General features: G+C 36.0%; 4 protein-coding genes, 1 long non-coding RNA gene and 2 pseudogenes across 6 annotated transcripts; 5 read left to right on the top strand and 2 right to left on the bottom strand.

The window, feature by feature from the left end:
* Nucleotides 1–3,057: 3,057 nt before the first annotated feature.
* Nucleotides 3,058–9,934, bottom strand: LOC127859586 (uncharacterized; annotated as a pseudogene).
* A 4,546-nt stretch (nt 9,935–14,480) lies between these two features.
* LOC127860776 (uncharacterized) lies at nt 14,481–33,306 on the top strand. 2 transcript variants are annotated; one of them, XM_052399053.1, is made up of 12 exons: nt 14,481–14,767; nt 16,431–16,698; nt 19,304–19,405; nt 24,469–24,647; nt 25,459–26,409; nt 26,579–27,723; nt 28,095–28,263; nt 28,505–28,642; nt 29,058–29,188; nt 30,926–31,056; nt 32,015–32,101; nt 32,469–33,306. In XM_052399053.1, the coding sequence occupies exons 2-12, from the start codon at nt 16,458–16,460 to the stop codon at nt 32,780–32,782; spliced, it is 3,588 nt and encodes a 1,195-aa protein (XP_052255013.1). In that variant the 5' UTR covers nt 14,481–14,767; nt 16,431–16,457; the 3' UTR covers nt 32,783–33,306. The 2 variants fall into 2 exon arrangements, with proteins under 2 accessions (XP_052255013.1, XP_052255014.1); XM_052399054.1 differs by lacking the exons at nt 14,481–14,767; nt 16,431–16,698 and having other exon boundaries at nt 24,555–24,647.
* Nucleotides 33,307–66,121: 32,815 nt separating this feature from the next.
* On the top strand, nt 66,122–80,227 carry LOC127860027 (uncharacterized). The gene is made up of 10 exons (XM_052397743.1): nt 66,122–66,620; nt 66,923–67,384; nt 67,689–68,260; nt 70,181–71,344; nt 72,097–72,819; nt 74,433–74,641; nt 74,993–75,205; nt 75,413–75,609; nt 75,856–76,077; nt 76,310–80,227. The coding sequence occupies exons 3-10, from the start codon at nt 67,783–67,785 to the stop codon at nt 76,794–76,796; spliced, it is 3,693 nt and encodes a 1,230-aa protein (XP_052253703.1). The 5' UTR covers nt 66,122–66,620; nt 66,923–67,384; nt 67,689–67,782; the 3' UTR covers nt 76,797–80,227.
* Nucleotides 80,228–84,000: 3,773 nt separating this feature from the next.
* Nucleotides 84,001–90,026, bottom strand: LOC127860028 (cytochrome P450 3A19-like). The gene is made up of 8 exons (XM_052397744.1): nt 89,825–90,026; nt 89,065–89,232; nt 87,297–87,375; nt 86,763–86,930; nt 85,692–85,812; nt 85,139–85,250; nt 84,458–84,522; nt 84,001–84,277 (listed from the first exon to the last, which is right to left on the bottom strand). Exons 1-8 carry the CDS (start codon nt 89,960–89,962, stop codon nt 84,004–84,006), a joined length of 1,125 nt encoding a protein of 374 aa, XP_052253704.1. The 5' UTR covers nt 89,963–90,026; the 3' UTR covers nt 84,001–84,003.
* Nucleotides 90,027–102,348: 12,322 nt separating this feature from the next.
* On the top strand, nt 102,349–105,189 carry LOC127860534 (uncharacterized). The gene is made up of 3 exons (XR_008039833.1): nt 102,349–102,607; nt 103,113–104,718; nt 105,071–105,189. It is a non-coding gene; the product is annotated as an uncharacterized LOC127860534 (long non-coding RNA).
* Nucleotides 105,190–106,011: 822 nt separating this feature from the next.
* LOC127859824 (uncharacterized) lies at nt 106,012–107,536 on the top strand. The gene is made up of 2 exons (XM_052397334.1): nt 106,012–106,139; nt 106,788–107,536. The coding sequence occupies exons 1-2, from the start codon at nt 106,037–106,039 to the stop codon at nt 107,057–107,059; spliced, it is 375 nt and encodes a 124-aa protein (XP_052253294.1). The 5' UTR covers nt 106,012–106,036; the 3' UTR covers nt 107,060–107,536.
* Nucleotides 107,537–114,328: 6,792 nt separating this feature from the next.
* LOC127860314 (chitin deacetylase 1-like) lies at nt 114,329–120,457 on the top strand (annotated as a pseudogene).
* The last annotated feature ends 23,722 nt before the right edge of the window (nt 120,458–144,179 follow it).

Below are 144,179 nucleotides of genomic sequence, written 5' to 3'. Positions count from 1 at the left end.
CCGATCGTCACGGATGAATGATTTTATCGCTTGCCTGCACATTCTGTAGTCAAATGATCATATGCACAATTTTAAATCAAAATATTACTCATAACTGAGTTATTTAAGTTTGAAAAATGCTGCGTTCGATAAGTCACCAAGTGTAGTACAACGCTATAAAATTAAATTTCAATTTCATCATTCTCGGTGGGTTTTTACACCAGGAAAACATAACATTAACTAGAAATACATGGCTCGTATTCACGCGTTTTACCTTTCGCATTATTTTTTTACGATGTACGATTTTGAGAATTTTACATTTTCAGTGATTTTTTATGCCCCCGGATCAAATGATCGGGGGTATATTGTTTTTGCCTGTCTGATTCTGTATGTCTGTCTGTCTGTCATTCTGTCCCAAAACTTTAACCCTGGTCATAACTTTTGCATTATTGATGAAGGCAACTTGATATTTGGCATGCATGTGTATCTCATGGACCTGCACATTTTGAGTGGTGAAAGGTCAAGGTCATCCTTCAAGGTCAAAGGTCAAATATATGGCTTCAAAGTGGCGCAGTAGGGGGCATTGTGTTTCTGACAAACACATCTCTTATTTAAATTGTTATGTTTGATATTAGCGAGGATAAGTTCAAATTCAACCAGCATGAAAATATTCCTGCTATAACAATTAAGGAAAGGACTACATACAGTTAACCCATTTATGCCTAGCGTCTAGAAAAAAGGCCTTGGCAAACAGCGCAGACCCAGATGAGACGCCGCATGATGCGGCGTCTCATCAGGGTCTGCGCTGTTTGCTTAAAGGTATTTCTGTAAGAAACATTCTAAATACTGGTATAGAAATAAATATACTAGACATCTTAATTTGGAAATAAATTGATCAATTTAGAAGGATGGGAGAGTCCACTAGGCATAAATGGGTAATAAAGGACTGACTCTTTCAAGATAGAACACTTACTGGAAGGCTCATATCCTCAGATCAAATAGCAGTAACTAACATATTTTGTCTGGCATTGGTATTAGGTTGTTAACGATTCACGCAATAAAACACGCTCATGAATGTATTGCTGGTTCAAAAAAGGATGACATATGATACGCTGGAGTTGTCACTCGTTCATTGTCGAACTATAAAAAAAAATATTCGTGCTTTTAGCGTAACGGAAATCTCCACGTTTTAGAAATCGTACCATCTGGATCGGGTGAAGCGTTCTCAGGCTGCTAGGTTTGGGAAGCCTAAACGAAATACAAGCAAGACGACAACAACAAACTCTATTTTGACTTAAAAAATCCATTGTAAAAGTGTAAGCCATATGACGTTTTATTTTCAAATTGGTTTGAGAAAAGCAATAACAAAATCAAACGACAGAACTAAACGAGTAGTATTGCTCTTGCAAATCTTGCAACACTCGGCTAATTGTTAGTTTTTTTCTCAAATCGATTGAGCTTTTCACTGTCAAAGGTTATATATTCAGTCTAACACCTGTTTACACATGTTTCTCTGATTATGATGGTGTTACTTCATGAATGTACCATTGCTTGTTCTAGTAAATGTCAGTTTCAATCAATAAACAGACGAGAAGCTATAACTTCAGTCTGTTAAAGTAAACGATCGTAAGACAACGTACCGCGTTAACAACATCCACCTAGGGTTAACCCGTTTAGGCATAGTGGACTCTCCCATCCTTCTAAATTGGATCAATTTATTTCCAAAATTAGGGAAAATTAGTATATGTCTTTCTATATTTATAATATTTCTTACAGACATTCCTTTAGGCAAACAGCGCAGACCCAGATGAGACGCCGCATCATACGGCGTCTCATCTGGGTCGACGCAGTTTGTCAAAGCCTTTTTTCTAGACGCTGGGCATAAATGGGTTAACATCTAATTCTTACTGTAACTCCATTCTTCATGCTATTTTTTGTTTAATTAATGACAATAATGAGGACACGGCATTTCGTGTATTCAGTTATTCCAATCATTTAGTTAAAATAAAGGCAGATATCCCTACCTCAGAGATCACGGTCACATTAAGTCACACGTCAAAGTTGACGCTATCACAGCTTGCACAAGTTGTAACGTTCATGAATCATTCGAGTCGTGTTCTGAGAAAACAGGGCATAATTCATGTGCATACAGTGTCGTCCCAGATTAGTCTGTGCAATCCGCACAGGCTAATCAGGTACGACACTTTCCGCTTTTATGACATTTTTCGTTAAAATGAAGTCCCTTCTTAGCAGAAATCCAATTTACGTTGAAAGTGTCGTCCCTGATAAGCCTGTGCAGACTGCACAGGCTAATCTGGGACTACACTTTACAATCATGCATTATGCCCATTTTTCTCGGAACGCGACTCATTCAATTAAAAACCGCTAACAACAGATCATTACAACGAGGAAGACTGAGGGTAGCGCGTATCACCTGTCTCATTATTTAAAAGGTCAATGTCCAACTAAGAGGTTTATGGTCGTTTTCCTCCATGAAGATATTGTATTCTACAAAGCGGAGTTTCAGACAAAAGTGGAATTATGGTACATCCTTGGCCATAGAAACGTGTCTTGTTATTTTATCCTTTTTTTCTACTAAGTTGACCTAAAATATGAGGGTAGGGGTGAACTGAAAACAAACTCGTAATGTTTTTTCTTTTATTAATCATTATTCAAAAAGCGAAAATAAATAAGAAAATATTGTACAAAATAATGTAACAAAATGGATGAGCAATAACCATTTGTTTTCGACACAAATGGAAAAACAAAAGATGCGGATAACGCTCTCGGAAAAAAGTACACAAAAGCGATGCACCTTGCATTTACAGAATCGTTTACAATACTGGCAGAATAAAATTAAGCTTACAAGAACGCCGGGTCTTTGCGTATAAATTTTAATATCTTCAAAGGAGAGATAATAATTAAGTTCAGTTTGTACGCAGTTCGTATCATATGGCTGTTTTAAATTTCCTTTGCTAAATTCTCCAACAGTCATTAATAATATTTTTTTCTACATGTAATATTACATGTATTACATTTCGACATGTTTCCCAAGTTTATTTGAAATGAACCCAAAAACAATAGAGAACTGAAATCACTCATTTGCCTTAGGATTCTCATTTGCCTTAGGATTCTCATTTGCCTTAGGATTCTTAAGTTTAACGTCTTTCGGAGGAGGCGGAGCGTTATATAAGCGTAGTCTGTACAACAAATTGGTGAATGCGCCAAGATCAATCTGGCCTTGCTCGTCTGATGTGGTCTCGATGAAGAACTCGACCTCTTTCGGGGTCAAGGTCTCGGCCTGTCGCAGTTTTTCACGACCTGAGACCCTCCTTGGCCTCGTTCACATCTATTTTGCCACGGTTGGTCCTTGTCTATTTCCTTAAACTTCTGCACCACCTCTTGGGCGCTGCAAAAGGGGATTAGATGTGCTATGGAAAGGACCAAAACAAGAAACATTATGCAATATTAAAATTACATGGATATAAAAGACCCGTGTGTATTGTTATGTATTATTCTTAAAAACTATAACATATTATATTAGTAATTTTTTTCTCATAGAGTCATTACCAGTGTATTCATCATCATTTACTACAACTACTATTGGTACTACTAATTCTACAAGTTCATGTCCCTATCACGAATTATTATTTACGACTTTCACGATAGTAGCAAATGTCCTAGCTTTTCTTAATTATTAATGTATTTCTTTAATATTTAATTGTATACATATACAGTGTGAATCAATTGCAACTTACTGTGTGCCCATGCATACATAGAACTGCTGGAATTCCCAGATGCTCATCTGTCCGTTCTTGTCCTTGTCAAAGGTATCGAACATGGTTGTGGGCCTGGTCCTCGTCGAGACCGAACTCTGACCGCAGCATGTGGATGGCTTCCTTCTTCTCCAGGTGACGCACGTTGTTGTCCATGTACTTCTCAACAGGTCGATGATTTCCTGCCTTAAATCGGATTGTGGATCATTTAAACCCAATTATTTGACTTTATATGCTTTTTTGATGGTTTCCTCAACTGATTTAACTGTGTGTCCTTCAAATGAAGCTCGTTTTTTTGAAATACTTGGCTTAACAAATGTGCGTAAAGTGTCGTCCAATATAGCACGTGCAGTTCGCACGGCTTTTCATGAATATTTTCCGCTTTTATGGGAATTTTTGTGTAGAGTCAGTCTCTTTTAAACGAAAGTCCAGTCTAAGCGGGAAGTGTCGTCCCTGATAAGCCAATGCGGATTGCACTGCTAATGTGGGACCACACTTCTGATAAGCCTATGCGATTGCATCATGCTAATGTGGGATCACACTTCTGATAAGCCTATGCGGATTGCACATGCTAATGTGGGATCACACTTCTGATAAGCCTATGCGGATTGCACATGCTAATGTGGGATCACACTTCTGATAAGCCTATGCGGATTGCACATTGCTAATGTGGGACCACACTCTGATAGCCTATGCGGATTGCACATGCTAATGTGGGATCACACTTCTGATAAGCCTATGCGGATTGCACATGCTAATGGGATCACACTTCTGATAAGCCTATGCGGATTTGCACATGCTAATGTGGGACCACACTTCTGATAAGCCTATGCGGATTGCACATGCTAATGTGGGATCACACTTCTGATAAGCCTATGCGGATTGCACATGCTTAATGTGGGACCACACTTTTTCGCACATTCAGTAAGCCCAGTTTTCCAGAACGAGGCTAATATGAACATTTGATGGTTAAGTCAAATATGGTTAAGTCAAATGCTTTTTAAAAATAAAGTAATTGGTCAAAATACTATAGCATAGGTCACTCTTTTTTGAGGCGTGTGTAGTAGGACATGTTTTGCTCATTTATATGGAATAATTTTCCTATTTGACAGAATCACTATACGTTATGAGGATTAATCGTATTGCATTCTGTTTGTCCTATTAAATATAAACTGTAATACCAACGCTCTGATCATCTTCTTTATTTTGGTCGATTCATACAGTAGACTATAAACATTCATACTTGTTATTCAGATATTTATTCAAATTTTATTGTTTAATTTAAATTCAGTTACTAGTAAATATTTATCTTTTATTTTTTTTTTTAATGAATATCAAATACCAATATGCCTTGTTTAATATTGTTTTGTAGATAATATCTGCCTTTATTTTAGCTAACTTAACGATGAGAATAATCGAATACTTTATTTTAGTTGTTGAAATAGGAAACCTAATACTTACGGTATCTTTCGGCTCATAACTCCTCGCATCATCTTGGCGGCTTACTGCAACACAAAATCCACACAAATGTAATGCACGCCTGTTGGCTACAAATGTAAAGCAGCTGTTACCTGGATTTGAAGATTTTACGCTTACAGGTACACCTAACTTACATGTACACATAACTTACATGTACACATAACTTACATGTACACATAACTTACATGTACACATAACATGAACACATAACATGTACACATAACATGTACACATACCATGTACACATAACATGTACACATTACATGTACATATAACATGTACACATAACATGTACACATAACATGTACACATAACTTCCGCAAACGCAAGATGAGCATGTTTTTTATTTGGCTTTAAGTTTTACCAGAACCTGATTCACAACACTATTGCGTTTTCAAAGTGTCCATATTTTAAAATGTCTGGTAATTTGATTAAAATTTTGCGATATTGAGACGTTTTTTAATATATGTACATTTTTTCATTATTATATCACTATTAAACTAAACTGCTCTGATTTTTACACATCATTAAAAAAATATACTGTTTAACAGTTGTTTGATAAAACAGAGCAACTTAATGAAAGCAGTATTAACCAATCGTTTTTTAATTTTAACCCCCGTCCAAAATGCTATGTATTCGCCATTTCAAGACGATAAGTTGTTTTTCGTTTACTGTATTTTAACGTGTTTGTTTTTCGTACCGGGGTCTATTACATTTGTGCTGTCAGAAAGCTTGACAATCGGGTCACTTGCTATTAACAAAAGACAAAATGGAAAGACCATAAGACAAACTATTGCATACAAGTACTTGTATTCATATAAGCCTTGTTCTGAGAAAACTGGGCTTAATGCATGTGCGTAAAGTGTCATCCCAGATTAGCCTGTGCAGTCCGAACAGGCTAATCAGCGACGACACTTCCGCCTGAACTTGATTTTCGGTAAAGGAGGGACTTCATTGAATCTTAAAATTCCATAAAAGCGGACTGCACAGGCAAATCTGGGACGACACTTTACGCACATGCATTAAGCCCAGTTTCCTCAGAACGCGACTCATATATATCGGTTATTAGCGCTGCGTTTAGTTTTATTTATCCAACCATGCATCATTTTCTGAACAGAAACAAATTTGAGAACAGCTGTTGTCTTACGAAATGTATCAATTCTATATATATCATGTAGCATTAAACAGTTTTACAGTTTATGCCGCATACACGATATTGAATTGCAAAAGAATATGCTTGTTCACTATCAGTTGAAAACACGCAGAGGTATTCAGCGATAAACATTTCGTCCAGACGCTTTCCTGGAATTCTTGGAAAGAACACAAAAATATCATTTACACCTTTTTTTTCGGAGGCGGTACCGCAATTTCGCACTTGTTTTTCAATCAAAGGTTTACAGTCATGCGTAGTGTATCGATCACTTTGCTTTATCAGTCGCAACATTATCAATAAATGAGATTTCCCCCCTTTTATATATACCATCGGCCTCTTTCAATATAATAAACCGCCAAGTATGAAAACATTCTAATAAGGCATTAATAATTGAAGTGATAATTATTATTTATAATGTGAATACAATGTATGTTTTAATACGTGCAAACAAAGAGTTGAAAAACTTTCGAATGCCACAGAATATGTGTCTTGTTCTGAGAAAACTGGACATATTGCACGAGCGTAAAATGTCGTACCAGATTAGCCTGTACAGTCCGCACAGGCTAATCAGGGACGACACTTTCCGCTAAAACTAGATTTTCGGTAAAAAGGGACGAACAATACCATAAAAGCGGAAAGTGTCGTCTCTGGGATGACACTTTACGCACATGGATTTTTCAAAGTTTTAAAGGGGCCTTTTCACAGATTTTGGCATTTTTTTTAACTTATTCATTAAATGCTTTATATTGATAAATGTAAACATTGGATCGTAAAAGCTCCAGTAAAAAATCAAGAATAAAATTAAAAAAGGAAAAGAACATTGCCCGGAGCAGGTTTCGAACCAGTGACCCCTGGAGTCCTGCCAGAGTCCTGAAGTAAAAACGCTTTATCCTACTGAGCTATTCCGCCGAGTACACATACTTGACGTATTTTATACCTTATATAAGCAATCTTCGTAGTTTCACAAAATTTAACGACAAAAACAGAACTCTCCAATTTATTCAATCGTTTCGCGTTGCAACGCTTTATAATTTTTAGGTTTTAAAATCGTCAAAAGATGCATATAATGGCTATATTAGACCATGGTTATTGTTCAGTATTACTGTTTCCTCACAAATATCATAACTAAAACGAAAATTTGCGAATCTGAAACAACTTTTTTCAATTTTGTCAATTTACCAAAGCGTGAAAAGATCCCTTTAACAGAACAAGACACATATCGTCAATCTTTGAGATACACGTTTCCTTTCTGTAGCATCCCGCGAAATGACTGGCGAGAAAGACAAGTTATCGCTAGTGATAAATGTCTTGTTCACTCAACGTCTGAGGAGAGGAATTATGTATATTTATCTGTAAAATATTTACCAACCCGTTCTGACTGAATGCTTAGGTGCAGCATTTCATTAAAGCGTACACATAGAAAACATACATAAAATAATTGCCGAATTACAACTCCGGTTTCTTCCTTTGCCCTCTGTATATATATATATATATATATATATATATATATATATATTCCTATACACATATTCATTATTTCTAATATCGTTGTATACAAGGATGTTCTGTCTGTATTTTGGAATGTTAACTGAGTGCAAAATAAAACAAAACAAAATGATATTTTGTCAAAATGTGTATAGTTACATTATTAACTAGTATTAAACATTAAAATAGACGCATACATTCTGTTTTGTTCTTCAGTTTACACATTTGTATGTCTTTGTCGACATGAGGCCGGATTTTCAATACTAAGCTTTACATTTTTGACTTCTTATTTCGTTGTATAGGTCGTTTTATTGTCAAATATGTTGATTCTATAACGTTTTCGCTATATCTAAGAATAATTTTCATTTATAATTATATTTAAGAATGTCATAGAAGTGGTTTGAAAATGAGTCCAGCGTTAGGTACGAGTATAATACAGATACTTATCAGGAACAGAGGAAATAAATACTAACTAAAATTAAAAATGTTAAAACAGACTAGATACTGTTTATCAAAGGAACGTTTGAAAAGTATGCTATATATCTTGTGCTTTTTAATGATGAAGTGTGCGCGTGTTTGTTTAATCTAGTCGTGTTTGTTTAATCTATAGTCGTGTTTAGAGGTGCAGTTAATGCACCTCATGACTCGCATAATCGTGGTCGGGATGATACTAGAAATCGAGGACTCATTCATGGGTTGGTATTCGGAATCATTCCAAGAATTTACGTTTGAATATGTTCACTTACTTTAAGGTCTAGCTTAACAACGACTATTTTTAGTTTTAATCTTAAAACTTTTTTGAGAAATTTCTTACATAAATAACGCAATCAAAAATTCTTTTCATTAAATTAGTGACACGAATATTGATTTCAAGACTTATGATGTAATAATTAGATATGAAAGTTAAAAGTTAAACTTCAAACTGTACATGTATATTTATTGTGAAATATGATAAATTTCCTACGATTAATGCATTTCTAAAATGTTTAATTATTTTCTTAAATTTGAAAAGGTCTCTTAGTCTTTCCCTAATTTTTATAAAATATATAAGAAATGATATAGGAATAACTGATTTTGTTTCATTGAGTAGTACAAAGTTTTGAAACAGTCTAAAAGTTAGAAATTTTAAAAGGAAATGTTTTATTAATTTTGACTTCTTTTTATTGAAAACAATGACAAAAGTTTGTTTTACAAATTGCTGAACATGCGCTTGAAGGTTTCTACCAACTACTTGTGTGGGACTACCACTGATGTGTGTATATCACTGTGTAATATTTATTATTCTTAGAATGCTCTGTAAAATATATCTAGGATAAATAAATATATAAGCTAAAGTTTGTTCATCAAATTCCCACTAAAATTGAATGTGTATCATATGCTCAGACTATTGTTAATTTATTACATATGAATTCTTATATAAACATTGTCTCAAAAAGGTTAAGAATATAATCCTAACGCTCAACAAATTGAATTGGATCCGAATTTGTGTTTCGGAGTTTCAGTCGTCAATTATGTGACACACTATTGTTGTAAAAAGCATTTAAAGTACCGGGTATATTCGATTACAATTTGTAGCTACTGTCATGACATGATTTCAACATACAAAACCGTGTGCGTATAAATGGTACAGCTAGAACGTGTAGACCTATATTATTAAATTACTCAAGAACATTATTACGTTGAATACATTATCAAACATGTTAAATACACACAACAGCAAATTAAGAGATTTAAATTAAGATAACAGAGCAAATAAAGATTTCTGCGTACCTTATAATCTGTTCCTGAGAAAGAGTCTCCCTTCAAAGCATACAATTATTCCGAACTTCAAACTACGGTAAGACGCTGATTTAATTATTAAAAGAAACTTGGTGAAGTAAAGGCTTTTATACTGTTTCGTTATCTCCCAGTTACTCATCAACACTCCTAGGATTGATGTCGTTCATATTTGTACAGACATAGCACAGTCTGGAAATAGAGAACTTTGGAATTTACATATCTTTTTCTAGGTTCGTTGAATATTTAATCTCGTAGAGGTGTTTACCTTCCTGAAAATCCACATTTCCACGCACTAGTCGTGAGGCTGGGTTCGACAGCAAAATATCAGTTGAGTATAATGTTTTTGTGTGTTCTATTTTGGCATTATACTTTTGTTATATTGGAAGTTTATATTAATTCTAATTGGTATGTATTTGTAACACATAAATGCATATTACGATTTATTCCTCACAACACAAATCATTAAATCGGCGTTGTCTTTATCTTTATTATAGATAAAATACATTATAATTATTATACCGAGAAATAAATCATAGTACTTTGCTTGAGTTCAAGCTTATTCAATATAATATCATATAGCCACCAATGAAACTCCAGAAACTTTAACAGGGGGGACATTCTCGTTCTTATCCATTTCTTTTTTTAACAGAACACAACTAGAAATATAAAACGATCAACAAGGGATAATGTCCTTCAACTGGTTAAATTTAATCATTGGTTTCTTAAACCAGTTTAAATGCTATCCGAAATTTTCACTAAAACCAAAATTAATTACAAGCCAAAAGCAAGTCTTAAACAATCACACTAACATGAACGTCAAACATGGCGCGTGAATCGAATACTACAAAAGTCATTATTTAACTATAATAGGTTTACATTAATCCATTTGTGCCAAGCGTCTAGAAAAAAGGCCTTGGCAAACAGCGTAGACCCAGATGAGACGCCGTATGATGCGGCGTCTCATCTGGGTCTGCACTGTTTGCTTAAAGGAATTTCTTTAAGAAATATTCTAAAAATAGAAATAAATATATTAGACATCTCTTATTTTGGTAATAAATTGATCCAATTTAGAAGGATGGGAGAGTCCACTAGGCATAAATGGGTAAATATTTAACAATGTACAAAGTATCAGGCACTGTCGTTTAGAATAGCCTTATTTAGTGTTTTTCTTTGTATGTTATATTGTGACACATTTACAACAATTATTATAATTTAATTTATATTGTATTATCACAGTGGCTTGACATTTTCAAAATCTGCTTGTTTACAATATTTTATTCTTCAAAACTATTGGTGTGTTTATCCTTTATTTTATAATATAAGTGTGAGACTGTTCAAACAAATACATAGTTTCAAATTTACACCGAAAGCTGAATATTCCATAACTTTAAATATCAAGAATCTGTTTTCACATATAATTTATGTATAATCAATGTCATTGAAATTTAGATGCTCTAATAAATGGATATTTACATGTTTGTATTGACAGTCGCTGTTTAAATTTAAACTGATATGGACACGGCTGAACTCTAAGCAGTTTCGATGAACATCTCACGATTCTAGCCCTTTGCATGCTGGGAAATTTGTCGTCTGCTAAAATGTCGTCTGCTGAATTTCTAAAATTAGCATTTTCTTTGATTTTTTTTCAAAGAGTACTAGCAGAATAGCAAACATTTTGGATCCTGATTAGACGCCACGTTCTGTAGCGTCTCATCTGGATCCAAACTGTTTGCAAAGGCCTTCAAAATTCGGTTCCAGCACTGAAAGAGCTAGGCTGGTCAGATATATCGGACGTGTGTGATGCGGGTATACTCGGCACTCGCCCAGGCTAGGCTGCTCAGATATATCGGACGTGTGTGATGCGGGTATACTCGGCACTCGCCCAGGTGATGGTGGTCTATCCACCTGATTCACTGGAAGGTGCGCTGAATGATGTAAACAAGTGACTCAGGATTTCCAACACCATTTCGGAGAAAGATTCTTAAGATAAGAATAAGATAAGAAAAGAATTAAATTGGTAGGAGGAAGAATTTACTGACCAAACTTACCATAATGCTTTATGGGAACATTGAAACATTTTGATTTTAAGTTAACTATGTATCTCACTCTCCGTATTACAATCGAATTCAGGTAAATTGTATGAACAATATAATAACAAATATTTATTAAAACAAACCGGCAACGAATTGGTAATTTACTTGTTTTTTGATAGTAAAGTAATCTACATAATTACAACAAACTTTCTTTGATAAGTGAATGTAACAACAAGCGCATACCACCAGAGCACTTTTTGGTATTTTTTGATTGAAGGAAACAAACATCATATTATTACCAGGTTTAAGTTTGGACCAAGAAAACATATTTCGGATTGGGACGTTGACATCTTGCCGTCGTTTCCGGTGACAGTGATGCGGAATATACGCTTACGGGTCCGTATTGGCCCCGTTTCCCTATAATGGGCGTCTTCCGCACCACTTATCTCCCCGAGTATGGGCCCGAAATCGATAAAAAATTTGGCAGACTTGAATGTGTGGCCCGGTGGGCCACGCATGCGCCAAGTTCGCGGGTCCGTCTCGGTGCCGTCGTTTCCGGTGACAGTGATGCGGAATATAAGCCCACGAGCCCGTATTTGCCCCATTACCCTATAATGGGCGTCTTTCGCATCACTTATCTCGCCGAGTATGTGCCCGAAATCGATGAAACTTGGCAGACTTGAATGTGTGGCGGGCCACGCATGCGCCAAGTTCGCGGGCCCATCTCGGTGCCGTTGTTGTCGGTGACAGTGATGCGGAATATATGGCACACTTGTGTGGCCCGGTCGCGTCGTCGTGTTGCCAGGGTAAGACAATGAGACGACAGTGGGGCCGTTATGCGGCACTCTTATTTCACGGTCACCTGATAGCGACTTCAACGATCCGTCGGCTCACGGTTTAGTCTGTTAAAAGACAGTAATCGTGGAACGCTGTCACAGTCAGACGTGTCAGCGTCTCTCCATAGCAAAATTGCAGCACACGAACAGCACGGCACGTCACGCCATCTCCTTCTGGAATATTACTCCTTCTGGAGTGATTTTTCGTGGATTCCATAAAATATCATCTTGTACCAAATAATGCCTCTATTAATACACATGCCTCATTTAACCCATTTATGCCTAGTGGACTCTCCCATCCTTCTATATTGGATCAATTTATTTCCAAAATTAGGGGGGTCTGGTATACTTTTTTCTATATTTAGAATATTTCTTACAGAAATTTCTTTAAGCAAACAGCGCAGACCCAGATGAGACGCCGCATTATGCGGCGTCTCATCTGGGTCTACGCTGTTTGCAATCTCCTTTTTTCAGGACGCTAGGCATATATGGGTTAATACACATGATTTCTTATAATAGTCCACAATGCAGCACTATACTGTTTTCTTATTACTTATGTTTGTCTGTTCCAATGAGTGAAAAATATACACTGGGTTTAAACGACTATATACCCATACGCTATTTAAAACAGCCGTTTCTTTTGCCAATAATTTAAGCCGCATGTTCAATAAATACTACGGTAAACAACTGAAAGAAATAGCTTGTTAGTGTGATCAGACAGAAAGACATACAGTTTATTCAAACTTATACAACAGTATATCGTTTTTATACTTATATATACACATTATTTTCTGTCCCATGAATGGGTATAACAACGTTACGTTATATTACATACAATAATCATTTAAGAATATAAATACAGTTTAACACAATCCGTTTCAATAACAAGTATGTTTTATCGAGACGGTTCAATGTACAACACAATATTATTTAGGATCGTATATTTCTTATAACATAAGCTTCTTTGATATATTTACATACATAAGATATCACTGATTTGTCACACGAAACTTTGTGGATTGTACATACAAATAGGTAGGTAAAAAATATACCGCTAATATATTTTTTTCATAAGTACGTGCGACGTGTTATGTGACCCCCACCCCGTATAAGCATAACTGAGGATCAAGCACGGTAATAATTATGACATTTATTAACCAATTGTTATTTCATTTTAATAACAATGGTCGATATGTAATGTGGTATTGAAAGGAAAACAAATAAGTCTTGGTCTATTTCTTTATAAATATGTGTGTATAATTAAAGTTCTGGGAAAACAGGGCTTAATGTATTGATTTAAGTGTATTTACGATATTAGTTTATTTATTGAGCTGGATTGCATCACAAGCGAAGGGCTTATATAAACGCCCTCGAGTCCATTTCCTGTGACTAGAACCAGTACTTGGTGTCGTTGGGGGAGATCTAAAGCACGCCCTCACACTAGAAATCGAGCCTGTGAACTCCGGGGTCGCTAGGCGGACACCTTATCCACTACGCCACCTTATAAGCAGTTCGCATTAGCTCATCAGGAACGACGCTTTCCTCGTGTACGTAATTTGTTTGTTTAAAGGAAGTCTCTTTTAAACGAAACTCTTCTCAAGACGGAAAGTGCCGTCCCTGATAAGATTGTGCGGATTGCGCATGCCAGCCATGGGACGACACTTTACGCGCATTGCATTCATTAAACGACGTTTTCCTAAAAAGGGGCTAAAATGAAATTCAAAAAAGTTTAGTATGCAGTTTTATCGGTTACATCCTCATCAATGTTATACATTTAACAAATCCTTTATGTATGTCAGCTTTCACAGCAATTCATATCAAAATAAATCATTAACAACGACGAAATCTGTTCTTCGCTTCGTGTGTTTTGAACCGTTTCGTTTTTCACGTCTATTAATACCTGTTTAATCAGTTGGTACGCTTCAGTTACCTTAAAACTGCTGCCGAATACATTGTTTACATATTTTTCTGTTTTATGAAGAACAGGCACGTATTTGTAGACAAACAAACTGCAAGGGATCAAAAGCTGACTGTGACGGAGATATTCTACATTATAGCTCTAAGTTTCGGAAATTTGAGTTATATGAATTCATATCCAACCATAATGCTTCAATACTCGGTACTGGCCGTTGTGATGAGAAATGAAGGATTTTGATTTTTCAACGAACCGGTAGCTGTTATGTTTTGTCTCGGTGTTTGACATTTGGAGCATATTGATCTTCGTGTGCAGGGACAATTTATTCAAAGGTATGGTTATATTAATAAAATGAGATCATTCATGTATTTCTCGATATCTTCGTTATACAATAATGCTTTCCTTTAGTGTCTTGATATAATTACTTGTGTTCTATCAAATGCATTATATCAGACAAAATGAAACTATATAAAACAATATTGTTAACCGAACTTTTATTTCTTTAATTAAAAATTTCGTGTTTAAATCAATCGAGTTCGTCGTGTTTATCACACAGTGTCTAGGAAACCATCACCAACAAAGTAAATGTCGCTTAAAGGGGCCTTTTCACATATTTTGGAATGTTTTGAAGTTTGTCATAAAAAGCCTTATATTGATAAATGTGAACATTGGATCTAAAAAGCTCCAGTAAAATATCAAGAAAAAAAAGTAACCCTCAGCAGGGTTCGAACCAGTGACCCCTAGAGTCCTAGAGTAAAAACCAATTAGACCGCTCGGCAATCCTGCCAAGTTTATATATGACAGACGTATTTTATACTTTATATAAGCAATCTTCGTAGTTTCACAAAATATAACGACAACAACAGAACTCTCGAAATTAATCAATCGTTTTGCGTTGCAACGCTTTATACATTTCAGGTTTTTAAATCGCCAAAAGATGCATATAATGGCTAATTAGAGCATGGTAAATGTTCAATATCACTGTTTCCTCAGAAATATCATAACTAAAACGAAAAATTTGCGAATCTGAAACAACTTTTTTCAATTTTGTCAATTTACAATCATCATCATCATCATCATCATCATCATCATCATCATCATCACCATCACCATCATCATCATCATCATCATCATCATCATCATCATCATCATCATCATCATCATCATCATCATCATCATCATCATCATCATCATCATCATCATCATCATCATCATCATCATCATCATCATCATTATCATCATCATTATCATCATCAGTTTATAAAGTGTTCACTGATTAGAACATAAGTTTATCACTTTAACATGATAATGGTTGTTATTCATCAAATACTGATGTAAAGGTAGACATACTTACCCTTACCCAGCAGGCACACAACGTGGACATTTAAACATGTTGATACTAATCAAACGTAGTTGAAGGACCTTTACTGTCATACTTATATTTACCATCATCATGCAAAAATGGGTCTTATGCCTTATGCGACCAGCGTAGCTCCAGCCCAACCTGCGAAATCACGCAGTCTGAATTGGAGCAACGCTGTCCGCTATGAAGTCAAGCGATGTTTAGTTGTCTCATCGGCTCCTGACCAGAGTACTCGATTGCACATAATGGGAGGAGCTACTCTTGCCGCACATGACATAAGAAATATTTCCGCATGCCGTAAGATCGTAATACGGGTACTTCAAAACATCCATTGGCCACGATGAATCAGCTTTAAATAAAACGCACACACTCTACTTGGTAACTAAAGGGTGTCAACGTTGTTTTTGTTTGTACAGTCAGTAATATTAATGTTAATGAAAACTTCTTTAACTGAATTGAAAACAGTTGATTCCTGTTTGATTGTTTCCATCACGTGTGACTTAGCAGCTGTAGCTTCACATTAAAATAAAGTAAGATTTTAAAAGACCTTTACAAACAGAGCCTGGAAGATATAAACCATCGTCATTATTAAATGCTCGTTTATAATACATCTTCATGCATTTCCTTTGTAGAACTGCAAACTCCCTATCAATATAATTATGCAGCAAAGAGTAAGTTCGCTGCTAGCGGCGTTGTGCGCACTTACTTCCGGTTTCATCAGAGCTCATGGACTGGGAACAGAACTACTTCCGGGCGATGCCTATATCGAGTTTATTGGCTCCGTGTACTCGGACACCTCTTGTCGCGTACCGGATGTACAGGTGCTGCAGGAGATCAACGCAATCAAGTGGACGCTTGGGCGGCTGAACGACGGCAACTTCATAAATGGGCTTAAACTTGGTAAGCCACGATTTGACTGTTTCCGAGCAAAACTGGTATCAAATACCCGAAACTATTCCTTATCGCGTAACGATGGTCGATAAAGATCTTTGGTATCGTTTTTCATTTTAATTATATTCAAACCCTGACGAAATTTAATCGGGTCTATACGTCTATTATAAAATTCTTATTCTTTAAATATCGGCCATCGTATAATGCTTTTTAAGCAAATCAGATTTAAGTGGATGGAAGGTTATAGGGGAATTCTTTCTTTTTTATGTTTCCCCAATTTTTTAATTTTTTTTGGGGGGGGGGGGGGGCATATAGTCGCCGCTTCGTCTGTCCGTGCGTGTGTCCGTCTGTGTGTCCGTCCGTCCGTGCACAATTTTTGTCTGGGCTATTTCTCAGCAATTAATGACCGGAATTCAATTAAACTTTATGGGAAGCTTCACTACCAAGAGGAGATGTGCATATTATCAGCCGGTTCTGGTCAGATGATTTTTCACAGAGTTATGGCCCTTTGAAATTTTCCATTGACTGTACATATAGTGCAATTCTTGTCCGGGCTATTTCTCAGCAACTAATGACTGGAATTCATTGAAACTTAATGGGACGCTTCATTTCCAAGAGGTGATGTGCATTTTATCAGCCGGTTCTCGTCGGAATATTTTTCACAGAGTTATGGCCCTTTGAAAATTTCCATTGTACATAAAGTGCAATTCTTGTCAGGGCTATTTCTCAGCAATTTTTATGGGAAGTAAAAGAAACTTTATGGGAAGCTTCACTACCAACAGGAGATGTGCATATTATCAGCCGGTTATGGTCGGATGATTTTTCACAGAGTTATGGCCCTTTGAAATTTTCTATAAACTGTAAATATAGGGCAATTCTTGTCCGGGCTCTTTCTCCCCAACTACTGACTGGAATTCAATGAAGCTTTATGGGAAGCTTAACTACCATGAGGAGATGCGCATGTTAAGTTGCTAAACCATCCATCGAATTATTTTGTCCAAAGTTTTGCCCCTCAAGACGTTTCCTATTATCTGAATATATAGTGCAATATTGTGATAAAAAACCTTTGGGTAGCTTCACCCGTCTCCGACGGTTTCTTGTTTGTTTTTGTTATAAAAAATACTAACACAACCACTTCAACAGCAACAACAACTACAGCAACTACTACTACTACTACTACTACTACTTCTACTACTATTACTACTACTACTACTACTTCTACTTCTGCTACTACTACTACTACTACTTCTACTACTACAACAACAACTACTACTACTACAACTACTACCACCACCACAACTACTACTACTACTACTACTACTGCTACTACTACTTCTACTACTACTTCTACTACTACTACTACTACTACTACTTCTACTACTACTACTACTACTACTACTAGTACTACTACTACTACTACTACTACTACTACTACTACTACTACTACTACTACTACTACTACTACTACTACTACTACTACTACTACTACTACTACTACTACTACTTCTACTACTACTTCTACTACTACTTCTACTACTACTACTACTACTACTACTACTACTACTACTACTACTACTACTACTACTACTACTTCTACTACTACTTCTACTACTACTACTACTACTACTATTTCTACTACTACTACTACTACTACTACTACTACTACTACTACTACTACTACTACTACTACTACTACTACTACTACTACTACTGCTACTACTACTACTACTACTACTACTTCTACTACTACTACTACTACTACTTCTACTACTACTTCTACTACTACTACTATTACTATAACTTAATTAAGTTTTTGTCGATAACTGGTCTGATTATACAGGAAAAGGCACTGAGATTTGCCAAGTGTGTGTTTTCCAGATTAGGCTGTCAGTGAACTTCTAAAAGTAAAATAGACAATTTCCCCTCTAAACCGGAATCCTCTCTAAACCGGAATTTCCTCTCGGTCCCGGGGTCGTCCGGTTTAGAGGGTTTCCACTGTATTATTATCAAATTTGTTGAATTGATGTTTCCCGCCTAATAAATTTTGTTTATGAATCGGAGGACTTTTTCAGCTTTCGACCCGAAATTCTGTACACAACTACTTATAGAATAACTTATCATTTAATGAAACTTTTAAAATCAGTCATCATCATCATCATCATCATCATCATCATCATCATCATCTGTATCTTCATCATCATCATCATCATCTTCATCATCATCATCATCATCATCATCGTCATCATCATCATTATCATCGTCGTCGTTGTCGTCGTCATCGTCATCATCATCATCATTTTTATATCGTCATCATGGTTTCACTAAGAGATTTATTTTAATTTGAAATGTTTAAACCTATTTATTTTAGCTCGATTGCATCGAAAGCCTAAGGCTTATATAAACGCTCTCGAGTCCGTTTACTGGGCCTAGAACCAGTACTTGGTGTCTTTGGGGGAGATCTAAAGAACGCTCCCACGGTGGGGATCGAACCTGTGACCTCCCGGTCACTAGGCGGACACCATATCCATTACACCACGGCGACCTATAATGTGAAATGTTCATGATAACTGCCTGCCGCCGCCCTAATGTCTCTGCATTTGTTTTCTGCGCCTAGGTCTGAGAGTGAGCCCGACGTGTCAGTCCGTGGAGAGAGCCATCCAGGTTACACACAAGCTGATTGTGGAGATGGGAAACAACGACACAATCGACGTCGTCGGTAAGACAGTCTATTGGTAGAGTATCCGTCCGGGATTCGTTTGTTCGAACCCCAGTTTGGCCACATTGTTTCAGTTGGGCGGGCATGATATTAGTTAGCTGCTGACATTAGGATCTTCTTCAGTGTGCTCATGGCATATATGAAAAATCCACGACTCAAAAAACCTCAAAACATTACATCTGTAATAATTCTTTTCTCACTTCCCTCTCGAGTTGCTCTTAATGCGCAAATAGTATTATAAATTTACCAAAAGTTGCATGCCCAGAAAACCCAAGATTTTATTTGCTATTAGCTGCGTTAAGCTACGCTGCTAATATATTGATTGGCACTAGGATTCAAATTTTGGAACTAATCGTAAACCTATATTGGTGAGCTTATCAGACCTTGTAAGATCACGTGAGCCTCGTTCTGGCCAAACCGGGCTTAATGAGAATTCGTACATTGTCATCCAAAATAAGCATGTGTTTATTAGGGACGACACTTTTCGCCTGATCTAGATTTTCGTTAATAGTAGAATTATTTTAAACGAACAAATCCATAAAAGAAAACAGCGTTGTCCCAGATTGGCAACATCGCATCTTATCGTTACGCAGTGCATTGATTCTCGATAAACGTACCTCCTCGTACAAGAACTTACCAGTATTCGGGATCGATCTAGATAATCGTGTCGGATCGACATCAAATCGACTACGTTTTTAAATCACTCCGTACGTAACATTATCTGAACTGGATAGGACACCGTTTCAGATCGTTGCACCTATAATAATCGATCGCAAAGAAGCGATCATGTCGCACGGACATCACATAATATCTTAGCCTGAAATCGCGTAGAAAAACCACGATCATTTACGTGTGGCCAATCTTAAAGAATAGCACATAAGCACGACAACACGACAGTAAGCATGTCGAACGACAGTAAGAATGTCGCACGACAGTAAGAATGCCGCACGACAGTAAGAATGTCGCATGATAGTAAAAATGTCGCACAACATCACGACAATATGAATGCCGCACGACAGTAACAATTACGCACGACATCACGACAGCAGGAATGTCACACGACAGTAATAATGTCGCACGACAGTAAGAATGTCGCATGACAGTAAAAATGTCGCACAACATCACGAAAAAAGGATGCCGCACGACAGTAACAATAACGCACGACATCACAACAGCAGGAATGTCGCACAACAGTAATAATGTCGCACGACAGCAGTAATGTCGCACGGCAGTAGCAATGTCGCTCAACAGCACGACAATATGAATGCCGCACTTCAGCATGACAGTAGGAATGTCGCACGACAGTATGAATGCCGCACATCAGCATGACAGTAGGAATGTTGCACGACAGTACGAATGCCGCACTTCAGCATGACAGTAGGAATGTCGCACGACAATCGGAATGTCGCACTTCAGCATGACAGTAGGAATGTCGCACTTCAACATGTCAATAGGAATGTCGCACCACAGTAGGAATGTTGCACTTCAGCATGACAGTAGGAATGTCGTACTTCAGCATGACAGTATGAATGTCGCATGACAGAGGAATGTCGCACGACCGAAGGAATGTCGGTCTTCAGCATGACAGTAGGAATGTCGCACGACAGCACGACAATAGTAACGTCACACGACTGTAGGAATGTTGCATGATAGCACCACAGTAGGAAAGCCGCACGACAGCTCGCCGGGAGGAATGTAGCACGACAGTAGACAACTCGCACGACATAACGACAGTAGGAATCTAGCCAGAGAGCATGCCGGTAGGAATGTAGCACGACAGCACGACAGTAGGAATGTATCATGACATAAGGAATTACGCACAACGGCCTGACAGTAAGAATGTAGCACGACAGCACGAAGGTAGAAATGTCGCAGGACAGCACGACGGTAGGAATGTCGCACGACAGCACGACGGTAGGAATGTCGCGGAACAGCACGACGGTAGGAATGTCGCATGTCAGCACGACGGTAGGAATGTCGCACGACAGCACGACGGTAGAAATGTCGCACCACTACACGGCGGTAGGACTGTCGCACGACAGCACGACGTCAGGAATGTCGCACGACAGCACGACGGTAGGAATGTCGCACGACAGCACAACGGTAGGAATGTCGCACGACAGCACGACGGTAGGAATGTCGCAGGACAGCACGACGACAGGAGTGTCGCACGACAGCATGACGGTAGGAATGTCGCACGACAGCACGAGAGTAGAAATGTAGCACGACAACACGACGCTAGGAATGTCGTAGGAAATCACGAGAGTAGAAATGTAGCACGGCAACACGACGCTAGGAATGTCGCAGGAAATCACGAGAGCAGAAATGTAGCACGAGAGCATGAAAGTACAAATGTCGAACGGCTTTACGAATGAAGCATTTTCAGACTCTTAATGTTTGTAAGTAAGGGCTCTGATGCAATGTTCTCGAGTTTACACTGACGTATTACAATAGCAAAATGATTGACTTTAGCAAACAATTTCTGAAAACGATCGCGTTATTTCATGAAATATTTAAGAAATAACATGTTTCTATCATGGTTTGTTGTCGAATAACCCACAGTAAGGAGAATGGATGCGTAGGAATTAAATCACGAGTGCGAAGCACGAGTGATTTGATAACACGCATCTATACTCCTTACTGTGGGTTATTCGAAAACAAACCATCATAGAAAAATATTATTTCGATTCTAACACGATTCTGATTGATTTGGTTCAAGCTTTTGGGCGTGAACTATATTTTTTCAATTCTCCGCCCTTTCTAGTACAAAGTTCACTATTAAGTGACGTCATTAAATTGTACAAACATATGACGTCGTTTTCATTCATAAATATTTTGCAAATGACGTCATTTTCATTGAAAACAACAATCGTAGAAACTGAATAACGTCACGTTTATTGATTCTACTGAAAACTTGACATGCTTTAAATGTTTTATTAATTACGTTTCTTAACAATTCTAACACGACACGCGACTTGTTTTCTATAGACAAAGAAGGACATCAAGTGTGGGTTATTCTGTAATAACTTATGGGCGGAGCTTAATGTTTCGAAAATAGTTCCGAATAAATAAAGAAAATATTGCAGTAAACTGCACGTGCTAAAACCCGCTCTAAAAGAAATGTAATAAATGTAGCATGCATATAAATGTAATGAAACAACAAATTGTATATTTGGTGATAAGTGGCATAACCACGCCTTCAAAGAATGTTATTTGTTAGGAAACGTAATTCAGAAAACATTTATAGCATGTCAGCTTTTCAGAAGCATCAATAAACGTGATGTCATTAAGTTTCTACGATTGTTGTTTTCAATGAACGTGACGTCATTTGCAAAATATTTATGAATGAAAACGACGTCATATGTTTGTACAATTCAATGACGTCAAGAAATAATGAACTGTGTACTAAGAAGGGCGGAGTATTGAAAAATATAGTTCACGTCCTAAAGCTTGAACTAAATCAATCAGAATCGTGTTAGAATCGAAATAATATTTTTCTATGATGGTTTGTTGTCGAATAACCCACAGTTAGTTGTATAAATGCGTGTATTGAAGTGACTCGTGCTTCGCACTCGTGATTTAATTCCTACGCATCTATACTCCTTACTGTCGGTTATTCGACAACAAACCATGATAGAAAAATATTATTTCTTAAATAACATTCTTTGCAGGCGTGGTTATGCCACTTATCACCAAATATACAATTTGTTGTTTCATTACATTCATATACATGCTTGATTTATTACATTTCTTTTAGAGCGGGTTTTAGCACGTGCATTTTACTGTAATATTTTCTTTATGTTTTCGGAACTATTTTTGAAACATTAAGCTCCGCCCATAAGTTATTGCAGAATAACCCACACTTGATTTCCTTCTTTGTCTATCGAAAACAAGTCGCGTGCCGTGTTAGAATATATTTTATCATTTAAATGTTGAAATTTGATCCACTTACGTTACATGCGGTTATTAAACAAAAATTTGTACTTAAAAACATGTTTACAAAAGAATTTGGTTAACTTATAATGAACTATGAAATACAAGTTAAAATATTTCATTGCCGCAGGAGATTTGTGTACACTAAATTATATTTTGGGAAATCTTATTCAACAACAAAACCTATTGAATACATACTTTAGAATTTAACTCAAATGGATAATCTTAGACCGTCAAACAGGAAGAAATTACGGCTTAACCATGCATGAGGATCAATAGATCTATTTAAGAAAGCAATCATTTGGGCAGCAATACGTAAACGCTTAAGATAAAATTACTTGTCAATCATTTACATATTTTCACAAAGCTAGTTTTTAGTGTGGTTACCGGTACTCATTTTTTTTCTTATGTATAGAATACTAAGTTTTTCTTTGAGAATATTGGTGCTGGTCGGAAGAACAAATTAAACTTTACGAAGAAAATCGTTTATAGGTGGTGATGAAATATACTGCATAATGACTTGCGTCATGCGAAAAGGGCTCTTATATTGAACTGGCTAGGCTCTACACAGAAGATGAGGTCACTGTTTTAAAAGAAGGTGAAGTTAACACCGTTTTAATAACATGTTTCGCTTTTGGCCAATCTTGGTAATACCTATATTTTTTGATAATTCATTTTGAACAAAGCCGAGGAATCTTAATAAACGATTATAAGTGGCGTTTTTGTCCGTTGTTTTTTTTAAATCTTTCTTGAGTCCTTCAATATTAAGCCGCATCATGCGGATATGGATCTAATGCCATAAGCGGCCAGCCTGCGCAATCGCTCATTCTGGTCATGAGCTACGCTATCCGCTAAAAGTCATGCAAGCTTTCGTGGTCTCATAAGCGGACAGGGTAGCTTCTGATCAGACTGTGTCGTTGCGCAGGCTTAGATGAAGCTACTCTTGATGCATTTACACCCATTTTCACATGATTCAGGATATTTCGCGGGTTTTAATTAACACAAGTATAGCATTCTATCAAATGAGAGGTCATGAACCATGCGCCTTTAGATAACGCTTGGTAAAACTTTAATAGCACATTCTAACAAAGTCATTGTAAGATGCTGACATGCGATCTTGTCTCTACCAGGTGTGATTGGCTCCGACTTCAGTTCCGAGTCTGAAGCAATCTCGCGCATGCTCAGTCTGTTGCCCGACCAGCATCGTCTGTTACAGGTGAGCTACGCGTCCACTTCTGCATCACTGCGTAACCGCGACCTGTACCGGAACTTTTTTCGGACCATCCCCGCAGACGATATTCAAGTTCAGGTAGTAAATATTGATTTTTGTTTCCTCTTTTTATGTGAGCCGCATGTTGAAAAAAATGGTTCATCCGTGCAGAATGGTCAGGAATACCCTGTCCGCTAATGAGACCACGTGACTATCGGAGAGCGTAGTTCCTGACCAGACTGCGCAATTGCACAGGCTAGTCTAAAGCTTCGCTGGTCGCAAATGGCTTAAAATCAACTTTTGCTTGACGCGAATCATATTTTAATGATAAATGAATGTGACATTAATTTATATAAACAATACAACCCTTTTGACAATATAAGTTCCGACCACGAGTTCTTAATCTTGAACATATAATTTAATCTTCGCATAAAAAATGTCTATATTAAGTAAAATAAATTGCTTTGTCATACCATTAAAATAGTTACCTGATATTGTTTGATTTTTATTATAAGCAAATGGATGTTTTTGTAAATTCTAGTGATATATTAAGTATATATTAAAAAAAATCTGTGTATAGAATGTTTATTTTTTTACCGGATAAATCCTAAATTGATTTGACTTGAGTCTGGACAGCCCAAATTCAACCCGATGTAATGTAACCATAACCGCCCATAACCGCCCATTTACCGCCCGGTCTCGTTTGTGAGACTTTTGAATATTGATAATCTCCCATTCAACGCCCGGTCTATAAGAGACTTTTTAGTATTGATAACCGCCTATTCACCGTCTGGTATCGTTTGTGAGACTTTTGAGTATTGATAACCGCCTATTCACCGTCTGGTATCGTTTGTGAGACTTTTGAAAAACTTAAAAACGTTCCCGTTCACCGCTCGTTTCGTGTTGGCAGGTGATGCACGAGTTTCTCGTGGCGGCTCGCTGGACGATGCTTACGATGATTTACATCAACGACACCTACGGGCGCGGCGGCTTCCGGGAGCTATCGGAGAGGCTCGTCGGCTCCGATATATGTGTGGTTGGCAGCGTTGCTATAGAACCCGAGAATTACAACGTCACAATGCTAGAAGATGTAGTGAGGAACAAGGTCTACAATATCAATGAAACAAGAAACGAGCCGCCCGTAAGCGGTATTTTGGTGTTCGGAAGGTATCAAATTGTTGAAGCTTTATTCCAAGCCATACACAATCTTGAAAACGACAACAGAACTGCTCACTACAACAGACCCAGTGTCATTCTGTCTGAAGCCGGGATATATTTTGAAAGCAAATTTCCAAATGTTTCGAAGGGCGCGTTTGTATTAAGTCCCCCTAGGCGAATAATTTCAGAGTTTCAAGCCAACTGGAATGACAGTTTGACGATATCGGGGAAACTGAAAGCAGAAGTCGATTCTAATCGCTATTTCAAAGAAATGTTCGAAATACTCATGAACTGTCAGTTTTCCAACTATTGCCACCCAATGACGTCAAAGGAACTTACCATGCACGCCGCGCCGTCAGTGTACACGCAATACGCCATACAGTCTGCTCTTGTAACAGCGTTCTCCGTCAAGCGTGTTCACTCGACGGCGTGCCCGGTCGGCGGTGCCTGTGACGTGTTTAAAAACGTGGATATGACCAAACGGTCCGCCTTTATAGATGCTATTAAAAACCAGGACATCGTCTTTGATCATGACTTTGGTGGTTTACGCCCGCAGGCGTTTCAGAGCCCACTGCTGGCCGTGCGGTTCGGAAGTTCCTCCGACGTGAGGTTCGTACCTAGCAACTTGTTCCCCGAGTACGAACTCTACAACCACCGACTGCATGCCCAGTGTCCCCAGTCGGATACCCCCTGCTTAATCAAGGTGCGTGATGTTAGAAACAAAGTCCCGAGCCATAATTATTTTTTCAAATCATATTTTCAAATATTGAATACTATTAAATAGTTGCTTCCAGCACCCGATATGTACCTAAAACGACGAAAGTATCTTCCGATGAAACGCTTTTGTCAAACATGCATGATTTACTTAACAGGTGGCAAGTTATAACGAGCAAACCTCCTTGGATCAGTCGCTGTTTTCGGAAATCCGTGATTATGAAGATAACAACAGTGTATTGACATGGCCCACAATTCGCAAGTCACAATGTCCGGATGGATACAGATCAGATTCCTGTCTGAGGCAGCGGTCGGATACCTCCGTTCTGTACCACAAAGGTGACATGTACATCGTCGGGATTGCACCCGTGCACAACACTGGTACCACGCCTCTGAAATGCGCAAAAATGAGAGAAGACGGGTTAGATATTGTTGAAGCAATTCGATACGGAATATTAACCGGAAGCGGTCTGTTTGGTGGTGCGAAGATTGGGTTGATCTTAATTGACAGCTGTAACGATCCACAGATCATACAGGAAAAGATCCTGACGTTGCACAGGCTCGGAGTCTACAACGACGGGAAGTATGAGCCGGTTGCCGACAAGATCCTGGGATATGTAGGTTGCTGGGGCAGTGACGTCAGCACGGCAATGGCCAAGATCATCGGCCGGCTGGGCCTTGTGCAAATCAGTTACGCCTCCACGGCGCCGTCACTTAGCAATCGCGACCTTTATCCATATTTCATGCGCGTCCCAGGCGCCGACGACTTCCAAGGAGCGACGCTGCTCAAGATCGTTAAGGCACTTGGGGGAAGCACTATCCAGATCATCTATGGCAAGACGATCTATGGCGAGGGTGGGAGAAATCTCATACGGACACTCGCGGGGAAGCCGGAGTACAGCATCTGTATCGGCAACGAAATAGGCGTGTCCACAGATACCCAACCGGCGACCATCGTGGAGTCGCTCCGTAAATTTAAGGAAGCGCAAATAGTCGTCTGCTTCATCACATGGGTTGAAATGCAGCACATAATTGGCTACATGAACCAGGAGTTGGCGTTGAACGAGTTCCTGTTCATCGCGTCCGAGGGATGGGGGTTGAGTATTAACATGACCCAGTACCGTAATCTCTCGGGCACGATCACCGTGGCCACTCGCCTTTGGACCACTGATGGATTCGAATCCCACCTTAAGGCATTGCGGCCTGAAAACAAGGAAAATCCATGGATACGACCCTACCTTGAGATGATCTATAACTGCTATTTTGAGAGCAGCTTCGACAAATCTGTAAAAAAGAAATGCAAGTAAGATCATATTCGATCAATTATGATACTGTTAATAAAATATTGTGATGACATCCTCTACTCCGAAAGATTGTTTAACTAATATAAACTTTATATGATCAAACAGTATAGTAATTATCAACGCCACCAGCACCATCGTGTGTATAAGCATTACTTCAACTCTACCATCAACACGCCACCTACACTATTTCCATCTCAAATTAAAAAAAAAAAAACCTACCTCATAATTGTTCCCACAATCATGAACAAATCTTTTCTCATCATTATCATCAACACAAATTGGTCATAGTCGTGCACGTTTTGTTTTTTTTCCTGTTTTTTTTCTTCTACATTTCGGCTTTCTTGTATTATCATTCTCATCATCATTTCAGCGGCACTGAGAACCTAGATGAAGCTAAAGGTGTGTACAGTATTGACTCATGGGCGCCATTCGCTGAACGCGCCGTGTCCGTGCTGTTAAAGGGGGCGGCGTCCACCCTGCAGAAAGTATGCGGTACCGCCCAGTTTGTCTGCCCGGAGTACTACAATTCGACCCGTATGGTATGTACGTTGGTATTAAAACGTTTGGTGAAAAAAACGGGAATTATTGGTAGTACTACTAGAAGTTAACGTTATAGTTAATATTGTTGGAAGTAAAAGTAGTAGTAATCGTTATTGTTCCTGTATTCCTTTGGTCCACTTGACACTGGTGCTTTCAGCTGCTGACGGAGTGGTAGTACTAGTAGTATTAATCGTTATTGTTTCTGTATTCCTTTGGTCCACTTGACACTGGTGCTTTCAGCTGCTGACGGAACTAAAGCGACAGGAGGAGTTAATGGAACCGCAGGACATCGTCAAGCGGCGTGTATTCGACGACAACGGCGACGGAACGATAGGCTACAGGATATACGTTATAGACGGTAATGGAAAAGCCAACAAGGTATGTTTCCTTAGATACATTCAACGGTAACACGTGTCAGATTATTTGCGCCTTCTTAAAAAATATGTTTTACTTATATTGCTCTCACTGATACGTCATCTTGAAGTTGAAGCCGTAGGACAAGAGAGCTGTGTCACTAATCAAGAAACTCCTGTATATTGCGTTTTAATTTGAACTCGGTTCAATTATAACGTGTGACAGTTGGGCAATTAAATACTCTTTTAACATGTTATCTTGATGCTTTTTGTAAACCTATTGCGTTTGAAAATATTTTAGTTCTTAAGTTTTCGTCTAGAAACTGTGCACGACTTTGATAACATTTCCGCACTGAAGAAGTTATCTCCCATATGCGGTGGCTTTGTCCCATTGAAATGTCGCAGTGAGGAACACTATTGGATACGTCTGTATATTTCAGCTGGGTACCAGTGACAGTCTCGGGTTCCAGTTTCCGGTGCAGCAGTACTACACCTACCGATCTATGGCTTCCATTACAACCAAATGTACCGACGGCGATGTCTGTCGGAAGTGCTTTCCGCAACCCACCTCGTAAGTGCAAACGAGTTCTGGTTCCACGGCATAGAACAACTAGATCTCAATCACAGTATCAGTTCCAAATGTTGTAAATCGCTATGTTTGACCGCGTATCACTATTCTTTGGCCAGCCAAACTACTGTTTATATTCGATCGCGTATCGGTACTGGTAAATATTTAAGCTGCATTCTTAGTTCCGTCGCATGAGGGTGTTTTGGCCTGGACCTGGACCATGGGGCGTAAAAACTATAATTACCTCGTTTTTCAGTATGAATTAAATCAGTAATCTTCCGATTTTTCCAGTCTATATGACAGTCCGTTTTGGTTGTTGTTTTGCCAAATAATGGGCTGTCATTTGTAGGTTCCAAGCATAATTGAAGATTAACTCGTGAATCAGTAATCGGCATATTATAAAACGTAGACTTGTGTAGCGGTTTATTGATAACGATTGCAGTCCATTGACTTCTGAAGCCAAAGCCTCAATTTAACTGCAGCCTCTAGCAAAGTTTCTGAACAATCGCAGCAAACATGATTCATAAAGTCATAATGATTTTTAAAATATCTAATAGATCTTCCCTAGAGCTAATTAGAGCTGTAACGATTCGGTTCGATGCATCGAAAAACCGGTTCAACACCGCCGATTCGATTTCGATACCAATACGGCCTATTTCGATTCGATTCACTGCAATCCCGATTGATCAGCATTTTAAACCTTATTTTCCAAATCCGTCGTCTAAACTTACTTGTAATTTGTAAAACGTCTTATGAATGGTCAAAAGCCCATATTGCATCCAATGAATGAATGAATAACATGCTGAGCATTACATCAGCCGGTAAAATGTCTTCTTCAACCACGCTGAAAGACGCACCGTCAAAATTGAAATAAAAAGTGTGGGAACATTTCGTGTTTCGCGAAGGTTCTGATGCAAAGGCAACTTGCAAAACGTGTTTTGTTGACGTAAGTTACCCTAAATCTGAAAGCACTACAAATTTGAGGTAATATTAAAAGAGAAAACACTCGGTTGATATTTCAAATGTGAAATCTTCATCTCCCGACAAGCTCTTTGAACACGTTAGCAAAAAAATCTGAGACAACGGGTCAAATGAAAGTTGTTTTGATCTATTTTTTTCCTCAATACATATGGTTTGTTTAGTACACTGTGTACATTCTGTAAAGAAGTCAACTGTAAGTTGTTTATATACTTACATGTTTTTTCCATGTTAAACACATGTGATACAATGTGCATTTTATGTTATTTATACCTCAACAGGAAGTTTTGTTCAATTAATTTGTTACTTATAAAACAATGTTGCGTTTTTAAGTTTTCAAAAATTAAACACTTTAAATGTAAATGTACAACATAATAAGTTAATAACAAATACCAAACTTATTAATACATGCCCTGGACAAACCAAACATGAAATAGTTTGCAAAATAAGAAGTAAATAGTTTAATTTGCATCGAATCGAAAATAATCGAATCGGACCATTTGGTATCGGAATCGAATCGAATCGAATGATGGGGGAATCGTTGCAGCTCTAGAGCTAATGGCCGCGATCGCGACCCTTGTGGCCCCTGCGACCCCTGGGACTACGTACCCGGAACCGTTAACCACTATGAGACGAAGGCGCTATGAATAGTTTGACTTTGGACATAATCAAACTGGTCAACCGCAGAGGGAATGTTACCGCTATGAAAAGTTGGTAACTATGGGCCGAGTTGTGCGGTGACATATGTGTTCTATTTTCAAGGTTGCCGTGTGACGTTAAAACGACTCTGCCAGGGGGCGCTGTGGCGGCCATTGTTGTTCTGGCGGTGTTCGCCTGTGTCCTTCTCCTGGTTATTGTTTGCATCTTTAAGCGCACCGGATGTCGTCTGAGTGGTACGCATAAATGGAGGAAAGTCTCCATGTTGGCTCTTTGATATTTTCAGATACGCGAATTATTTGCTTAAATCTATTAATTTCAGCTCGATTGTATAGGCAGCTTTAAGTTTATTAACAGCTCTCGAGGTCCGTTTTCTGAGACGATTCAGTACTTGGTTTCGATATAAGAAATATTTAGAAGATGGCAGAGTTGGGATCAAACCCGTGACCTCCTGATTCATAGGCGGACACTATAATCACAACGCCACTGCGAATTCTGATAAGACTGTCTTACCAAAAATACAAGTCCTTGCAAACATATAGGCAAACTCATGCACAATACCTGGCTTTTCGTTTAAAGTTCGCAGGTAACCAACAGATATACACAAAATGTTGTAAAGAATTCAACTAAACAGGAATATTCGTTTAACAGCCCATTTTGAAAAGTATGTGTTTTACTTGTGTAGCATAATAATTGATAAACTGGCGCGACACTTTTCGCTTAGATTTGATTTTCGTTTTGTTGTAGTCCCTGATACTGAAAATACTGTGACGATACTTAACGCACGTGTATGAAGCTCGGTTTTCTCCGAGCAAGCCTCAAAATAAAAAAAATGTTGCGCATATATATGTGATAATATGTCGTAGTAACGAAATATATTCCGTATATATAATTAATAATATTATTGAAAGAAAGTTGACTTTCCTCAAGTCTCTTTCATTCATTAACAGAGATGATGCTTGAAAAACTGGGCTTTAATAATGTGCGTAAAGTGTCGTGTCGTATTAGCCTGTACAAGTCCGCAAAGTCTGGTCAGGGATGACACTTTCCGCTTTTATGGAAATTTTGGTTTATCTGAAGTCTCTTAAACGAAAATCAAGTTTAGGTGAAAAGTATCGTCCCTTATTATCCAAAGCGGACTACACAGGCATTAAGCCAAGTTTTACCACAACGAGGCTATGTCGACTGCTTCAGGTGCTTTCAATCTCCGTTCTGATGGCACTTACCTGACGGCGATACATGACGAAAAGGTACATCAGCAGGGAGTCGACGGAAATGCATGTAAGTAAAGTATCGTCCTAGATTAAAAACACTAATCTCTAATCACTAAAGTGTCTCCCTTTAAATGGAAAAATTGCATTTATTAACAGCTTAACTGCATACCATTGGTCAACACGATGCCTCGAGCCGTTATCTTGGAAAATTGGGCTGAAATCATGTGCGTTAAGTGTCGTCCCAGATAAGCCTGTGCAGTTCGCCTATATGAAGTTTTGTTTTGAAGAGATTTCCTTTTAACACAAAATTTCATAAAAGAGGGAAGTGTCGTCGCTGATTATATAATGCGAAACACTTGCTGATCTGGGATGACAGTTAACGTGCAGGCATCAAGTTCAGGTGTCCTAGAACGAGGCTATATTGTATTTTACAGATGCCTTAACTCCCCGCTCCCATGACACTTACCTGACGCCGATACACGACGAAAAGCTCCATCAGCACGGCGTCGAAGGAAGGGAAACGCCGATCGCTTGCACAAACAAAAACGAAGATTACGACATCCTGAAAGATCAACCGGACGCTGGGTTTCGCTATGGCGGTATCGCGGGTCAAAATAACTTTAACGACACACAGTGCAATCAGAACGGAAGTAGCAGCCAGAGTCGGATTTCAAAAATTCAGAGGGAGCGGCCTGCTGATTCACAGGACCTGTCACGGGATGTCGTCAATACTACTACGGGCTGCTGATTCACAGGACCTGTCACGGGATGTCGTCAATACTTCTACGGGGCTTTAATATACTTATGTGAAATCCGTGAACTAAACTCGTATGTCGGGAATGATTGTCATAATATAGCAGATCTATTTGTGATTAACGACCGGTACATTAGTGTTAAATAGGAAGACAACTGCCACAAGAATGTAAAGGGAAGACCACAGCTTTAATTATACACAGACCCACTCGAGGCCACAGATCCAAAGATGACGCCGATTTTTCGAAAAATGTTCGTGAAGCAACAAAACATCGACCTGACACTCGTGAACTCAATTAGCATATTAACCCATTTATGCCTTGTGGACTCTCTCATCCGTCTAAATTTGATCAATTTATTTCCAAACTTAGGGATGTCAAGTATATTTATCTATATTGAGAATATTTCTTACAGAAATTTGTTTAAGCAAACAACGCAAACCCTGATGAGACGCCGCATCACGCATCATTTCTAGACGCTAGGGATAAATGGGTTAATAAATCATACGCTTCAGTTGTTTCATATAGTTGTTTTTGGTTTTGTTCGTGCATGTTTTTCAGGAGTTTAACGAAGCTATTACCTAACACTTGGAATGCTTCAATCTATTGAAGTCAACTCATTTACGGAAATTAATGTACTTATCGTAACAGTATTTTAATATGTATTCGTAAATAAAGGTCAAGGCCAGGTTAATATTGAGCTATAAAGAAAGATTGTCATTAGGAAGAGATTAAAAGTCGGGATTGATCAACAGCTTTGCGCCATAAAGACAAATATTTGTTCATAGTTGTTCATCGCCCGAAAATTAACGATAATACAAAAACTAACTCTGTTTTGAAAATCGTCGTTTGATATTGAAATGGGATTCCTATATTAGTATTCTGAGGGTCGAGATTGCATTTTCCGTGCTAACGCTTCCTCCATATAACAAAGAAAACTGAGCCTCGCTCTTGAAAAACTGTGCTAAATGCATGTGCGTAAAGTGCCGTTTCATGCACAGGCTTATCAGCGACGACACTTCACTGTAATTTCATTTAGAAGAAACTTCCTTTATTCTTTAAAAAATAATTAAAAGGAAAAAAGTGTTTCCTCATTAGCCTGTGCGAAGTGAGAATTATAAGGAATTATATTGTGTTTTCATATATATATATATTATATATATATATATATATATATATATATATATATATATATATATATATATATATATATCATTTGTTATGTTGCATTGTATAGAAAGATTTGTGTATTGACATTGATAATGTGTTAGTGTAATAATAATTATTTAAACTACATTCAGTCTTGTTTATTTGTTGGCCCATTAAAATGCATAATTTTGTAGACCAAAAATAAGAGGTTATTTGAACACGTTTATTTCACTTAAAAACATTTGCTGGAGAGAAGAATCGCATTTGCTGAGCTATTGAACAAAATTAAATGTAAACAGATTTGTTTGCAATTGTAATAAAACCTTGGTGGACCATAGAACTCTCATGTTTCTCCTAAAGCTGTATGCAATTATCATAAATTAAAAAGCTAAAAGTAGCTTGAAGGTGCGTCAGGACAATATAACCCCTCGAATAGAGACATCATTCAGGGAATAAATATGTCCTCTTTTAAACGAGATATTTATCTAAGAACATGTTGTCAGTACGAAAATAAGCAGATATTTTTAAGTGCATGATCAATTGAGGACGGTCTTTTTGTTGGGAGCTAAAAATTCAAGGTTTGGAAGGTTTATTTTATTTTATTTTATTTTTAGATCTCAATATTTTGTTCATCTCCCATCCATATAAGTTCAACCTTAGTAAATATAATACTGGACAAACTTGTATCGTTATTTTTGAAACATTCTTGAAGCAAAACAACAACAACACTAATTTTCCCAATTTTAGCAAAAACGCCGCGAAGTTTCCAAATCCAAAGGGACCCGGTCCCATTCCCAAGACGTTGAAAAAACAACAACACTGCCTATGGTCAAATTTGTTGTTGTTAAGTATTTCTAAATATGACTAGAGATTTCAATAGCCGCAGATTATTGCATTTTGACGCAATTAAATTGAATTTGCTTTGTTTTTTACAGAAGGGATTATTTTAGTACCAACCCATCAAAATCGTTACTAGTGATTTAACATCAATCATACACATTTCACGTGCCATTGTACTGACCAAGCTATGTAACTTATTGACACCACCTCTGTGTATTAAATAAAAGCGACCCAATGGGACGTCACTTATCTTATCTCAATTTCATTCATGTCACTTAAATAAATGTTTATGTGGGAACAGAACAATATGAGCTGTATTTATATGTGTCTCTTTAGTATGCGATTTGCAAAACATTCGATCCTTTGAGTTGAATACATTATTTGACAAGGTTTATTCAAATAACAAATTTCAAATTATTCTATGGTCCAATTACATTTGAAATCTGTAATAAAAACTTTCAATAGCTCAAAAATGAATTCACCCTCCTAAGTAAATATATTAATGGCCAATAATGGTCTCATCAAATAACCACATGCTATGTAATAATCACTCAATATTGATTATCTACACTTAAGTTGCCGGTTAATATATCCATGCAAACCTAATGATCTTCGTTAAATATGTTCTAAATAACTGCCTTGTATAACTCTTTGCGAAATTGTCATGTCAGGCAATTTCAATTGAAACCCATTGAATGCTTTCATGTCAAGTTTTACACTCCAACATCTTTGAAAAATAGCCACATGCTTGGAATGGAATCAAATTACAAGTACAGTAATCATATTCAGTTAACAATTTTGAAATGTCTTGTACTTCGAATTAAATAATCTTCAAGTAGGTGTCCATATTACTTAATTTTTAAATTTATTTCTGTACTAGTAAATTTTGCCAATAACTGTTTCTGCCCCCGAGAAAGATTCAATGACTGTTCATGAACTATTCATTAACATCATAGTCAGTTCATGAACAATGCATTAACTTAACCTCTGTATGTCATGATCAAGATTCAACAAAATCATAAACATTAAGCTAATGAAGTGAAAAGTACTTAAAAAATGAATATTTACATCCATTAGAGTTACATAAATATGTTGACTTAAGCCATTTACCTGAGAGGATATAAACATTCAATATGACTCTAAATTATAAGATGCTATTTATCATTATAGTTAAGCTGTTTAGTGAACAATTGAAAATATTATGAAAAGAGATTAGTTTATATTTATTATGAGTCAATTTTTTCTTTGATCACATTGTTTAAAAAGGCAACACAAAATTGGACCCTATATGGTACACTGTTACAAGATTGTTTTATTGAAATAATATAATGCAAAGTTTTTGGCAAGATTTACATAAAATTTCTAAAAATACCCTGAACTGTACCCTGAACTGTACCTAATTAACTACAAAGTTCATTAACTGTGTATTTTATGACCATTATCATACATGAAATTAACCAAATGTTAATGAATATTAGGTTCATGAACTTCAAGTTTATACGATTTTTTTGACTTTATGAATAGTGATTTTTCATTTATATTCGTTTTTGAACAAATTGGTCATGAATCTTTCTTGAACGTGTTTATGCACAGTTCTTGAATGCGATTATTAACAGTTTTTTTTACATATTTATGAACCATTATTGAACACGTTGTTCATGAAAAGTCCTTGCAATTTGTTTGCATGGGTTTGCATTCGAAAAATTAAAGAGCTTAATAGTTTATGTGAAATATGCCTTAAAAAAAAGGCAGTTCAGGGTAATACATTTTCAGATGTCCTAACATTACAAATGTGCCAAGATGATCTGCTATGTGACTCCTCAGACTCCATACAATTTATATACTCCATACAATTTATATACTCCATACAATTTAAACATAAATTGTGTGTGTGTCATAAGTAGGATTCGTGATATGACCGTGATTATGATCAACATAGGGTCCCGTGTGAGTCACACACACGTCGGATGCATTTAGAGGTGGTGTCAAGATTAAGGTGGTCTTCTACCACCTTGGGTTTGTTCAAATCATGCACCAGGGGTAACGTGATTTATAAAAAACTACAGTAAATAACATTTAAAACTCTTCTTTGAAATCGGTGGTGTCAGTTGTTCAATATTTAGTTTTTAATCACAATTATAAGACGTAAGATTAAATAAAACATGTACTGATTGTCAGACAATCTAGGGAAAGAGACAGTTTACAATTCAGCTTCATGTTTATGTATCTATGCCATCTGATGTGTTAAATAATTTATCATTGCCTGTTTCATTTTCTGTTTTTCGCGGGTAACGGTAGTTGTAAACGGGGTCGTTTTGGTGTGTTTGCACTTTGTAATTGACAGCTTTCATTTAAATAAATATACCCTAATTCTATTACGTCATACAACTTCCGTGCTCAAATGAGATGTGCACGAGCAGATCGATATATTGTCAGTGCGATTTAGCTACTCGTTGAGTACAGGCGCTTCGGCGTGATCGATTTTCCGTAACGAATTAGTTCGTTCGCGGTTTATACTGCGGTATCGCACATGTCAGTTTTATTGCTATTAGTAGCAATTATTGGAATTATTTTGTCATTCATAACTAATTTTACTGAATTTCGTTATTTTTCTTCGGAAACAATAAAAAGAAACTTGTTTTTTGTAAAAATTTCTTCGGAAATTTTTACCAGTCTAACACGTGTCAGACCGGTTTACGATATCCGGCACAATTTTTCTTAGGTCTTTGTATATTTAACACGTCATGGCGGACAAAGAAGTCCAGAACAGTAAGAAACCACCCAGTAAGTCGGTTTCGGTCGCAAATAAGACCTCTTCGGTGTCCGAGGACACACCTAAAACTGTTCCTAACAATGGTCAGTGTTCTACGTCCACAAGTTCTATGTCTAAGGAGCCTGAACTCACTCGTGAAGTTCTCTCTATTTTGCAAGAGCTCAACGAAAATATGAAAAGTCAGAAAGAACGTATTGAGAAACTTGAATCTGCTCAATATTACTAGAGTTGCGACACCTTAAAGGTTTCGCGTGATGGAATGAGTGGAGAGATGAAATCAAATTGAAAATCGATTATTTCTAAAAAAAAAAATGGTACGAAAAAATATGTGGGTAGGAAAAAAAAACAAATTTGGGTACGAAAACAAATTTGAGTACGATAAAAAGGGTACAAACAAAATAAGGGAACGAAAAAACTATTTTGGTACGAAAAAAATGGGTACAAATAAAAAATAAGGTACGAAAAAATTTGTGTACGAAAAAAAAATGAGTACGAACAAATGGGTACGAAGAAATTTGGGTATGAAAAAATTGGGTACAAAAAAATGTGGGTACGAAAAAAAAATTGGTTATGAAAAAAAATTAGGGTACGAAAAACTATTTGGGTACGAAAAAAAAGGTTCAAATAAAAATTTGGGTACAAAAAAAATTGGGAACAAAACGAATTTGGGTACGAAAAAAATTTGAGTACGAACAAATGGGTTTAAAGAAATTTGGGTTCGAACAAATTTGTGTAAAAAAAAAATTGGGTCAAAAAAAATTTGGTTATGAAAACCTATAGGGAACGAAAAAATTAGGGTACAAAAAACTATTTGGGTACGAAAAAAAAAGGGTACATATATAAATTTGGGTACAAAAAAAATTGGGTACGAAACAAATTTGTGCACCGACGGACAGACGAAGCGGCGACTATATGCTCCCCCTAAAAAATTTGGGGGGGAGCATAATAAACAAGTTATGGCAATTTAAAGGTGGTACGCAAACTTAATAATAGATTTATCAATTATATGCTTATTCTAAGTGAAAAAAAGGCCATAATTGTTACAAAATGCTTGATACAGTTATCTGCTCTTGTTTATACATTGGGGTCATGTTGGTTAATAAGCAAAATACATGGTGTATGAACGCAATATGTCAAGTGACATAAAAAATATTTGAGGTCATATGCAAACTTTAACATAGATTTATCAATAATATGCATATTATTCTAAGTGAAAAAGGGCCTAATTCTGTTAAAATGCTTGATACAGTAAATGAGTTGTCTGCTCTTGTTTATAGATTGGGGTTATGTCGGTAATGTAGTATGCAAAATATAAAAGCAATATGTCAATGGACATAGGAAATATATTTGAGGTGGTACGCAAACATTCCAATGCGCACGCCGACGCCGGGTTGAGTAGGATAGCTCGACTATATATATTTCATATATAACAGTCAAGCTAAAATGTAAATATACCATAAACAACAGGCTAACCTCAATCACAACTTTAATGCAATGCTTATAACAATAGAGATACAATGATATGCCAGGGATTGAAACTAACTGTTTACTATTGTGGGCAACCATCTTTAGTATTTTGGTTGCCCAGATAAAGAATAACGAGCCCAGAAATATGAACATGTGAATATTATACATTCTTTTAATAAAATAATAGATAATTAAATACATTTGCTGACAACACATGTTCAATGCATGATGTTTTATTATGAGCCTGAATTGAATCATGTCCTATTCCTAAATAATGAATGTTATTTAACTAGTATTGATCCATGGTGATCAATTGTTTTTCAATTTTTATTGCAGTGAACTGTTTTAAGCTTTAAAAAAAAGAAGTTTACCAACTTTTGAAATTGAGTTGCCCAGGCCAAAATCTACTTGCCCCGGGTTCACGGTAAACCACTTATTTCCATCCCTGTATGCTCTTCATTTTCTGTTCTTCCATCCCATTCTCAAAATTAAATTTAAAGCCGATATTTTTTAATAACATTAGTATGAATTACTAACCATTATCACCCAAAAAACAATTTTACAAAGCTGTAATCCCGTCGTAGAGATTTAGTTTACTATTATCAGTGTTCTCTTTAAATACCGGCTGCTAGCGATCTTGCCGGTTACATTAACTCTTGATGCCGGCTACTTTTCCCAAATATATCAAGTAAATGTCACAAATGCTTTGGTTTTACTGCATAGTTGCCGGCCATATAACTGGCTACTCAAATTTTTCTGGAAAACACTGAACTATGCATGACAAACACACAAAAATTAAATACATCTTAGATTCATTGTAAAAAATAAATTGACACTTCCAGCTTGTCGTCACTAAAATCCAAAGATTCAAATAATTTTCCACGAGATACGTCAACAATTGCGTAATCAAATGAATGAAAAATAAAAGTAAAAAAGGCCGGATTTTACATAAATTTCAGGTTGAAACACAACAAGGTAAAGGTAGTCGGTGAGATATAATAATAATACAGTTAGTAAGGCTCGTACCCTGGGTACGGTAAATATACTAAAACATACCCGGGAATTTTAACACTAAATCGGTTGTTGTCGGCTATTTTGTAAAAATTAATTATGTTTACATTTATGTCAATTTTCTGTTAAATGGCATTTATACAATGTATTATCAAAACTCATTTTTACAATCATTAATGTGATTCAATTTAAAATCTTAAATTGTTTAAAGTCGCGTCATTGTATGAAGTTGTCAAGTATATTTTCCGCGATGTCGCACGTTCACTTTTTACCGTCATAGATTTTTTTAAAGAAACATTTTTTGGTTTGCGAGGTCCGTTAAATGGGGAACACCATATTTGGTATTTATATTATGTTTTAACAAATAATTCATGCTGTGTAATAAATATTGTATAAGATATTTCGATATTTATTGAAAATGTTTCAAATTGTTATTTATGAAACCTTTTATTCTAATGAGTGTATGCTATCATATTATACTTCGAATAGCAGATCTGTTGTACTATAATCGTATTATTCATTCTTTATTGTTAATTTCATTTATTGTAGAGAATCGTCAATGTTACATCTAGTCGCCAATCCTTGTCGTTAGTGTTAGTTTTCAATGCTTGTTATCATTGCCGTCAATGTTAGTCGTCAATCCTTATCGTAATTATACATGAAGGAAATAAAAGCAGAAACAGAGACGTATTCTTGATTACTTGATTATTCCTACGTCGTCCTCTCAACACTCATACTAAAAAGCATGTTGATGCAGATTTTTTTTAAAGAGAAGTTTCTTTAAGGTAAACAATATTGTTTTACTTTAATCGCTAGCATGTTTAACGACATCGGATTTTTGGCAGATATACAACTCGGATACAATCTAATCTTTGCGGGTATGTTTAAGTTTCTTTACCGTACCCGGGCTACATGTAAGTAAAGTTAAGAGTACCCGGGGTACATGTACCGGTAAGTAGTACCCGAGCCGAGAATGTCAATTGAAGGTGTTAGAGATGCATTGAACCATAAGATTAAAAAGGGTAATTAACCACGGGCTTATTAAAATTAAAACGATGACATTACATTGTGCCAGCTGTTTATTGTTGTATACTGTAAGCTTGAAATATTTTAAATAATGTAAACAACTTACCTTGTATAAAGTTGGCACATTGTTGTCAGGTGTAGAAACTATTATACTTATTTCTGTTAAGTTGCACTGGCTGAACCAAAAGAATTATGTAGTCGTTTCTAAATAATCACGAAACAATCTACTAATGCATATATGCTTGCCAGTTGCTGAGTTTGTGCATTTCCATTCATTATACTATCGGCCTTGGCAAACAGCGTAGACTCAGATTAGACGCCGCATGATGTCTGCTATTTGGTACGCAGAAGATTTGCATATCTACGGGTGTTTTATGTCAAATGTTATGGTTTTCAATAGATCGTATACTTATCTACAAAACAGCGAATTAGCGTTCACTTGACATCATTTTTAATTATGTTATTTTGTTAATACTTTCTCGCGTTCTTTTCGCCTTTGGTCGACGCCGTCTGCTATTTCAAACGATGAAGATTTCCATATCCACTGGCGTTTTTTTATGTCAAATGTTGGTGTTTTCCAATGGATCGTATACTTATCTACAAAACAGATAAGTAGCGTTCACTTTACATCGTTTGAGATGATGTTTTTTTGTAAATACTTTCTAAGCGTTCATTCTGACGAAGTCGACCATTTTGACGGGTGTGAAGGAATACCGAATTTCCCATAATTACCAAAATCCCCAGAAATCCACGAGATCCCACGAAATCCCCATTAATATTGATTATTTATCGAAAAACTGCGTATTTTAATATAGATTGTTGCGAAATACACTGAAATAACTAATGAAACATTGTTTTTATGAAAGTTTAATTTCGGATATTTCGGTAGGGTATCGGTATATCCACATAACGCATTTTGTAATTCCGGTTATGTAAAACTTGCGAAATTTTTTCGTGATTTCATCAAAAACTTGATTTTTCCCAGGTATAACGCCTACGCCAACAGGTAGATCGCATTCTTGTCCATATACATGTCAAATTTCAGCAAACGTGCTGGGCCAGTTTTCAAGGCGCTCAAATCGCGGTGATTCTCGCCACCTTAACGAAACTTAGCCCCCTTTATCATTCGTTCGAATGAACGTCATCAATGATGACGTCCAATACATCACTCATTCCATACGATGAAGAGTATTCAGAGGACCAGTTCTATGATGGCGATGGACAGTCTTTTGATGAAATTGATCAAGAAAATGTAAGTTCCAACCCGGTTTTTCGGAACCTAATGGAACGTTTTAGTAACTCTGACCCTGTTGATAAGAAGGTCAATGATGATCTAGCAAAATTTGTGAATAGTTCTTTCAGGAACGAATTGTCAGATGACAAAATGAATGAACTTTTGAAAGAGGTGCATCGGCCTAAAAACTGTGAGGCTCTTGTTAAAACTCGTGTTAATCAAGGGATATGGCGTTTGCTGCGAGCTCAGGTTCAATATGATGATTATAAAATGCAAAGTGTTCAAGAACTTTTGATGAAAGCAGCATCTAACATTACCAAATCTGTTGATATATTAGCTTATTCCACAGAAAACCGTTCAGTTGCATGTTGTAAGGCTATTGATCTTTCAACCAATGCTATAGCCCTTTTAGGCCAGACCTACAGAAACATTAACATAAGAAGAAAAGAGCTCCACAAAAGCAGTTTGGACCCCAAATACCATTATCTTACCTCTCCATCATTGCCATGTACAGATTTTTTGTATGGTGATGACAATGACGTTAATAGAAATGTTCGTGATAAACGATCTCAACAAAATTGGCCGCATTGGGAAGCAGTTTGACAGAGGACGTGACTTCCGTCGTCCCCATCCATACAGATCAGGGTTTAGAGGTCGAGGCCGATTTCGTGGTCAAGGCCGTGGTGATGCTGGCTTTTCAAAAAAACGGCCGAGCATTGGCACCGAGGAAATAGACAAGGTTAGTACCTTTGAAGCTGGTAGATTGAAATATTTTGTGGAAAATTGGAGAAAAATAACTAGTGATGAATCCATTTTGGATATGGTGGAACATTTTCACATCAAGTTCATTGATAATGTAAACCCAGTTAAGACATTTTGTCAAGCAAACAGATTTTCTTCTAATGGAAGTGATCAAATTGATCACGAAATACAAGAGCTATTATCAATGAAAGTTGAACATGACCCTAACGAGTTCATTTCTCCAATTTTCACTGTTCCGAAAAAGGATGGTACATGTAGACTGATATTGAATTTAAAAGATTTAAATCAATTTATCGAGTACCACCATTTTAAAATGGATACCCTTGAATCTGTTCACCAACTAGTCACTCCTGTCTGTTATTTTGCATCAGTAGATTTAAGGCATGCATATTATTCAGTGTCTATTGCACCGGAACACAAAGTAAAATTGCGCTTCATCTTTAAGGGCAAAATCTACCAGTTTGAATGCCTTCCAAATGGTATTTCATCGGCGCCAATAAGCTTTACTCGCCTGCTTAAGCCCGTTTTTGCATCTTTGCGCATGCTTGGTATCACAATTTTTGGGTTCATAGATGACTCGATAATTTTAGCACACACAATGCAAGATTGTGATAGAAATGTTAAAGATACTATCAGGTTGATAACTGATGTAGGTTTCATTACACATGAACATATATCTTTTTTGGTCCCTACACAGCAAATAATATTTCTTGGGAATCTAATAGATTCTGTAAGCATGACAGTAACTTTACCCAAAGAAAAAGTTGCAAACATTGTCCAAGCATGTTCAGAATTGCAAAACATGACTTTTGCAAAAATTCGACAAGTTGCTAGGGTTTTGGGTCTCATGGTCACAACGTTTTCTGCTGTTGAATTTGCTCCTCTTCATTATAGAGTAATTGAGAGACAAAAAATCTTAGCTTTACAAAACATGAAGGGTGATTTTGATTCGTGGATGAATGTCTCTCAGGGCATTAAAAATGAGCTCCAATAGTGGATTGATAATCATGCAAATCCAAGTTTAGTAATCACTTGTGATGCTTCAAATGATGGTTGGGGAGCTGTTTGTGAGCAAAATGAAATAGGAGGTAGATGGAGAGACCTTGAGTACCAAAATCACATCAACTACCTGGAATTGTTAGCTGTTTTTCATGCACTAAGGTCATTTTGCAAATCCATTGAAAATTGTCATGTACAAGACAATACATGTGCAGTGGCATATCTCAATAATATGGGTGGGTAGAATAGAACATTTGAATGCCTTGGCAAATGATATTTGGTCATGGTGTTGTCAGAAAAATATCTGGTTGTCTGTCACACATATTCTTGGTGTTGATAATTCTGCAGATAAGTTTTCTGGATGTTAAATACGATGTTATTTAATGAGATAACCCAATGCTTTGGAATGCCTGAAATTGACTTATTTGCCTCCAGGCTCAACAAGCAACTTGACAGATATGTCTCCTGGAAACCTGATCCTGATGCAGCTTTTGTGGATGCATTAGCATTAAACTGGTCAAATATGCTGATATATGCATTTTGTTGCAGTTTTTAAATATCATACATTAGCTACTTTATTAGTGATTCTTTTACTTTTTGCATCTAAATTGTTTTTATAGCAATAATGATTATTTTCACTTTTTGGGGTATTATTCATTAATACTAGTATCAATATTTTACTACATAAAACATGTGCACGTATCTAAGGTGATAGTTCTTCAGGTAGATTACAATATATTATGTAAACTCAGGTACACCTACAACACTCATTACCAGGTCAGTTCTGGATAATTGCTTATCAATAAGGGATAATTGCTTATCAATGGGGATCTGGCACTAGTGTGTATGGAATGGTCAGGTTCATGATTAAGTGGACTTTTAGGTTAACCTTAAGTTTAAGAGTTATGACATAACTGAATTTCAGGTACACCTTAAATTTCAGGTACATGACCTTAACTGTTTATTAGGTTAACCTAAGATTTCAGGTATGGGGTTTACTATAATATATAAACCTGATGTTATATTCAAAAAGGGGGGCTTGGAATTAATTGATAGGAGAGATGTATATATCATAAATATCAAATGCTTGACTTTAGTTGGAAATGTGAAAATAAATTGTGTATATAATGTAAATAAAATGTAGTAGTAGAAACGAATGACTTTACTTAATTTCTACTAGCTCTGCTAGTTAAATGAGTTACAAGAGAGTTCGTCCACTTTATGGACTGGTGGCAGCGTATTAACTTGACTGAATTATAAAATTCTAGTCAGGATATTTGTGCAAGACTAGACTTCGAGTTACTACCATCGAAGTTCAAAAATTTGCGACACTGGTGGCAGCGGTGGGATTAGAGACTTTAACACGTGCGATTGTGCAACACTCGTGCAGACGGCTGGATTAGAGACTTTAACACGTGCGATTGTGCAACACTCGTGCAGACGGCTGGATTAGGGACTTTAACACGTGCGAGCAGTTATTCTAAATGATGATAGAATTCTGAGAATCTACGAAGATGGAAAATTTAGAAAGTTTAATTTTCGTGATTGTTATTGTTTCGAGTTTTGGTTTAGCAATTATTGCTGGACAGATCGGATTGTGGGGTGCAGCTGCTTGTCTTAGAAAACATTACAACAGTAGTGGTCACGATAGAAATGACCATAGGAAGTACAAACGGAATAATATATCCAACGTTGAGTGTTTTAATTGTCACAATCTTGGGCATTATAAGAGCGAGTGTCCAATACAAACCGCGGAGCAGAATAAGGAATGCTGAAGATATTGATAATGGAATTATTGTGTGATTGAAATGTTTAATTTACGGTTTTGTCATTAAAACAAATGTGATAGAAAGAAGTGATTATGATGTACGTGTTTTTGATGAACACACAAAATTAATAATTGTGTCAAAAAGTTGTGGTATATTCTAAAAGATGATGAAATTTATATGTGCAATTTTGGTGGTGTTGCATCAAATATGTGAATTGGAGTGTGTAGTGTTGTACACACTTACATGTAGTTGTCAAAAGTGGATTAATTCTGTGATGATGGTACAATTCAATTTTAAATTTGAACATCAAATGGGCACCAAGCATTTGAACGGGGATAGTTTATTCCAGATTTCATGCCATATGAAGGAATATAATTTTCGATGTGAGGGCTGCAAGGGTAGTTCAAAACTTCGGCGTCACAAATCGTTAGAATTTGTGAAAGTAGATGATGTGGTACCTTTATTTACCAGGAATACTTCCTCTTCCGGAATAAATACAGGATGTACAAGTTTTCATGCTGTACGATCATTTCTCTACTGGTGGATTATTTTAGTCGTGTTGTTAGCTGCAATTATCAGTATCATATCTGGTAATTTTCCGTTTGAAAGATTAAAATTCGTATTTACCAGGAACGTTTTCGCTTCCAGGATAAATTATGGATGTACACGTTTACATGCTGAACAATCTTTTCACTACCGTTGGAACGTTTTCGTTGTGTATTTAGCCACTATAACAAGTGTTGTGAAGAATGGATTTCACAAAATCACTGGTAGCGTATCGAGTCTCAGGATCCGAGACAAGTCTTTTGAAAGTGAACATGGAGTATCTCCGAAAGGTGTGGGAGAGGGAATACTTGGATTGAATCTAGCGACTTTGACACTACCCTCATTGTCCACGTACAGTTCAAGCCCTCGCTCTGTGTTTTACTTTTCTACAGGAAGTATTACAACAACTGCAATAGAATGATCCAGATGTACATGGATCATGGGCAAAGTTGCAAAAGAATGACTTAGCCGTACATGGGTCATATCACCTGGTTGGGGAAAAGTCCTTATAAACCAACTAGAAATGTGATTGCTGGTAAATCACCAGCAATTTGTATTGTGGCTAAAATGGGACATATTAAATATACTTAAGGAATGGTGTATTAATTTATGTTCCGTAAACTCACATGTAGGGACATGAGAGTAAAAGAATGACAGTGGAAATTAAACATCTAACCTTGCAAGCACCTATTATTTAACACGACAATTTACGATCAATAAAAATACGAAATTGAGATTGTGATTAAGATAAAATACTAATTTCTTATAACGTGGAAGCTCTGGAACACTATTTTGATAAAACTTTGAAGAAAATTAGAGCCAATAATATGAAAGGACCTTTAGTGATTACTAGAAAATTTGGGGACTTATTATTCGAGATCAAGTCAAATGTGCAGAAACCACCCTGAAAACTTTAAAAAAAAAATGAAGTTATTTCGCCTGTGTATCAGGCCCGCCTCTGCCGCCCTAGACGAGGCAGTCGCGGGTAAGTAGCCCAGGAGGGTCCACCATGGTCAGGCCACATTGTTGACCATGCGTGGGTAGGCATGATGGTTGGTTGATGTCCGTGTGGAGCGTTTGGAGCGTATGGAGCGAAACGACTAGACAATGATCAGAACAATTTCATTTCGTTTAATATGGATTAGTTTTTTTTCTTGTGTTTAATTTTTAAAACAATGTACATAAATATTTTATTTTTGTGTGTGACTGGACATAATATTCCATGCGAATTGGATTTAAGTGACGGGATTTAATTTCATTAACTTTTCAAATATTCTTGGACTTTTAAATGTAGTAAAAGAGACATTCACTACTATTATTTTATATTTGCATTCATTTGTATAATGAATGAATTCTTATGTTTTAGGACCATTTTCAAAAATGATGATTGCATGATTATGTACTTTGATATAACTTGAATGAATTCTTATGTTTTGGGACCATTTTCAAAAATGATGATTGTATGATTATGTATTTGGCATATAACTTCATATATTCATTTTTCAATGTTCGAACATATATATATATAATGTGATTGTTTTATTTGGATTTGTTATATTGTTTTTCGCTTATTTGACACCAGGGGTTGTCAAGCTGAGGGGGGAGTAGTGTTGCAGTTTTTAAATATCATACATTAGCTACTTTATTAGTGATTCTTTTACTTTTTGCATCTAAATTGTTTTTATAGCAATAATGATTATTTTCACTTTTTGGGGTATTATTCATTAATACTAGTATCAATATTTTACTACATAAAACATGTGCACGTATCTAAGGTGATAGTTCTTCAGGTAGATTACAATATATTATGTAAACTCAGGTACACCTACAACACTCATTACCAAGTCAGTTCTGGATAATTGCTTATCAATAAGGGATACTTGCTTATCAATGGGGATCTGGCACTAGTGTGTATGGAATGGTCAGGTTCATGATTAAGTGGACTTTTAGGTTAACCTTAAGTTTAAGAGTTATGACATAACTGAATTTCAGGTACACCTTAAATTTCAGGTACATGACCTAAACTGTTTATTAGGTTAACCTAAGATTTCAGGTATGGGGTTTACTATATAAACCTGATGTTATATTCAAAAAGGGGGGCTTGGAATTAATTGATAGGAGAGATGTATATATCATAAATATCAAATGCTTGACTTTAGTTGGAAATGTGAAAATAAATTGTGTATATAATGTAAATAAAATGTAGTAGTAGAAACGAATGACTTTACTTAATTTCTACTAGCTCTGCTAGTTAAATGAGTTACAAGAGAGTTCGTCCACTTTATGGATGGACTGGTGGCAGCGTATTAACTTGACTGAATTATAAAATTCTAGTCAGGATATTTGTGCAAGACTAGACTTCGAGTTACTACCATCGAAGTTCTAAATTTGCAAAAATTTCCACCTTTCAGTTTGCTGGGACGCCTAGTACAGAAAGTACGGGCGGATGCTGCGGAGATGGTCCTGGTGGCACCTCTTTGGGTGACGCAGAATTGGTTTACTCCAATACTCGAGATGTTGATACAGGATCCTCTCATCTTGAAGGTGAAGAATCAGACTTTGAATGTTCCAGGAACCAACAAGGTACATCCTCTGGTGAACAAGTTGCATTTGATGGTATGTCATATATCAGGAATTCATTCAAAAGCCGAGCTTTATCGGAAGAATCTGACGAAATTCTCTACTAAATCCACTAAGAAGCAATATCAGTGTTACATCAAGAAATGGGTTCTCTTCTGTTGCGAAAGGAAAAGTGATATTTTTCAAACGACTATTGAATCAGTAATAGAATTTCTTACTTATTTATACAAACAAAAATATAGCTATGAAACATTGAACACTGCTCGTAGTGCATTGTCAAATTTGTGTAAGTTAGTAGATGGACATTCTGTTGGTTCACATCTATTTGTTGTCAGATATATGACAGGAGTTTTCAATTTCGACCAAGACGTGTTAAATATACAGAGACCTGAGATGTGGCCATTCTTCTGCGTTATTTGAAGACGTTGACACCAGTTTCATCTTTTACTATGAAGATTTTATGTTGTAAATTAGTAACTCTAATTGTGCTCACTCAAGCAAGTCGTTCACATTCAGTTAGTCAATTAACTTTGGACGATATGAAACAAGACGATTCATTCTTTGTTGTATACTATAGTGGGTCATTGAAGCAATATCGTAAGGGTTAAGCAAACCATTTTGTTATGCTAAAGAAATACAATTTACATAATGCTATATGTGTGTACACTACACTTGAAGAATATATTTCACGTACAAGGACATTACGTGGAGAAAATATGAATTTGTTTATCAGTTATATTAAGCCTTATAACACTGTTGGACCTACTACTATTGCTAGATGGGTCAAACTCATGATGAGTAAAGCTGGGATTGATGTAAATAAGTTTTAAACGCATAGTGCTCGTTGTGCTACAACTTCGAAAGCTAAGCAGAGTGGTTTACCATTGGCAGAGATTCTAAAAGTTACTGGGTGGTAAAGCGAGAGAACATGTGCCCAATATTATGAGAAGCCAATAGAGAACTGTGAAGATTTTCAATCTGCTGTGCTGCAATAGATACACATTATTATAAGGTAATATTTAAAGGTATTCTTTAAATATTGGCCCATATTAATATCGTAGCTCAAAAAAGTCATGTCCTTCAGTGTTGAAGTCTCATTTGAGCACGGAAGTTGTATGACGTAATAGAATTCCGCCAAACAAACTAGACTTACCTTAAGTTGACGTTTGGTTGGAATTGTGTGTAGTCATATGACAACTGGAGGGATCAAATGCCCCCCCCCCCCTCACCACCCTTTATTTTATTTGGTGAGAGCTTAAAAATTTTCATCTGTAATCATTTGATACGGACCTAACTTTTTTGAAATCGTGTTGAAGACTGACAATAAATCGATCTGCCCGTGCACATCTGATTTGATCCCTCCAGTTGTCATATGACTACACAGAATTCCAACCAAACGTCAACTTAACGTAAGTCTATTTTGTTTGGGGGAATTATAGCCTTACAACATTTATGTATTGCAAAATTCTGACACGAAAGATGACACGAACTGTTTTGCAACGTATTACCTTAATTTTAGAAGCTTTATTCAGATATTTATATTTGTATCAAATGCTATTGACATTTATTGTTTGATTTATTATGATTTTGTCCTTGTTAAATTTATCAAACGTATATATTGGACGATGTTAAATTGAAGTATTGTGTCCCGTAAAAATGTACACCAATCAAGCATATATATATAATGACTGAGTAATTACTGGAAAGTACATGTAGCTGCATTATGTTTCAGTATAGATTCATGAACCTCTTTAGGTTGTTAAAAAGTACACAGGTCCACTTAAAATTAGCGAAAATCCAAGTTTGAAGAACAGCAGCTTAAACGCGTAATATCGTCCTGTGAACATCAGAATGTAAACACCAGAAAACAGAAAAATACCTCTCAAAAGTACCGGCAACAAACTAAAAAAAATAGTCATTTACCGTAAAACAACTGGACAGTTAGTTTTGATGCATAATGTAACGGCAAGAACGGTAAGAACGTTTGTTCATACGTTTTATTGAATTATGGTATCTAGGTCCGTGAACTTTGCAGGGAAAATGCCACCCTTTACTCCGTGAAGATTTCAGTCTTCGATCGGGTCTGATCGATTACTGGTAGGTCATGCGACTTGTGTATCGTGTTATATCTTAAAATGTGACACAGCATTTGTAAAAATATTGCAAGACATGTACATTACCAGATAGGCAAGTCATTTCTGCGTTGAATAAGACCATGTGCATGGCAATCGGTGCACAATTGATGACGTTATTTTTGTTCAAAGCGATGCTATCAGTTTTCGGTTGATTTTGATTTAAATACCTTGTTATATATATATTTGATAGTGATTTTTTTCCCAGAGATGCTGATTTTTTTGTTATAATTCGATTATTTTTCATTCAAATTGATGTTTTTACTAATTAATACCATAGCCACACGCTAACCACCTGTGGGCTGAAATGGTACAAGAAAGGCTGGTTGATGTGATTTCATGTGACAAATTCGTTTAGTCAGTTTGTTGAATCATTTCAGTTTATTAATATGTTACACATGTATTTCTTTATGAAGGATATGTAAAACCTGAGCTTTATTTCCGAATGTTTCTTCTATAGAACGAACAATGATTGCGATTTTTCCTTTTAACAAATCGTTACTACGGACAGTAAATTGATGTTTCATCTTATAATAATACAATCAGTACAATAATATAATTTAAAAACTGTAAGTGTAATTTTATTAATCAGATTATACAAATCAAGCATCCAAGATCCATGATATGTTCAAGAATATGTAAGTCACAGCTTGCCACAGTACTGACAAAATCCCCCAAAGTCGTCCAACACTGAAGGTGGTCCAACTCTGAAGGTCGTTCAATTCTGAAGGTGGTCCAATTCTGAAGGTGGTCCAACTCTGAAGGTCGTCTAACTCTGATGGTCGTCCAACACTGAAGGTGGTCCAACTCTGATGGTCGTCCAACTCTGAAGGTCGTCCAACTCTGAAGGTCGTCCAAATCTTAAGGTCATCCAACTCTGAAGGTCGTCAAACTCTGAAGGTCGTCCAACTCTGAAGGTCGTTCAACTCAGAAGGTGGTCCAAGTCTGAAGGTGGTTCCCATTCTGAAGGTCGTCATTCAGGTATTTCATTTGACTTAAACAACCAGGAGTCAAATGACCCATGGTAAGAACTTCTGACGAGTCAACCTTTATAGAAGAGGGGACATTTGTAGCACAGCTAAAATTATATTTAAGCCTAAAGTAATTGCAACACACCGTATAAAAGATGTTGTAATGCATTATTTAATTTTACTGTAATTTTCCTTGTATGACGCGCAACAATGCATAACGGGCAACGGATTTTATATTGCAAAAATGAAAAAGATATTTTATAATACAAAATCTAGCAAATCAGACCGAAAACGGGCCCGAATTAAATTGCGCAATCAATAAATTCGTGTCATTTGAAAGCATTATTTTATCTTTAAAGAAGGAAGTGTTTACAGATCAGAAGTATGGGTTGCTTAGCGGTATACGTTTGACAATTTCTAAAGACTATTCCCTTGAGAATATGGAGGAACTGAATAGGTTGCAATTACATATTTTAAAGTTCAAGTGACAATATCTGTCTCCAATATAAATAATGACCTTTGAGGGACCGTCAACCAGACTGACGAAAAAGGAAAAGTTCTGAAATACAGTATTTTTTACAATTATTAGTTTCTATTGATTAAAATATCACGACTGGTATATTACATAACTTGAAAAAAAGTTGTTAAGTTTTCATATTTTAAGTATATTCGGTAATTAAATTTTGCGATGTGAAATCGAAAGTACATCGCGAAAATAGGTGACATAACGATATACACACTATGAATAACGCAAGTAGATTGATAATTATATATATATAATATATACAATTCACTACGCATGCACAATTTGCATTCCTGGGTTTACAACGTGACGATGATGATCAATCTACTCTACTACGTTATTTATAGTTAACAGGTAGTTACCTGGTAGACATACTCAGTAAAATTTTATTACCAAATATACTGAAAACTTAACACATTTTTTCAAGTAATGCAATATACAAGTCGTGATATTCTAATCAAAATAAACTAATAATTGTAAATTTAGTTTTTAATTTTTTCTTTATTTTCGTCAATCTGGTTGACGGTCTCTTTAAATTAGTAAACCAAACATGGCTCAAATTTTCATTTATCTTTATTTAACTGTGTTTTGTTGTAATATGAAAGCGATGTTTGATAGCTAAAAAGCATATTTCTCTTTAGTACACTACTAGCACAGACATTATATTGCTAAGTTGATCCTTTGAGTTGATAACACGGCTGAATAATTATAGTGGAAATTATGTACCTCCAAATGTTCTGTGGTCCAATTATGACGGTTGAGCGTTATTCAGTTCTCAAACTTTTCAATAGCTCCACAAATGAAATTACCCTCCCCAGAGTATCCCTTGAGGTTATAATATATTGATTACATGACTGCTCTGACAAACTATTTGAAAAAAAAGAAGATTAAAGTGATAATAACTTCAAAGTTACCTTGCTGACTAGGCAAATAAACAAAATCACTTTTAAATCAAATAAACAACCAATGAGTTCTAAATTTTTACCTTGTGGCATTTTAAGTAAACATCTTAAATGGACCTTTTCACAGTTTGTCATTAAATGTTTAATATTTGTAAATTAGTGTTTTTCCCAGGAGGGAAAAAGGGGCATGGCGCATTACTTTCAAAAAGGGCATTTTAACGCACATTTTAAGCAAAAAAGAGCAAAAACGTTCCGTGAATACCTAGTTTTGGAAGAACCATGTAATCGCATCAGAGGAAGTTGTTGGAAAAACATTATCAAGCACATTTAATAGTAATTGATGTATTTAACTTCTTTTAATTAATATTAATATATTACATTGCAATGTCCATAATTAAAGTTTCATGCTGTTTTAGTAAACTATACAGCACGGCAAACATAATAAAGGAATATATGCATATGAAAATACGATTATACACCGATCAACTAACATATAAATGAAACCATGTTTGTATTATCCCATTTTCTAACGATAATCTTGTCAGATGTTTCAACATTGCGAGTAAATTGAATACTAACAATTTTCAAACACTCGTTTCCGTGACATACATCCACCGAGTAGATTACTAATATATATGTTTTTGGTATCGAAAACGTTTTATGCATCGTTGATTACCACAGGCCTTTCATTTATCCTTTCTAAATGTATGATCTCCATCGTTAATTTGATCGTTAGTTTCCAGTTGTGCCGAGAGTCAATTTATTTTCTGTATTCTCCGCCATCTTGTTAAAATAATGTAAGCGACCAGGTGCGCATAACAACGTTACATCGTATATGTCCGCCTAATACACGATTCGCATTTTGTTTAATTAGTATACTTTACAGTCATTGTTTCAATAATTAATTAAAGACGATACAAGATACAACTTTTTTTTAAAATTTAATTACGCTTAAAAATTAATTGTTTTGAGATTATTGAATTATGCATGAAATGCACTATTTCCATGAGGATAACATCAAGGTTTTCATCAAGTCTCCGAAGTAACTGTCCACGATTGTATCGTGGAGGAGTACACATTTCGGACCGATTAGTGTGCTTGGTATAACAAAGCATCTGAAAATAAAATATCGATTGATATTGACACGGGGTAATTCACGCATGACTAATTAACACGCGCGAATCTTCGCTGCCTTGCGGCCATTCATTGATACTTTTCGACTTAAAAGTTTGGTCAAGGGGCAATTAAGATGCTATCAATAAGGGCACGTGGCGGCTTTACGTTTGAAAATGCAAACATTGGATATTAAAGCTCCATTAAAAACAATAATAAAATTAAAGAAACAAACAAAGTTATCGTCAACAAGGCTCGAACCACTGACCCTGGAATAAAAGTCTATCGTTTAGACCTCTCGGCCAAACAATAAGAGATGTATTTTATACTTTATATAAGCAATCCTCGTAGTATGAAAAAATATACCGACGACAACAGAACTCTCCAAATTATTAAATCGTTTTATTTTGTCAATTTACCAAAACGTGAAAAGGTCCCTTCAATGTCTTCAGACTTAAAAAGTGAATTAGTTCAATACACTGTCAGATCTTACATCATGAATAACTTACAGATTTAGTGGTTGCCTATTAGCCTGGGCCAGTAGATTTAAGCCCAGGAATCTCAATTTCAAAAGCTGGTTACAGTTGGCTAAAAAGCAGGGCAACTAGCTTTTTCAAAGATTGAACAACTCAATCCAATTAAACATAGAATACAAATTAGCGACTGTAGATCAATTAGGCCTAGGAAATGATTCAATACTCACAACAAGACATGATGCAATAAAAGTATGTCATGTCGGCAAAATTGTTTCTCAATAATTAAAAACAATATATATAAAGTATTCGATACATATTACACAATATGTACACGATTCTAGGCTTGTTATTCTTTAGCAAGGAAACCAAAAATCTAAAGATGGTTGCCAGTGCAGCAACCAATTGCGAAATAAAATAGACATATTGTTGTTATTTCTTCTAAGTTGTCTCTATTACATTAATATGGGGATAAACAGTGAACACACATCTCGACATGTGCTTTTAGAAACACTCTTTATACATTTGAATGGGTTGTGTTCATTTCAAACTTGCGATATAAAAACCTATAACATAATTTTGAAAACTGAGTTGCAACTAAGATTATGCAAAAGCGAACAACTTCATTGCGTTCAGCGCTTTGATTTTAACATGTAAACATAGTAACAATAATATGTACCACAATAATAATATGGAACGCAGCTTCCATATTTGATTTTTCTATGGCATATCTCGCACAATGCGCTTTCAGCTTAACTCAGTTTGATAAAAGGGCATCACATTTAACGTACTGCATGTCACTTGCATAGATCTGTTGCTGTTTAACTTTTCTCCTCATTGGCTTGTTGAAGCCTGTTCTTCTCCTCTTGGTATTTTTGAAGGAGTGACCCCCAGTGGCTTTAGGTGGACTCTGTCGGGGCACAGAGCCCGGCACTGAATCTCCCTGGAGGGATCCCAAAGACTCAGCACCACATCGTTGATAACTAGTAGATTGTGTAGTCATTGCGGAAATTACATGATGCTGTGGTTTGTTAAGAGAGTGCCATTTGGCCCAGCATCTCTGATTTCAACTCTCTAGGTTTTGGTCAGGTTACCCCTCCTTTAGCCTTTGTCGAGCCAACGAAGAACTGCAAGGCAGCAGTGTATTTCTGTCAGGTTGTTTTCATTTAGCCTTTGTCGATCCGACGACGGACTGCAAGGCAGCAGCGGTTTTCTGTCGGGGTATCATCCCTTAGCCTTTTCCTCTCCCAAGGCATCCACAAGGCAGTGGAGCTATTTGACCCATAGCTTGGAAATAGATCTCTTTTTAAAGCCATTTTAATTGAAGTTATGTTTACACTTTTGTATCAGATATTTCATATCTTTGGCTAAGTGAACGTATATCAAGTTTAAAACATTCATTTTCATTCAAATGTTCATTTACTCTACCAGTTATCTGCCATGTTAGACTAATTGGAAATTTAACAAGCCATATGAATTGTGAACTTCAAGCCATCTGGTTTCGACTGTAGTCAAATAATTGTAAATGTATACTTGTTAAAAACAAGTAAAATTGTGGTACTATTGTGCATGGAACTTCATATAGTGTTACTATTAAAGTTTGATCAGATCATTTCCCTGGGGAAAAAATTAAGTAAACACATTATACAGAAATTGTTCAGCCAAAAGTGCGGATTGCTCGAAGTTTTCTTGTCGGCCCCTAACGTTCACATAATTAAATATGTGAAGGACAATGAAAATGCCTTGAATATTGGCCTTACATTATAAAACCCTGTAGGATTTTAATTTAGTGTTATCTCTCCATTTAACCATTTATTATTTGTCTGCCAATATAAGGGAATTTAAAAAGTATTATCCTTTTTCGCAAAACACACTTTCCTTTTGATCTGTTGATTTGCTTGATTGTTTTCTGAGCCCACAATACATTTATTGTAGATCTATTATTTGTTAAACAATACATACTTAAATGTAGAGTATTGACAAGCCATTATTAATATTTGTTAATTACATTAGTACATACCGCCTGAGGATTAAGCTATACTCTGAACGTTAGTAATTAAGTAACTGTGCATATCGCATCCCGTATGGGAAATTTCAGTTTTGAGAAACCGAAATTCCTTCAGGGCTGTCATAAATATTAGCTTAACAGTTTCTATTGGAATGTGAAGTAAGGTTAGAGTTAGCGTTCTATAGAAAAAGTGAAAAAACATATCCATTAACATGTGTATCTTTGATATAATTATTGTACACATTACAAACACTACAATTATCATTTTAGTAGATAAAATAATTAATACAAATAGTGCAAACAATATACCTATCAATGTTTCGAATGCAAATTATATTGATTGAAATTATTCAATACAAACAAGTTGAAAAGCTTGCAAACAAATCTTGACCTCCACAGTGAATATAGTTTTAATGCCATTGCCCAGATGAAACAAATACCGTGTCTAGTAACAGGGAGTAGTTCATAATATACACCAAGGTTCATATTGGCGGTATATCTCTGAAAAAACGACACACATCAGAGCTGCATTTCCCCGATTTATGTTACATATAGTCATTAAGACAAGATAGTATTGTTTAAAATAGTGCCTATTATTAAAAAGTGGAATCGTACTCACCGCTTAAATCCCACACTCTCATGAGAATATCAAATAGTGTATTTCAAGTATATGTACACATTATTATACCTAGAGTATATCTCGCGTGATAACACGATAATGCTAGCTTCAATGGGTACAGTAGACATCTGATGTTTTTAATTTATAATCTGTAAATGTTTATGATTATCAAATCAAGTTTATTTGTCAATTTCAAAATAATGTAGCTTAAGTGGCTACTAAACGTTGATGCATAACATATATATATATATGGATATAGTGAAAGCAAATATTCTTGTAAAACCATGTTAACTTTATTGTACATGATGGAATATCAAAATAAAATTGACACACATGACTATTACATGAAGACGATGTGTCACGTGCAATAAATTATGCCATTTGTAAAAAGCAGTTTGTGCATATTACTCATATGTGGACATCAGTAGATTCTTGATAAGGCACGATTTGATTCTGAAAAAAATTGTAAATATGACCCTCATAAGAAGAACACAGTTTATGTTTATCAAGAATGTCGCTCGCTTAAAGGTTGTGGGGATATATTTCTCTGGGACAGAGCTTTGATTACTATGGTATGATTTTCAAATACCTTAGACATGTGATGAGAATGAATGGATTGAGTGTAACTGAACGAACCAGGCCCCATTCATCAAAAATCAGAACTCAAATGTTGGAAATCAGTCCACTTTGTCTGATAATTTATTTGTCAAGCATTGATTTATTAATTTATTAATTATTAAGAACCTCCGGGTCGCAGGTGAGCGACTTAGGGCCCATGACTTTCTTGTTATAAATAACTACAGATCATTTGGAAACTAGATATTACCAATGTAGTTAATGACGAATCGTGCCTTTTGAACGCTCGTTAGGACTTCACGTGTCATTATACATAATGTATGGCTGTATAAAGAATATACTTGAATAGACGAATTTGTTGAATTGTATGTATAATCCAATAATGATTATTACAGAAGAATTTCCTTAAAGAGTTTGAACATAATTACAAATTTGTCGCTACTTAGGTTATTAGTTTTACCTTGTGCTCTGAGGTGGGTTCAATTTATTGTGATTATACAAAGGCCTCTATAATTACTAGACGGCGTTTCAATTCAGACACAGATATTAAGAAGCGGTCAAATTATGAATTGGAATTCGCTTCTTTATGCTACTACTTTGAAGATAAGCAGATGATTTAGTGATAAAATCAGTGAACGTTGGAATTAATATATTTTTGTATGTCATGTTAGAGAATTGCCTTTTGTTTGTAGCGTATTGAATATAAGTTTGTCCAATTTAAAAAAAAACAATACAATTATTGCCATTTTATGGTTGTTAACATCGAAGGCTTTTACAAGTCATGCATATTAGTCGACTACAAATTTGGTTAATTCATTCAGTGGGACAATAATAAGTTGAATACAAGCTACCCATTCATTGATAGAGATATGAATATTGATCGGACCAAAGACCTCGTTTGTGTCATCTCAAGAGCATTATACCAATCAAAGGAAGTCGAATAAGATCACATAACAGTATAATTTCAATTCAGAATAAAAGGTTATTTTGTTATTTTTGTACGATGCTTTAAGTATCAGCCCTTGTACAATATTCGATTCAGTGCATAGGCCTGTCAGCAGTAAGTACAAATGGTCAGGTATTCGAAGTTAAAAAAGGTATTAAAACTGTTTTCCACACATCTTTGTCACGAAGCGTCGTAGTAATAAATGATATGTAATAAAACGCGCAGTGTGCAAACAAGAATAAAAATCATTCAAACATTCATCGTGTTAATTCGTTTTTAGTTTCGGTCTGTTTAAAATCTATTCACGGTTTCAAATATCAAAGAATCAGCCATAATCAATCAGAAAATCTTAATTCCCACTTACAATGTAGTTGTCACTTCACTCCGTTTAGGCCGAAAAACAAATATTGTTTGTTTCATCCCAAAGCCCATGATAGGGAACGGTGGCTGCGAAGGACAATTATTTGTATTATTTTGATTTTATTGGATAACACATGTAAAGTTTTGGTTAAATTTAGCACGTTTGAAAACGCAATAAATCATAAACGTTCAGTTAATTAACGATTCTTTTGTATTAATGATATGCATACAAACAGCAACCTAAATGATTTCGGGTACATTTTGAAAGTTTCCCTATACCATTTTTAAATACAGATAAATACGTTGTTCTTATATATCAAATAATCTATGTCGCGGCGAATGTGCTGGATAGGTTGGGAAAAACGCAATTTTACTTTAGGCCTTACGATTTTTAAATCAAGTAAAATATAATATTGGTAAAACTTTGAGGAATAGTTGGGACTTTATGTTTAACTAAGGTATCGAGGAATATCGCTCAAGGACAGCGTATTGTTAAATACTTTAAACCTACTGATTTTTAAAGATGTTTCTTGTTGACAACATATTTTAGAGTTTAGTTTTAAACAATCGGAAAGTGTTTTGTATGTTCTGCGAATGTACACTTTTTACATTTAAAGCAGTTTGAAAGCTTGGTACTTTGACAGATTCCACATAAGAAAGGATCAAAACTCCAAAGTTCTTAATGTGCTGAGTGATACTGTGTAGTTAAATGCGTTCAAGTATAATATATATCCTCGTGCTATTAGGTAAGCTGATGTATAACAAAATTAAAACACATTAACACAAGTGCAGCAAATACCAACATTGTTGGCAAGATTTCAGCAATAGATGAGTGGGATATTTCCAATCAAATAAAAATGTAAGTGTCTATTTTCGAATGTATTTTCTTAATCATAATGTAGTAATTTTGATCATCGACTACACTTGTCTACGAATATACCTTTGCAGGCGCATCAACGCTCACTGAAAAGCCATAGTGTTCTTACTTCTCCAACTGCTGTACTGCACGTTGAAATATTTGCTTCTTGATCGGAATAATGCTATTTACATTTGGTACTCACATATTATGGTTAAAATATCATTGATTCCTGGTCTATTTTTGCGCGGGAATTAAGTAAAACGACGCATCATTAAAACAGTTACAAGTAGGCAGTTATTTAAGTTTTTTCGTATCTGCCGTTATATTTTCGCTTTTGGTATAATGCAATGTTTTACAACTTCATGAAAATAGTATTTACAAGAGAAATGGCATTTCTTCGGTCAACGGAGTCGTTGTATCAGTACTAGTAGTCAAAATTTTATTAATATTACTATTATAATAATTATAAGCGAATTATTAGAATAATAGTTATTAGAATAATTGTTATAACTATAATGTGAATATTAACAATATTATTATGAATAAGGGTGCTCAATATGATACATTCGCACGTTTATGCAACTGACATATTTTGTTCAAGCTAATTGTCGAGTTCATTTGGTGAGTATGCAAGCGATGTACCAGTATACATGGATCACATTGTTCAGACAATGCTGTCATACTGTACCCAACGCTGATAACTAATTTTTAGGTCAAAGGTTCTCTGCCATTAATAATATTGACAAAGTAAAACAGCTGACAATAATCCCATGTACAATACTTTTTTGTGTAAATCATTTAACGTCATAAACACATTATTAAGATATCATGACCCGCGTCATGCGAAAATGCGGGTTATGCCATATACCACCAGCATCCATTCTAGCTTGCGCATCAGCGCAGTCTCGTCAGGAGCAACGCTGTCCGTCATTTATACGTGTCCTATTTCTGGTTTCATGAGCATTAGTGGTAGCTCTTGATCAGACGTCGGAGCTACACTGGGCGTACATAACATAGAGTAATGTTTGCATCACGTGGCTCATATTAATTTGTCTATTTATATTTTATTAACAAATCAATAACACTACCATGCAGTCAATAATTTTGATTTTTCGAAACACGTGTTCTGTTTGTGTAACTTTATAGCTAGGGTTTACGTAATGAGGTTAACGGTCAACAGACATCAAAACAAAAAAACCTTGTGTAGACAATAGAGGTCACAGTTTTTATCCAATTTTCATGAAATTTGGTCAGAATGTTTGTCTTGAAAAAATCTGGTTTGTATTTGGGTCATCTGGGATCAAAAACTAGGTCACTAGGTCAAACATTAGAAAAACCTTGTGTAGACAATTGAGGTCACAGTTTTCATCCGAGTCAGGTGAGCGATTCAGGGCCGTCATGGCCCTCTTGTTTAAAGACATTATATTTTCTTTAATTCATCCGATATCAAATATTCGAACAACGTATTTATACAATAATCACAAAGCATGTTTAACATAGAGAGAGTGGCATGATTTACAAATATTGTAATCATGAATAAATATACAAACAACAATTCTTAATGCCATCATTTCAGCTGTTGTTAAATTTACAATATCACATACCAAAGTCGAAAGCGAAAGTTGGTGTATTATTTGTAAACTTATAAAGCTGTTCTCATTTGAAGTTTGTTATCTAAAACCAAATAGTAGATAAATATGCAACAAATATTCGATTACCACACTTTTTCACTATTATTGATAACTTAATACTCTTACCTTAAACGAAAACGAAAATTTAAGGTAAAGTTAGGTTATCCCAATATCATCCTGAAAGTTGCATACAATTACAAAGAAACATTATAGTCGATTTTAAGCGAATGTATCATAATCAAGTTTAAAAAAATCACATATGAGTTTGAGTAAACCGAAATTGCTAAAAAAGTCAATTTCGAGTACTGTTAATTCAAGATACACTATATGTCTACTCATTGCAATTACTGGAACAATAATAAATTGCATAAATTTGCCCAGCCCGGTCTTTTCTCAGACCCTAAAACATACTATAAATTGGGTGTTTGTCTTTACTAGTTTAAAATTGTATACATGTTAGGTACATACAGATCTTTAAAACGGTATCATGTGTTACACACGAACAAAGATGTATTTAGAGATTGCGTCACGATTGAAGGTGGAGTATTGTTACTTTTTTTGCGAGCCATTTGATAAACTTACAGCACAAAACGTGATTTAATTATTATTTATTCACGTTAAAATGTGTTCATATTTGATGTATACGTTAAATTAAATATATAGAGAGGTTGGTAATTTGGTATGAATACTATTATAGTTTTTATCTTCGAACTTTTGTAAAAATCATGGGGTCAAAGCTAACTACGCCCCTATGGTGACATAATTGGTCCTACCATACAGATGAATTGTTTTTATATTAATAACTACAGTTGTTGTTATTTTTTAACGAAATTATATAAAATTGAAATATAAAAACGATGTCGCCTAAATAACTAAAATTTCTAAAGTAGTATTGCACTTAAATTGATTGTAGGTAGCCTTCACGCAGATCAATTGATTTGATACTATTGAAAGCAATACACGACAGTCACTCACTGGGGAAAACGCCAAACACAATTTAATTGTACATTCACTTTAAATGTCTACATGTTTAGGCACTATTAGGACCATACGTTTGACCTCTGGATCTACGTGTCTAGGCACTATTAGGACCATACGTTTGACATCGGCGTTCACGTGTCTAGGCACTATTAGGACCATACGCTTGACCTCTGGATCTACGTTTCAGGAACTATTAGAACCATACGTTTGACCTCTGGTAAATGTTGCATATAAACCTCACACAATAATTATACATGGACAATCTTTAAAAAATATATGCGTGTGTGAAACCGCAAAGCCCATGAGTTAAATACTTGGAATGTTGCACTTTTTTTGTAAAAACCATTAAAAAACCGTTAGGAATAGCCACCATTTCTATGGCTAAACGCAAGAACTCAAAATTCAGGAAAGTGTGGCCCAATTCGCGTCAAAACATGTGTCTTGGACACCTATTAAAGATTTTGACAAATTTTTAGTTCCAATTCAATTGCTTGTGAAATTTAGAAGTTCAAGGGCACATTACTCAGGAACATGTAGATATATGGACATCACAAAGGTGCCCTGCACATAAACACTATTAGTTTTAATGTAATGGGTAGAGAAATATAGAAGTAGTTCACTCCACAAAATAATAAGTCTATCCTCATGCTATGAAATGGTTAATTGCAATGGTATCAAACATACAAACGCGATGATCTGTAGGCATGTAAACGGTATCATACACAACTACACTGCGTGCTGATGACATCGCTTAAGAAATGTGTGAGAAGTTTGCACCACACAATTATAACAAATAAATCAAATGTATTCAATATTCATATACTGTCTTTATTATGAGGTTTCTACCAAGCAACTTGTTAAAGAACATTTGAGTAACAACAAGATAAGTATTGATGCAAATCATCAAAGGGCGTCGGGAATTTCAGTGTAAAAGGCACTCAATGAATTCACATTTTTCTACTGTAAATATTAATATATTGGAAGATTATTTAAACAAAATAGAAAAAGATACTGGTATAACCATTATCTATGATTTTGTGTTATAACCCCTAAATAACCAGTATCTATGATGTTGTGTAATAACTCCCAAATAACCATTATCTATGATTTTGTGTTGTAACCCCAAAATATTTCATAGTTCATTTTTTTTACATTGATTTCCTTTTTTACTGGCATCCGTGTGCAGTTTTCATTAATGGAATAGAACTGTGTAGGTTTTAAAAAATCTGCTTCATCTTGTAAGCGTAATTTCATATTTTTCTCAACTTCAAGGGGAGATGATTCTGAACTTATTCTTACGTTCCTCATTTACGATAGGGGTTGAGTACTCATTGATATGAAAACTCTGTAAAAGTTTTAATATGTTTACGAACCCCCACCCCCACCCCACCCTCTCACACATATATTTCATGGGCATAATAAAAACAAAAAATGATTACAATAAAACAGCATATTAATTTAAACTAAAATGTCAACATCAAAACAAAAAGTTAACATAGAACACAAATACAATAATTTGATTCTACTGGGGCTCGAACCTTGGGCCTCACATGTGAAGCGAGCGTGTAACCACTACACTACGGAACCGATTGAAAAATCACCTTCTAACTAAGATATTAAAAAGTTATTAATAGTCGGTTTAAATGTAAACCCGAAAGTTTAAACGCTGGATAGTGAGTGGGGTTAAAGGTCCATACCAAAGGGTCCATACCACTGGCAAGATACGGGTCAGGCCTGCGGCCTTCTATATGTGGTTCTTAAAAAAAACCTGTAGGAGGACTTGATAGTAATGAGACTGGGGTGCTGTGATGGTGCTCCTCATTGATAAGCGGCTGCTTCCTTTGTCAAGACTCATTATTACAATTAATAATACGTGTCGCGCTTCGCGCTCTATAGCGCCTTTATTAGTAACTAGGTGGTTGCTGTGATAGTGGAAAAAAGAAGTTTTGTTTTTATACAAAACCAGAAAGTTTCACCGGTTCGCGTATTTGCCCAGTCCCTGTGATCTTTTATTATTGCCCAGTCCCTGTGATCATTTATTAATTAAAAGAATTAGCTTTGCATTATTGGAAATAAATGTTGTAGTAAATGTAATAGGCACAAATGCAGTACTTATTTACACTATTTTACACAAACAATCACCACTATGCAAGATATTCTGACAACAAAAATATATACATTGATCCGTAAAATAACTTCTCCTCCCATAAGCGAAAAAAAAACGTATTACATACTAGTCTCCGCACTTCAGTGCGACGCCAATAATAAAGTTAGGATTTTCGTCTATAACAAATGAACATATCTTACCGTAAAGGTTTTGTAAATTTGAGGAAAGGTTGTGTTCTTTTTCATTAATCATCTAGTATTCTGAAGCACTGATGAAACAGGCGTAAATGTCAAATAATTTAAGCAATTGTTTATGACTACTAAATTTCTTATATGTTAATGAATTTTAATTAAAATCACAACGCTCATGTTATTTCAAAATGTTAGCTGGCATAACTTTCGTCTGCAAAATGTTAGGTAGAAAATCATATCGGTATTACGTTAAACTTGTATTCACACAATATTATGCGTTCTATTTAGCCGCTAGCAGCATTTACCTTCAATAATTTCAATACGTGCTTTTTTCACACAACGGAGGGCGTCTATAAGCAGAATACAGTTCTAAATTGGTATTTTTAAGTTGTAAGTACTCACCTAAATAAACGATATGGCTTGTTAAGAATGGCGACAACCGTGACCATATTTATAAAATAGAAATTGCTTTTGGCTATTACAACTATGGATGATTGGATGAACGTCCAATAACTTGTTTTAGCATATTTGGTCGTGGTCAGGTTCAAATGAGAGGTGGGGTAGTAAATAGAACTAAACAAGCATTTTCAAATGATTGTGTTATTATTCGAATTGAATATTACAAACATTTTCACATTAAGTTGAATTATTAATTATTTTTAATTGAAGTGAATCAACCCATAAGCACAACCTCATAAGAAAATAAACATTAATATTGCTCGGAGGAAGTAACATATAAGGGACACATTAGGTTAAATTAATTTCAATACCATTCTTATGCTTCAGTAAAATCAGCCGGATGGAAAGAAAAAATAAAAATTTAGACAGAGGACGGGGAAAGCAAGAACGACATGATAGCAGAGATAATCGTAGCAGACATGATGGCGACAAAGAAAGAGAGCGTGATTGCATGGGACGCGATAGCAATCGCAGAGAGAGATATGCAAGTAACAGTAGCTCAAATAGTTCAAGTAGTGATAGTGAAGATAACGTATTACGCGGCAGTCATGACAGAAAATTCAAAAGACATCCAGATTATGACAGACAACATAGCAGAAACAGTCAAGACGACAACGATGAACGGAAAAACCAAAGTCGCGACACACGCTACAGTCTTGATCAAGATTCGAGACGTGTAAGCACAGATAAAGATCCGTCCAGTAAAAAAAAGAAGCAAAGTGACCGCCCACCAAGCCGAGGCTCAATAGGAGACAGGCCAGCGCCATCTAAAAAACGACAGAATGGTAGAAGCGGACAAAACGCAAGCAACATAACTGATAGAACTGGTAAAGTAACTGCCCAAGATTATACTGTATATTTTTTCTAAATGTTTATCAACAAATGATAATGTTATTTATATTGTTTGTTTCTAATTCATTTTTACTTTAAGATATTGTTCCCGGTTAATTAAATCGAGGTAAGCAATGAGTCTGTTTGAAACACACATCGTTTTTAAACGAAGTTTTCTGATATTTTAACGGATCAGAAATCAATTCAACAATATCCACAAACAGAAAATTCAAAAATATAAATAAATGTAGATATTGGTATTTATTGCAACATTTATTCATAAAGTATATGTATTTAGACAAAGGGCGAGGAAAGCAAGAACGACGTGATAGCAGAGATAATCGTAGCAGACATGATGGCGGCAAAAAAAGAGAGCGTGATTGCATGGGACGCGATAGCAATCGCAGAGAAAGATATGCAAGTAATAGTAGCTCAACTAGTTCAGGTAGTGATAGTGAAGATACCGAATTACGCGGCAGTCATGACAGAAAAGACAAACGACATCCAGAATATGACAGACAACATAGTAGAAACAGTCGAGACGACAACGATGAACGGAACAGCCTTAGTCGCGACACAAGCTACAGTCTTGATCAAGATTCGAGACGTGTAAGCACAGATAAAGATCAGTCCAGTAATAAAAAGAAGCAAAGTGACCGCCCACCAAGCCGAGGCTCCACAGGCGACAGGCCAGCTCCATCTAACAAACGACGGAATGGTAGAAGCGGACAAAACGCAAACAACATAACTGATAGAACTGGTAAAGTAACTCCCCAAGAATATACTTTATATTTTCCTAAATGGCCATCAACAAATGATAATGTTATTTATATTGTATGTTTTTAAATAATATTTACTTTAAGATATTGTTCCCGGTTAATTAAACCGAGGTAAGAAATGTGTCTAATTGAAACACACATCGTTTTTAAACGAAGTTTTCTGATATTTTAACGGATCAGAAATCAATTCAACAATATCCACAAACAGAAAATTCAAAAATATAAATAATTGCAGATAATTGTATTCATTGCAAAATGTATTCATAAAGTATATTTTATTTTCAGATTCAGGCCAGTACAGACCCCGAGGTGCTGTCCATCAACAACAGCAATCACCCACAATTTACCCGCAGCTCAACAGCAACAATCAACGTTCAATATGCCTCCAGCTCAACACCAACAACACTCCCCGTACCTTCTGCCCACCCCACCACAAGAACAATCCCCGTACAATCTGCCTACCCCAAAACAACAACAATCCCCGTACAATATGCCTTCACCACCACAACAACAATCCCTGTACAATTTGCCTTCACCACCACAACAACAATATGCGCACAATTTACCTACACCACAACAACAACAATCCCCGTACAATATGCCCCCAACTCTACAACAACAATCCCCGTTCAATATGCCTCCAACTCAACAACAAAATTCACCGTACAATATGCATCAACATCAACAACAGCAATATCCGTACACTATGGCTTATCCTCAACAACATTCCCCGTACAATATGCCTACATTACAACAACAACCTGCGTTAGCGGCTTTTGCGAGTGGCCCGACTCCACACCCGGTTTTTGCGAATGGCCCACCTCCACAACAACATACGAACCAGTTTGTTGGTAACGGTAAGAATAAATTTATATGTAATCGCGCAACTGGACACTGTTAGCCAAGACTATACTCGACTGTTCAAGCGCATAAGTGTTTGTTTACCTCTGTTCTACGCAAACTGGAGGTCGTGTTAATAAACAGCCACCTGACTCGTAAACCATAAATAATTATATTTTGAATCGCAAATTCATATGTTGCGGGAATCATCTGTTTACGTGGCAAAAGTTTACATGGCGTAATGAAACTCCTGGTGCATTGCCCTCGCAACGGAATCTTTTAATAAATATTGGCTTTACAATGATTTTCTCGTAGAATAAACAGAGAAATTAAGATATTATTAAAAACATCTATTGAGCCATTACAAATACTCAGTTTAACTAAGTTTTCGTACATTATAAAATAACAATGTTTTCGTGACCGAAAATTTAGATACGCAGAATTTGTCCATAAAGTAAATATCGGAACAATCGGGACATCATGTTAATATAGTGGCAATAATCCAACTCCCAGCTGTTGACCAGCCGGGTCGCTGAGAGCTGCAATTGGTAACGAGATTTGTTCATGGAAACGTGTCGCCCGGAATCAAGGCGGCGCTTTTATCTGTATAATTAGCAATATAAACTATTTTCTGGCATAATTAAACACCAACGCATTACATAAATCAACTTATTATTACCAATAATAATGATAGTAATTCAAAGTTTCAAACACGTTAATGGGTCATGCAAATGCGTAATGTTTTTGCAAGAGAAAAAGCCGAGTATTCCGAATTCGAAAATACGCTTATTGATTATCTCCGAAATCCTCCGCGAGATAGATCTCGTCTCTAATCAACCAATCGTTATACACCGACTTCCTCCGGAAACTCCGTAAGATATATCGAATCGTCTATTCAAAACTTCGGCTTTCGGTTTGATAACGGTGTTTATGTCCCCCCAGTTTATACTGGGAGACAAATTGTTTTTGCCCTGTTTGTTTGTTGGTTTGCGTCAAACTTTAACAGTGGTCATAACTTTTGCAATATTGAAGATAGCAACTTGATATTTGGCATGCGTGTGTATCTCATGGAGCTGCACATTTTGAGTGGTGAAAGGTCAAGGTCATCCTTCAAGGTCAAAGGGCAAATATATGGGAGGGACATAGTGTTTTACAAACACATCTTGTAATGTAAAGTTTTTGTTTTGAGTATTTCTCCACAAATGAATCGCCAATTGATGTCGATTTTAATAATACAAATTCAAATAATTTATCCTGTCAGTAAGCTTATTATGATAACATTGTTTGCTCTTTCATCGTTGTCTTTAAAACTTTCATATTTAGTGCAATACACATGGAGTATGTGTGTCGCACTTGAGATTTTAAACATGATCATTTTGTCTAAGATAGCTTAATTTATATTTCTAAACAGGCATTAACAGGCATTAACAGGCATTTACTAACAAAAAAAATATTTTTAAAAGTTTGATATTTTCATAATTAATACTAAATGACAGCAAACAGGTGTTCTACAGATTATTCAAAACAAAACTCTAAATATAATTTTAGATATTGTTGATCGCGGTGTTACCTGATTGAAAACACGTGAAATATCTGGTAAAGACAATTTTAATACAGTATACAATTCTGAACATTCCGAAAAAAAAATTCTAGTTTCTCTTCTAAAAAAAATGCAAACACTTCTCTGTAAGAACATCACCAGATATAAGACTAGACTTGGATTCACTGACGCATTTTGACAATAAGGGTGTAAATATATAAACAAGAAACATCATTAAAACACGATTGCAACGCAAAAAAGTTTCGATCTGATTAATCAAAAACTAAATATCAGAGCTTATAATAAAACTACCTACATTTGCTCAACTAAACATTTATTTAATATGATTATGATAAATTTAAAACGCATTCTTATTTATCAAAGATTATTTTTGCAGCCACGTATCCAATTCAACAAAGCCCTCCTAGTTTGTTAGGTATTCCTACGCCACCATTTACTGGCAGCAGTCAAATGTACAGAACCCCTAGTCAGGTGGATGTGTCGAACAACGAAAATGAATCTGGATACAAGTACAACTCAAGAAACCCTGCAACTAAAGAGAAACAGGGCAAAAGAAACCCTAAAAGCGGTGGAGGTAAAGATACGAAAACAAAGGATGATGACAAAAACCGAGGCGGTACGAAAGATATTGAGAACCCTTCTGGTGGCGGTAAAATGTATAGAACCCCTAGCCGTGTTCATATTTCAAAAGACGAAAATAAATCCAGAGACAATCACAACACAAGAAACCATGGACAAAAAATAAATAAAGGCCAACATAATTATAGGACTGATAGGGGTCAAGATATGAAAACAAATGACAATCGCAACTACCGAAGCGGTACGAAAGAAATGACCTCGGAAGACAGTCAGGCTGTACCAGATGAAGAGGCTAGGCTGATAAGAGATGTTTTTAACTACATGGTGAAGCACTTTAATGGAAGTGGATCTCCGGAAAATATTCGCCGGGAATCCGGACTGTTTCCGACCGATTTTGATGTTGTTGACTGGTTCAAAAAGAAAAGAGAATTTACTACTTTGGGCAAAGATGGAAACGTCATTACAGTAAATGTCTGCAAAAAAAGTATCCAGTACTGTTTCAATTACATCAAAAGGTCTGGCTGTAACGACAGCAAATGCAAACATTTCCATCTTTGCAAAGATTTCCTCAGCAATAGCTGTTGTTTTAGCGTGAAATGCAACTTTAGTCACAACGCAAAAGATAGCCGAAATATCATAGCTGCAAGGCGATATGGTATAGACCAATTTTCAAACGAAGAAATAATCAATGTCCTTGCTCTGCGGTTTCCACATGTTTGCCAGGAATGGGCTAAAGCAGGGTCTTGTCCTAACAGCATATGCTTTAACTTGCACGTTTGTCCTGGCTACATAAATGGGCAATGCAAAGATCAAAACTGCCCCAAATGTCATGATCGCACTTCACTGCACAACGACCCCATAGTCTCTGCCTATGAAATGAAAACATGGAATGAGACATTTTTTCGGAAAGCAGTGTATTTAATTCGGGAAAATGAGAACAAAGAAGACGCACCGGAAATTGGTAATACATATTTTACTATCAAAGTCGTATAATTTACCCTCATAGTCGTAAACAATATTGTTAAGTCAAACTTTTTTATAATTTCATTTCTACAAAATTTGGTTGCAATAAGTAAAAGCTTACAATATACGACTTCATCACGCAAGTTTTTAACGTATAAAGTAGTTCAAACGCTATGTTGGTAATACACGTGTTTGCTTAATAATCGATTAAAAGCGTTACAAACGTTTGATTATATTTCCGACTTCAATTGATGCTTATCCATAAACGAACCGATATTTTTGTTCTTAATAAGGAGTATTCGTTTGCTTGTTTAAATCAATCAATCACCATTTCATTCCAATATATCATTTTCCAAACTGTGAAAAAAAACTTTAATGGCCCCTCTTGACTGAAACAGTTTCGGTTTTGTTCTGGACATTTTACTCGTGCGACCATACTATTCTTGAACGTATGTGTTGCTTTACAAGCTTTAAGCCCATCGTCTGTGAGACATATCAATACGTTAATACCTTTCACGTAACTTATTATAAAAATTAGTGGTTAAAGCTAATTGTATTTACGTTTCATATATATATCAAGAGTTGTTAACTTTTCCAAATACCAATTATAAGTGCAATAAAAAGAACCAATTACAACGTTATACCCATAATTAAACTTTTGTGTTAAATGCGTCCAAAGTATCTTGAGGATGTTTGGAAAGAAATACTTAGACATTTAGACATAGTTTGATTTGCAAGAATACATTTTAGATCACGATGACACAGCAATTGAACCGAATAAAGAAGTGAAGCTAACGCAAGACGTTTTTCAGTTCATTGTCAAAAATTTTGACGGCAGTGGTTCACCCGAAGATATTCGCAGAGAATCGGGACTGTTTCCGACTGATTTTGACGTTTCTGATTGGTTCAAGAAGAATAAACAATTTGCTGCTTTCGAAAAGGATGGCAAAGTTATATCGGTTACGGTATGCAGAAAAGACGTATCGTATTGTTTCAGCTACATTAAACAAACCGGATGTGCCAACGAAATTTGCAGAAGATTTCATGTTTGCAAAGATTTTCTTTGTGGCTACTGCTGTTTTGGAGATAAATGCCATTACAAGCATAGTGTAACAGATAAACAAAATATTATGGCAGCCCAGAAATGTGGCTTAGATAATTTTACAAACGAAGAAATCATGTGCATTCTTAAACGAAGATATCCACATGTTTGCAAGGAATGGGTGAAAAGTGAAACATGTCCAGCCAGTTTTTGCAATGATTTGCATATTTGTCCAGGCTACATCAATGGAAAGTGCCATGAATATAACTGCTCGAAGAGTCATGACCGAATGTCGCCGCACAATGGTCCCATAGTCAATGCCTACGGCCTGGCTAAGACTGATGAACAATATTTCCGAAAGGCGGTATATTTAGTTCGTGATAGAGAAGTTGCTTCAGGTGTCGAAGAAAACCTAGACTTGCTGAACACAGGTAAATGTTGTCACATTCTCACAATATAGTAGACCATCGCAATAAAATTTATGTTGCTTGTATCGGGTATTAAGGACCAATTGATAAGCGTACGAAATGAGAGCGGTGTTGTTAAAATAACCGTAACTTTGAAAACTCAAAAGCTTCGTTGATTTATGGAAATGTAATATACAATTAACCTGAAGATTTATAACATTTGATTCATTCTATAATATAAAACATTATCTTTTTCTATTTAGTAGAAATTAAAACAAGAGGGCATTAAAGACCTAGGTCGCACACCTGCGACATGTAGGAACTAAACTTCAGAATGGAAAAATTAACAATCTGTTGTTTATTGGAATGTAATATTTCTCTGTGTCACCGTTCCCAAATCTTGACAATTACTTGCCATCTTTCAGGGGAATATAAAGTGTTCTTGACAAATAATTGTTTTTAAGGGTATTATATAAGATTGTTACATGCTAAAAAACAAAACTCTGGGACTTGCAGTTACACAGAAATGTTGTACAATATAAGGAAAACAGATCCATATTTCGATCCTATATTCTAAATACCAAACCTAGCGTTGGGCCTTGTTGTTTATAGCGAAGAAGATGTTATGTTTTCACTGCAAACCCATAAGGGAAACAAGTAACCTTAACGTATGGGTCAATTATGACCCCATGTTCACGATTTTAGCAATATTGGAAGAGGTCCATCGTGCTACGCTACATGCCAAATACCAAACCATTCGGTCTTTTTGTTTTAGAGCAGCAGTTTTGTTAAGTTTTCACGATAACAATATAAAGAAAACAAGTTATCCCAGGTTGGGCCCAATTTTGGCCCGGGCGACATGATTTGAAAAAATTGGTAGACCATCGTGCTATACTACATGCTAAATGCTAAACATTTGGGTCTTGCGGTTTCAGATGAAATTTTTTCAAGTGTTCACTATATAAATTGATGGAAATAAGTAACTCCCATGGTGGGCCAAATGTGTACCTTAGAGGCATGCTTTAAACAAACTTTTAAAAAGTTTATGCTAAATGCTAAATACTACACATCTGAGCCTTGTTGCATTTGAAAAGATTGCAAATATATTTTGAAATACAAGTCTTTTTAAATAAAGTGAATCTGGGGCGTGACCATTCTCAACTTACGGATCATGATTTAAACAAACTAATTTTATTGACCACTAGACGCGGCAACACACAAAATAGTAAACTCCTTACCCTTGTGGTTAATAATATTTTTTTAGTTTTCATTTCGTACATTAATTTTTAGCTTTGATGACCTACACATTCAAATATTTGATATTTGATAAACGTTGGAGACGGTTAAGCAATGATTATTCTTGTAATGTTTCGATACATGTGTACAGCGGTTCATGAGAAGTCATTGTTGGAAGACAAAGTCTATGCACGGCTGCACGCACATCAAGCACGGACTGACGGACATCACGATATCCTATAGGCTCCCCATGAGCATTATGTGCTCAGGTGAGCTAAAACAAAGATACGTTACTTAACAACGAAGAAAACCAACAAAAATCACTTAGTCATTCTTTAAACTGCTTGGAGAAAAAAAAATATTTGTCAGAGTTACCAGCTTATTCGTGTTTGTTTTTAAAGATATTGCCGGACAAAAATCCATTTGCACAGCGTTCCTTGTGGGTGACTGCAAGAAAAAGGGATGCAAACAGATCCACTCAAATCTTCCTTACATATGGCAGGTGAAGCTCTGGGATGAGTGGAGGAAGTTTTCATGCCAAGAAACTGTCGAAGAACTGTTTTCCAAACCAGATAAGAATGCAACGAATCAAATTGTGTACAATGATTTGGTACGTATGTATTTCTTTAAGGCCATCGATTGTTTTATGTATGACTTCATAACTTGTAGAACTCTTAATGTATTTATTTTGAGTGGTGAAAGGTCAAGGTCATCCTTCAAGGTCAAAGGTCAAATATATGGCTTCAAAGCGGCGCAATAGGGGGCATTGTATTTTACAAACACAGCTCTTGTTTAATTTCTTTCTGTGATTACACGATTTGAGTCTTCATGACACGATTGATTATAGTTTGTCATATCACTTGTTTTCAATTGTTTTTAATAATAGTGCGGGATTCCATGTGTGTTCAAAACTAATTTTCTGGGTATTAAGAAATAAGCTTGTGTTAACCTACCTATTCAGACAGGGGACTGTAGGTCTGCTACATTCAATATTATATTAGAACCCCTGCACGCCACGTGTATTGACTCAACCGGTAAAAGAACGATTATCGAAGTTCGCAGATTATCGACAAAATCATATGCGTTCGGGAAAGCGCTAGGCTCAGAACCGTTCAGAACTGAATGGAGGTGGTACTTAGAATTTACTCCCGGCGAATGGCACCTTATGGAACCGGTAAGAGACAGTTTGCGACTGTCAGTCTAATTGATTGAATACATATAGTAAAGTACGTAAATAATAAAACAAACAATACCCATATACATGCACTTTAAATAATGTAAGTGAAAAGCAATTAACAATCTTTAGTTTGTTTATTATTCTTTCATTTATAACTGAAATGTTCTTTCCGATCATAGCGTGTTTGTATTTTTGATTATTTAGGATTATCTCCAACTGACGGTGGAGACAAAATATTTAGCGAAGCAGGTAACATGGCTGTATACGCGGGAGAACTTTAAATCCAAGTACCAACTGAACTTTGATCGCAATGATCAGTTAAACCTTGGCTCTCAAGTCTGCAGAAATATTCGACGAAGACCGCTGTTTGTTTCAGAAAATGACGTGAAACAGCAAATAAGGTTAATATTATTAAACGACATGGTTATAGTTTCTACTATATCGGCCATTTTGTATTAACAATATTTTTTAACTCCACGTAAATATATGGTTCCTTATCATTTCACATTGCTGTTTGACATGATTTATGTCCTTAATATTTACGAATACAAAGTAATTGCATAAACAGAGGTATGATTCAATCATGTCTAATCGCAAACGTTAACAAAAGCTAGCCAAATGTTAAATTAGTTCTTGTTAAATGTCAGCCCAAGCAAACTAACTGCTACGCCGTCGGCGCAAGTAGACCTTCCGTGCGGATGGGTACCATGGGACTACTTTCAATCGTTTGAATGGGTGAAACTCTCCTTGAAAGACGATGATTATAAGCGGGTTTCGGAGAATTTCTATAAGACGCTGGATCCAAGCAAACAGATCATAGACGATATCTTCCGTGTACAGAATCATGTGTTGTGGTCAACATTCAGCAAGTAAGTTATAAATTGCTTAAGTTCGAGATTGTTTATACATTTTTCTGACCATTTATATGTTCAAGATACGAGTTAATACTACTCAAGGGTGTATCCTGCTGTTACAAACAATCGTGATTGGTGCAATTCCATTTGCTGATCATACATGCATGTGTGCCGATAACATATTATTATTAAGGAATATTTATCTTAACTGTCAAAAATATTTATGTGGTTCATAATATATAATTAGTCACTTGGAGAGGGTAATGAAGCCAAAGAAGATACGACTTGGCGACCTTTCCCCGGTGACTACGCTGGACCTGTACCATGGCACCGACAACCTGGAAGCCGTGCGAGGCATCAGCATCAACAACTTCGACTCAAGGACGTCGGGCAAAAACATGACGCGATTCGGCGACGGAGCATACTTTGCAACAGACGCCAAGTACTCGCATGAATACACCAAAGGTCCGCACAGGTTTATGTTCCAAGCCAAGGTGTTGGTCGGAGAAGCCACAGAAGGGAAACCAGAATATCGACGACCGCCAAGCAGGCCGGGCATGGATCATGAGTTGTATGACTCGTGTGTGGATGTGCTGAAGAATCCGAGGACATATGTCTTGTTTGAGAAAGCCCAATGCTACCCGGAGTTCATCATACACTACCACAGCATCGGCGACCTGAAGAACACACCGGCTCAAGATGCTACTGAACTTACGTCTTGTTGCCTGTTGTAGAGCGTAAAGACATAGTTAGACATATAGTTGAACTCAAAGATTGTAAATCATGGCTGATAATAGCTTTGTTAGTTTAAGACAGGTAAATGAAAGAAATGTAGCATTGTTCCCGTGTGGAATTGTTAATTATGAAAATAAGACATTGCGATTTATTAAAGGTTAACTTAACGTTTTTTAAAGAATACTTTTAGATTTTTGATTATACTTATTTATAAATTGATATTGTTCCAAACAGTAATGTGTTTAGGTTTCACTTAACATTGATGCGATAATTTGTGATTTTTGTTTTATTGTTATTGATTAACACATGCGTTTTTTCTCAAACTAAAGAACGTGTATCCGGAACTGCTGTAAATACTTAAACAAAATAGTAAACATAGTGTTTGTGTGTCTTCAAGTGTTGTCTGGATCTGTTTTACGAAATATATATATAGTCCTAATATTTGCATTTCTGCTTATGTTTGTTTTGTTCTTTAGTTGTAATGATTGTGTTGTTCATATGTTCTATTTAAACTAAAGAAATATGTGTAATTGAGTGAATCGATTCTGCCCAACTGAAAAATAACGTAGTGCTCGTTACCATTCAAAGGGTATTATAAAAGTTGATATCTTTTGCGAATTTATATACATTTTTTTCTATGAGCTTAAATATTGAAGTTGTTTTTCAATCACTGTTTTGAGTGGCCGTATAATTGTATTTGGTGTATATATAAACATGCAAAATTACTTATAAAATAGAAAAGCACAAAAAGAGAAAAAAATAAACAGGAACAATTAAAATAGTCCTGTCATCAATAATTTACATGTATAACTATTGATTTTTTATAACCATAATTTGTTCAATGTATGTTCCATATGATGTTACAAACTGTTATATGAAGGTGTATTTGTTTTATTACATTATTATTAATTGTTTGTAATACAGTGTTGTAAATACCGTGACACGCGAGTTTAAGAGAAAAATTCATTACAGTATATAGTTAATATATAAACTACTTCACGTTAAAGGGGGGTGTATGATACTTTTCAGTAACGGTCTACATCTTATCGAGTTCAAAGGGGGAACGCGTACATGCCGAAAATTGTCTTCATGATAACAGGTTTAATGGTATTAATCTTGCATAACGGTTGTTGTCTTTATTTATATGAATAAAGGTGTGAAGGGCAGAAATGTTCTGCATGTCAATGCCAATGGCATTACGGACGAAAACGAGTCAAATGTGAAATATCAGTAAAAAAAAAGGAGTGTATAGTGCAATAATGCATTATTGAGTTTGACCAAATGAATATGGAATAGATAAACGTGAACTATTTTTATGCGAAAGAAGGCACATCTCGCATTTTGCTGTAGTCAAGAAAATTTGGTGGAGGGGTGGGGTGGGGGGTCTTACATGTAATTGTGGTAAACGGAAATCGTTTTAAATTATACGATTTTATAAGTTAAGAAAAGTATATATTTAATTACATTAATTGTTGTTATGTAAACAAATGCAAGGGGTGAAATAGAATGCTTTAAGGCATAGTTAAAATAAAAATTGAGTGCAGTGGGATGTATAATGCATTATTGAATATGTCTTGCATTATTCTTCGCGTTCGATGTGAATGAAAGGTCATCTTGTTAATCCAGGGACCCATGTATAAGCAGCGTTTACCTAAGCGCGAATGTTCTAGAATGTTCTAGACATGCACTGCCGATGTACAGTACATGCAAACGTGTTTTTGAAGAAACTACTGTCTTACATGCATACAGATTGAGCAGTAGTACAGTAGTTATTATTATGCATTTATTTGTCGGCAGTTCTATGTCATATAATTGGCTGCCTACGACAAACAGGTGCGCTGATAATACAGCCACAAAAAGGCGAATGTATCGAAAACAAAGCCTATTAAAATACAAAATACTTACGCTTTTGATGCAACTACAAAGAGGCGAATGCAGCGTAAACATCGCATATTTGTGTCTTGTTCTGGGAAAACTGGGCAAAATGCATGTGCGTAAAGTGTCGTCCCAGATTAGCCTGTGCACTCCGCTTTAATGGTATTTTTCGTTTAAAGGAAGTCCCTTTTTACCGAAAATCTAGTTTAAGCGGAAAGTGTTGTCCCTGATTAGCCTGAGCGGACTGCACAGGCTAATCTGGGACGATACTTTACGCACATGTATTTTACCCAGTTTTTTTCAGAACAAGTTTAAAATTACCAAAACTCTTGCGCTGATAATACAGTTGCAAACAGGCGAATCTAGCGTTAACAAAACTCATCACGAGTTGAAAGCAAACGCTTTTTAGATTTATTGTTGATCGTTATGCATAATCATTTGAAATAGTAATGATGTTGGTGATTGCTATGAGCGAATTATATGTGGATTTTATTATATCGTATAGAACGCGCTTTTAAGAAGAAAGTAGTCCAGAATGTAAAGCGCGCTCGTACGGGCTTTGATATTTTATAAAGAAATATGAAAGTAATTATTTTTTGACATATTTGCACACATCTTGCACGAACAACATGATGAACCTAGTGTTGTTAGTTTCTTTGGATTTCTGCTATGTACTCCAACAAATTACACATTCATTAGAAATCCATTGAAATCAATCATTTTGCTTGATTTGAAAGACGTTTCAAATGCCATTTCTGAATGTAATACGTATATTTGAAATTTATTTTTCATTTTTGGGTACTTTAAGCTGATGCTGGCATGTGTTAACATGTTCGTTTACCTCCGGTAGTGAGCTATTATTTTACCTGTGGGTACTTTGTTGTTGTCGTACACTCAACAAAAATATATTTATGTTATTATATTATACTAGTATGTGACCGAAGGCACGTTTTTGCTGATTTTGCCATGAAACTGAAACGGAAAACATTAAACTGAAGTTAAAACGCATCAAATGGAAATTAATGAAAAATAATTATTTTCCGTTATGTCTTATTTAGGACGTTTGAACTGTAAGCGTTGGTTATTCATGCATGTGGTTCTACCACAATATTGAACAATTCGTAATTACTTCATTATGCCACAGCTGATATTTTTATTCAAAGTTGTTTGTTTATTCGGCATTCTGTCTTTTGGTCAAATACATCTTAATAAATAAATAAAAAATTGCTCTTGATGTCATATAAATTGTGTAAAGTATGTATGAGTTACTTAGTTTCCTTCTGTATGAAAATCCTCTGCGAATGAATTCATTAGAGACATTTTGATTTGTCATTTTGTAATACGACAATGGAACTATGTTTGTGTTTATTAACGTTGGTATGTTGTTCAGAAATATCCATGTAAAAATGGATTATGTTTGCTTCATGTATGTAAAGAGTACGTCTTTATTGTTTTTTCATTAGATTCTTTAAGTGTGAAATATTGATTGTCTTATTTGCAAAAGTGATTGTTACAAAACTGTTTTAGTTAAAGACATACAGTATATAACTTGTAAGCGTTAGAATGGTTTCTATGGTAACTCTTAAGTAAAATGTTTACAAAATTAATTCCTATTCATATATCATTATATCATATGAATGAGTGTGATATCTCTCTCGTGCAAAATGAACAAAGTTATTGTTATAAATCAATAAGCTTGGCTGCAAGCGATCTTGGCTTTTTTCCCTGGCTATATAGAGATTATAATACGCAGTTATTTATGCTTTAACCATTCCGCTTTATTTGCCTTTATCAAGTAAAGAGCATCAGAAGTGAAACTACGTTTTTGAATTGATTAATTTAACCAGCTATATTGATTGTCTTATTTCTAGATTTATAACCTTAACAGACGTGAATTCAATTTAATACTTTTAAAACTAATTGTAATTTGATCGTTGTCTTCATGTGAACTAAGACCGATAAGGATTGATAATGCTGGACTGAATAATTGATAATTTACCTTGTTTTCTTATCGTAAAGAAAATGTGTGATAAGCAACTGATTTGATACTTCAATTAACCCATTTATGCCCAGTGGACTCTCCCATCCTTCTAAATTGGATCAATTTATTTCTAAAATTAGGGGTGCCAAGTATATTTATTTCTATATTTAGAATATTTCATAAAGAAATTCATTTAAGCAAACAGCGCAGACCCAGATGAGACGCCGCATTATGCGGCGTCTCATCTGGGTCTACGCTGTTTGCAATGTCCTTTTTTCAGGACGCTAGGCATAAATCGGTTAACTATTCAAAGCAGACACATAGATTGCTACATTACTTGTGCAAACTTATTTCCATTAGCCAGCATTAAGAAATAAGAAGCATAAACAAGTTAAAAAAACAACAACAACTATCTACGCATTTTTTCTTAAACTAGACGACTACCTACAAAGCCACTGCCATTCATTGAGGTCAAACATCAAAACACAGCACTTAGTCAATGTGACTGACTCAAGCTCTACCATCAAATTGCTTTGAAGTATTTATATATAAAGAAACTATTTACAAAAATAGCATTAAGAATATATACTGAACAGAGAACATTTTGATGAACGGTTTGAAATTCTTCACGGGTCATTGTATGTACACCTATTTTAGAATTCATAGAAAACATCTTTTTTTCATGTCAGCTTAAGAGTTTGTTTAATGTTTAAACGGGGAATCTGTCTCAAATACCATAAATAACTACATGTCGGTTATTATCATATATTTATCAGATCATACAATAAGCATATTTTATGTTATCACATGTACACATTTTATATTGCAATTTTGATTTAGAAACTATGTAGGTTTTGGTGTGTTTGTGTGCGTTGTATTTTGTTTGTTTTTCTTTTGGTTCTATTACACGAGTTACCTTAATATCATTATATTAGCAGGCATGTTTTAAGGGTAATCGCTTCCCACAATTGCACATGTATTTTGGTAAAATGGTTATTTTATGAGCAGTATCGGAGAAATAAGTACACAATAATCTCCCCTTGAATTTGAGAAAATTCAAACGTATTCAGTGTCTTTATATTAATGAGGACTCGAACCCTATTGAAAATGGGTTACATCAGAGTAAAAAGTCCAGAATTAGCTCCCCTTGAATTTGAGAAAATTGTGAAATAAGGCTTGTTTACGCAATTAAGTCCACAGTTTTCATTCAATTATTTTCCAACTTGCACAGTGTCTTTATCTGAATGATGAGTCAAACCCTATTGAAAATGAGCAATATTGGAGTTTTAAGTCCAGAATTATCTCCCCTTCAATTTGAGAAAAAAAATAAAAATTCAGAAATTTTTATGTGATAAAGTCCATAATTTTCATCCAATTCTTGGCAAACTTCCACAGTGTCTTTGTATCAATGTGGACTCAAATTCAAGAATGACTCCCCCTTATATATGAGAACATTTTGAAACTCCGCTTGTTTTCGCAATTTATTCCACAGTTTTAATCCAATTATTTCCAAATTTTTACAGTATCTTTATATGAATGAGGACTTGAACCCTATTGAATATGAGCAGTATCGGAGAAACAAGTACACAATAATATCCCCTTGAATTTGAGAAAATTCTCCTTGTTTGCGCGATTAATTACACAGTTTCCATCTTATTCTTTCCAAACTTGCACAGTGTTTATAGCCGTAAAGCGATTCAGGCCCTTATGGGCCTCTTGTTTCAACTAGTATGTGCACTATATGCTTTAAACCTGTATCTGCTCTTTCGTCTTAATAAAATATGATACGTCGTTTTCAAGTGTGTATTTGCCTTTGTCAATTATACATAATAAGTAAGAAAGACCCGTTTCTAGTGCATGGGTACCAAGTGTCGTCCAAGATTAGCGTGTGAAGTCCGCAATAGACGACACTTTTTGCCCAAAACATATTTTGTTTAGAAGAGACATCCTTTAAAAGAAACGTTCCATAAAAGCGTGAATTGTCGTCCCTGATTAGCCTGTGTGGAATACACAATGACGACACTTTGTACACATGCATAAAGCCCAGTTTCCCCCCCCCCCCCAAAAAAAAAATGGCCTAATCTTCAGCCGTCATCCGGCGTATTTATTTATACAGCAGTGTGTTTCAACGCGAACAATAAAAAAAAAATTATAAAGCGAGGTTCTTTCAACTCATATACAGGACGGTTTATTGTATGTGACACACAGCAACGTTACAAAAGTTGCACAGGATGTAAAATTATAATTGCCTGCACCATAAAACTCAAAGGACACAACTATATAAATACAACTAAATTATATCTTCTGAAATTACTTTTTTATTGAAGTTTCGGCATTGCGTCTTTATCAAAAAAAAATTGTAAATACCATAATTATAAGATCGGCGTGTATAATTAACTCGCTCTGCTGCGTTTTCTAATACAATGATTATATTAACCATTTTAAAACATATGCACATGTGCGCGTGTTGTTTATTTTTGTAATCAAAGTTATTAAACACGTAAAACAAGATAAAAATGCTAAATAATAAACAGATATGTTATAAATATATATGTTTATGCAATATTTTATACCAATTTTTGCACAATAACAAAATAGAATTACTTCTATAAAGCGCATGGTTAATTAAGCCTTTTATTCAAATCATCACTGCAAAGAGTGAGTAGCACAGCATTACAGTAAAGGATATTACACATGTTTTAATGTATTTAAAACACAAACAAATACGCACACTGGTGTCTCCATTGTAGCACAAACAAATATTCTTAACGTCCATTAAACACACTATTTAAACAATGTACTATTATGATTAAACTGGCTAATATATATATATATATATATATATATTTCCATATATAAATATATATATATATATATAGAGAGAGAGAGAGAGAGAGAGAGAGAGAGAGAGAGAGAGAGAGAGAGAGAGTAGAGAAGGAGGAGGAGGAAGAGAGAGAGGAGAGAGAGCTGAGAGAGAGGAGAGAGATAGAGAGCAGCAGAGAGGAGAGACTCTCCTCTTCTCTCTATCCTCGCTCTCCCTCGCCTCTCTGCTCTCTCGTCTCTCGCTCTCTCTCTCTCTCTCTCTCTCTCTCTCTCGCTCCCTCGCTCTCTCTGCTCCTCTAGCGCTCTCAAGCGTGCTCGTAGAGAGCTATCTACGTCTTCCTGCGATGAAAATCAATGTGCTGAAATAAACGGGACACAACTACAACCGTGAAGTATTTACTATCGCTCAAATATGCATTGTGCTATGATGGTAACTCAGTGTAGATCTACACCTGAAACAGAGAAGAATTTCGTTGCCAAGGGTGAACATTGAAATATATTATAATATATAGTGAATGAAAATAACTTTATTCACATGTTCGTTTCTTGATTTTGAGAACTACTTTGTCGCGCGGACGAGTCAGAAGTCCCTCGGTTATCGCCATATTTGTTGGGGTTTCAGGCGCCAGGCTAAACTCGAACGCTCTGATGAGGGTGCCAAGAAATATCAATGCTTCGTCGTAGAAAAACGCTTTTCCGGGACACATTCGCCTTCCCGCAAATCCGAACGGACAAAAAGCTAGCGGAGACCGTTTGGCCTTATCGGAATTTTCAGACGTATCGAATCTCTCCGGATTGAACCTGCCAATATAAATAGAGTGAGATATATGTAATCGTTTCTTTTTTTCCATAACAATCACAATGAGACGTGTTTTTCGGCATTCAAATTGGAAATACTCGGCAATAGCATAATGGATAAACAAACAATAATGCATGCAATATCGTAAACGGTTGTTTAACAAATTAATAATTTACCCGTACCGTTCTGGATGTTCCCAGTACGTCTCTGAATTCATGACGACACCTAACGCATGAATAATCTGCGTCTGAAAGCATTCATTGAAAATGACCTTTAGCACAAAATAACGATACAATAAATATGCCTAATAGAATCTCGTATGGTGATTAGAATATTCTTTTATTATCCACCCTAAAGATTACAGTCAACGTAAGTTTAATAACGCTTTTTGGTATTCTTATAGGGACCGTCACTTATAAAATACGCATTTCATACCTCGCCTCGAATAATTAAGCAAAAATGTGACCACTGACCACATAGTATCGGTGCAAATTTGTATGGGGAAATAGGACACAACAAAAACAATGATTACACTTTTGTCTGATTTGCCGCAACCATATATTGTAGAATGAAACAAATAACATAGCGACTGCAGGGTCCATTATACCTCGCACCAAATTTATTTTCGAAAGGAATGTTTTATATGCTTTTTGTTAAAACCAATGTATACGACAAAGACTGTCTAATTTTCGTTACAAATTAATCGTTACATTTCTGGTTCATTCTTTGAGCGAAAATGTTATTCCCGTGAGTTAGCCTGATGCAGTCGGTTACAAATATTTGTGCAAATATGTACAAGCCAATTTAAGACGACACTTTACGCATGCATTAAGCCCAGTTTTCCCAGAACGAGGCTCGCATACTTGTTCTGGCACATGGTATCCCTGTATCTTCGTGTTATTGCCGCTCAGTCGTGTTGCTACGGGAGCAACGTATCGAAGGCGAAGTGTTTCGTCGATAAACCATCTTAGATACCTGCGTTAATAGACATTATTACAAACATTAAATTGTAATAGAGAAAGGCAAACTTGTTATGTTTGTATACAAGTCGCGTTTGTTTGAAGACTACTTACAATCTACTATTTGTTATATTTCGGCATTGTTTACATCTGTTCTTGAAGAATGACATGATTTTGGGATAAGGACTTTGTCTCATCGATATTTACTTTTGTTTGTTGCATTAAAATGGATCTGCACGTAAACATTTGTATTTATTTTGTATTTTTATTTGTACAAAAATATTAGGTTGTGGTGAGGTTTAGTGCTTTGAGGGTACAAAAACATATCCAATCATAAATCTTGGGTTGTAGACAATCGAACCCAGTGCGCCTACACGAGGAGCTAGTGCACCAAAGATTGTGATCAGCAGAGATTCCAAACGACTGATGTGTTGGGCTTATTACAGAAGGTACGTACTTCAGTTCCGGAAGTGCGCTTGGTTGAATATGAGCGCGTCCCAGCACGTGCGAGAGCTCGCCGTGTATCCGGGTCTGCATTTGCGGGTAGAGCGCCGCGTGGTAGAGGCACCAGGTCAGGGCTTAAACGAGAAATATGGCTGGAAATGGGGTTTAACGATTGCTTGTGCGAAAAAACGTGCATAGCTAACCTGCTACATGCTCGGTTAACATGTTCCTTTCAGGAAAAAACAAGAATAGAATATGTATCGGACATTTAGTATGGTTGTGGAAGCGAATTCTTTAGTAGCCAACGGTTTAAAATTTAAGCAGGCATTCTATATTCGCAATCAAAAGATGCAATAACGCAATTTCACGCGATTGAATAATACCAGTACGATATACAAGATCATATAGACATAATCAAATAGACCAAGAGTGCTTAAGAATGAATGAGATTTTTTCCCCGTTTCTTTCAACCCCACACACGCAATGCCTTATGTGTAACAGACGATGGATTTATGTGAGACCAACACACTTTAATAAGACGGTAACTGACACAACACAACAACCAATCAAAACTCTACAGGAAACCTGAAAAATCCTCGCTAAGCATGGGACTTTTAGAAAAATTAGACATGTCAAATAATTTACCCCAATGGGGAGCAAAAGACCTTGTATAGACCGGTGGTCTATACCCATTACATCGATTTCAATTGAATGATGGCGATTATCATGAGCATATCGATTTGATTACTTAATAAATCGTCGCTATAAAAAGACGATTCCGTAAAGCGTTGCAATGCACGCATGCAAGCGTTAGCTTACTTATGCTCGATTAGTCGTTGTCGGTCCAGGTACTCCTTGAAAGTACAGCGGTTACTCTTAAGAATACAAGATATACTAAGTACCCTGAGTACGGAAGATATACTAAAACGCACCCAGAGTATGGCCTTATGCCTTTAAGACCATTTCCGTATCTGGTGAAAATTGTATTTTTAAGTGAACCCGGTGTACGTTGAATTGCTTCCTATGCTGACATCGACCAATTAAACCTAACTAATTGTTAAAAAGCAGCGTTACAACACCTTACTTGTGCTGACACTGTGAAAGCCGCCGACAAGATACACCAAAATGTCGCCGTAGACTGTAGTCTGGTCAAGATTCGATTCCATGACGACATCAATGAACTTCCGGTCAGTGCCGCTGGTTACGTGATCTTCAATCATGCTCCGGACAATGTGGTGGACGTCCTGAACAACTAGTAAAATGAGGACGTTTAATTTACAATATGAACATGTCGCTACTTCATAAATTTATTTTACATGAATATATACAGAATATAGTCGAATGAGGTTTCATGCATTTACTATTATCAAATGCATACTTAAGTTGTATTTCAAAGAAAGATTTATGTGTCTTATCAAATATGCGTTCTTGTTTATGTATTTAACAGTTCACTATTAATATAATGTATTTACAAAACATTGTCGTTATTCGCCATGTTCATAAAAAATACGAAAATATAACTGTCATATACAATTCCTTCTTGAGTATTTATAAGCGACATGGCATATTATTTATATATCATGACAAACGATGATGATGACATCACTAGCTAACTTACTGCTATAGAAATGCTCACTTTCGTCCATTCCTTCCTCAGGTAGCCCGGATGTAAAGTTCTTTTCCAAAACTGGCCAGAACTTAAATGCAAAACAGTAATTATTACATCTATATCAATGTTAAATACGTATGACATGTTAAAATATCAGATATTACATCATTGCGTTATGATTAATGATCGGAAATGATTCTCGCTCTTAAATAGAGCATTTAAATACAAAAATAGCCTCCTGGACATGTTTGATAAAACATATATTAGGCTTGTGTAAAATAATTTCCTTTGGGATTGTGAAGCAGGCTTTTATTCTATAATATTTAGACGGGTGGTATTGATGTCTGATATTTCTCATGAAAAGCCTGCAAGTCCTGAAAAGACTCGGTAAAATTAAAACTATTTTCCACCCAAACTTATATCAATTATATAATGACAAAAAGAATTGAAATATTTAAATTTCATTCTTTCAATCGTTATTGTGTTCAGAAGGTACAATAAAGTTAAGTTTACATACATTTTATGCAATATCAATTCATCCACGTTTGATACATTTCTATAATTAAATCAGATATATATATATATTTTTCATTTTCGATTTCGGAATTTTACGGGTTGAAAGCTTATTTATAGAAATGCAAACTATTTACTTTAACGCTTTGTCACAATGAATCTAAATGAACATAATTGATTTCCTCACACGTCGATTCTGTATCGTTTCTTCCATTAACTGCTTCTCTTTTTTACGACAATTAACCCTTATCCATTATTTTCTTATTTCTAAGAAATTGCAAAAAACCACACACAATATTTCTCAGTTTCAGAGCAATAATATACCTCTTCAGTTTGGTATTTATTACGACTCTATTGTATGGCATATCTGAATGTGAGCACAGGTATCAAATAACATTTCACATTTTGAAGAAAAACGTATGTGCGAAATCAATTCAAATATTTATTTAAAAAAAACAACACTGTTGCATCTGTTCACATCTGTGGAAAAATTATGCTAAAAGAAAAATAATCTACTTGCAATGCAGCAGACTCACTTATTCATCGAGAGCTTTGAGTGTGAGTATATTGTCATATCACAATACTCACTTATTCATAGAGAATTTTGAAGGTGAGTATATTGTCATATCACAATACTCACTTGTTCAAAGAGAGTTTTGAAGGTGAGAATATTGCCATATCACAATACTCATTTGTTCATACAGAGCTTTGAAGTTGAGTATATTGTCATATCACAATACTCACTTATACATAGAGAGTTTTGAAGGTGCGTATATTGTCATCTCACAATACTCACATGTTCATAGAGAGCTTTGAAGGTGAGTATATTGTCATATCACAATACTCACTTGTTCATAGAGAGCTTTGAAGGTGAGTATATTGTCATATCACAATACTCACTTGTTCAAAGAGAGTTTTGAAGGTGCGTATATTGTCATCTCACAATACTCTCTTGTTCATAGAGAGCTTTGAAGGTGAGTATTTTGTCATCTCAAAATACTCACTTGTTCATAGAGAGCTTTGAAGGTGAGTATGTTGTCATCTCATAAGACTCACTTGTTCATAGAGAGTTTTGAAGGTGAGTATATTGTCATATTACAATGCTCACTTGTTCATAGAGAGCTTTGAATGTGAGTATGTTGTCATCACACAATACGCAGTTGTTCATAGAGAGCTTTGAAGGTGAGTATGTTGTCGTCACACAATACTCACTTGCTCATAGAGAGCTTTGAAGGTGAGTATGTTGTCATCTCAAAATACTCACTTGTTCATAGAGAGCTTTAAAGGTGAGTATGTTGTCATCATGGCTGAAGTACTCTTCGAACAGCGCCACGCCTACCGCCCGGCACGCCATCTGGAACGCCACGTCGTAAATGGTCACGTGGTCTGGGTCCTCCAATGCGCCGAGCTGACACGTGGTCTCGTCAGCTATCTACAAGAATAAATAGATTCGTAAAGTCAATATGAACCGCGCTTTGAGAAAACAGGGGGAGGGGGGCTTATAAGCGGAAAGGTACTTCTTTTAAACGAAAAATACCATAAAGGCGAAAAGTCACACATTAGCCTTTGCAGACGTTTGGCACCGTTTTTCAGAGCGAGGCTCGTATCAATTGCAGGAAGCCGTTGCGTTTTATGGACATTATTTCCGAAATAGAAATGCGTATACCTTATTATTTAAAGAACCAAACACAGTTCTAAGAACAAAAAGTCATTTTTGAAAACGCTTTTGCAAACTTTGTGTAATCATATATCGACAATAATAAATAATGTAATAAACTTTGCCTTTTCGAAAGCACTTGAATGATATACAACTTGTATATATAAAATATATGCATGTCTGAATGAAATGTTTTACCTTCAAGCAGAACTTTCTATATCATGCGTTATTTGTATTAGTAAATTACGTACTCAAAGCATAAATTATAAGTTGATATTAAGAACTGTTTGATAAAACAATGAAAAAATAATATTGTTGATTATTTTTTTATTTGATTGAATTCCCCAAATTTATGTCATTATCATACCTGCTTGAACGTATAAAAGTGTGAATGCACAGCGTCTTTTCTGAGATACATGTCGTACTTTCGGCGTCTCTCTCTGGCCTCCGGACCGTTAACGAACTGGATACTCCTCGAACCGAATACCGGCGAAATGAAGGACATTTCTGCAGCCACACAATTACGAATATAGCGTATAGTGACATTTAGAGCGCGCAGCGCTTTGATTATTTTCGATTTTTAGATGGTCGCTTTAGCGACCGTCTAATGTGCTTGATGTAAAATTCAGGTCGATACGGCCTGGGTATGATTAGCCCAATTCCCGCTTACACTACGCGCGAAGAAAGAGTTGTATAATTTATGCAAGAGGTTTGAGTTCTCCAATTATGTTTATTCACAAATGGAAACATTATATTAATATCGTGTTAAATGCAATAGTTTCGAATGGTGTTTTATAGAAAAGAATAAAAAAAACAATGATCGTATTGCACGTGTCGCGGAGGAGATTGTTTATGAATGATTAAAATAGTCCACTTTCTGCTGCGTCTGCGTGACGTAGTATTTTCGCTCATCTCATTCATAAATCTGAGGCTGGCGATAAACAAAGGGGAGTCCGGGTGAGAATTACGCACTAGTATAAGGTTACGCTTGTTTATATTCACAGGTCTCAATTAATAACACGTTGACCACGAGTTCAACAATTATTACAGGGATACGATAGACAACATAAAAATGATTCATTATCGCTGAAACTATTAAAAAACATTTAAATATAACAAGAATATTCTCTAAAAAATGTAGTCTTGCTGTTTTGAAATAAGGTTTGGAATTTTGGTTTCTAAATAACTTAATTAAAAACAAAAGTTTAATTATAGTGTTTTTTACTTTTAGTCGCATATTTACCGCATTATAATGTGTGTTATAATAGGCAAACCATACATTAGTAAAATTCAATCTGCCTTCGCACATAGAAGGAATGGGTCAATTAGGTGCTGCGTTTCCTTTGTTTACTTCAGTTAGAGGTCAATTCTTTACGTAAAAGCAATCACAAGGCCCCGGCTTCAGAGGAATTGCGGAGCGTTCTTACATAATTAAAGTCGTAGTCGCATGGTATTTGCGTTTAGCGTCCTATTTGGTCACGTGGTTCTTTTTCGCGGGTGTTTTGGCATTCATGATATGAGGCTATTAATAGATGCGCCTGTCGATAAACAAAGGAAAGTTTACGGGCGATAACAACGCAATAGGTTACGCTCTCACATACAACTCAATGACGTAGTACAGGTCGTAAATTGAGAGATTTGGGAAAAAGTTGACGCTTATTTATATTCTCAATTTATAAAACGTTGAACATAAGTTCAACAATAACTTCAGCGATACGATAGACTAAAAAAATCATAATCGCTTAACCCGAATATAACAAATAATTTATAATAATAATACGAATGACCTGTTTCATAACCTCGTTGAAGCTACTACATCGGGTATTTCTGGAAAGCGTTCTTGGTTCTCAACACATAGCGGCCATCTTTTGTATTTACGGGTGCTAGCAACGCAATAGTAGAAGCTTAGTAGAAGGTTTAGCTTGTTTATATTCACAGTTCTCAATACATTGACAGTTGGATATGAGTTCATCAATTACTCAGGCATACTATAGGCAACCTCGAAAATGCTTTATAATCGCTAAAACCGAAAACAACTAAATATATTATATTAAATATATTTATAACAATTTTAAAAATGTAGTCGGCGTATACGCCGACTTTGAAATAAAGTTAGCAATTTACTTTTCTAAATAATTGAATACAATTAAACAAAAGTTAAACTATTGTGTTGTGTTTTTCACTTGTAAGATGCATATTCACCGCATGAAATGTGTGTTAGTATTGTCAAACCACACATTAGTGTGAGTAAATAAAAAATATACTACGGGAGAGCACTTCATATGTGTCCTCATATGCCTTGTTATGAGTATCTTTCTTCATTATCGAAATATATCGTATGTTTATATTTGATTTAAACGCAGTTTTCTTTCGTCACATTTAAATCACACGCCAATAGCGCCGTCATGCGAAAATGGGTCTTATGCGTTTCGGCAAGCGTTTGTTAAACCCAACATGTGCTCTTGCGCAGTCAGGCCATAGGCGACGCTGTTCGCTTTAAAATCACTCAATATGTTATGTTTCTCCTTACCAGAAGGAGGGATAGCTGAGTGGGCTATTTATATGATGGGCGCATATGGAATAAGACCCATTTTCGCATGACGAGGGTCATTACAAATCTCATTGCGAATTGAAAATCCCACATTTAAAAACAATGCTTTTTGATACAAAATTGAATTCAAAATAGCAAACTTGTTAATAATGGCAGCCTATCGACGCATTAAGGAATGATTTCCAGACGTGCTGACCAAGTACGGCAAACATTGTGGTATGATAATTAAACGATTTTCTCTTATCGTGACACTATACTATTTCGCTAATGATTGTTTTCTCATCTTGGATGCGAAATTGAAATTCTGCGAGATGGATTGTAACGCGTAATTGTAACAAGGCCACAATTTGTGTCGTTTGAGCATACAGAGAGTAGTCCGGAATTCCTTACACTGAACAGTGCTACATCCTTTGAATTGAGCACATACGCAGTGATGTAGCAAAAATTCAGAGGTTGTATCTCGAATCAGCTTATTAAATATTCGAAAATAGTCATGCGTGTCTGTTGGCGTTATGTTAAAGTCACTAAGATGAAAACTGAAACAGCTTCGCCTAAAAGCGCATTAGTGCTCTATACCTATGTTTATGTTAGCGTTGTTAACACCGTGTGAACTGCTCGGGTAACAAGTAAAGCATAAACAGCAATGTTTATATACTTTTATTCCTCCATATACAAGATACGAAGATTATTGTATATTTTGAATATGTATATGGTGTCAAAAATCAAAAGCTTTGTACACGGAACTTTAATTATGAATTTATATTCTTGGTGAGATAGTCATTTGATATTAGAAAAAAATATTCCTTTAATATGATGGTGACTGCAAATTTTCTTTATATTAAGTTCTCATTACCATTTTCATCATACTTTCTTTGCTTTCAGAACTTCCAAAAAAGAATGCTGTTTTTATTTTGTCTTAGTTATTTCTATGAAATAATAAGGATGATAAAAAGTGCACACAAAACTCGACCCGTGCGCTATGACACACACTTTTTAAAGTTGAATGGCGTGTGTTCATTTCAAACTTGCGATTGATTTTGAAAAATGAATTGCGTGTTAAATTATGCAATAGCGAACATCTTCAGTGCCTTCAGCGCTTTGATTATATTCTGGTGTCAAATTTTGCTCATGTTATCAATATATTAATTCATTTATCATTGCTGGTGGCTTTTGGTTAAAACTGTCACCAATATTAGGCAAGACATGTAAAGTATTGAATTTTTCATTTTTTTGCCTTATTTTAATTATGACAACCCGTTACAGAATTTCATAACTAGATGCTGATAGTTGATAAAAGCCTTTATTAAATGCGCTGAGTTCTCGGGAATACAATAATTTTATATATCTACATACATTATTATTATCAGATCAGCAAATACTAATATATTCTATAAATGTGAATTTAATAAACTGTTTTAACACCAATATCATGTTACTACCATGCACTGGTCTAACCAATCAAATGTTCAACCACAATGTTTATGAGCCTCGCTCTAGAAAAACTAGGCTAATGCATATTGCTTAAAGTGTCGTCCAATATCTGACTGTGCAGTCCGCATAGGCTAATGCATATTGCTTTAAGTGTCGTCCAATATCTGACTGTGCGGTCCGCATAGGCTAATGCATATTGCTTAAAGTGTCGCCCAATATCTTACTGTGCCGTCCGCATAGGCTAATGCATATTGTTTTAAGTGTCGTTCAATATCTGACTGTGCGGTCCGCATAGGCTAATGCATATTGCTTAAAGTGTCGTCCAATATCTGACTGTGCCGTCCGCATAGGCTAATGCATTTTGCTTAAAGTGTCGCCCAATATCTTACTGTGCGGTCCGCATAGGCTTATGCATATTGCTTAAAGTGTCGTCCAATATCTGAATGTGCGGTCCGCATAGGCTTATGCATATTGCTTAAAGTGTCGCCCAATATCTTACTGTGCGGTCCGCATAGGCTAATGCATATTGCTTAAAGTGTCGTCCAATATCTGACTGTGCGGTCCGCATAGGCTAATGCATATTGCTTAAAGTGTCGTCCAATATCTTACTGTGCGTTCCGCATAGGCTAATGCATATTGCTTAAAGTGTCGTCCAATATCTGACTGCGCGGTCCGCATAGGCTAATGGATATTGCTTAAAGTGTCGTCCAATATCTGACTGTGCGGTCCGCATATGCTAATGGATATTGCCTTAAGTGTCGTCCAATATCTTACTGTGCGGTCCGCATAGGCTAATGCATATTGCTTAAAGTGTCGTCCAATATCTAACTGTGCGGTCCGCATAGGCTTATGCATATTGCTTAAAGTGTCGTCCAATATCTGACTGTGCAGTCCGCATAGGCCAATTGATATTGCTTAAAGTGTCGTCCAATATCTATATGTGCGGTCCGCATAGGCTAATGCATATTGCTTAAAGTGTCGTCCAATATCTAACAGTGCGGTCCGCATATTCTAATGCATATTGCTTAAAGTGTCGTCCAGTATCTTACTGTGCGGTCCGCATATTCTAATGCATATTGCTTAAAGTGTCGTCCAATATCTAACAGTGCGGTCCGCATATTCTAATGCATATTGCTTAAAGTGTCGTCCAGTATCTTACTGTGCGGTCCGCATATGGTAATGCATATTTGAAACTAGTATGCAATCGTTTTTTAAAAACTATATTTTGTCATTTCAATGTTGATATTTAAACCAGTTGCATTCAACAGAAAACCCCGCCTCGAATACATACTTTTGACTTTAACTCAAGTGGTTAAACTTAGCCATTCAAACGGGAAAATATGATAGCTTTACAATAGCATGCGTACTGGTGAATAGACTATGCGAGTTGATCGACAAACGACGTAGCACGAATCGTAAGCTTTAAATAATTAATATAATGGTTTCAAAACCATAACAATTTTTAAAAATGCGATTAATCATTTTTTTTATTTTGCATAAAATAACAACAATTGCTTTGAATATATAGGTGCCGGTAGAAAGAACTTTAAGAAGTGCAACTTTAAGGGACCGTCAAACCAGTTTGACAAAAACGAAGTTTTAAAATACCGTATTTTTTTTGAAAATGACCCGCGTCATAACAAAAAGGCTCTTATATCACGCTTGTCATGTTCTACACAGAAGATGATGTCACTACTCCCATTTAATTCGAAGTTAAAACCATTGTAATTGCACGTTTCGCTTTGTGTCCATCTGTTTTATACCTTTATTATTTGAATTAACATTTTGAAGTTCAGCAGTCGAACATCAGTCAATGATTTTTTGTGTCGTTGATGTCCTGTTGTAAGTTTTATTTAAATCTCTTGATATTGGAGCCACGTCATGCGAAAATGATCTTATGTCATATGCGGCAGACGTAGCTCTACTTCAGACTGGGTGATCGGAGCTATGCTGTCAACTGTTAAGTTACGCAAGGTTTCGTGGTCTAATAAGCTGCCAGGGTGTCTCCTAACCAGACTGTGACGATAAGTAGGCCTGGCTGGAGCTACTCTGTATGCATACGGTATTATAACCTTTTCGCATGGCTTGGGTCATTTAGAACAGGATTCGCTTGAAATTAAATATACAAAAAAAAACTGACATAAACAAAAGCTTAGCATTCTATTACATGTGAGAAGGTCCTGCATCCTGCGCCTTTAGCTGAGGCTTTGTAAAATGTTAGTAGCACATTACAACCAAGTCAGTGTAAGATGCTGACATGCGATCTTGTCTCTGCGTGATTGGCTCCGACTTCAGTTCCGAGTCTGAAGCAATCTCGCGCATGCTCAGTCCACTACCTTACCAGTATCGGTTGCTGCATGTCAGCTGGGGTGCCACTTCCGCCTCACTGCGCAACCGCGAGCTGTATGGTAACTTCTTCAGGACCATCCCAGCAGACGACATACAAGTTAAGGTAGTGCATTTTAATAAGATAAATAAATGATACTGTCGTAAAAAGATGATTGTTAAATATTTCCCTTTTTTTAATAAACTATTTAGAGAATGTTCTTGTTTTTTCACCGATCGATCTTACAAACTGTGTGAGATTATTGTGTTTTGACAGCCCTAATCAACATCGACTAAGTGTAGCTATAATTTAGACCTATTCACCGTCCGGTCTCGTGTGAGAGGCTATTGAGTATTGTTAACCGCCCATTCACTCGACGGCGTGCCCGGTCGGCGGGGCCTGTGACGCGTTTAGAAACGTTAATATGACCAAACGGAGCGCCTTTATTGAAGCGATTGAAAACAAGAAAATTGTATACGACCTTGACTTTGGTGGTTTACACCTGCATGAGTTTCAAAGCCCACTGCTGGCATTGCGGTTCGAGGGTTTCGCTGACGCGAGGTTCGTACCAAGCAACTTATTCCACGAGTACGAGCTTTACAACGACCGCCTACATTCCAGGTGTTTTAAGTCGGATACCCCTTGCCTTATCAAGGTGCGTGCTATGTTACAAAAAATGTCACAAGCCATCATTTTTTTTCACAAATCATATTTTCACATAACGAATACTATTAAATCGCGTCTTCCGTAAGTAATCGTCCGATAGATTTCAGGTTGCCGACAAGATCCTGGGATATGTGGGTTGCTGGGGCAGTGACGTCAGCACGGGCACCGCCAAGATCACCAGTGGGCTGGGCCTCATGCAGATCAGCTACGCATCCTCGGCACCGTCGCTTAGTGATCGCAACCTATATCCGTACTTCCTGAGCGTTCCTTGCGCCGACGACGTCCAGGCATCGACGCTTCACAAGATCGTGAAGGCCCTTGGAGGCAGCACTATCCAGGTCATTTACAAAAAGACGATTTATGGTGTGGGCGGGAGGAGTCTCATACAGACACTCGCGGGAAGCCGGAGTACAGCATCTGTATCGGCAACCAGATAGGCGTGTCCACAGATACCCAACCGGCGACCATCGTGGAGTCGCTCCGTAAGTTTAAGCAAGCACAAATAGTTGTCTGCTTCATCACATGGGTTGAAATTCACCACATAGTTCGCTACATGAACCAGGAGTTGGCGTTGAAAGAGTTCCTGTTCATCGTGTCCAAGGGATGGGGGTTGAGTATTGACATGACCCGGTAACGGAATCTCCAGTGCACGATCACCGTGGCCACTCGCCTTTGGAACACTGATGGGTTCGAGTCTCACCTTAAGGCACTGCGGCCCGACAACAAGGACAATCCATGGATACGACCCTACCTGGAGATGATCTATAACTGTTACTTTGAAAGCAGCTTTGACAAATCTTCAAATAAGAAATGCAAGTAAGAGCATATTCGATCAATTATTATACTGTACATACATTAATTGATAAATAATTATATGATAATACAGAATTATATTTATCACCGCCACCAGTCTCATCGTGAGTACACGTAGTGCCTCAACACTAACATCAACACGCCACCAACACTATTTCTATATCTACTTGCAAACACGACCACCAACCCAATCATTGTTCCCACAATCATGAACAAATTTATTCTCATGATAACCATCAGCAATAGTATAGTTATGTCTAATTTTGCGTTTGTTGTGTGTGTTCTTTGTCTATTTTTTTTTTGCTTGTACTCCCATAATCATCCTTATTTCAGTGGCACTGAGAACCTTATAAAAGCTAAACGCATGTTCAGTATCGACTCATGGCCGCCGTTTGCTGAACGCGCCGTGTCCGTACTGCTCAAGGGGGCGGCGTCAACCCTGCAGAAAGTGTGCGGTACCGCCCAGTCTGTCTGTCCGGAGTACTACAATTCCACCGGTATGGTACGTAAGTTGGTATTAGAACGGTTTGGTTGAAAACGTAAGAAAAATAGTGGTGGCAATATAAGAAGTCAAAGTAATATCATGTGGTGTAAGTAGTACAAGTAGTAGTTATTGTCGCGTTATGTCGATGGTTCATGTGCCAGTTGTGTTTCAGCTACTGAAAGAACTCAAGCGACAGGAGGAGTTAATGGAGCCGCAGGACATCGTCAAGCGGCGCGTCTTCGACGACAATGGCGACAGTACGATAGGCTACAGGATACAGTGGAACCCCTCTAAACCGGACACCCCGGGATCAGAGGAAATTCTGGTTTAGAGAGGATTCCGGTTTAGAGGGACATTGACTTTTAGAAGGTCAATTACATAGACTTATGTGGAAAAAACACTTTAAGCAAATTGTCATAGTTTATTAATATATACCATTCATATATATTGCATCACATAAGAAAAACACGTCGCTTAATCTGTTGATTCGAAAGCAATATCAGTCACAACATAGATAAAACAGTGCACCTTGAAAAACATGTATGCCGACTTTTTTCGCACGATATCCCCGATCGTCGACTTTCCTACCCGATATTTCTCTGACAGCATCTTGAGTGTAGGTTTTGGCAACATCTCTGACTCTTTTATAAGTTTGAATTTGTCTTCTCAAGACAATACAATTCCATGCGCCATCGCTTAGAATGAGGATCGGACATTTTTAGTCTTATTTATCTTAATGACCAATTTGAAAATCTAAATGAATATCTAAATGCAACTGCGTCAAGAACTATGCAAAGCACCATTTATATGACATTAAACTAGCAATTGTAATAAACAACATAAAATTAAATAGCATTAAGATTATTTAATTTTAGCATGGCGTCCTATATAAAAAAAAACACACTAAAGAACTCAATGTTTGGTATCAGTAATAATTATCAGTATTATCACATCAATTGAGCGATATGTACATCACAGGACACGTATCTTTAAATTGTTTTGCGATTTTTACAGTTTTCAAGTTTTTCGACCACCTTTATTAATTTCGCGCGTCTTAAATCGGCTATTCACAACTTTTTGACACTAGGTCTGAGGTGCAATAAACCGGCCCTGAGCGGTTTAGAGAGGTTCAATTATGTATTGAATTACCCAACTTTGATCCAAAGAATGACCGGTATACGGAATAGAATGGATTCCGGTCTTGAGGAGATATTTTACGCATGGTTTTATAGGGAAATAAATCGGACCGGACAATTTGTCCGGTTTAAGGAGGATTCCGGTATAGACCGTTCCATAATCGATAAATTGACCGCCGCCATATTGTCAGACACGTGACTGTCCGCCATTACACTGCTGCTAACTTGTGCGAGACTGCGATTCCAAAAGCCAAAGACGTAGAGAATACCCGCTTCACCGTTGTCGGATAAATAAATTACTTAATGAATTAATGTGAGGCGATTATCACATTTTTGTTGTTTAAATGAATGTTTGAAGTTGAGATTGATTGTTACAAATAAAATGTTTAAAATGCTTTCGTGTATTTGTTTTTTTTATCTGTAATCAAGTGGTAATCATCGGCGAAAATTTGCCGGTTCAGTCGCTCATACTATGTCTTTGATTAGACTTGTTACTTTTAACGTTTCACAAACAATTCACGCATGTATTGTTGTGTTGATTTTAATAGCCGCAACACCAAGCAGATTATATTTTAATTAATACTTATAAAAGATTCTCGCGCAATTAATGTCCGCTAATTGTTTGTAATTGGTCTCATTTGGTAAAAATCTACATTCCAGTTGCATAACATATTATATTAAGTATGATATTTTTGATACGCCTTCCATCATTTTTCTTGTTCTAACTGATATCAGAGATAAAAAATTGTGGTTTGGATTTATATTTATTTTTTTAGATGGAATTTTGTCACGTTAAAAAACGAGCTTTTTATCATGAGAGAGTGATATTGATCTTGACGATCTTTTATGTGATTATTCGGAAGATGAAGCGAATGCGATCTATGTGCTATATATCTATATCTTCATCTTTGAATCATTTAACAGCTATAAAGCTAAACAATACTAAAAAATGTATTTTATAGGTCTTTGAAGTAACGCAAAACATATGGATAACGACACCTGATGTTTAGTCAATTAATCCACACACAAAAACACTCCGAAAAAAACACCTAAATAATATTTCAAAAATATATTATTAAGCGCCAAACGAATTTATTAATACATTTATTTTCAACTTTAAAAACACGGCATAAGCATCAAATTAAAGATTATCTGAAGACTGAAAGGCCGACAATTTGACACAACCAAGAGCTCTATGCATAAGCCGTAGTATTTTTTTTGCAGAAAAGCTTCAATAAATTACAGTAGTAATACATCTAATTATAAAAATATAATTATCAATGGCATGAGTACGATAGTGTGATAAATAAATGAGTGTTAGAAAGTGTAAGGAGTGCTTCGAAAATAAACATACTACAAAGCCATATTAAAAGCAAAGGACATGACAGTATTTACATGTAATTTTAATTTGATGGGTTTTGTACAAAGACTGACGCTATTGAGGAATATTAACATACAACTGAAAAAACACAACTTCATATGATGCAAATTGAACTGTGTACTAATGTATATTGAACACTCGTTACTAGTGAGTATGAGTGAGCCATATCTAACATTTTAACACACATATATTTATATACATATATATATTTTTTTATTTTTTTTTACCTCTGTTTGGTGTCAAATGTAATTTCTTGTTTTTATGATATCGTTCGTGCATTTCCGTAATATCAAACCTTCATACGGAATGACGTAGTTTTAATTAACCGATACCCGCTAAATACGTTAAATGTTTTATTTTTTATATTTTTTTAAATACTTTATTATTTCATAAATTAAACGGGCTAGTATCTTTACGGTGTACAATTTCTGATATTCTATATTGGACATAACTTTTTTTCAATTTGTAAAATATGTTACATATCTAATTTACGCAACTGTTAAGTATGTCGGAGGTAAATTATCTTACCAAATGACTGCTTAATACTACCAGGAAGATGAGATGGCATCATCAATTGTGTTTAATGACCAGACTGTCATCTGCCACCAAGTGTGGTTTATGACACCATGTGGTTAGTTAAGTCTGGACAATATCTGATCAAAACGAGATAATCGGATTATGCAGAACAAAGGGGCAATTAAACACTGGAATGCAAAGGCATACACGATTTAAAGATTGATGCAAATAATCAAATGAAAAATATTGCATTTAATTTAATTAAATGCTTTTTTAATGTGCCAATGTGTTAGTTTTCCAAGACAACAAAGACCATGTAATGACGGCCTTAGAATTTAGAAAGAAATTCATCCGTTGAATAATCGGTGCTCTCTTTTATATGTTACCGAATGTTAAGGTTACATTACACTAAATCATTGTGTATCCCTCCGTAAGTAGTGCCTATTTCTAAAGAGTTCCTTTTCTCTTCTTGAATATAAGCCATTTAACAATGTGAGACATGTCTTTTGTGGTTATTTGTAATATCCTGTATGTGTCTGGAGTACTTTGATGCCTTGGATTGGAAGCTAACTTAAAAGATGGACTTTTGAGGGTGTGTTTTCTATTGTGTGGGGCTTTTGTCGAAATTAGGATTCCGAAACACGTTTTTCTACGGTGGGTTCATTCGACAGCGATTTACTTTCTTAGAAGTTGCGAGACGGTATGTTTTTGATTGCAATTATTGGAAGAGGACAGATCCATCTTTACAATGATGCCAGGTTCGGAAAAATTGATACGTCGAAAAGGCAAGAAAAATGCTGTGAAAGTTGTCAGTTTTATAATGGGACCCTAAGGGAATCGGAATTAGTGTAATATAACCTTAAAAAAGCACATTTACTGCAATGTCAAGGTCACATGGATTCGTCTGCAAGCGAGACAAGTAGAACATGAATTTTAATGAATGTTTTGATGATTTGGGTGCTAAAATAGATGAGGGATGTCAATATTTTGGTTCAAATGGATGTTTTAGGTGGTTTTGGACTGTTCCGGATGGGAGGGGGACCTGGTATGGACAAGTAAGGGTTACATTTCCAACAAATCTTGAATGTAAATATTATTATGTCCAAAGATTGAAGTTTCAGGTGGAGAGCAAGATGAAAAATATGCCATATCACATGAATGCAACCCATTTATGCCATTTTTCTCTTTGTTTGTAGGCCTGACCATTTGTCCCTTGAGCCGCAGACGGTCAACAATCCGCTAGCTGTCTTGCTCTGACTGGTGCACTGGACATGATTTTAATGAGAGTCATCATACTGATTGTTTAATTCAAACATGAATTTCAGTTTGTTCGTTAAAGTACTAACTTAGCTGTGTATTTACAGTGGACGTAGTGGTGCGTCGCATGAGGCAGACTAGGTATTTCCATATATACACTATGTTTACAGAATTGCGGTCGGTGGAGCAACATAGATGATGAGTTAATAGCGCTATTTCTTCAGACAAATAACTTTATTTTCAACCTATAAAGCATATTTAGCTGTAGGTGGGGCCATTTAGCTGTAAGATCTGTTAAGCCCTTAGAGTAATGAATTTCAGAGTGAAGACCATAGCGCCTTTTCCTAGTCAAGTATCGGGCAGCTGTATGTCTTTTCAGAAATGCACATGTCTTCTTTAGCATGTCATTGTGATTGCTTTTAATTAGATAGGCAAAAAACTCATAACCTTTAGAAAAAGGAGCATCTGTAAATTCAGATTTCACTATTTCAGAGTCAGCCAGACCACGATTGAGCTTAAGGATTGTGCTGCGGATGCGGCCTGTGCAGTTCCGGGAGAAAGTCACGTGGGCATTGCGGTCTGGTATCAGGTAAGCACTATTGAAAGCCTCACACTTTTGGGGGGTCTGAGGCCTTGTGCTGTCAATGCTATCTGGTTCAAGTACAATTAGAATGCATTCTTCAAGCAGTACTTCATCAGATATGGTTATCTCAAGCTTACAGTTCTCGGGCAGATATGACTTCGATGTGTTCTTGCCAGCAGAACCCCGACAGGCCAAACTATGCGTTAAGCACTATTTTCCACAGCAACCCTTGCAGACAAAAAACAATACTTGAAATTACTTCTGGCATTTAGCTTCTAATTTCCATTACATCTCTTTTGTATGTTTGTTTGCTCTTTTTAACTCTGACATACCATCTTGCTCGGATTGATAGAGCATACCTGTTTTGTTTAGAGCCGAGTCCCCAGCTGCTCGAGTTTGCCGTGTCAATAATGATAAAGCCATGGCATGATGTCTCCTTTATGTGTTTCCTTATCTCAGTGTTGAACATAATTGCCAGTTTCAGGGGCCTTAACATTTTATTTTATTAAAGGTCTAGATGATCCTTGCCTGACTCCGGGTTTGTGTACACCTCAATCCGACTCCCTGTCCGGTACCGAGGCCGCAGTGGTGCAGCGCTTGTGGACGATCCATCAACATCCTGAAAGGTCAACACTTCACCAAGCTGGGAAAATTGATCCTGATAGTCATCCCCAGGTAGTGAAATGAATGTACACTGAACTACAGAGGAATCACACCCAAATGACTTTTCCGACATTAGTGTGGCCCATCGGGCAGGAATTCCTTAGCAAACATGCTTTTTTGCATGGGGACTGTGGCATTTTTGCAAAACTTAAGCTTTCAACACTGGATTTTAAAGACAACACTTAATAAAATGTAGCCAACAGGACTTATTTTTATGAGAGAGACTATCTGGGTGAGCAACAAATGTCACATTGTGTCGTAAGCTGTTGAAGGAGCTATTTGCGCCATTTTAAGTGTTAATTTTGGGTAGCAGGCTCGTATCGGCTTGAAAGCTGCAAATTATTCCTCTCATCATAATAGCATTAATTATTTTAATTGCAATGTGTATGCTTAGATTGTAAGTGAAGCTTTTAATAATAATTTTCTTGAAAAACATGATTTTATATGCTGTCAGTGAGTTTTTTGTGTGAAAAAAGTGCTAAAAATTAAAAAAAGTCTCATTTTTCATCAAGAAAAGTACACTGATTCACAATCAATACATTTAATTGGGCCTTTTGCTGATATATTGGTGAATTTTGCATGCAATGATACCAGTTTTTGCCATAAAAGTTACGCGTAACAATAATTGGAGACACAAAATCAGCTGTCGTCACTTAGACTAAAAATCATGCATTCCGACTCGACTGCGGCCAATTTAGTCACCGCTTTAAATGGCCATTTTAAGGCCTTTACCCCCATCCGTATGCACTGAAATTGCATATTCATGGTGGAAATAGTTCAAATCTCTTGTGGAGAAAGTTTGAAAAAGATAGGACAAAGTTGAGTTCCCTTAAAGGTTACATTACACTAAATCATTGTGTATCCCTCCGTGGTCAATTCGAAAGTAGTGCCTATTTCTAAAGAGTTCCTTTTCTCTTCTTGAATATAAGCCATTTAACAATGTGAGACATGTCTTTTGTGGTTATTTGTAATATCCTGTATGTGTCTGGAGTACTTTGATGCCTTGGATTGGAAGCTAACTTAAAAGATGGACTTTTGAGGGTGTGTTTTCTATTGTGTGGGGCTTTTGTCGAAATTAGGATTCCGAAACACGTTTTTCTACGGTGGGTTCATTCGACAGCGATTTACTTTCTTAGAAGTTGCGAGACGGTATGTTTTTGATTGCAATTATTGGAAGAGGACAGATCCATCTTTACAATGATGCCAGGTTCGGAAAAATTGATACGTCGAAAAGGCAAGAAAAATGCTGTGAAAGTTGTCAGTTTTATAATGGGACCCTATGGGAATCGGAATTAGTGTAATATAACCTTAAGCAGCTGTGTAATGGCGGACGCGGAGAGAATTCAGGGGAGATAATTATGTAATGACTAAATTCTGGAACGGTCTATAGAGAGGATCCGGTTTAGAGGGTTTCAACTGTATACGTCATAGACAAGAATGGGAAATCAATCAAGGTACGTTGTCAGAACATGCGCCCCTTCTTCACCAATACGATTTCACTTAAAATGTGTTTAACTGAAACTACGCCTTAAGTACAAGCCGTTCTGACAAGATGAGCTGTTTAACCAATTAACTCACTGCTTTATATAGCAAACATAAACTAAGATTTTTAAGACCGACGGCACGGGAAATTAAATGTGTTTTTTAATGTTACGGCGATGATGATGCGTTTGAAGGTATTTTATTTCTATGGTTTCCGTATGGAAAATTTGCACGACTATGTTCATATTTCCACACAGAAAAAAAATTCTCTCCCAATATGCGTTGGCTTTGAGAAACACTATTGATTAAGTCTGTATATTACAGCTGGGTACGAGTAACAGTCTCGGGTGCTAGTTTCCGGTGCAGCACTACTACACCTACCGATCTATGGCCAACATTACAACCATATGTACCGACGGCGTCGTCTGTCGAAAGTGCTATCCGCAACCCATCTCGTAAGTGCAGACAGGATTTCGCTATACTTCAGAGAAAACACTCTGGCCAATCAAAGTATATTAAAGTTTATGTGTTATCGCGTTTCGCTATTTGTTGGCCAATCAAATTTATGTGTACTGTTGATCGCTTGTCGCTATTGGTTGGCTAAATGTTTATGTTTGATCGCGTATTGCTGTTGGTGAATGTTTTAGCTGCAGTCTGAGCTTCGTCGCATGAATGTTAATTTACCTTGGTCATGAGGCAAATAACACAACAATAGTGTTTACCTCGGGTTTCAAATAGAATTTACGCAGTAATCAGTCGATTTTCCCAAGCCATTTGGCTTGTAATGTACTGGTCTGTATTTCGACAATTAAAGGGCATTCAAATGTTCTTATCATACCGGTAGTAATAACCTTGTGTTTCAATTAGAGATAAATAAGTTATCGGCCGACTATCCAAAGCTTCGCGGCTCTTCGTTTAATTAATTACGATTGCGGTGCTTTGTCTTCTGAGACCAAAGCCCCAATTGAATTGACGCCCCGGGCATATTAGCCTAACAATCGCACACCTGAGCGAATTGTTCGTAAAGTCATAATGATTTTCAACCATATTTCTTCTGCTAAAAATACAAGGGCCGGTGCACTAGTGATTCCTTGATACTTAGTGGTGTAAACCTTTAACATCTTGGAGTTAACCGCTGTAAGTAGTTGGACTTAGGACATAACCATATAGTTAACAGTAGAGGGTAGGTAACCGCTGTGAGAAGTTTGCTGGCAACTATTGGCGCTGTCGTGCGATGACATCTGTGTTCTTGTTTTAAGGTCGTCATGTGACGGAAATACGGGGTTGCCTATGGGCGCTGTAGCGGCCATTGTGGTGCTTGCGGTGTTTGCCAGCGCCCTCCTCGTGGTCCTCCTTTGCATCTACAAGCGGACCGGATGTTATCTAAGACGTGGTACGCATGCTCGCTCCAATCACACTTACCTGACGACGATACACATCATACGACTCAAACAGCACGACGTCGACATCAATGTATGTGCCTAAAGTATGGTCCCAGATTAGACTGTACACTTTCCACATGTGTGTACAGGCTTATCTGGAACGATACTGTACGCATTAAGCCTGTTGTTCCAGAACGAGGCCCCAATTATTGTTAAAATTATTTTAAAATAGTTTTTTATTGCTGAAATACGTAATAGCGAATGTAATAATAGTGATACTATGTCGTTGTTACGAAATATTGTCCATGTATTTTAATAAAGACCATGATAACAAGATAGTTGGCTATCTTAAAGTAGACTTAATTCATTAACAGTTCTTTAAAAAATGGGCTTAATTCATGTACCTTAGCTTTCATTCCTGATAAGCCTGTGCAGTCTGCACAGTCTTATCAGGGACGACACTTCCAGCTTCCAGGGTATTTTTCGTTTACACATGGTGTTTTTAAACGAAAATCCAGTCCATGGGGAAGGTGTCGTTCCTGATCCTGTGCGGATTGCACAGGCTAATATTGGACTATTCTTTTCGCACATACATTAGGCTCAGTTATCCCTGAATGCGGCTCATATCTTTGCTCAACACGATGTGTCGTCCGTTTCAGACGCATTCAATCCGCGGTCCGATGACACTTATCTGACGCCGGTGTACGACGAAAACCTCCAACGGCACGGCGTCAACGCAAGTGAAACGCCGACTACTCACATAAAGAAACACGAAGACTATGACTTCCTGAAAGATCATCCAAACGCTGGGTTGCGATATGACGGTATGTCAAATCAATATAATGGGAGAGACAGACATTGCAGTCAAAACGGAAGTAGCACCCAGAGTAGGAATTCAGAGGTTCAGAGGGAGCGGCTTGCTATCACGTGATGCCGTGGACAATCCTACGGAGCTTTAAAAAACTTATGTGAATTCCGTGAAATAGTTCAATAATGTTTGGAATAAATGAAGTAATGTACCATATATAATAATAATTATTAGTTTAGTATATTTCCATGACGGTGTTATATGACATAAATTCACGTTTGCATCGCTAAATGGTACGGCTCAAACGTGACATGTATTCCGATATATTTATGTTTAGTAAACAGACAACTGCCACAAGATTGTCAGAGGGAAAAACACACCTTCAATCAACCACAGACTCACTCTTTGTATAGAGATAATGTTGATATCAATATATCTAAAACATCGAATTGCACAGGCTAATCTGTGACACTTTACGCACATGCATTCAGCCCTATTTTCCCAGAGCGAGACTCATATTTTCTATTTGTCTTTGCGTAGAATGTTAGAAGTATAACCAATCATTATTGCTCATTATTGCTGAATGCTGCACATGCCATATGATACATGTACATTAACTAAGTTGTAGATTGTATCATGATTTCATTCTTGTTTATGAAGTTGATTGATTGATTGTATTGACTATTTATGAATTTTATTATTACAAATCGATTTTTAAAATGATGCCTATGTTTCATTTATGGTATGTAATATGTTTATATATTTTGCTTCTGTTTAATTCGTTTTATAGATCTAGAAAAAACTGATTACATAAATAAAAACTATTTAAATATACTTGGAGTTTCCAAATGCTTTTGCTGCGCAATTACAGACTCTTGTGACACAAGTTCAGACTGTGGATTACTATTGGATTACCAAAGTAGTTCACCTAACACACGAACAGACTGTAAACATTGGATTACCAAAGCAGTGAACCAAAGTTATAAATGGCATGGCATCATGTTTTGACTCATTGTATCAATAAAAAAAAATATATTTAGAAGTAATTCTAGTCTATTTGTTGCCATAGCAACCATAATTGTTGACGTAGGAACAAAATGAAATGACGTGCATAATGTCCATATAGCCATTTATCCATGTTTCAAGTTTCATGAAAACATATTAAGAACCTTTATCGCAGGATCCAGAAAAGTGTGACTGACTGACTGACAGACTGACAGACCGACAGACTGACAGACAGAGCGCAAACCATAAGTCCCCTCCGGTGAAACCGGTAGGGGACAATAATATAGTGCTTCGCTCTGTGAAAAGGGTGTTTAATGCATATGCGTACAGCGTCGTCCCAGATTAGCCTGTGCAGTCCGCACTTGAATTGAATTCATTATTAGAATCCTACATGTGCTTTGATCATGTTATAGAGATAAATCCAAACAGTATACGCAACAGCGGAGGCATATGTGTTTTTATTTCTTATGCAATTAAATACTAATTTTAATGATTTTGTTGTTTTGTACTGAACATTTTTGAAATTGTTTAAATCAAAAGAAGTGATTATGTAGTACACTTATATGTCTCCAGTAGGGTCATCAAACATAACCTGACAGAGGATAAGAATGGTATTCATGGTATGTTTTTTAATTTAGAACAGCTAAAATGTACATATCAAGATGCTCTATTTTTTTATCGTGGGACTTAAATTCTAGAACGCAAGATTACTTATATTTCGTACCTTGCGATGATTTACATTATATATTTGAGACATAGATTATGAAGTCAGTGCATTCGATATGCAACGCGCGAATAGAGATAACTTCTGAGGAAATAAGTTTGAAATATCGTTACTTAATTTATGCCGTGTCTTTGGTGTACATATTTTGGGAGATTTGCGAACGATAAGGAAGGCCATTTCACATGTGTTACGATGTAAACGTACAGTCCCAGGTGTGCGAGAGTTGGAAGCGGCCCCGTTCTTGTTTAGCGCCGGTCTTAGTGCACGGATAGCCTCATTGACCCCTCTCTCAAACCAAGGTGGCTTACGGTTCAGAATCCTAACGTTCTCCATTGTGATTGTGTGGTCCGGTTTACAGTCATGTTTATGCCTTGAGACCTCAGATGATGTTGAACTCGGTCTCCTGTGTTCCGTGAATCGTGCTTTTAGATTCCTTTTAGCTTCACCAAAATAGCCAATTGAACACAGTTCCTTTGGGTGGCCATCACATTTGATATGGTAGATACGTCCGCAGATTTCTTTCTTGGCTGGTTTGTTCTTAGAGTGAACTAGCAATTGTCTTAGGGTTTTATGTGGCTTCAAGGATACGCTGATGTTGTGTTTAAGAAAGGCCCGCTTAAACTGTTCAGAGGTACCTTGAACATATGGAAGGACGACGTTGCCCTTAGACTTAACTTGCCCTGGATGGATAGTAAGTTAGTTTCTTTTTCCTAGTTCCTTATTCCTTATTCACATAAGGAATAAGGAACCGTTCCTATTTCCTTTTTCAAGTTTAGTGCAATAATAAAGAACTAACTTTACGCAAATTCCTTATTCAGAGGCCATTATTTTGGATACTTAAATTTCTAAAATTCATTTTAGAATAGCACAGCTTTGTATTTGTTATTATTGGCGATGTTTAGTGTAAGATTTGTTATTTATATCTTTTGTACAGTTCTGGAAGTCTTATCTGACCCTGAACTTTGGTCAGGACTATATGATAGCTGAAAACTAAACGTGTCTTAGATATATTGTCTCGTGTTCATACAAAAGCTGTTACGAAGGGATATGATTAAGAATGCAAAATGATTTCAACACGTCTCCATAAAACAAAGACTGCACCGGAAGGAGCGGTCCAAGTACCTCTAGAAGACTGAAAAATGTCATCGAAATGCCTCAATATTTTAATTTATAATTGAAACGAAAAAGCGCGCATCCTAGCTGTAAAAGTGTGTTCTCGTCTTAAATATGTTTAGTGCGAATACGCGTTTTCTCACTCATGCAGACGAACGATACTTTCGGGAACTTTCAACCTCGGCACACGACGAATGCATGTTCCGGACAGCATTGTCATCAGTGCGACGTCACTGATGTCACAATAAAGCGAGACTTAACCTGAAATAACTGTAATTGGTTGGTTTTATTTCAATAGATTTTCTATCTCCGAAAGCGCGTTTTCTCGCTCTAGGATGCCTACGCTACAACCGGCGACCTTCAACATTGGCGCCCGATTAAAAGTCGTGAGAATCGACAAAATGGCACTTTTCTCTGTTGTTATAAGTGATAATTTAAGATATTGCAACAGCTTACGCTTTCCTTATTCAGCCGCGAAAACGGCACTAGGTTATCATTAAAAAAGAATACTAAAAAGAAATGTACTGTAATAAATACATATTTTTTATTCCCAACCTACATTTACAGTGATTTTCCTTGATGTATGCGTCTCTTAATATATATTAATTTATTTGTTAAATAAGAAATTGCCAGTTCCTTATTCGATTTGAATGATGAATAAGGAACCAGTTCCTTATTTCTTATTCAAATCAAATGAGGAACAATGTCATAATTAAATACAACAAAGAATAAATGCACTGCAACTAATATTGTTATACCTGTCCTACATTTACAATAATTTTAGTTGATTTATTCGTCTCGTTGGTTCATTTTGATTTTTAATTTATAGAAAGAACATACCAGTCCCTTATTCGATATGAATAAGGAATAAGGAACCAGTTCCTTATCCCTTATTTAAACTGAATAATGAACTTGATTATCATTACTTAAAACTAAGTAGAAATGTATTGCAAGTAGTATTTTAAATATACAACCTATATATAATGATCTTCATTTATATGTGGTTAACTTTAGATTAATTTCATCGATGTGAAAGTATGAAATTGCCAGTTCCTTATTCGGCTTGAATAAGGAACTGGTTCCTTTTTCCTTATTCAGCCGCGAAAAGGAACTGGATTAAAAAAAACAAACACGTTGAAATATACAAGATTGCACTTTTATATCACATACATATAAAATAATGGTATATGCTTTTTGTTTTGTGGATTTGAAGTTAGTAATCGAATTAGAAAATATCGGTTCGGTTTAAACAAGAAATCCTATGCAAGCGCGAGAAAGAAACATAAATATGTAACGTAATTCATAAAGTAAATGTATTCAAGTTATTTTGTTTTGATTAACTAAAGAATGGTATGCATTATTTTTCTTTAAAACCCTATATACAATATGTTAAGCTTGAATCAGGAATAAGGAACAGTTCCTTATTCCTTATTCGAATAAGAAATACGGAACTGTGAAAAAGGAACCCTCTTACTCTCCATTTGCCCTGATACTATCTTGCTCTCTGTACAGGACTTGGGTTTGCTGGCCCGTTCACTTCCTTTCTTCAGTGCCCATTTCGGATAGTGGCACTTCTTCAAGGCCTGGCTGACATGCTGCATTTTATTATTCAGGTCATGTTCTTCTGATATTATTGATTTAGCTCTGCCAAAATAGTTCTTACTACTGACAGTTTGTGTTCTTTCGGATGGTGGGAGTTGAAATCTAGATATTGGTCTGTATGTGTCGGTTTTCTGTAGATAGTGATTTTTAAGCTGCCGTCCGGTTTTCTGATTGTATTGGTGTCAAGGAAAGCTAGTGAGCCGTTCTCTTCCTTTTCCATCGTGAACTTTATGTCGGGGTCAATGAATTGATGTGCTCTTTGAGCTCCTCGTCTGTTTTGTGTGAGTGTCATCGATGTAGCGGAACCACCAGCCTGGTGGCTGTGGGGCTGTGCGGAGAGTCTGTTCCTCAAAATGCTCCATGTATAAGTTGCACACTATCGGCGAAACCGGAGAACCCATGGCGGCTCCATGTATCTGTTGGTAGAAATTACCATCAAACACAAAATATGTGCAATTAAGGTACAGACCTAGCAGCCTGGTTACCTGATGTGGAGACATACTAGGGGTTCTAGTGGTCAGCTCCGGGTCCCCGAGTAGTTTATTATGGATAATATCCAAGGCTCTATCTACTGGGACACTGGTGAAAAGTACACTTACGTCATACGATATTAACACTTCATCCTCTTCCACCTGTTTGTTTTTTATAAGTGTTGAGAAACGTTTGGAGTTCTTTAGAAGTGTTCTGTTTTCCCGACCATCGGAGACAGTACCGTTGATAGGTATTTGGCGCTATTGTAGGTAATAGATCCCACACTGCTGACTATTGGTCTTAATAGCATGTTTGCTTTATGTATTTTTTGAAGTTTTTAATTTTCAACAGTTAATATACCCTTAAAGGGATCTTTTCACGCTTTGGTAAATTGACAAAATTGAAAAAAGTTGTTTCAGATTCGCAAATTTTCGTGTTAGTTATGATATTTGTGAGGAAACAGTAATACTGAACATTTACCATGCTTTAATATAGCCATTATATGCATCTTTTGACGATTATAAAACCTAAAAATTATAAAGCGTTGCAACGCGAAACGATTGAATAATTTGGAGAGTTCTGTTTTTGTCGTTAAATTTTGTAGAACTACGAAGATTGCTTATATAAGGTATAAAATACGATAAGAATGTGTCTTCGGCGGAATAGCTCAGTAGGCTAAAGCGTTTTTACTTCAGGACTCTGGCAGGACTCCAGGGGTAACTGGTTCGAAACCTGCTCCGGGCAATGTTCTTTTCCTTTTTGAATTTTATTCTTGATTTTTTACTGGAGCTTTTACGATCCAATGTTTACATTTATCAATATAAAGCATTTAATGAATAAGTTAAAAAATGCCAAAATCTGTGAAAAGGCCCCTTTAATCAAACACAAAAACTTTAACATTTTGACGAGTTTTCACTTTGGTCACACCCAGACAAGTTTGAAATATGTGTACAATTTAAACCGGAAGTGATTAATAAATTGTGTATTTGTCGGAAGACTCGAAACATTTAGGCAGTAATCTCCCTTGCACTATAGAAGCGCCTTCTTGAACGTACACATGATTTCAGCGATCTACAAGACAGAGTTGTCGTTCCTTGCTCTCACATACAATGTGATTGATAATTTCAGGTAAGTAAGTCAGCATCATCATCATCATCATCATCATCATCATCATCATCATCATCATCATCATCATCATCATCATCATCATCATCATCATCATCATCATCATCATCATCGTCTTCGTCGTCGTCATCATAATCATCATCAACATCATCATCAGCAGCAGCAGCAGCACCAGCACCAGCAGCACCGGTACCACCAGCAACACCAACAGCACTAGCAGCACCAGCAGCACCAGAACCAGCAAAACATCTTTAAAAATGTTGGTTTGACCAAATAAAATGTTTAAAAAAACTCTTTATTGAAACAAAATCTGATGCGCGGCGATATGGAGGGGGAGGGGTTGGCAACATAAAAATAACTATTTTAAGGTTATTTTACATTGTGTTAGAGTGGCAAATCCGACGAACATCTCATTATTCAGTTTTAGCCTAAGATAATTTTGTACCTAAAATATGTTGACAGTTACAAGTTATTTTTAGATCTAAATAAAATAGCAAAACATATGTCCTCAGTAAAGACCAGAGATGTACCCGAAACAATCAGGCCCAAATCTGCACGCCTTTATTCGCGTTATCTCCGTTGAACAAAGCGTTATCATTTTGCCCCACTGTACGTATCCCAGGGTTGTTTCGTATCACACAATCTGTTAATAATAGTTATGAGTATCTGTATACCCAATATACATTTGAGGTTCGTATTTTCGTATAAACCAGCAGACGGGCATTGATCGCTCAGATATTCTGTTTTCCATGCTTTCTGTTCCAAGGGTTTAATGTAGCTGAATTGGATTATGAAACCCTTTGATTATAATTAATGCTGACAAACGCAGCCGCATATCCATATACTTTTTCGAGGCAAAATACAATTCTAAAAAAGTCAGTTTGTACGATAAATGGAATACAAATCACTACGACCGTCCAGGGCTCATCCTAGTAGGCATGTAATAAATCGTCCTGTAGTCTATACGGACTGGGTAACTTCCCTCAATAATCGTCCTGTAGTCTATACGGAATGGGTCACTTCACTCAATAAATTGCCCTGTATTATAAGAGGAATTGGTCACTTCACTCAAGGAAAAATCATGCGGATATTAACAAGAATTCTTCTAATGATGCAGTTTCTTTAGCTTCGTTATTTCGATAAAGTTTGGTAAATTCGGTGCATTTATTTATCCCAAAAAGCACTCTCAGAACTGCCCACTGTTACAAACACTTTAATATTTTCTATGTTACCTTGTGAGTAGATGTGAATCAAATGCCCTGGATCCGAATATCATGTATGGGCCTCAGTTGGTAAAGGATTCTTCACGTGATAACAATCTTCCGAAACGTATTCAAACTGATAAACTCCAGTTCCAACACTTCAGATCATATTGTATTGAGTGTTCCCGCGTGATTTTAATCGAACATGTAAGTATCATGAATTTTGGTTTGTTTGTTCGTAGAATAGTTGGAGGGGGTGGGGAAACAACGAACGATTAATTAATTATCTTGACACACAACGGGCACCATATATCTCTTCTTCTTCTCTTCCTCAATATACCGGAACTACTCTTCTCTTCCTCAATATACCGGTACTACTGATAACGCAAAGTGCCCAATTGAAATGTTTGTTTGATCTGATACTGAAATGCATAAACTGATTAATGTTCAGATTCAAAGTAGCTTGAAATCAAGATCTGTTTTAAAAATGTGCGTAATCATGTAATAATACTGGTTTACAAAATAAACAACAACACAAAATCGTTGAGTATTTGAATTTCTGTAGTATTTTCAAAACAGTACTCGTTCAAATCATGCGACCACACAGCTGTCACAAAGTTATGGAAGAGTTTCATTATTTATGTATCGTTTAAATGATAAAAATAAGTCCGAAATATGAAAGATGAATAAATAAAAAGAAATGCTCGACAGAAATCAGACACGTTAACTGCAGCCAACTTATGCTGTTGACGATAAATGTATTTATTGAAAAAAGTGATAGATTGTCGATAATATGTCAGGCAGGCTAAATACGTTTTGTATGAATAATGTCGTCACATTATGGAAAATAAAACTCTTCGTACGAATACATACAATGCTTATCTTTTTTCTGGTACTGTATGAGCATGTGTGATACTTACAAGGTCTTTATGGTGTCATTATAACGCAACACAATCAGGCTAAATCTCCAACTCAACAGCCAACTGATTTTGCTCTCAATTATATTATATCAAACACGTTGTTATTTATCTGGCCATAAATGGAATCCGGCATTTTATTTTAATCTGTTTAGTAAGTAAAACAAACAGGCATTAGTCCACTTCATAATTTATAGTTCAATTCACAATCTTGATAAGAAAACAAGGATCGAAAACAAAACATTATACCAATTTATATTCGACTCGCGTCACGCGAAAATGGGTCTTTTGACATTCGTGGGCAGCGTAGCTCCAGACCAGCCTGAGCATTCGCGCAATCTGGTAGGAATTATGACATCACGCTAGGTTTCGAAGTCTCATTAGCGGACACAGTACCTCCTTATGCACATGTTGGAATGGAGCTTCGCTTGCCACACATGATATAAAAGCCATTTTCGCATGAGGTGTGCCAATGAATTACCGTTCCACAACCACATCCACGTAGCACCAATCAAAATTAGCCATGCGGCTCCTATTGGTGATAGCAGTGCTCGTGGTCGCCGTGAGTTCTCAACAATGCTCGGACAGAAACTGCCAAAGCCAAACTGCAGTTGTTTCAATGACAGAACCGCTCCTGGAAAATTGCAGGTAACGAAAATGTTAACATGCTTTAAAACACACCTATTGTTAGTGTATTTTTGCAATTAACGCTACAATAAAGGAAGAACATATGGATTTGTCCATGTCCAACCGCCTGTCCCATCCGGACACATCTTGTATTCTTTATACAGTATCCTGCACTGAGACTACAAAGGTGTTTATGTTCAAAGTTAGTATCAGCTAAGGAGCATTGACCCAATTAAGTAAATAAACAATGAAATATGTTGAAAATAAGTTACGTTGACTTCAACAAGCAACAAGCAACAATACAAGATAGACAATACTTTTAAAATTAATAAAATTCATGCAAACAAAACTGCCACCTACCAGTTAATTTTACAGGGAAAAATGCGGTTTACTACTTACTATCATTGTCTGATACATGAAAAATACGAAAGTCACTATACAAGGACTGTCACCATTAATGTCCGACATATCCCAAGCCAATCACGGCCTACTTCTGTTTCTTTTGTATGTTATGAACTCTATAGTAAATCAACGCGCTATTGACTCTCCATTTCTGTACGTTCAATTACAGAAAAATGACATCCCGCAGATCGTCATGGTATCCTTCGAGGGCACCATCACGAAGACGAACGTCGAATTCTACAAGGCGATCCTACAGGAGACGAACCCCAACAACTGCGCGGCGCGGGGCACTTTCTTCATCACGGACGAGGGCTCCGACTACTCAGTCATCAAGGCTCTGTACAATGATGGGCACGAGGTGGGCATCTCCTCCATAAGGGGCACTGCTCCAAGTTCATTTACTGACTGGATCAACGAATTCAATAGTAAGGATACGAAGAATGTTGTCACCTTTGCTAAAATGCCGATAAAGGACGGTGTTGTATTTTACAGTTCAAACAAGAAGTACCTTTGATATATTTTTTTATAGAAAACCAATTATACGTATTCATTACATAACGAGTAAAGCTTAGTGTAACTTGCTTCAATGTGTTTTTTTTTTATTTACAGAGGTGAAATCCAAATTGGAGTCAGTTGGATTGAACAGTGGCGATATAAACGGTGTTCGCGCCCCTCAATTTTCCATCGGTAGCGACAACCAGTTCATTGGTAATACACATAACACATGATTGTAACTTGAAATAAGCCTTTCTCATGAAATATATGTTTTTATTTTAATGGCCTACGAATATTTGAAATCGTGTATACTAAATGAACAAAAAACCATTCCTCAAGTTCTATACCTCTTCTTCAGCTAATTAAACTACACGTAACATATTTTGAACATTTTTAATAATGACAATGTAAGGTAAGTGTTCTGATGACCATAGGTGTTTCCTATATGTTTCATTCTCAAGATGTGTAACCGCCATCACACAAACGTAGTAAGCAAATATACAATAATTACTTTAAGTTTTCGAAAATTGGGAGAGATCAATTAAGTGTCGAAATATTATAATTATTTTGAGATAAAAGCAATAAATAAATGCACAATAGTTTTATTTTGATTTACTATTCTTTTTATACTTTAAAATAAATACAACTTCACGGCTTTGCTTACTCTTGCCTAAAATGAAACAGAAAAAAAGGTTAAAACATTTAACATACTGCTTCCTTAGTAGGACTATATCAAGCAATTCCTATTGGCTGAATCGATTGTTTCTACCGGCATAAATTGTTATTTACCCAATTACGCAAATGTTATAGTCATTAACCGTAAGGTATGCATCTGCCAGATTTAATCCGGTTGTAAAAATCCATGATCGAAGTGTCACAAGATAAGTGAATACATAGCCGAAATCTGGTTAAATAGCGCTGTAAAATATAGTGTCTGAAAATTTAGAGGCTTTGATGATAGACAAAAACCCGCATGCATGAGCAATAATTATTTTGGATTAAAAAAGATGGTAGCCGAAAACGTATCGTGTCCGAAACTTAGAGTAATTACGCTACCTTTCAGGCATGGGTAGCAACGGTTTAAACTACGACTCCTCGTGTTCCGACGCCGGTCTGTCGGATGCCCTTACCATGATCTGGCCCTTCACTATGGACTACATGCCAACGGCCACCTGCGATAATGGGGCGGCACCCACATTGCCTTTCCCAGGTTGCGATGCACGTTATTTTATTACGAGGCATATGAAACATTATTATTGGCGTTGCATCAGTCATATATACTGTCAGTCTCGATAAGCCTTGTATTATTTAAATTAAAACGCTGTATTTATTTTATGTCGAAGCTTTCGACCTCACGGTATTCATCAGCGGCCATTTTTTATTTCAATATTTTTTGTTATGTACGGATATAACGTCGTGCATTTCCGGCGTCAACGTCGTTTTCGAGCCCTTTCCTGAACGTTTATTCCTGTACGTTAATACCATATGGTCGGTTTGTCCTTAGTTTTGCCTTCCACAATTGCTCCATAGTTTCTGCGGTACTCGTCCGACCCGCTGAGTTTTTCGAGTCCCATTATTTGGAAATCATCCATGGAGTGTCTGCCGGTGTAGAAATGTTCAACTACCGGGTCACTGTGCTGTGTGCGAATATATATATATATTAAATAGACGTTGTTTAAGCAAAAGCATTCAGTACATTTTAGCCTCTCTAGAATTATACCCTTGCAGTTGCGTTGGACTAATGTTATTAAGTCGGAATGACTTATACAGTCATGAACCCTTTTATTCTCAATGGAACGCACGCTATTATCTCAGCGCGCTACTCTTTAACAGACCAATAATCTGAAAGTACGAATATAATAGATAATTTGTCAATGCGATATGATCTAGGTCATTCAATTTCGAAACCTTGACACACCACTAATGAATTTTACAGGGAATAATTTGCTAGTTATCATTTTAAAAAACGATTACATTTACGATAGTTTATTTTCCCCTCAGTTACATGTATCATAATCTTAAAATTAAAATTAAGATTTGAAACCTTTGCCTCAAACATACTATTTTGTAAAACACTTTAGGATAAATGAATGCGACTTATTGGTAATCAATATTATTTTGCAAAGGTAAAACTTGATAGAGTAATCGTGTCTTATATAATGTATGTGGTAAAATAAATAATAAACAAGTAATGTGTCTCTAAGGTAAATAGGAGGTGCTCATCTCTGACTACCTTGATCTGAGCGGCGACAAGCTGCCTTGCGTCGTCCCGTCCGAAAGTCGTAACATCACCACGAACAAGGACGCCTTCGCTCTGTTCTTTGCATCGTAAGTTTCCACTAGAATTCTGCGAAGGAGCTTAAATTAGCATATTTCATGAACTCAGATCATTTATCTTAGGTAGACATGTTGTACATATTGATTTCCTTTTTTTTTGTACGACAAACAATGATTTTCCGACATCTACCATAAGACATTGAACTATATTTCATAGAGATCCACCAATGGTGTGACGCCATCTGTTTTTGATCTCGATCAATCACTCTGTTTCCAACCAGCACAGTGGCGTATTCACCTTTAATTAATCCACTCTCTACCGCGGACATGTCATTTGGACATATTTATTTTTATCTTTATTCACTTGAAAAGTCTAAGTTAACACCATCATCAAAACATTTCTTTATTCACACACCAAATAAAAACAACATATATATGTTCATTTACATTTTCATCCTTTCCCTGACTCTCGCAAAAGTAGACCACTTAATTTCTTTTTATCATTATTATACATTTGCGCTTGGCTCTGGAAATTAATGCGAATAATCGTTGACATATTAATCGCATTAACTTCCATGTATGTTTTTATATTGTGAATATAATATTAATATTATTTTACTGTAGAGGACATTCGTATATCAGAACAACAATTTAACGCCAAACAACCACACTATTGCATTTCTGTATTTCTTTAATCTTTACTTTTACTTTTACATGAGTCATCGTTTCCAGATTTACGGACCACTACACCAACTTAAGGACCCCTTTTAACATGCTGGTCGACCCCGCGTGGGCCGCTAACCCACACCTCCGGGACGGCACCATCGAGTTCCTGCAGTACGTCAGGGCCGCATATGGGGTATGCATCGTATATAAGGGTGTTCAATAGGTTTTGAATCAAGTTTTCAAATTGCCAACAGCCGGAAATTTTAAGGGTCATTTGTCATTATAAAATGTTAAGCGCGCATTTATACTGATATTTTTTTTATTAAAGTTGGTTTCTCCATGAATATTGCTAAGAATACCGATGGTGCTTAACATGTTTTATAATAGATCACTATGGCAACAAGACGAAACAATTTAGATTATTTAGTGGAGTAAAAATGCAAGCCGCAAAATGTTGACAAGAAATTTGACGAGGAAACGAACAACATCTTTGAATGCAATTATGCAATACTTTTTTTTTTTCCGTTTATTTCGTTTTTTTTTCCAAATATTTTATCTTAGTGTTAAAATGTCTTACGACGTTTCAAACGACGGATCATAGGTACATAAACTGAATATGTGTGTAAATTACAGAACTCCGTGTGGATCGTGCCAATACAAAAAACTATCCAATGGATCCAGAATCCGACTCCAATTGCTAACCTGACAACCTTTGCGCCATGGGGATGCAGTTAATATCATCATTATGTGTAAAGAACTCATACACAAGGGCGAAAATTAAATACAAGATGTTTGACTAGATAACGCTGATAGCATTTCCGGCTAGAGATGTTAAGTCGATCATAAAACATTTACGACATTTGGTTATTGACTAAGAATACAATTTGCAACAATTTGTTCGTGTGTTTGTGTTGTATGATATTTATTTTTTGTATTAATGTCATATTCGTATTTATTTGTTATCAATCTGTTTTAATACTGAAGATAAGTCCTCCCTGGCAAGTAGCCATTTCTTACAATGAACGATGAGATAGCGTGAATCTGGATTGGATTCTGATTGGATTTGAGCCTGTGACCCCTCCTCCTCCGCCCCGTTCCCCTGCAAGTTAGAACACAGTAGGTTAACTAGGAGTCCAACGTGGTTGTATCATGTATAATATATCCCTATTTACCGTAACGTCTCCTGCATTTTAAGCCTATCGATTTTACCCTGGATATTGGCATCACACCCAATTTTCGTACTAAGCACTCTCCTTTCTCACTTTGACGTCTCACTGTCAATACTTTGTACAAATCTTTTTTCTAGCAATGACACCACTGTCTTAATAATACCCGAAAGAGGAGTTCAACAGTTTTCATAGATAGATAGATAGATAGATAGATAGATAGATAGATAGATAGATAGATAGATAGATAGATAGATAGATAGATAGATAGATAGATAGATAGATAGATAGATAGATAGATAGATAGATAGATAGAGAGATAGATAGATAGATAGATAGATAGATAGATAGATAGATAGATAGATAGATAGATAGATAGATAGATAAGATAGATAGATAGATAGATAGATCGTCGATAGATAGATAGATAGATAGATAGATAGATAGATAGATAGATAGATAGATAGATAGATAGATAGATAGATAGATAGATAGATAGATAGATAGATAGATAGATAGATAGATAGATAGATAGATAGATAGATAGATAGATAGATAGATAGATAGATAGATAGATAGATAGATAGATAGATAGATAGATAGATAGATAGATAGATAGATAGATAGATAGATAGATAGATAGATAGATAGATAGATAGATAGATAGATAGATAGATAGATAGATAGATAGATAGATAGATAGATAGATAGATAGATAGATAGATAGATAGATAGATAGATAGATAGCTAGATAGATAGATAGATAGATAGATAGATAGATAGATAGATAGATAGATAGATAGATAGATAGATAGATAGATAGATAGATAGATAGATAGATAGATAGATAGATAGATAGATAGATAGATAGATAGATAGATAGATAGATAGATAGATAGATAGATAGATAGATAGATAGACTGACGCTTGTGTAAATAACGGTTCCGCATAATGTTGTTCAACATATTTCCGTGCGTCTGTTAATTACTCGGGTGTTAGAATGGAAATAGGCATTAGTTGTTAATGTATTGTTGTACATTAATGCACGCTTTGTCGTTCAGATGCTAACTGTAATTAACCACTCAGGCCTACCGACCTTCGTGGTTATATTATTACGCATCTGAACTAGAAGCATACTTGGCCCGTATGTTCCTCGTGCGGTCCTGTACCAAAATTATTCAAATAATTCCGCTCAGATGACCAAGATGGCCGCCAGAGCTAAAAATAGAAAAGCCTTGTAAACACTCTAGTGACCTTATTTTTGCTTCAATCTTCATGATCTTTGGTAATATTGTTTATCTTTATGATCTTAAGGTCAACATTGAATATGGGTCATGTGGGGTCGAAAACAAGGTCACTAGGTCAAATTATAGAAAAACCTTGTTAATACTCTAGTGGCTATATTTTTGCTTCAATCTTCATGATCTTTGATCAACATGTTGATCTTAATTATATAAAGGTCAAGTTCAAATATGGGCCATGTAGGGTCAAAAACAAGGTTACTTGGTCAAATAATCAAAACTACTTGTAAACATTATAGTGGCTACATTTTTGCTTCAATCGTCATGATCTTTCCTCAAAATATTTATCTTGAAGATCTTCAGATCAAGTATGAATCTCTGTCATGTTTGGTCAATAACTAGGTCACTAGGTCAAATAAATTTACAGTGGATGTTTGCCGTATGAGGCCAGCACAGTTCAAGAGACCATAAAGCCTTGTGTGACTTGATAGCGGTCTTGGTTGCCATTGTGTAGGTGGTTAGGAGCTACGCTGGCCACATATGGCATATGACCCCTTTTTGCATGACGAGTCTCAATTTTGGTCAGCTGTCCTATTTTTTAGAAACTTATCATAAGTTTGTTGTGCAGATGAGCTAAACTATGTTAAAATGGGCAAATGCTTTTGTATTTATCTACTCTATAAAAATTGGCAGCAAATTAAATTTCATAATTTGGTCAATACAAAACTTTCGAATTCAAACCAGGTACGTAAACATGATAGGTTATGTGAGGGTAAACCCTGGATATTATCTTAAACTTACTTAATTTTCTGTCAATTTCAAAGAATAGGATCAAAAAGATTTCTTAAAATATAATTATGCTTAACTGATTACTATCTAAACAAGAGCTGTCGGTAGGACAGCATGCTCGACTTTTCTGTCTTGATAGAGTATTAAATGCTTGATATTGAAGCAAAAGGAGTATCAAGAAAGACAGCATTTGGCTTTTTGCATTAGGGACAGAAATTAAAAAAATGAAGTAAGGTTAATATAAACTGTAGACAGTATTTACACTTTAATATTATTAATTTCAATTCTTAAAAAAATCATATTTTGTAAATTGTTTATTTTTTGTAATATGACGTTGATTATACATATAATGCAATAAAATTAAACATTTTATTCATATAATGCATTTTTTAACCCATAATTCTGAGTAAAAAAGGGCCATAATTACGTAAAAATGCCAACAAGAGATATGCAACTTGTCCTGTACAATCCTCTTATGATAATAAGTGAGTGTTCCAAGTCTGAAAGTGATAGCTATGATACTTTAGGAGTAAAGTGGACCAATACACAAAGCTTAACCAAATTTTCTATTTTCTTAGTAAAAAAGGGGCCATAATTCTGTCAAAATGCAAGTCAGAGTTACATAACTTTGCCTGCACAGTCCCCTAATGATAGTTAGCAAGTGTTCCAAGTCTGAAAGCAATAGCTATGATACTTTAGGAAAAAAGTGGACCTAAACACAAAATTGAACTAAATTTTCTATTTTCCAAGTATAAAAGGGGCCATAATTCTGTCAAAATGCCAGTCAGAGTTACATAACTTTGCCTGCACAGTCCACTTATGATAGTTAGTAAGTGTTGCAAGTATGAAAGCAATAGCTTTGATACTTTAGGAATAAAGTGAACCTAAACACAAAACTTATATTTCTGAATTTAGAATTCTCCAAGATATCTAAGAAAACTGATCGTTCAAAAATAGGTTTTAATTCTTTGTAAAGGTACAATGAGGAACTTTCATTAACGTCAGCTCTCCAATTTGAAATAAAAGTATCTTTTAAACGGTTTCGAAAAATTGGAATAAATTGTTTATATGAACGGATTCTGGATACATCCAAACGTCGTTAAAACCAGATTCTTGTAAAAGGTTTCGAACTGTGCATGCCCAAGATTTGGAACGTGTAACGCTTCTTGCTTCTTCGCATTGTTTACGAATAATATTGTTTAACATACAATTGGCAGATTTAAAGTCGAAAAGTCTTAAAAAAAATATTTTACTATTCGCAAATAACGGCAAATATACAACGGATATCTTCCAACTTCGGAATACAATGCATATGAATGTGTAGAGGGTTTTAAATTAAGCAGCCATTTACAGAATTTACGCTGCACACGCTCAATATTTTCCGCCTTAGTAAATCCCCAAGTCTCGCAACCATAATTAAGGATCGAAGCAACATATGCATCAAACAAATTAAACATTATTTTGATTGGTACATTTAGCGATTTCGTAATACTAAACAATGAGTTCATCGCCCGAAGCGCTTTTGCCGAAAGCGTTTTTGTAGCCTGTATATGGGCGCCGCTACTCGACATAACTATACCAAGGTAATTGAAATTATTTACGACTTCAATTGGATTATTATTATAAAACCAACTGTACCCTGTTGGCAAACGACCTTTATGAAAGATAACAATTTTTGTCTTTTCAACATTTACAGTTATATTCCATTTATTGCAATATTTGTTCAAATTATTCAACGACGATTGTAATCCCTCCGCTGATTCAGAGAATAGTACTGCATCATCGGCAAATAACAAAAGATAAATTGATAGCTGGTCAATGGTTATGCCAGCATTTATATCACTTTGTAAGTGCATTTCAATATCATTTAGGAACAGAGAAAACATAATTGGTGAACACGTTTCCCCTTGCAATAAGCCTTTGTCGGATTTAAAGAAATCTGAGATACTATTCAAGTGTTTAACGCCTAATTTAATTTGGTCATATAATGACCTTATTACGGTCAATAATTTACCGTCGATACCAGACTGAATAAGTTTAAACCAAAGATGCATGCGATCCGTTAAATCATAAGCCTTTAAGTAATCGACAAAACAGCATAATAGTTTTTTCCTATCATATAAGCGACTCTCAATCAATGATTGTAAAACGAAAATTGCGAACTGTGCATCTGTTAAAATATCATTTTCAAGAGCCCACTTTTGTAAACGCTCGTTCAAGATACTTGTGAATAGCTTTGCAAAGCAACTCACAAGAGTAATACCCCGATAGTTATTTGGGACTGAAGGGTCTCCCTTTTTATAAAGGGGGATCATCAGACCTGTGGACCAGCTACTGGGAAATTTTCCGAAAATTAGTATGTAATTAAAAAGCAGTTCAAATGCAGGTCCTATAACATAAACACTCTCTTTGAAATACTCATATATGATGTTATCCGATGAACATGCCTTATTGTTACCCAACCGTTTGGTGGCCGATATAATTTCTTCCAACGAAATATGTCTGTCTAGTTCAGGATAAGAACTAACCCTTTCGTTAAAATTGTCAAAATTGTTCACAAAATTAGAACTGTTTTCATTATTACGAAGAGCTCCGCTATTTGCAAGAGTTCTAAAATGGTCGACAAACTCGTTTAAATTAATTGTTTCACCTTTCTGATTCGTACGCGGTTTACTAAACAACTTCCAATATTCTTAAGTTGATTTAGATTTCATAGAATCTATTTTGCGTCCCAATTGACGGTTATAATCTGCTTTTCAATAGCGACATAAATACTTGTATGATTTTCTTTTCGCAAGTACTATTTGTCGAGCGTTATCGCCCTTGTTTAAATTAAAATTGTACAGAGCCTCTTTATATTCTTTACGTTTCTGTTTACAGTCCTCATTGTACCATTTTTGTTTGTTTTCATCATGTGTCTCAAATGTATGAGTCTTGGATTTTACAGAGCGCATGAAAAAAAGGTTGCCGTTTGTCGTTAAATAATCGGTAAACATTAACACCAAATCATCCGTGTTAATACTATTGTCTATACCATTCTTTAACTGGGACTCGAGAGTTGCAATGTCCATTGATATTTCGGATATAAAAGCATTACGGTGTTCTGTATTCCATTTAATAAATGTTTTTGCGCTAGGGGTATAAACGCTATTTTTACGTAAGTTTTAAGATCAAATTCAAGTGGTGCATGATTGGAAAATTCATTAAAATCTTTTTTTTCAATGTGAATTATATTTTCAAAATTTTGAATATGTGTTAAAAGGTAATCTACTACACATTGCCCGTTATGGGTGAAATAGGTTAATTTGCCAATGTTCTTATCGTTATGCAATCTACCGTTAACCACTCGAAAATTTGTAGCTATACATAAATCTTATAATAAGTCCCCAAAGCGGTTTGACTTCGTATCACAAGTTACCCTAGGCAGTGGGTAATCAATATCAATATAATCATGATTATTTAAACAACGATCATGTGCTATATATTCCTTTTTTAAGCCTATTATTGAATATATATACAAGGTTAGAAAACATAACTCAAATCACTCATTAAATTGCATTAAAGACATAACAGGGACTAGTTACCAGATAATATGTCATTATTTTCTAAGAATGTATCACTACTAATTTATATACACGCTACTTCTTGAAAATTTATTATAGTTATTAGAATTCTGAATGCTGAAATCTCATTAAATACAAAGCAATAACATCATTAAAATAAGGCACACATAACATAAACAACAAGCAATCAAAGTTCAAATCCCAACAAATATATTATACTTATACTTTAACAATAACAACAATATATTTAATAAAATACAGTTTTGAAGAGACATCCTCAATCTTTCCTCCCTTGTTATGCTTTACAATAATTAAAAGATACAAAGTGTAGTTTTCTCTTTAAGATTAAGTCTTCAGACTATAGATAAAAGAAATTAAGCACAGCGAATGAACAAGTATCCACTGTGTGTGACATTGCAAAAATAAAAGGCTACACTTCCTATTAAAATTTGAAAACCTCCACCGTTGGTTTGTAACTTGTTTTTTTTCCAAAGCCAAATTTTCTATAGCAACATCTTGACATTTAATATTTAATCAGGTAATACCTTAGCAGATAGTCTTAAAGAAAACAAAGCTGTATATATCACAATTAATCAAAATATTTATTGAAATATGTACCTCCTGAGTTAACACAGGTCATTTAAATTCCTTTTACAAAATATAGTTCTCTGTCTTTTAATCAGCAAGGGAATAACACAATTATAGTATCAAACGCACAGTAATAACTTTTATATATGACGAGCTGACAAGAAATAAAATAAAAGCGTTTCTTCTATATATTTTAATTTTCTGTCTTTAATAAGCTAATGAATATTTTAATTATGCTATCAAACATTCAATAACAGGTTTTTACAATTACATTTTGTCTTCAGTTAACAACATATAAAAACCTTTTGGATTGTCCATAAGTTTAACAAATACCAAATATTGTGAGCAAAACTCCATAAAAAACAAACATTTGTTTTTGATATGCTATGATGTAATTTTGTCACTCAGACACTTAACGGGAGATGTTTATTGTGTTACATAAAATTCAGTGTTTTTAACACTGACAAAAGTAGTAAAAAACTATGGCACAGTTGTCATCAATAATGAAAAGAGGCCTATATACAATTGAGTGTGAAAAAGGCATACACAATTCCTTTGGCGGAAAATATGAAGATTAAAAAATCTTACCTTCTTAAAGATAATCTTACTTTGTTCAATGGGAATAGCAAAAATAAGTTTTTTTTCTTGTTTGTCAATCTATCTAAAAAAAATCATCAACACTAGAGTTTGTGCTTGTCAAAAATTAAGTTTATTATTTTACATATGTCTATGTTAGTTTACAATTAAATGCTGAATTTGTCTATTTTGATCAATTAATGATTTATATCCGTAAAAGTCCCAACATATTTTGTGTTCCTCAGTGCCCGTATTCACAAAAATATTGGTTAAATGGTTACTTTTACCATTTTGTAAGAAGTAAGAAGAAAGTATTGGAATTCTCATCATGAATGTAATCAGATATTGAAAAACTACTAAGCTTAGTAATGTTTTATTTCAATATCTGAAGTTAATGTAGAGAAAAAATACGGAGCTGTTGCACTCAAATTTTACACTCTAACAATGACCGCCAAATGTCAAATAAAAACTTGTTGTACAAACAGTAAAATTGAGACCATGCACCAATGTTTATTTTTGTTGAAGGTCTTCTTTTCAGCCCCATTCCCAAATAGAACAAGAGCTGTGTTTGTGAAACACAATGCCCCCCACTGCGCCGCTTTGAAGCCATATATTTGACCTTTGACCTTGAAGGATGACCTTTACTTTTCACCACTCAAAATGTGCAGCTCCATGAGATACACATGCATGCCAAATATCAAGTTGCTATCTTCAATATTGCAAAAGTTATGACAAACCTTATTTTTTTGGGACAGAATGACAGACAGACAGAATGAAAGACAGACAGGCTAAAAACAATATACCCCCGATCAATCGATCCGGGGGGGGGGGGGGAGCATAAAAATGTATTTGCGACAAGGTATATATTTTCGCAATTGGGACCCTAAAATTCAAAAATTCTTAATTGAAGAATCCCCCCCCCCAAAAAAAAAATATGTTTTTTCTTTTTTTAGATTTCAAAATTTAGTTCATCTCACATCCAGCTCTCTAAGTTGAACTTACGTAAATATTCTATTGAAAACACTAATTCTTAATTTGAAGCATTTATAAACAACTAATTTCCAAATTTTAGCCAAAAGGTCATTATTTTTCCCATTCCAAAGAGACCTGGCCCCATTACCAAAATAGTGAAAAAAGTGTGCACCTTTACCTTAACCAGAACATACCATGGTTTCCTACATGGACATTTGGGTGAGTATTATACCTAGCACTTTAAAGTGAATAGTCAAATTAAAACATTGACACAGTCATTACTTCTTAGAAAGCCTAAAGAAGCGTAGACATCATTCTACAAGAAGCCATTAGCCAGGATAAAATTAACTCTAAAACATTTTCTTATAAGTTCAATGCACTCAATATTCAACAAAAAAAGTGACTAGGCAAGCAAATTTGATTTACCTTTATAGCAAATAAAAATTAATGATTAATGCAAGATTGAAGGATAAAAAAAATGTACACCTTCCTTAATAACTTACAAAAGCTACATACAATGACATAACCACACATATATTTTCTAGCAAAAATCTGAAAAGCAGACACAAGAAGCAACAAAGCTACAAATAAAACAACATCAATCAAGTGGTCAACCTATTTCTAACGTGGAATGTGCGGACAATGCTTATTCTGTTGCCCTGACAGACTTACGTTAAGTTCTCAGGTCGAGGGGCATGGCACTCGACCAGCAGTCCGACCCTGGCGAAAAAGGATTTGCACCATCTAGTGGTGTGTGCACATCATAGTATTAACGCCCACCTACGTGAGCACATAGGCTTGAACAAAGACAGACAGATCAAATGAACTGAGTTCTAAAATTAACAACTGATATCCAAATGTCCAGAACAGAACAGAATAGCGTTATGCTTAATCATATAAAGCTCATAGTAAGTTACAATAATACAATGCGTTTGAAGTACCTTATGGGCTTCGATTATTATTTCACAAACATGTTGTATGTTTTATTGACCCACAAACAAGTTCTAAACAAAATTAAACCACATCTTCGTAAGGGGGCATCATTGGGGGGGGGGGGGGGGGGTGGTAGCCTGGATAAGATAGTCTAAGTGTTGAGCATACCTCTGTCCAACAAGTACTTTGAGTACCAATGTAGCCTTCACGTCGCCACTCTGTCCTTGGTTTGGATCTACATTGAAAAATAGGTAATAACTACGTAAGTGTTGGATAAAGATTGGACAGTGGAAAGCAAGCAAGTACTTGATTAGAGTTGCATAAAGGTGATATGGTGGAAAACAGGCAAGTACTTGGTAAGAGTAACATAAAGATTATACCGTGGAAAAAAGTTAGTACTTGGTAAGAGTAACATAAAGATGATATGGTGGAAAACAGGCAAGCACTTGGTAAGAGTTGTATAGAGATAATATGGTGCAAAACAGGAAAGTAATTGGTAAGTGTAGTATAGAGATGATATGGTGCAAAACAGGAAAATACTTGGTAAGTGTTGTATAGAGATGATATGGTGCAAAACAGAAAAGTACTTGGTAAGTAATGGATAAAGATGAAATGGTGGAAAACAGGGAAGTCCTTGGTAAGTGTTGGATAAAGATGATACGAAGGATAACAGGCAAGTACTTGTTATGAGTTGGATAAAGATGATACAGAGGTAAAAAAGCAAGTATTTGTTCGTAGTTAAATAAAGATGATACAGTGGAAAACAGGCAAGTACTTGGTAAGTGTTGGATAAAGATGATACAGCGGAAAACAGGAAAGTGATTGGTAAGTGTTGGATAAAGATGATATGGTGGAAAACAGGCAAGTACTTGCTATGTGTTAGATAAAGATGAGACGGTGCAAACAGGCAAGTACTGGCTAAGTGTTATATCAGGATGCTACAGTGAAAAACAGGCCAGTACTGGGTAAGTGTTGGATAAAGATGATACCGTGGAAAGCAGGAAAGTACTTGGTAAGTGTTGGATAAAGATGATACGTTGGAAAACAGGCAAGTACTTGGTTAGTGTTGAATAGATATACATGTATACATGTACAGTGGAAAACAGGCAAGTACTTGGTAAGTGTTGGATAAAGATGATATGGTGGAAAACAGGAAAGTACTAGGTAAGTGTTGGATAAAGATGATACAGTGGAAAACAGGCAAGTACTTGTTTATTTAAATATTTAAATATGGGTTTTATATAATCAAGGTGCAGGATCAATGAGGTTCAAAGGGGTTTACACACGGGCTTGACAGTCAGAATATAAAAACACCGTTAATAACTTTATTTTTGCAAATATATCAAGTTAGTGAAATACATTTGCAAAAATCTTTAATTCTTAAAAGAAGTTGTTCTTGTATTTTGAGCCTATATCTTACATTTAAGAATAAATCACAATCTAATGAAACAACGATAATTTGCTCGATACAAGCACCACTGGTATAGTTCAGTCAACAAATCACTAAAACTTCCTACATATTTCCACATCAATAATATGTTTAATGCAAAACACTATTTTTATATCATAACCTGTTATTGTTTTAATAGCCCTAACTCAATTCCGTCTATATGTACATAGATTAGAAATATAACGTGGGCGATACCACAAAATAACTAGGGAACGCAGTAAATGACAATTTTGTAATTTTAATGTCATAGAAAATAATTAATATTTTTATTTACCATTTCCATATACAGATATAATAGAAACAAGCATATTTAAAATCAGGATTTCACATGACTTAAAAGATGGCAAGCAGTTAATAAATAGTATATGTTTCTGCAAACACAAAATAAATAAAAAGAAATCAGAAAGCTTTAAAAATAAATAATTTAATGCAAATTGTATATAAAATATTTTAGAAACAATGTATGTATATATACTTTTTTTCTCAAATTTTGATGAATAACAGTTTATATAAATCTTTAATTGATAATACTTATGTTACTTACGTGCAGTGAATTATTTGTTAACTCCAACTCAATTGTACCAATGTGTGTTGGTCATGGTTTTATAGGCTAAAATAATGAATTTCACAATTAAGAAAACTACTAACATAGAAATATACGATGGGTGTCTTTTTAATGAGTAATCATCATTGGAAAGAGAGAACATTTGAAATGAAGTATCAAACTCAATACAGTTCAAACTCAAACAACAATGTGCAACAGCTTCGAAAATTATTACGCGCCTTTTGGGTAGAACCGCGTTTCAAATCCCGACGTGTTGTTTTAACTGAAAAAAACTTACACCTGGAAATAGTTCGTTTAGGATGAAACGAAGAACTCGAATATTTTAACACGGAAGTTTAAAAAAATGTGAACACTATTGTTTCATACAGCTTATATTGTCTTAAAGAATGAATTTGATAGAACATATGAAATCATATCAACACACTAAAGGAATATAGTGTCGTATAATGAACGTGTAGACAAAGACATAAATCACTAAGTAAAATGAATATAACCTTACCTTTGAATAAAGTGTGATTGTACACGAAATTAACTATTTCCCAAACGACTAACACCAAAATAATAATGTAAAGCTACCGGTATGTTTTAAATAAAAATCCAATTTATCATCACAATATGCTACAACAACACGTTGGATACCATTTTATACAACTGAAAGTTCAAAACTGAAAGCTATTACGTTTAATTTATCCGTCACATTAAAATAAAGGCGGTTTGCTTGTATACATCTTCATCATGTAACTTCATTTAATAACGAAGTGACAAATATGTTAACAAAATATACGACAGTAGTTTTGAGGTTATGCATGGTAAAAACGCAATAGTGCATAACAGAGGGGAGATTTTGTCTTTGTTGATTGTCAGTTATATGAATTGTATTGAGAGGTCAGGCACAACGAACATTTTTTCAATGTGTTACACTAACGAGGATGTAACCGTAACAACTGTATACATAAACTCACACACTTTATCTTAAAATTTAAATATAGCTCGATCTGGGAAATTAGGGCTTAAATGCATGTGATTCAAGTGGCGTATCAGATTAGCCTGTGAAGTCTGCACGTGCTAATCAGGTTCTTGACTTTCCGCTTAGACTCGATTTCTGTTTTAAAAAGACTTCCTTAAAACGGAAAATTGCATCAAAGCGGTAGGTGTCTTCAATGGTTAGCCTGTGCGGACTGCATAGGGTAATCAGGGACGAAATTCTTATGCTCATATATTAAGCCCTTTTTTCCATTAATCAAATATTATTCAAGGCATATTTATATGTATTTATAATCAAATTAGAATCTTGTTCACAGTTTGCAAACACACTCCAACCATCAAATCATGTGAAGCCAAACGAGTTAACGTTTGAAAGAAAAATGAACACTAGAATTTCAAAACATGGTACTTAGGTCTAAGGTTAGAGTTAGGGATAAAACAAAAAAGGTAATCCTCAGCAGGGCTCGAACCACTGACCCCTGGAGTCCTGGAGTAAAATAAGTACCCACTTAGACCACTCGACTATCCTTCCGGATACATTGCCTGATGTATTTTTATACTTTGTATAAGCAATCCTCGTAGTTTCACAGAAGATAACAACAACAGAACTCTCCAAATTATTAATTCGTTTCGCGTTGCAACGCTTTATAATATTCGGGTTTTTAAATCGTCACAAGATGCATATAATGGTTATTTTAGAGCATGATAAATGTTCAGTATTACTGTTTCCTCACAAAAATCATAACTAAAACGAAAATTTGCGAATCTGAAAAAACTTTTTTCAATTTTGTCATTTTACAGAAACGTGAAAAGGCCCCTTTAAGAATGAACTAGCTTTAAGAAAAACACTTATCTGCTTATACAAACTTTGAAACCTTTAAAAAGATAAAAAACAATATCGATAAATATTATTTGAATAAAGCTACGATTTATATTATTTGTGAGCGTTAGCAAATCAGTATGGGCTTAGCTACGCTAGGAACCGTACCCCGTGACCGCCTGTGTGGATAACTGCAGTAAAATAAAGCAGACGACGAATGCTAAAAGCGTCTGCTCTAACCATGGCATCTGCCTTTTCTCACTGGTACACTACATAGTGTGTATTTAACAGCTTGTAAGACAACGTTGGCCAGTCTTGCGTTTATCATTGAAATCTGTACATATTTGCTGCTTTCAGAGAAAACGTGGCTTAATGCATGTCAAATAAGATTAGCATGTGCACACTGATTAGCTGTAGCAATTATTTGTAAAAAAACAAAACAGAACACATCTCGACCTGTGTTTTAAGACACACTATTTATAAATTTGAATGGGTTGTGGACATTTCAAACTTGCGATATAAAAAGCTATAACTTAATTTTGAAAACTGAGTTGCGTCTAAGATTATACAACAGCAAACAAATTCAGTGCCTTCAGCGCTTTGATATATTTGCAACAGTATAGGCCTTAAATTGAATGCATGAGTCATACCCAGTGCCTCTCTGTTAGTATATGTATACAAGCCTCCACTGAGTCTACTCAGTATATTGCTAGCGCTTACCACATACACGCGCACTATCAAGTTGCCTTATAATATTTTTATTATGGATGTACAAGATAAGTATTGATGCAACGCATCAAAGGGCGTCGGGAATTTTAGTGTAAAAGGCAATCAATGAAGTTACATGGAACGATTTTTTTTCTACTGTAAATATTAATATATTGGCCAAGTATTTTAAACAAAATAGAAAAAGATACTGGTATAACCATTATCTATGATTTTGTGTTATAACCCCCAAATAACCATTATCTATGATGTTGTGTTATAACCCCCAAATAACCATTATCTATGTTTTTGTGTTGTAACCCCCACATATTTCATAGTTCATTTTATTTACATTGGTTTCCTTTTTTTTTACTGGCATCCGTGTGCAGTTTTCATTAATGGAACAGAACTGTGTAGGTTTTAAAAAATCTGCTTCATCTTGTAAGCGTAATTTCATATTTTTCTCAACTTCAAGGGGAGATCATTCTGAACTTATTCTTACGTTGCTCATTTACGATAGGGGTTGAGTACCCATTGATATGAAAACACTGTTAAAGTTTTAATGTGTTTATGACCCCACCCTCCCTCTCACTCATTTATTTCATGGGCATAATAAAAACAAAAAATGGTTACAATAAAACAGCATATTTATTTAAACTAAAATGTCTACATCAAAACAATAAGTTAACATAGAACACAAATAAAATAATTTGATTCTACTGGGGCTCGAACCTTGGGCCTCTCACACGTGAAGCGAGGGTGTAACCACTACACTACGGAACCGCTTGAAAAATCATCTTCCAACTAAGATATTCATCAGTGACTGTAGTGTAACGGTTATCAATAAAGCAATAAACCGTGTAATCGCTGTCGTCTTGTAAAATTGAAGAAAATACGCGTTAACCAAAACTCGAACAGAAAAAGTCTGCGCTATTGTTAGAAAATCCACAAATAAATTTATTAATTAAAAGAATAAGCTTTGCATATTGGCAATAAATGTTGTAGTAAATGTAATAGGCACAAATGCAATTTACACTAATTTACACAAAAAATCACCACTATGCAAGATATTCTGCCAACAAAAATATATACATTGATCCGTAAATAACTTCTCCTCCCATAAGCAAAAAACACGTATTACATACTAGTCGCCGCACTTCAGTGCGACGCCAATAATTAATTTATAAACCATACGTGTAGTTTACTAAGTACACCATAAACATGGTGTCAGCAGATAACTGATAATTGGATTAATCCGTTCGAACAGTTTCAGAAAAAAACAACATTTTGTTATCTGTGCCAATTATCTGGATCTACGCCATGGGTGATGAAGCACCACCAGCAGCCGCGAAAGCAGCGCCAGCGAAAATGCCATCGTTAATACCGTTTCCTGGAAAGCTCGCAATGGACGGTTACATTGCCAAAAACTGGAAAAACTTAAGCGCTCGTGGGTTAACTACGAAAAAGCACCAGGACTAAGTGCCAAAGCAAAGGATTTACGTGCCGCTACGTTCCTTACATGCATAGGACCGGAAGTTATGGACGTGTTCGAGGGATTCGCATACACTCAGGACGAAAGCCAGGAAGACATAGACCTCATTCTACAGAAATTCGAATCATTCTGTGTTGGGAAAACCAAAGTTACGTACGAAAGATACCTGTTTCATACGTGCGTTCAATGTGAGATGGACTCATTTGACACGTATTTGTCAAAAATACGCAAACTTGCCAAGACATGCGAAAACGGACAATAGAACGATGACTTAATCAAAGACCGATTGGTTATCGGAATACGCGACACACAGGTGCGTAAACAACTTTTACAAGAAGACAAATTAACTTTGCAAAAATGCATTGATATGTGCAGGGGCGCAGAAACCTCAAGTGGCAAAAATCAATACAATTAGCAATGGTGCGTCAGGTGTGTCCGACGATGTGCGTGTCGTCAAAACAAATTCGAAGCCGCAACAAAAGCAAAGCAATCACAGATGACCTAAGTAAGTCGTCAAGAAATGTCCTTATTGTTGAACAAATTGCATGTCAAACAAGTGCCGGCCTTTGGAGTTAAGTGCCGAAAATGTGGAAAGCTTAATCATTATGCGTAAGAATGTCGCTCAGCCAGAAAATCAAAACACAAAAGCCATGTGAAACAATGTGACTTTTCAGATGATGGGAATTGCGATGACGTATCAACAGTAAACGCAGGAAAGTGTTTTGAGAACAAAATTTATGCAAACATGTTACTAGTGAAACTCAGGAAAACAATTAAATTCCAGTTAGATTCGGGCGCGACAACAAATATCATTCCACGGTCACTAATCTTAGGGGTTGAAATTAAATGCACTGACTCAAAATTGAGAATGTATGACAAATCAGTGATCAAAACTGAAGGGAAATGCCAATTAATGATAAAAAATCCAAAGACACATGCTAGGTACAGTGTTGAATTTGTAATGATTGATAAAGATGTAACCCCGCTACTGGGCGCAGAAGCAATCCAAGAAATGCACTTGATAAAAATTCAATATCAAAACATTTGCCCTGTGGACAACTCTGATTGTTTGTCAATGCATGATATTAGACAGAAATTTTCAACAGTCTTCATTGGTGAAGTTGAATTGTCTAAGCCACTTCATTTGAACGTTGATTAACCTGTTCAACCAGTGAAAATGCCTGTACGACGCGTTCCGTTATCATTGAAACTTGAGCTCAAAAAGCAGCTAGATAAACTTGAGAATAATGGGACAATTGCGAAAGTTGACACCCCCACTGACTTGGTATCTAGTTTGGTAATTATGAAACGTGATACTGGAAAGATTCGTCTTTGCATCGATCTTAAGCCCCTTAACAAAGCGCTGAAGCGTAGCCACTACCTGATGCCAGTGGTTGAAGATTTATTACCAGAGCTCTCACGAGCAAAAGTATTCAGTAAATGCGATGTCAAAAATGCTTTTTGGCATGTCAAGTTAGATGATGAGTATAGCTATTAAACATCATTTGAAATGCCTTACGGAAAGTACCGTTGGCTCAAGATGCCGTTTGGAATATCTCCAGCAACGGAATACTTCCAGCAGTATTTGCAAGAAAGCCTTAGTGGTCTCAGTGGAATATGCGCCATTGCGGACGATATAATTATCTATGGCAAAGGCTCCACATACGACGAAGCAATCAGAGACCATGATAACAACTTGAACAAACTGTTGCAACGATGCATAGAACGCAACATTAAGCTAAAAAAGGACAAGTTGCAGCTACATAAGACAAGCATGCCGTTTGTTGGTCATTTATTAACGGACAAAGGTGTTAAATCGGACCCCGCGAAAGTTGAAGCAATCATGAAAATGCCGAAACCAACAGACAAGAAGGGTGTGCAGAGACTATTAGGTCTTGTCAATTATTTGACAAAGTTTCTACACAAGCTCAGTGACATGTGTGAGCCACTATGCCAGCTTACACACAACTTATTCCAGTGGCCCCATGCGCACGACGAAGCACTACAGACGATCAAACAAGCAGAGTGTAATGCCCCTGCGCTACGATATTTCGATTCAAAGCTCGAAACTACAATCCAATGTGATGCATCTGATACCGGATTGGTGTGTGTGATGTTTCATTGTGGACAACCTGTTGCATTTGCAAGTCGAAAAATGTCAAAATCGAAGATAAACTATGCGCAAATCAAAAAGGAACTCTTATCTGTGCTTTTCGGATTTGAGAAGTTTCACCATTTTGTAAAAGGTCAAAAAGTGACTTTAGAGAGTGATCATAAGCCGCTTGAAATAATAAGCAAAAAGCCGTTGATCAGAGCTCCGAAACGTTTGCAGAGGATGCTACTCAAACTGCAAATGTACGATTATGACATTGTGTACAAGAAAGGCGAACACATGTACATATCGGATACGCTTTCAAGAGCTTATCATGGCCATGGTTCAACGAAACTCGACGACGTTCTACTATCGGTGAACAAAAAAGAGACTGAAAGCACTAAAATGACGGACTATCTTGTGCTTTCTCAAGCAAAACATGACAATGTCCGCAAGCAAACACTAGCAGACCCGACCTTAAGAATCGTGATTAATCAAATATGCAACGGATGGTCAAAAACGCCCCTAGAAGAAAAGCCATATGTATCAGTGCGCGATGAACTCTCATGTGAAAATGGAATTAAATTCCGAGGAGATCGCGTAGTGGTGCCGAAGTCGATGCGAAAACACGCGCTAGAACATACTCATTCTCACACTGGTGTTGAAGGGTGTCTAGCAAGAGCACGCAACAGTGTTTATTTGGCCGAACATGACGTCAGAAATAAAGGATTACGTCAGCAAGTGTGAAACATGCCAGTCGTTCGGTAGGAAGCAGTGTAAGCAACCGCTTATCAGCCACGACGAACCTGATTGTCCATGGGCTCAAGTAGCAACGGACGTGTTCACATTCAACAACAAAGAGTACTTAGTGACAGTGGCTATTTCAGCAATTTTTTTGAAATCGATTACTTGGAACAAGCTTCGTCCAAAATTATCATCAGAAAGCTTAAGCAACACTTCGCAAGACACGGAATACCGGAAACGCTTGTGTCAGATCAAGCTACAGTGTTCAAGTCTGAGCAGTTCAAAGCTTTTGAAAATGAAGGGAACATTACTCACTCATACTCGTCAGCTCGATTTCCCCAGAGTAACGGAAAAGCCGAGAATGCTGTAAAACTGGCCAAGAACATAATGAAAAAAGCGAAACACTCAAACATTGATCCTATGATAGCATTGCTAAATTTCCGGAATACTCCGCAACAATCTACTTGCTATAGCCCAGCGCAACAGTTGTTCAATCGAGCAACAAGAACACTGTTACCTATCAAGTCTTCGAAGCTTCAGCCAGCAGTAACCAATGACGTACACCGAAAGCTCAAGGAAATTAAAGAACGTCAAGCGCATTACTTCAACCTCAAAGCACGCGACATAAAGCCATTAAACGTCGGTGACACCGTTCGCATACAACCAACGGAACGGAACACAACATGGCAAAGGGGAACAATTTAGGCAAACCCCCAAATGCGTTCGTATGATGTAAGAACAGAATCTAGCGGCGTCATCAATAGCAATTGCAAACATCTGAGAAAGACACCAGAACTCTACACTCCAAGGGAGTAAAATCGTAAAAAATGAACAATTCTTTGATGTACCAGAATTACCTCCCATTGAACTTCCGAATGATAAGGGCCCAGAAAAACAAAAACAATCTTCTTGTCACATAGTCATTGACACACATAATAATAAACATACACAAGTAATTTTCAATATTCATACCGATTTATTTCTATTGATTTAATTTCAAGACAACGTTTCCAATGTTCGTAACATATTCCAAACTATGAGTAAAATGTAATGGCCTATTGGCCCCATGACAATAACAAATTGTGTGACCGTTATGACCGGCCGTCTCCTGTTCTAACTAACTTACTCTACTGACAAACAGTGTATTAATATAGATTGGAACACTCAATGCTGACGTGTCGATTTCCGACGGGATCTTGTGCACAACTAAATGCCCAACTGTTGCTAAGTAACATGATATGCGAAAGACAAATACGGATGGTAGTCCGCTTTTTACATTAAATCATACAACACCCAAGACATGTCTTATTAGTGAGATAAGCAGTGAGTAATTAACTTTGTGTGTTCTTCTGTATTATCAACTGGCATTGCATTCCAACATGTATCATCAATTAGCTTAGCCATCATAATAAGATCGGTATTGATTCAATATTGACACTGCTCCAAAGCATATGTAGGAATTTTTGCCAATGGAATTTGTTGTTTATAATTTTCCAATGCGTATAATATTTTGTATACTAATATTTAATATAATATTTAATTTGTTACGTCACACTTCTATCGATCCACTTATAACAATCAAAGCGCCGTAGGCGCTGAAGGCCTGGGGCTAGATTAAGGGTGCTTGGAAAGAAGTGTATTGACTAAACTGAAGTAAATGTAAACGGATCCACGCTATTTTGCTGCCAGATACAGTGTACATGTATGCTGATGTTATGAAGTTGAAGGTTTAATATGTCACTCGTGCTTAATATGTCTATCTAGTTTTAAACACTTCGACCTTTAAGCTAAGGTCATTCAATGGTCAAGGTCATCATAAAATAGGTCAGTGGGAAGGTCTTGTCCAAAGGGGGGTTATGGACAAAAATAAAGTAAATCCAATCATGAACCACAAAGTTATGGTGAATGTTAAGTTATTGGGTGCTTTGACTTTTGAGTTCAAGGGCCAAGGTCATCAAGAAATATGTCCGTGGGAAGGTGTTGATCAAAGAAGAGTTGTGTACAAATATCAAGTGAAAAAAATATTCTGTAGTATGGAAGTTATGGCAAAAGTATAATTTTTCTGACAGACAGTTCAGAAACCATGTGCCTGCCTTCGGTGCATAAAAACAATGTATGCATGAAAAAGTTTAAATTAAATATTAGATTTATGGTTGTATTTTACAGACAAACATTTTCAAGAGATGAAGAGGAAGATTCATAAGTAAAGCTAGGTTTCTTTAACTGAAGTGTTAATCGGATGTCAAGCTTCTCTTTTATACTCTGGACAAGCAGTATCAAGTGTTGACAAGAGCACTGCCAACGGGTGCAGGACGCTGGAATACAAGTGCTTGACACAGTCTAAGTTTCAAATCCAAAAAGAGGAATAGTTTCCTCATGTCAATAGAAGTAGGTCATCACATACTCATTCTACAAGAGTGTTGAATTTCAAGTTGAAAGTTTTTACTGATTGAGAAATTGAAGTCGGAAAAGGGGAATAACTCTTACAAAATGGTGAATAGTTGTCTTCTGTTGTCAGTAGATGAAGGTGTTGATATTCTACAAGTGCATAGACTTCGAAGTTGAAAGCTTCGATAGTGTTTGAGAAATTGTAAGTCGGTAATAACTAGTAAAATATGAAGGATAAAGTTATGTGCTTTTGTCAGAAGTTGCATGTCATCATATTATATAAGTATGCAGACTGTCAAGTTGAAAGGTTGGACAATGTTTGAGAAAATTAAGTTTTTTGTTGAGAATTTGACAATATTTCTATGTACTAAGTCAAAACAAGGGCAGATAATTCCATTAATATAGGTCACATGGTAACCAGCCTTGTCAGTATGGACTTAACAGGCGAAATTGAGCAAGCATTGTAAGTTTGAAGAGGATATCTTTGATAATCTTTGCGAAAATTGACATTTACAGATAACTAAACAAACGCGAACACCGACTACCTGGCTATGACAATAGCTCTTGTTTTGTTCTAAACGTCGAGCTGAAAAGGGAGATATTAATTAAGTTATGTGTGACTGGTAGACTATTTTCAGTCAATAAAATGACAATGATGGCATTTTGAAAGGAAAGAGCTAATAATAATGAAATGTTTGAAAATGGTTTTGAGATCAATCTGAAGGCAGGGCAAAGTTACCAATACCATCGTAATAAATGAACAAGTACTTAGTGCTGAGATCAATTTAATGAACACAATGTACCAACAACCTGTAGAACCTTGAAGGTAATTGTTTTTAACATCAAAGCTTAATATAACTTGACATAATGAACTATTAACTTATAATCTAGCTCTACAAAATGATTTTTAAATGTTTGGAACAAGAATGGTATCATGCAATTCTCGTCCTTTTGTGTGAGTATTAACATATGTACTGTAAATGTACAAGGGCTAAATAACAAAGACAAATGCACTAAAAGTTTCAAATGGTTAGACAAAAAAAAAGTAATATATGTCTTTTTTATACAGGAAAGTCACCTAAAACATACCTTAGCAAAAACATTGAAAAGTGGTTGGGACGGAGATATTTATCTTAGCGGACAACATACAAATAAACAAGGCATCGCTTGTCTGAGTAAAAGTCATACAGGAATAACAGTGGATTACTTGAACGAAATAATGATTGACAGACATGCAAGTATAGATATAAAAATACACGAAACACAATTACCATTAATGAACGTTTACGGTCCGAACATAGATGAATCCAAATGTTATAATAAATAACAAGATAAGAACATTATAGTCGGAGCGGATTTCAATAATGTTCTTAACCCATTATTAGAGATAAAAGAAATGGAAATCTTTATACTCACTCCAAAAAAAAGGAACATTTTGAATAACATAATTGAAAACTACAATTTGATAGACATATGGCATACATTTAATCATAATGAAAGACAAGATGCGTTTGTGAAACACAATGTCCCCCTATATGCCGTTTGACCTTGTAGGATGACCTTGACCTTGACCCTTCACCACTCAAAATGTGCAGCTCTATGAGATACACATGCATTTCAAATATAAAATTGCTAGCTTCAATATTGCAGAAGTGACATTACATGAGCAATTTTGACCTATATGTTTGACCTTGAAGGATGACCTTGACCTTGAACTTTCACCACTCAAAATGTGCAGCTCCATGAGATACACATGCATGCCAAAAATCAAGTTGCTATCTTCAATATTGCAAAAGTATTCATAAAATAAGCGATTTGGGCCACATATATTTGACCTCTGACCTTGAAGAATGACCTTGACCTTTCACCACTCAAAATGTGAAGCTACATGAGATACACATGCATGCCAAAAATCAAGTTGCTATCTTCAATATTGCAAAAGTACTCATAAAATGAGCTATTTTGGCCACCTATATTTGACCTCTGACCTTGAAGGATGACCTTGACCTTGACCTTTCACCACTCAAAATGTGCAGCTCCATGAGATACACATGCATGCTAAATATCAAGTTGTTATCTTGAATATTGAAATACTACAAACGTGAACATTAAATTAGCGATTTTGACCCATATATTTGACCTTTGACCTTGAAGGATGACCTTGACCTTGAGCTTTTACCACTCAAAATGTGCAGCTCTATGAGAGACATATGCATGCCAAATATCAAGTTGCTATCTTTAATATTGCAAAAGTTATTGCAAATGTTAAAGTTGGCGCAAACAGACTGACAGACCAACCAACCAACCAACCAACCAACAGACAGGGCAAAAACAATATGTCCCCCACTACTATAGTGGGGGACATAAAAATTCACCTGGCACTCAAACACAAAACCAGCAATATTTTGGAGATAAGATTTTTTTAAATATGCGAGTCTATTTGCAACATAATCGACACATGCAACATAAAACCAGGATTTATGACTGATCACTCGATAGTTGAATTTTAACTGCATGAAATACAACCTGAAAGAGGCCCAAGGTACTTTAAAAGTAAATAATAGCTTCTGAAATGATACACAATATCAAACACAAATATAACCGGTAATAACCAATACAGCTTAAGATAACAAAGATGCAAATCCAAACACCTTATGGGAAATAATTAAAGGCAAGATACTTAACACAACAATAAGATGCACGTCTTTTAAAACAAGAGGGCCGTTAGGCCCTAAGGCGCTCACCTGAGAGCAAAAGGAACTAGACTATTCTGGACAAATGCAAGCTGATTCATGAAGATTAGACCAAAAAAGTGACTTCCAACATGTTTTTTTTATTTGACCTAGTGACCTAGTTTTTTAAGCTCATATGACCCAGTTTCAATCTTCGCTAAGATTTTATTGGGACAAAATAATGTTTTGACCAAGTTTCATGTAGATTGGCCAATAAATGAGGCTAATATAGCGTCAACAAGTTTTCACTAAAGCCATACAAGGACAACTGCCCTCCCCCCCCCCACCCGCGGCAATATTTTTCAACGAATCATGACCATTTTCAAACTCAGCTGAGCTATTGTTAGAACAAATGTTCTGATCAAGTTTCATAAAGATTGGATAATTAGTGTGACTTCTAGTGTTAACATTACTAAATAGCCATATAAGGAAAAATGCCACGCCCCCTTGCGGCCATGTTTTTAAACGGACCTCAACCATTTTCGATCTGAGCCCAGATATCATTAGTACAAATATTCTGACCAAGTTTCATAGGCATTGGACCACAAATGTGACTTCTAGCGTTATAACAAGGTTTTACTATAGCCATGTAAGGAAAACTGGCCCGCCCCCTGGCAGCCATGTTTTTCAACAGACCAGAACCATTTTCAAACTCATCCGAGATATGGTCTAAAGAAATGTTCTGACTAAGTTTCATGAAGATTGGACAATAAATGTGACTTCTAGAGTGTGAAAAAGGTTTTACTATACACTAAAGCTATATAAGCAAAACTGCCACGACCACTGGCGGCCATTTATTTCATTCAACTGGAACCAT

This window comes from Dreissena polymorpha, chromosome 15, assembly GCF_020536995.1.
Source record: "Dreissena polymorpha isolate Duluth1 chromosome 15, UMN_Dpol_1.0, whole genome shotgun sequence".
Classification (NCBI taxonomy): Eukaryota; Metazoa; Mollusca; class Bivalvia; order Myida; family Dreissenidae; genus Dreissena; species Dreissena polymorpha.
The sequence above is the reverse complement of the archived record's forward strand: the minus strand, read 5'-3'. Positions and strand labels throughout refer to the sequence as shown.

Coding starts and splice junctions, on each gene's coding strand:
- LOC127860776 (XM_052399053.1), top strand. CDS start 16,458: ATGCAGCAAAGAGTAAGTTCGCTGCTAGCGGCGTTGTGCGCACTTACT. Junction 27,724..28,094: donor TCTGTAAAAAAGAAATGCAA/GTAAGATCATAT, acceptor TCATCATTTCAG/CGGCACTGAGAACCTAGATG. Junction 29,189..30,925: donor TGCTTTCCGCAACCCACCTC/GTAAGTGCAAAC, acceptor TCTATTTTCAAG/GTTGCCGTGTGACGTTAAAA.
- LOC127860027 (XM_052397743.1), top strand. CDS start 67,783: ATGCCTCCAGCTCAACACCAACAACACTCCCCGTACCTTCTGCCCACC. Junction 72,820..74,432: donor CCTAGACTTGCTGAACACAG/GTAAATGTTGTC, acceptor TTGTTTTTAAAG/ATATTGCCGGACAAAAATCC. Junction 75,610..75,855: donor GACGTGAAACAGCAAATAAG/GTTAATATTATT, acceptor GTTAAATGTCAG/CCCAAGCAAACTAACTGCTA.
- LOC127860028 (XM_052397744.1), bottom strand. CDS start 89,962: ATGTCCTTCATTTCGCCGGTATTCGGTTCGAGGAGTATCCAGTTCGTT. Junction 87,376..89,064: donor TTAAAGCTCTCTATGAACAA/GTGAGTATTTTG, acceptor TTTGCATTTAAG/TTCTGGCCAGTTTTGGAAAA. Junction 86,931..87,296: donor AAGTGAGCATTTCTATAGCA/GTAAGTTAGCTA, acceptor TCATTTTACTAG/TTGTTCAGGACGTCCACCAC.
- LOC127859824 (XM_052397334.1), top strand. CDS start 106,037: ATGGGCGCTGTAGCGGCCATTGTGGTGCTTGCGGTGTTTGCCAGCGCC. Junction 106,140..106,787: donor CGGATGTTATCTAAGACGTG/GTACGCATGCTC, acceptor CGTCCGTTTCAG/ACGCATTCAATCCGCGGTCC.